The sequence below is a fragment of the Panthera uncia genome, chromosome D1 (assembly GCF_023721935.1).
Source record: "Panthera uncia isolate 11264 chromosome D1, Puncia_PCG_1.0, whole genome shotgun sequence".
Taxonomy (NCBI): Eukaryota; Metazoa; Chordata; class Mammalia; order Carnivora; family Felidae; genus Panthera; species Panthera uncia.
In genome coordinates, this window is record NC_064808.1 from 5107646 (window position 1) to 5235839 (window position 128194).

General features: G+C 54.0%; 10 protein-coding genes and 2 non-coding genes across 18 annotated transcripts in view; 7 read left to right on the forward strand and 5 right to left on the reverse strand.

Moving 5' to 3' along the window:
- Positions 1-702: 702 nt before the first annotated feature.
- Positions 703-4095, forward strand: MRPL11 (mitochondrial ribosomal protein L11). Of its 2 annotated transcripts, none has more exons than XM_049616187.1 (5): positions 703-1002; positions 1376-1471; positions 2290-2383; positions 2470-2646; positions 3800-4095. In XM_049616187.1, the coding sequence occupies exons 1-5, from the start codon at positions 880-882 to the stop codon at positions 3994-3996; spliced, it is 687 nt and encodes a 228-aa protein (XP_049472144.1). In that variant the 5' UTR covers positions 703-879; the 3' UTR covers positions 3997-4095. The 2 variants fall into 2 exon arrangements, with proteins under 2 accessions (XP_049472144.1, XP_049472154.1); XM_049616197.1 differs by having other exon boundaries at positions 714-1002; positions 2470-2629.
- Positions 4096-12373: 8278 nt separating this feature from the next.
- NPAS4 (neuronal PAS domain protein 4) lies at positions 12374-18881 on the reverse strand. Its single transcript, XM_049614842.1, has 9 exons — positions 18525-18881; positions 17653-17804; positions 17365-17467; positions 16984-17245; positions 16693-16802; positions 16210-16345; positions 14655-16090; positions 12702-12769; positions 12374-12406 (listed from the first exon to the last, which is right to left on the reverse strand). Exons 1-9 carry the CDS (start codon positions 18697-18699, stop codon positions 12374-12376), a joined length of 2475 nt encoding a protein of 824 aa, XP_049470799.1. The 5' UTR covers positions 18700-18881.
- A 10042-nt stretch (positions 18882-28923) lies between these two features.
- Positions 28924-63337, forward strand: SLC29A2 (solute carrier family 29 member 2). The gene is made up of 18 exons (XM_049614853.1): positions 28924-28951; positions 29280-29349; positions 30455-30587; positions 30724-30787; positions 52522-52567; positions 54368-54561; positions 54646-54757; positions 54911-55016; positions 55269-55445; positions 56946-57106; positions 57329-57468; positions 57859-57993; positions 58643-58740; positions 58955-59039; positions 59591-59727; positions 59992-60297; positions 61070-61269; positions 61919-63337. Exons 1-18 carry the CDS (start codon positions 28924-28926, stop codon positions 62028-62030), a joined length of 2304 nt encoding a protein of 767 aa, XP_049470810.1. The 3' UTR covers positions 62031-63337.
- On the reverse strand, positions 40079-40179 carry LOC125917256 (U6 spliceosomal RNA). Its single transcript, XR_007456128.1, has one exon. It is a non-coding gene; the product is annotated as a U6 spliceosomal RNA (small nuclear RNA).
- Positions 63338-70815: 7478 nt separating the features above from the next.
- TRNAS-GCU (transfer RNA serine (anticodon GCU)) lies at positions 70816-70897 on the reverse strand. The gene has a single exon. It is a non-coding gene; the product is annotated as a tRNA-Ser (tRNA).
- Positions 70898-71333: 436 nt separating this feature from the next.
- B4GAT1 (beta-1,4-glucuronyltransferase 1) lies at positions 71334-73670 on the forward strand. The gene is made up of 2 exons (XM_049615950.1): positions 71334-72521; positions 72767-73670. Exons 1-2 carry the CDS (start codon positions 71466-71468, stop codon positions 72956-72958), a joined length of 1248 nt encoding a protein of 415 aa, XP_049471907.1. The 5' UTR covers positions 71334-71465; the 3' UTR covers positions 72959-73670.
- A 229-nt stretch (positions 73671-73899) lies between these two features.
- BRMS1 (BRMS1 transcriptional repressor and anoikis regulator) lies at positions 73900-81151 on the forward strand. Of its 3 annotated transcripts, none has more exons than XM_049616173.1 (11): positions 73900-74028; positions 75409-75713; positions 76787-76932; positions 77007-77097; positions 77263-77390; positions 77556-77635; positions 77716-77812; positions 78395-78487; positions 79635-79699; positions 80150-80189; positions 80597-81151. In XM_049616173.1, the coding sequence occupies exons 3-11, from the start codon at positions 76794-76796 to the stop codon at positions 80602-80604; spliced, it is 741 nt and encodes a 246-aa protein (XP_049472130.1). In that variant the 5' UTR covers positions 73900-74028; positions 75409-75713; positions 76787-76793; the 3' UTR covers positions 80605-81151. The 3 variants fall into 3 exon arrangements, with proteins under 3 accessions (XP_049472130.1, XP_049472121.1, XP_049472127.1); XM_049616164.1 differs by having other exon boundaries at positions 80877-81151; XM_049616170.1 differs by lacking the exon at positions 75409-75713 and having other exon boundaries at positions 80877-81151.
- A 428-nt stretch (positions 81152-81579) lies between these two features.
- Positions 81580-87071, forward strand: RIN1 (Ras and Rab interactor 1). Of its 2 annotated transcripts, XM_049615793.1 has the most exons (11): positions 81580-81786; positions 82065-82256; positions 82395-82575; positions 82675-82789; positions 82889-82961; positions 83106-83197; positions 83360-84100; positions 84323-84628; positions 84938-85069; positions 85211-85362; positions 86335-87071. In XM_049615793.1, exons 2-11 carry the CDS (start codon positions 82171-82173, stop codon positions 86827-86829), a joined length of 2373 nt encoding a protein of 790 aa, XP_049471750.1. In that variant the 5' UTR covers positions 81580-81786; positions 82065-82170; the 3' UTR covers positions 86830-87071. The 2 variants fall into 2 exon arrangements, with proteins under 2 accessions (XP_049471750.1, XP_049471745.1); XM_049615788.1 differs by having other exon boundaries at positions 81580-82256.
- A 9932-nt stretch (positions 87072-97003) lies between these two features.
- CD248 (CD248 molecule) lies at positions 97004-99712 on the forward strand. The gene has a single exon (XM_049615807.1). It carries the CDS (start codon positions 97108-97110, stop codon positions 99430-99432), a length of 2325 nt encoding a protein of 774 aa, XP_049471764.1. The 5' UTR covers positions 97004-97107; the 3' UTR covers positions 99433-99712.
- A 12712-nt stretch (positions 99713-112424) lies between these two features.
- TMEM151A (transmembrane protein 151A) lies at positions 112425-116416 on the reverse strand. Its single transcript, XM_049642672.1, has 2 exons — positions 116202-116416; positions 112425-113980 (listed from the first exon to the last, which is right to left on the reverse strand). Exons 1-2 carry the CDS (start codon positions 116274-116276, stop codon positions 112655-112657), a joined length of 1401 nt encoding a protein of 466 aa, XP_049498629.1. The 5' UTR covers positions 116277-116416; the 3' UTR covers positions 112425-112654.
- Positions 116417-118752: 2336 nt separating this feature from the next.
- Positions 118753-122987, forward strand: YIF1A (Yip1 interacting factor homolog A, membrane trafficking protein). Of its 3 annotated transcripts, XM_049642689.1 has the most exons (8): positions 118753-118961; positions 119654-119865; positions 120030-120134; positions 120271-120349; positions 121856-121913; positions 122089-122244; positions 122587-122680; positions 122780-122987. In XM_049642689.1, the coding sequence occupies exons 1-8, from the start codon at positions 118931-118933 to the stop codon at positions 122924-122926; spliced, it is 882 nt and encodes a 293-aa protein (XP_049498646.1). In that variant the 5' UTR covers positions 118753-118930; the 3' UTR covers positions 122927-122987. The 3 variants fall into 3 exon arrangements, with proteins under 3 accessions (XP_049498646.1, XP_049498654.1, XP_049498637.1); XM_049642697.1 differs by lacking the exon at positions 118753-118961 and having other exon boundaries at positions 118997-119865; positions 122756-122851; XM_049642680.1 differs by lacking the exon at positions 118753-118961 and having other exon boundaries at positions 119593-119865.
- A 380-nt stretch (positions 122988-123367) lies between these two features.
- CNIH2 (cornichon family AMPA receptor auxiliary protein 2) overlaps positions 123368-128194 on the reverse strand; it is a 6101-nt gene continuing 1274 nt past the window's right edge. Inside the window, exons 2-6 of the mRNA XM_049642712.1 lie at positions 125412-125480; positions 124885-124932; positions 124514-124626; positions 124232-124375; positions 123368-124028 (exon numbers count right to left, since the gene is read on the reverse strand). Coding sequence (XP_049498669.1) covers positions 124001-124028; positions 124232-124375; positions 124514-124626; positions 124885-124932; positions 125412-125480 — 402 coding nt within the window. The 3' untranslated portion in view covers positions 123368-124000. The remainder of the gene's footprint in view (positions 124029-124231; positions 124376-124513; positions 124627-124884; positions 124933-125411; positions 125481-128194) is intronic.

Below are 128194 nucleotides of genomic sequence, written 5' to 3' on the forward strand. Positions count from 1 at the left end.
AAAAAAAAAAAAAAAAAAAAAAAAAAAAAAAAAAAAAAAAAAAAAAAGATGAAATAAGATGCTGGCTTTTTTTATTTTATTGGGCACAGATGATGTATCAAACATGTTCTGGGCCTGTTAAGCCTCACAACAACTCCGTGAAGGTTTTGTCCTCGTTGTACTGCTAATAGCGCATGCTCACCAGGTGCCACGCATTGCTCTAACGTACTTCGCTAACTCAACCCTCACGACAATCCCTAGAACTGCGTCTACATATCATAACCCCCGTTGTACAGGGGGAGGAAACTGAACCTAAGTAACTCGAACAGGTACACGGCCAGCATGGGGAGCAACCGGGCAGTATGCTTCCAGGGTCTGTACCCTTAACCATGGTGCCTTTCAACAACTGGTGAGGAACCGACCGGGCTCAGAAAATAAAGAGATTCCCACGCCTGAGAAGCTCTCGGTTCCTTTCAAACCCACGGATTATAATCGTGTCCAGCAGATGGCGCCTCAGAGCATAGCAACGTGCGAGATCGGCATTAGCGGTCAAAACCACCATGCCCACAATGCTGTGCGGGCATTAAGGTCCTCCTCCTCCTTCTCCTCCTCTTCCGGTTTAGCTGTCCGAGGCACCGCCTATGTGCTCTGCAGGCGGAATGTCTGTATCTGAGCCATTCAGGTCCTTCCCCTATCTTCAGATGGCGAGTTAAAAGGTGTTTTCCCTCATGTGACTCTCCTTGCTTTACTAGTTGGAGGGTAGAAGGGCCGAAACAACGCTGCTTTTTTGTTGGCTTCACCTGACGCGAGGACCCTTGACCTCTGACCCAGGATGGCGGCGCCCAAAGCCGTCGCTCTTGCTGTTGCCCTGAGGTGAACTGAGGCCGGGAGTCCCGCGTCATGTCGAAGCTGAACCGGGCCACTCGGGCTCTCAGGAAGCCCGAGGCTGGTGGCGTCATCCGGACCATCGTGCGGGCAGGCCAGGCCATGTCTGGGCCCCCTCTAGGCCCCATCCTGGGTCAGGTGCAGCGGTGGCTGGAACGCGGAGCGGCAGGCGCCGTGGGGTGGGAGCTAGTACCCGGGTGGAGGGTGCGGGGTCTGGAGCCAGGGAGGCCTCGGTGCAAAGCGCGGCTCTGCTACCTACACGCTTAATGTCTTTGCGTTCGTTACATGGGTCCTTCGAGGCTCATCTTCCCCCGTCCTTCCTCACCGGCTGTGGTGAGGATAGAGGGATGATGCATACAGATCATCTGGCGCGTAAAGTGTTAGTTGAATCTGGGCGGCCAAAAGAGGATGGAAACCGTAACGAAGTGAAGACGAGGAAAGGGACGGACAGAACCTCCTGGGTGGTAGGAAGCCGCCCCTTCCCACACTAACGCCGGTGCTCCCCTCCCAGAGAGGCGTTTCCATCAACCAGTTCTGCAAAGAGTTCAACGAGAAGACAAAGGACATCAAAGAAGGCATTCCTTTGCCCACCAAGATTTATGTGAAGGTGCACAGTTGGGACTCTGATCCTGTTTGGTTTTAAGTTTTTATTTTAATTCCAGTTAGCACACGGTGTTACGTTAGTTTCGGGTGGACAATACAGTGATTCGACAATTCCCCACATCACCCGGTGCTTCTCGTGGCAAGTGCCGGCCTTAATCCCCATCACCTCTTGATCCTGTTTGTTTTTCTTCCTCCTTATTCTCCCTAGTTCCTGGGGCTGGTCACTTGGGGTTGGTGCTCAGCTCCTAACTTTGGGCGAGTCTCTTGCTTTTACCGAGCCCCACCTTCCCCATTAACACAGCGGAGACCAGACCATATCTTTTCTGAGCCTATCCTACTATATTGCAGTTCCTTCCTTTGCCTCTCCATTCCACTGGGCTTTTTTTTTTTTTTTTTTTTAACATTTATTTATTTTTGAGAGACAGACAAAGCATGAGTGGGGTACGGGCAGAGAGAGGGAAACACAGAATCCGAAGCAGGCTCCAGGCTCCAGGCTCCGAGCTGTCAGCACAGAGCCTGACTTGGGGCTTGAACCCTTGAACTGTGACATCATGACCTGAGCTGAAGTCGGACCCTTAACAAACTAAGCTACCCAGGCGCCCCTCACTGGGGCTTTTAGAGTAGAGTTGGGCCTGGACTAAAAGTGACAAAGCTGTTTGCTACAGATATATTTTCCCTGTGGTTTTGTGGTCTCTTAGATGGGCACCATCAGGAGGTGAATCAAGGGAAGCGGGGGATAGAAGTTAGAAGTTCTCTGGGCCAGGGCAGTAGGGGTTAGGGGAGGCAGGAGACATATTCTCATATATGTCTTTTTCCATTAAGCCTGACAGGACATTTGAGATCAAGATCGGACAACCCACTGTTTCCTACTTCCTGAAAGCAGCTGCTGGGATTGAGAAGGGGGCCCGGCAGACAGGTAAGGGTCAGGGTGGGCTCCCGGGAGTCTGGGGGCTCTGGAAGGAAGCAGGGGCACCTGAAGGTCTACTTGTTTCTTCCTCCCAGGGAAGGAGGTGGCAGGCCTGGTGACCTTGAAGCACGTGTATGAGATTGCCCGAGTTAAAGCTCAGGACGACGCCTTCGCCCTGCAGGATGTGCCCCTGTCCTCTGTTGTTCGCTCCATCATTGGCTCTGCCCGTTCCCTGGGCATTCGTGTGGTGAAGGAGTGCGTGTCCTGGGAAGGTGCAATGGGAGGGGAGGGCTTGAAAAATTCTGGACTCTGGGGCGAAGCTGAGAGGGCCCATTACAGTGGGAGGGTCAGCTTCTGAGTCAAGGACCTTAGACTTCTTAGGAGTGGGGAGCCTTATTCATCTATCTGGAACATGAATATTAAATGTCTGTTACGTGTTAGATATCGTTCTGGACATTAAATACAGCTAGGAACGCGACAGCCATGCTTGGTCCTGCTCCTGAGTTCAGTTCAGAGCTGGAGGCAGATGCATAAATGGAACATTAGGCTGCTGAACAGTCACTGTTGACAAAAGTAACTACAGGTGTCTTGAGAACAGAGAGTAGAGCTCCTGATTTTGCCTGGAGTGTCAACGAGGACTTCATAGAGGAGGTGACATCTAAGCAGAGACTTGGAAAAAGAGGTCACGGATGGGGGAAAGATCCCCGTGAAGGACAGAAGGTGAAGAAGTGAAGCAAAGAAGTGCAGTGTGATCTGGTATACGATGCTAGAAGCAAAGTGGGGAATAGGAAGAGAGGTGAGGCAAATGGACCTGCTGGGAAGGCCGAAGGCTGTCTATAGCTGTCTCTAGTTCAGACTTGATCCAGAGGCCAGAGGGGGCCTCATCCTAGAGCTTGGGATGACCTCAGGAATTGTTTCTTTGAGTGAGACGTTGAATGGAAGGGCATCTGGCTCAGGCAACAGCAGGGTCAGTACTTGGTCCTTTATGGGCCTCTTGCTGGTTTGCATCCCATGCTGAGGCTGATGGTTGTTTCCTAAGAGAAGTGAGGTTAAGCATGGTACAGGGATGGACTTGACTTTTCTCAAATCTTTACTTTTACTAGGAGTACAGAGACGAGCCAATCTGACCCCTGCTTGCGGGGAGGCATGTGCGCACAGCCAGCTGACTTCTTTGTACATAGTGTTCATGGGCACAGAGGAAGGGGCAGTTGATCTGGACTGGGGGATAGCCGTGACCTCAAAGGACTAGTGGGGCTTTACAGAGGGAATAAAAGGCAGAGGTGGGGGTAGGAGTGGGGTGGCAAAGGTGTGGAGGCTGGGGAGTCCAGGAAGGGAGAAAGTGTGCTGAGATAGTGCCATGGGCCCTGGTAAGCTCCCCAAAGGTGACTGGCCACTCACTCACCATCTGTTTTTCTGCACCTGCAGCCTCAGTTCAGAAGAGTTGGCAGCTTTCCAGAAGGAGCGAGCCGCATTCCTGGCTGCCCAGAAAGAGGCAGATTTGGCAGCCCAGGCGGAAGCTGCCAAGAAGTGACCCCCGTCTCCTGCCCTCCAGGATTTTGAAGGGAACAGCTGGAACGGAGGCCAGTTGGAAAAGCTGTGCCAAAGGGGAGGCAGGGAGGTGACACCAATCTGATTGTTATTTCCCTGACTTTAAATTATATATTTTTTTATGTATGACAGTATCAAGGGCTCAAGCCTAAATAAACATCCTGTGTCACCCACTCTCAATTTCTGTCTTGGGACCCCAGGGGACAGGGACCAATGCTGACAGTCGCCAACATGGACAGACCTCATCTACCCTAAGGAAGGAGGGTCTTCCTACATGCCATGGAATCCGATGCTCAGCCAAGCAGAGCACCTTGCCCAGGTTTTGAATCGGTGGCAAAGGGAGGAGTTAGAGCTCCTGGCTTCCGATTCGAAATCTGTGTTTTCTCCTCCCCGGAGCCGGGAGAACAGGTGGGGGCCATGGAAGCCGAGACTTGGGTGTACGGACGCAGCAGAGGTATCTCGTGCCGCCGTCAGAAATCTCTCTTCTCTCCTTGGAGACTTCCCACCTCAACAGAAACGGCCTGCTGTGGGGACTCGGCGCCGAGCAGAGTCACTGCAAAGAGCACCTCAGGTCCCAGGCACTGCTTCGGGCCCCTCTCCTAAGCTGACCCCTGGCCTGGGTCCGGTGTTAGCTGAAAGTGAACCACGGTGGAGTTAAGGGCTGCAGACCTACAGAAGAAGCAGAGCTTCAGTGGGTACCCGCCCACGTTGAGGGAGGTCTTTGGGAAGCCCCTGGCCTTTTGTTTTCCTCACTATCCAGAACGCCGAGGATTCCTGTCCTGTCAGCGAGAGGAGGAGTCAGGGCAGGAACGGGATTCACGTTTACCAAGCATGTTAGGCGCTAGGCACCCCCTTTTACCCTGAGATTTGGAAAGCATGGGAAAACAGGACTGAAACCCTCATGTAATCCCACCGCCCCGATGAGACTCCTGCCGGTATTTTGGTGTTTATCTTTTCCACTGTTTTCTTTGTGTATGTATTTATATATAAGACTATTTAAGAAATTGGAGGGGCACCTGGTGGCTCAGTCGGTTAAGCGTCCAACTCTTAATTTCGGCTCAGGTCGTGATCTCACAGTTGGCGAGCTTGAGCCCCGTCTCAGGCTCTATGCTGACAGTGCAGGGCCTGCTTGGGATTCTCTGTCTCACTCTCTCTGCCCCTCCCCAGGTCTCTCTCTCTCTCTCTCTCTCTCAAAATAAACTTAAAAAAAATAAAATAAAAAGTTGGGGTCATACCCTGGATACTGTTTGATTCTACTTTTTTTTTTTTTTTTAATTTTTTAACGTCTATTTATTTTTGAGACAGAGAGAGAGCATGAATGGGAGAGTGTCAGAGAGAGAGAGGGAGACACAGAATCCGAAACAGGCTCCAGGCTCTGAGCTGTCAGCACGGAGCCCGACGCGGGGCTCGAACTCACGGACCGCGAGATCATGACCTGAGCCGAAGTCGGACGCCTAACCGACTGAGCCACCCAGGCGCCCCTGTTTGATTCTACTTTTACTTCTAACGTGGCAACTAAGAATATTTTCTGGGGCGCCTGGGTAGCTCAGCTGGTGAAGTGTCCAACTCTTGATTTCAGCTCAGGTCATGATCTCGTGGTTTGTGATATCAAGCCTGCATCGGGCTCTGCGCTGACAGCACAAAGCCTGCTTGAGATTCTCTCTCTCTAGGGTGCCTGGGTGGCTCAGTTGGTTAAGAGATTCTCTCTCTCTCTGCCCCTCCTCCACTCTCTCTCACTCAAAATAATAAATAAACATTTATAAAAAAAATTTTCTGTTATTCTTTTCCTCAAGTGATTTTTAATGACTCCCTAGTATTTTAATGACTCCCTAGTATACAGGGGTGCCTAGGTGGCTCAGTCAGTTAAGCATCTGACTTTTGATTTCAGCTCAGGTCATGATCTCACAGTTCATCAGATTGAGCCCTGCATCGGGCTCCGTGCTGACAGTATGGAGCCTGTTTGGGATTCTTTCCCTCCTCTCTCTGCCCCTCCCCTGCTCACGTATATGTGTGCTCTCTCTCTTAAAATAAATAAACTTAAAAAAAATATGTATGCATGAAGCCTTGTGATGAACATCATTTGGATAACAGTTTTGAGCGGCTTATGTGTCAGGCACTGTTTTTTTGGCACTAGAACTGAGGACACAAGAATAAATATGACAGACATTTTCTCCCTTCAGAGATGGCATTTAATAATAATTACCCAGAAAAAATTAGTTACAATTACTACTGTGACAGGAGAGGTATGACAGGCTGGGAGAGTGTACGAGGGGTACAGCCAAGCCTGGAGATTCAGTGAAGAGTTCTCAGGGGAGGTGATTTTAAGCTAGAGGGGTTGAAGGCAAGACCTGAAGGATGACTGGGACAGCTGGGGGTGAGTTCAGCATGGGATCTCAGGCAGAGCTGTGTCTGTTACCTATCACTGCATGATGACATTATCGCACACCTAGTGGCTTAAAACACTGTCTCCATTTCTGTACATCAGGAGTCTGGGCATGGCTTAGCTGGGTTCTCTGCTTCAGGGTCTCAAAGCTGCAATTGAAGTGCTGGCTGGGGCTGTGGTCTCATCTGAGGCCCAACTAGGGAAGGATCCGCTCCTGAAATCATGTGGTTGTTGGCATATTTCCGCTCTTCCTTCCTCTCACCTTGGGCATTGCACTAAAGCTGCCTTTTGAAATTAAATGAGGCTGTTTGACTTGCTTTGGCCAGTGAAATGTGAGCAGGAGTCATGTGGGCAGAATTATTTACTAGACCGTGAGGCTCTGCAGTGCTGTCTCCCCCTGCTGCTGCAAGCATAAGCCCATGTTGATGTGGATGGGGAGATACATGCTGAGACACCCGGGGGGCAGCTGCCCTGAAGCTTTGCCTGTACCCTGGCAGTCCTTCTGTGAGCAAGAAATGGACCCTGTTAGTTTAAATCTGGTATTTTGGGGTTTGTTACAGCAACAAGACTTAGCCCATCCTGACGGTTTGGAGAGAAGCTTGTGATGTTGGAAAAATGGAATGAAACCCAGTGTGGCCCGTCTCAGGTCATTTCCCTTCAGGTGAAGTCTTCGAAGCGAGGTGGTTGAGTTGCCCTTCAGTTTGCATTTCTTTAGGAATCGTATGATGTAGGTGCCTGTATCTCCATTTTGCAGATGAAGAAAATGAAGCTTGGCTGGCAAGTGCTTGCCCAGGGTCACGCATGGCCCCTTACTTCACTTGAGGAAATAAAAACCACCAGATGGAAAACTCCCACAACTTTGGCCAAATCTACAAACCTACTATCCTTCACTTCTTCCTGTCTGTAAGAATGGAGTTTTTTCGTTCCATCAGAGACAAATCGCTCCACCTCTGCTGGTGGCCCTCTTTCACCCTCTCTGTCACCACCACCCTCTCTGTCACTAGTTTCTCCCAGATGCAGTGATGTGGAAGGGTTCAGGCTACACAGGAGCTCCATGCTTCTTCACTGTGTGGTCTTGGGCAAGTTACTTAACTGCTCTGTACCTTAGACTCGTCTATTCGACAGGGAAAATAGTGCTGACCTGAACAGATTGTTGTAAAGATTAAATGAATTAATGCACGTAAAGCCCTCAGAACAATGACTAGCATATTACAAGTTTCCAATAAATGGGAGCTGTTATTATTCCTGGGTTGTTTTCTTGAGCAAATACGCACACTCCAGTATTATTTAAAAAAAAAAAAAAAAGCTACTTCTCTGGCTTCACATCTCCTTTTAGCCACTGTCCCATTTCTCTGTTTTTTTTTTCGCTGTAAAACCTATAAGAATTGTCCAAAAGTAGTGTCTATGTTTCATCTTCCACTCACTCTTTAAGTCTTCTAATGCTTTTTGTCTTAAACTCTCCTGTGGCTGTTATTAAATATGCCAACATCAATCTCCCTTTTGGTTAGCGTTGGTATGACTACTCTTTTTTTCCATCATTTCAACCTTTTTCTATCCTTATGTTTTAGATGTTCTTGTAACAGCACTAGTGGATATGGTAGTCACCTTCTGAAACTGTCTCCAAAGATTCCCACCTCTTAGTAATTAACACCCACCACACTTTCAGGGTTGGCCTATGTCACCATAGGTTGTTTTTCCCCCCCTTACTCAGCATAATACCTTTATGATTCGTCCCAGCTGTCGTGTGTACCAGTAGTTCATTCTTTTGTATTGCTGAGCAGTATCCCAAGGTGTGGATGTACCACGGTCTGTTAATCATTCATCTGTTGAAACGTATTTTGCTGTTTCCACATTTTTGCTATCACAAATAAAACTGTTATGATCATTCCTGGAAGACCTAATTTTCATTCCTTTGAACAAATGCCCAAGAGTGCAATTGCTAGGTGGTATAGTATGTTTAGTTTTGTGAGACTACAAAGTTTGGGTTGCCTGGGTGGCTCCGTTGGTTGAGAGCATCTGACTCTCGATTTCAGCTCAGGTCACGATCTCATGGTGGTGACGAAGTCATCGAGCCCTGCATCGGGCTCCGGGCTGAGCATGGAGCATGCTTGAGAATCTCTCTCCCTCTCTCTCTGCCCCTCCCCTGCTTGCACATGCTCTTTTGGAAAGGAGGAAGGAAGGAAGGAAGGAAGGAAGGAAGGAAGGAAGGAAGGAAAAGGAAACTGCAAAATTTCTTTCCAGAGTAACTGTATCATTTTACATTCCAACCAGCAATATGTGAGTGATCTAGTTTCTCTGCATTCTTACCAGCACTTGATATTACCATAATTCTTGTTCTTATGTAGTTGTTCTGACAGATGGTTAATGATATCTCACTGTGATATTAATCTATGTTTTCCTAATGGTTAGTGTTTTTTAATATCTTTTCACATACTTATTTACTATACATACATGTGCTATGGTAAAATGTCTCTTCATGTCATTTTTTTCCATTTTTTAATGGATTGTTTGATTTTTTACTGTATGTCTCAAGAGTTTTAGATAGGAGTCCTTTATCAGATGTGTGGTTCACAGATATTGTCTCCCACTGGGTAGCTTGTCTTTTTATCCTCTGAACAAGATCCTTCACAAAGCAAACACTTTTAATTTCAACAAAGTTCAATTTAACATTTTTTTCTTTTATGGATCATATTTTTGATGTCATGACGAAGAACTCTTCACCAAGCCCCTGGCGCCTGAGATTTTCTTTTGTGTTTTCTTCTACAAGTTTTATATTTTATGTGGTGTTGTTTCGTTTAATTTTGTTTAGCTCTCTGTCCACACCATAAAAACTTTATTTACTATGGCCGTGTCCTCTTAAACCATATCCGGAGTATAATTATGTGTTACATTTAAGTCTGTGACCCATTTCGAGTTAGTTTTTAAATTTTTTTTTCAACATTTTTTATTTATTTTTGGGACAGAGAGAGACAGAGCATGAACGGGGGAGGGGCAGAGAGAGAGGGAGACACAGAATCGGAAACAGGCTCCAGGCTCCGAGCCATCAGCCCAGAGCCTGACGCGGGGCTCGAACTCACGGACCGCGAGATCGTGACCTGGCTGAAGTCGGACGCTTAACCGACTGCGCCACCCAGGCGCCCCTCGAGTTAGTTTTTGTATAAGATGGGAGGCTTTGCTTGGGGCTCTCCCTCTCCCCTCTCCCCGCCCCCAAGGATACCTAATTTGTGCCATTTGTTGAAAATATTGTTCTTCCTCCACTGAATTGCTTTTGCAATTTGAAAGACCTATTTTTCTTCAATCCTGAAAGGCTGGGAGAATTTCATTCTGCCCCTCACAGTATTTGAGCTTAGCATTCCTCCCCATGCAGGTTTGGAATCTGGTATATGTCTAGTCTATGGCCATACCACCCTGAACGTGCCCACTATCATCTGATCTCAGAAGCTAAGCAGAGTTGGGCCTGGTTAGCACTTGGATGGGAGATCAGGAATATGCCTTGATGGGTTGACATCATGGGGGTCTTTCCCCTTTAGCACCATGAGACTATGGGGGATTATCTTTGCCTTTTAGCTTTCATCTCAGTCTGGAATTTAGCAACTACTCCATGGGGGGAAAGGCCATGCATTTGGGGGCACATCCAATTTCCAATCCATTACACCAGCCCCTCATGGCCACCCCAAAAATTCACTGCCCAAGGATTCCCTCTTCCCACTAAACCAATCAGCCTGCACTCAGAACAGGAAATTTTTTCCAGGGAAGAAGATGATGTGCTCATCAACTCACACACGAAAGGCTCTTTTCTCTCTGAAAATTTAGTTCGTCTACTTCTTGTTGTTTCTATGTTCTCCACACAACTTCCAGAAGGATGGCTTAAACATGTAATCATACCATATCCTTCCCCTGCTCAAGTCTACTCAATGGATTTCTAATGCACATGAAATCAAGTCTGAGTTTCTTAAAATGTTTGAAGTAATCTTTTCCCTCATATTGTTGACCTCGATCCAGCCACGCTGATTTCCTTGTTATTCCTTTTTTTTAAAAAAAAAAAAAGATTTTATTTTCAAGCAATCTCTACAGTCAATGTGGGGCTTGAACTCACAACCCCGAGATCAAGAATTGGATGCTCTGTGGACTGAGCCAGCCAGGCGCTCCAATATTATCTCCGCGTAAAGTTTTTTCTGACACCGCACTCAAGTTAGAAGACTCTAGAGCTATGGCTCTTCATCACAGCACTCTGGTTCTTTCCCTTACTGTACATGTTGTATACTCTTTTTAGGCTGCTTGTTTACTTTTTCTGTTGTCTCCTCGCAACTAGAATGTGAGGTCTGTGAGCCCAGGGACCTTGTCTTTCTTGTGTGCTGCTGCCGTCCCCAGCACACAGAACAGCTTCTGGCACATTCAGGTATTGTAAATATTTATCACATGGAAAAATGAAGCCCTTGAACACAGTCCTTATGATCCCCAGACTTGAGCCCCTTCTCCTACATTCTGCTCCCAGGGAAGAGTTAGTATTGGTGGGGAGGGAACTGACTGAGAGTAGAGCTGGCTTCCGCAGTGACTCTGGGAGTGCCATTGGGCGACCTCTTTCCTCTCTCCCAGCCTCAGTTTATCCATTTGTTCTTAGCTGTGGCGCCCTGAGCCACAGGGACCTTGGCAGAGAGAGGAACAGAAGCAGATCCTTCTCTGTCCAGCAGGCGGAGCAACTCGCTTTCTAATTTTTTTTTTCTCTGCGCTGGACGTGCCTGCCTCTCTCTCTGGTTCTGAGTGATCTCTGGTGCCTCCTCGTCAAAATGCACAGTCTACTGTCACCCACCACCACCAGAAACCTCCCGTGAAGTGCTTCTTTTTTGTCACATATTTTAATTTTTTAGATTCTCCTTTATTTGGTTGAACTTTTAAAGAAACTTTTAATTTCAGAATAGATTTAGATTTATGGAAATGTTAAATATACTCCATGCCTATCATTTCCCCTGTTATTAACGTCTTACACTTACTGGTGCACTTGTCACAATTAATGAGGCTATATGGATACATTATTATTAACTAAAGTCCATAATCTATTCAGATTTCTCTCTTTTTTTTAAACCTCTCTTTTTTCTGTTCCAAGATCCTATCCAGAATATCACTGTGTATTTCGTTGTCATTTTTCTTAGGCTCCTTTCAGCTGTTCACAGCTTCTCAGACTTCTCTTTCCTTTTTGATGACCACCAGGGAGGTTTTTAGATGGGGCTCCAGCGTGTCTTGAGCTTACATATTCCCTTAAGATTCGAAGCTGAGAGCTATAACCTTTTGCCTTCTGGGGAACTCAGGAACAAGTTTTTGTGGTAGAAACTGGTGACTTTCGACTCAAATCCTTGGGCTGATCTTCAGAAATGGTCCCTCTCAATCTAACATTTCTGGTGTGTCTGTCGTGTGCTCATCCCCGTGTACCGTGCCAGCAGAGGAGTGGAGCTAAGACTGGGTCCTCCCAGGGCTTATGGTTCACTTCTTCTGTCCAAGTTGGAGAACAGAGGCACAGGAAAGAAGAGGGCAATGCTTTATCCGTGTTTCACCCAAGGATCCATCCAAGGTGGAAAAGGGGTGACAGGTCCCTAGAATGTCTTCCTTCTTGTGGGACCCTCTCAAGGGCATGGCCCTGGAGCTGGAGGATTTGGAATGAGACAGAATTTAGGTGACTCTCAGTGTCATGATCTCAGCTACGGGAGTCCAGTCCCATATTTCGCTGGGGGAAGATTGGAGTTTCCTTCCTCTCCTTGAGAAAGAAACTTCTCTGAGACTTGGTGGTTAACAGTGCCTTCTAATTCACTTTAGTAACTTATGTCTGTTCTGTGCTCCTCAGCTTAGAAAGACCCAATCAAATTCTAGTAGCATCTTTGAGGGGTAAGTACCTTTTTTTTTTTTTTTTTTTTTTGCTTTCAGTCCTATTTTACCTGTGAAGAAACTGAGACTCAGGTCTGACACAGCAAATAGTGGTTGGACATGGGATTTTAATCCACCTCTTTCTGTCCCCTAATTTTCATTCTCCTACCCCCCACCAAGTTCTTCTCTTGACCCAGTCAGTTTTATTCTGCTCAAAATTTGGGGGTCTTCTCTAGCTTGTAGACCTGGAGGAGGAGAAGAGGCACCTGGTCCAGCCCAAACCTGACTTTCTCAGGTCATCTGGGATGGGACGATTTGAGATGGTGATTCACTGGCTTTGGGAACAGAGGGAACAACCCAGAACTCAGATGTAGACGATGCGAGTATGTTGCCTACCCATGCCTCCCACCAATGGTAGAGGCAAATCATTTTTTACCTGAGATCATCAGTTTCTCCTTCTGTGAAATGGTGCTAATATGCCTGCCTAAAGGCTTTATTGCAATGAATAGAGGATGTAAAAGTGTCCACTGAAAGCCCCACGCAGAGATTACGCAGATGGGCATCATCTCCAATGAGAAGATCCAGGGCCCCAAAGGGAAGTCGCTTCCCTGCAGGACAAGGCTGAAGGAAGAGACTCATGTCTGAAATTTCAAATCAATGTGCAGGAAAATGCCAAGCTGAATCCCCTACCCATCCCTGGCCCTTCTCCTCCCTCCCACATTGTGAGCGCTGCAAGCCTAGAGCAGGGAGGAGACTCCAATACCCTCTAATATTTTACACCAAAGCACCTTGAAGGCAAGTGTTTCAGCTCCAAACTCTCCAGCTTCTAGCACGGAGTGGGCCACACACTGTATGCCCATGTCAAGTGAAGGAATGAATGAGTGCATAAGTGAATGAAGAAACACCAGGGCTGTCAGCAGATCCAGACTTTATCTCCTGACCCCCGGGCTCCCAACCTTCTCAGATCCCCACCCTTCCCTTTCCACAACAGTACATGACACCAGCAGTACCAAAAAGGCAAACTGGACTTTATTATAAAGTTGGCTACAAAGTCACCGCAGCACCACGAAGTGGCCACCTGGGCAGACCCAGGCAGTCTGGCAGCCGGGTGAGTCCCGCACCAGGTACACGCACTCGTGCAAGCACACGTGTGACAGCGGCAGGTCTGCCTTCCTCCATCGGAAAGGAACGTAGCGTCTCTTCGCGCCCCCCACCCCAGGCGCGGGGCGCAAAAGTCACAAGAAGGGCCGCCAGGGCGGCAGAGTCCATCGGAATTGAAATCCCGTTACTGGTGTGTAGAGAATTCTACGTGGGTGTCAAGAGCCCCTCGGGGCACAGGCTGGCCCAGGTGGGCACTGCCTTTCCCCCACCAAGGCCCAGGGGTGGCTTGGCCCCCAGGAGTGGAGAACTGGCCCAGGCCCATGGGGTAGTGCGGGGAGTGGGGAAGTGAGACTCCCCCATTCTCCGCTTGAAAATCCCATTCAAGGAAACTCACTACGAGTGAATACAGATTGAAATGGAAACTGAGATTGCTTGAAGTCTCTAAATTTTAAAAAGAAGCTCCCCTCCCCTGCCCTCCCACCTCCCCCCCCCAAATCCTGCAGGGCCTAGGGAATCAGATATATCCCCCTCTGGCCCCCAGAATCCCCCCAACTGTCCCGGGGGGGTGGAGAGCGGCTCCACGTCTTGATGACAATATGCCATACTTGACGACGTTAAGTCACAGACTTATTCAAAACGTTGGTTCCCCTCCACTTCCATCTGCAGAGAGAGAGAGAGAGAAAGAAAGAGAGAGAAAGAGAGAGAGAGAGAGAGAGATGACAGTCAGTAAGGCCATTAGGAAAGATAGATTGAGAATGTGGTGTACTGTTGACACATAGTATGGGCTTCAAATATGTTGGTCCAATGACCGAGTGATCACCAGAGGCTCGGCAAGATAAGGGAGCAATTTGGGAGGATGGAGTGAAACTACAACTGTAGTTTTGGAAAGGATGGAGCCATGAGCAAGGAGCCCCCAATGGGCCAGGGGCTGATCTTCACTTTCTGCCTTTCCCAAACTTCTACAAACTCTTGCTCTGTATTCTCTTTAAGGAGTAAGAATACTGAGATAGAACTCTAATCCCTCATCCATCAATTTGTTATGTGACCTTAGGCAAGTTTCTTTAACTCTGGGACCTTGGTTTTCTTCATCTGTAAGATGGGTGGTGATAGCTGATCTAGGTCCCTCACAGAATTAAGAAGCACAAGCCATTACCAAGGATTCTCTTGCGTTTTATACTGCACCCCTGATCCCTGCCCTCTAGGCTCACTTGCCCAGAATAACTATGCTAAGTTTTTCACTAGTTCTTATCCTCACTGCTACCCTGGGCAGCAGGTGTTGTTATCCTATTAATAAAATTCAGGCACAGAAAGGGGAGTTTACTCATCTAATTCCACCAGCATCTCATTGGCAGAACAGGTACTTGAGTTTCTCAACATTTTGGTTGGACTTACCTTCATGGAAGCTGTCTTGAACTTGGCTCTGGAGTTGATGCAACTCATCAGTAAACCCATCGTAGGGGAATGCTGAGACACCTGTCTCAAAGGCGGTTTCATATGTGGCCAGGTCCTCCAGGAAGCTGTGGTCTTCTGGGGACAGGTTGTTGCAAGGCGATGAGGCCCCTCCTGGGACCGCTGCCTCAGGATCCCCTGAACTCCATTCCCCATTGGGGTCTGGGGTAGAGAGATCCATGAATATGTCTTCCACGGGCGTCTCTTCCAGGAATATGTTATCAGGGTCAGCCAGGAAATCCAGCTCCTGGCATTTCCAGGGTTTCAGGTCCAGGCTGAGCACAGGGGGACCAGCCCCCGGCAGGGACAGGTTGGAGTCTAGGGGCTCCAGACCTCCAAGTGGCTCTAGCCCGCCCGTGCCAGCCTCAGCTGAGAAGGGTCTGTCCATGCCCTGAGCCAACTGGCTGATCTGCTGGATGAGGCGGTCTATCTCATTCTGCTCCTTCTCAGAGTAGTGGAAGAAACTCTGCTTGACTGGAGAGGCCTCAGGTGTAAGCAGGCCTTCGGGTACCAGAGGGACATCCACAGAGAGGGGGCCCCGCAGCTGGGCTAGGGCCAGGAGCGTGCAGTCCCCATTACCAGGGCTGCTAGGACTTGGGGGCAACTTCTCATAGAGAAAACTGCATCCCTCCTGGGTGAAGTAAGTCTTGGTGGGATTGGGGCTCAGTTGCTCTGGGAAGGTTTGGCTGGGGCTGTTGAGGTGTGCTTGGAATGCTGTGCTGGGAGGAGTCAGTTGTTCATGGGCAGGACTGCCCAGAGGCTCTGGAAAGGTGGCAGTGCTGGGAAGCAGCTGGTCTGGGAAGGTAGAGGTGCAGGGAGTCAATTGATCTTCATAGCTTCTGGCTGAGGTTTCAGTCATCTGGCCTTGAAGTGGGCTCATCAGTGGATCTGGGAAGGTTGCACTGCTTGGAGTCAGTTGATCAGAAAAGGTGGCAGTGCTTGGAGTCAGCTGTTCTTGGAGAGAGCTGGATGGAGTGGACAAGTGGGTCTGGAAGGGCTCGTGGAGGCTGAAGAGGAAGGCACAGCCTCCTGGCTGGTGCGGTGTGTAGGGTGGAGTGCACACAAGATCCTTGCTCAGGTCTGCTTGAAGAGAAGGCTCAGGGCCAGATGGGAATGCCAGGTAACTAAAGCCCAACTCCTTTTGGGATTGAGGAAGCTCTTCTGATGTTGAGGCTGCACCCAGGTCTGGAGCACTAGGGAAATTGGTGCTTCTGGGAGCTCCCAAGGCTGGGGGGAAGAGTGGGTTGGGGCTGGAACACTGCTCTTGGGAGAGGATGTTCTCTGGGAATGAGGGCAGCATGGCTGGGGTGCCCAGAACATAGGCTGCCTGGGTGTTTTCAGAGTTCAGCTGCTGGCGGAGGCTCCAGGCTTCTGTGTCACTGGAGAGGAGAGAAGAGGCAGACGGTAAGGGTCTGGTGGTCTTTCCCAGAGCAGTTCCTGATTTTTACCTCTCCATGCCCACCTCAGTTGCCCTCCAAGCCCCTGCCTTGCAGCTCACCTGATTGGGTAGTTATTAGCAGTAATGGGGCCCTCTGGACCTTCTGAGTATAACAGGCAATAAATCCATGCCCAGCCTCCAGGCTTGGCCTGCAGTCTCACCACCATCTCTGCCTGAATATCTCCACTCTCAGCCACTGAAGGAAAAGAAGAGATGCAGAGTTAGGATGTCCATCAGGCGACGCCACCTAAACTTCCCTCTTATTGACCTTTCCACTGAATTGGGGTATCCATTACATCTCCATTTCTGACTACCCTCACCTGCACCACTCAGCTCCCCACATTGACCTCACCACTTGGAGTCCCCCAGTCCTGACTCTATTCTCACTTTGACTCCTCACCCTAATGTTCATTCTATAATATCCAAAAATTGTTGGCCTCTGTTATCTCCCCAGCATCATTCTTGACCACAGCCCTTCTTGGTTGGGTCTCCCATGACCTTTCCCAGAGCCCTGTCTTGTCCCCAGCCTCTCTGGACACTCACACAGGCGGTAGTGTTGAGCAGAAGCGTGGGCCAGGTCCTCGGGGTGCAGCAGTCCATACCATGATTTACAGAGCAGTTCACTGCGCTCAAAGCCCAGGTAGATTAGGACACTGGGAAGGTGGAAAGGGTGTGGTCAGCTTTCTGTTTTCTCTGCTTTATACCCAGGCATCTCACTCCCTCCCAGGTTCTCTGCCCCCTTACACCCCATCCTCCCTGCTCCTGACTCCAGAATCTGGGGTCCCCTCATCTCTGGCTTGCTTTCCTCCTGGAGTCTGAATGCTCTGGACTTACCTCTCAGAGATGTCCAGTAGGGCCAGGTCCTTAGCATGACGGCTCTGGAACATGGCCAGGAAGAGTGAGGCAGGGCCAGGGCCAGGGCCAGGGCGAGGTCTTGGCTCCAGTGGAGCACAGAAAGCCGTGAAAACAGGGTTTCCTGCCCAGTAGGCTCCAGGTGGATGAGCATGGAATCGGCCTCGAATAAGCACCAGTTTGTTGCCTGCACTCTGGCGCCTGAGGGACTTGGAAGTGTTGAAGCGACAGCGGAAGAGGCGATCTAGGTAAATGAAGAGAAAAGCTGATAAGAGGGTGGATTGTTGAGAGAGATAGCAGGTGGAGAGGAGCAGGGAAGCAGGAAGGAGGTTTGATTGAGAGAGTGAGAAAGGGAGTTCTTACCGGTGTCCAGGGCAGAGGGCAGGGTGAGTTGCTGGCGCACAGTTAGGTGGTCAGCTGGGTCAATGATGTCGTAGATACTGTCACCCTGGGCAACGAGGTCCACCTGGAAAAAGGTGAAGAAGAGATGAAATGACATTTAGTGATGGCAGCAAGAATGAATCCTTAGCACATAGCATCTGGCAGTGTATAACCTCTCCTGCCTCGGTAATTCTCAGATTCTCAAAAGTGGAAAGCTCATTGTATCCCATACGTGCTCTAGCCCAACCTAAGAGGACCCTCAGCACTCACCATGGAGTGGCCCAGATGTTCGCTCACACTCTCAGACAGATATAGCAGCTTCCCCTCAGCTGTGAACACAAGTAGAAATCCAGGTAGTGCCGCCACTATGTCTTCAAGCTCTTGAGATGAGAGAAGCCCTGTGGGGCCCGCCAGAGGAGTGCCTGCAGGGTAAGAAGATATGGTGGGTCAGGAGTAAAACTGGGAAGCAAATCATAAGTAAGGAAGGCATGGACTGAGTTTCAGAAAATCCAGAGGAATTTCTCATGAACCTGCCTCTGCACACACCTGTTGACCCGCTACCCACAGCTCTTGCCCAAGGAACCTGTTGCTGGATTTCCCTAGCCAGCCAGCCCTTTGACTTCTAAGTCGGAGCTGGGTCTTTGCTGGCCCTGAATTTCAGACCCTCGGACAGCGCTCAAAAGACAACCGGGAGTTCAGCACCGCGGGCAGCGCCTCTCAACACGGTGATGCGGTCAGCACCGCGGACAGCGCCTCAAAGGCTGCTGAAGAGCCTTTTCAACGTAGAGAACAGTGGCCACGCTTGCCCCGGTTTGGGTGACTCCATCCCTGCAACTTCCCGGGCTTCCCTCCTCGGGTTCCTGGAGTGCCTCTACGTTGTGGGAACTGGGGCCATTCTGTCCTGGCTTTCTTATTCCCATAAATCTGGCACCAGGGACACTATCCAGGCTCTTACCAGAACTAAGGTGAGGTCTGAACAGAGCTCAGGAGGAAAAGTAGGAAGACCTGAGTTCCCCAAGTCCCGTCTCTCCCCAGCTCGCCGCCACGCTGCCCTAGACATGCATCAGTCCCTGCTGGTTCCCTCAGCTCCACTGTCCCCTGTGCCCGCCAGCTCTGGTCTCTGGCAGCCCCAGTTTGCTCACCTCCAGCGAAGAAGACGCCCTTGCGAGTGTAGATGCAAGCAAGACTCATAATGTGCAGGTAGGAGAGCCGGACCTTGTCCGCTTCAGCTAGAGGCAGGAGCTCCTTGAGGTTCCGGATCTCAGCGTTGATCTGGTCGCGGCGCGCCTTGGAGGCGCCCTTGGTGGAGCGGTACATGACTAGCGGCTGCAGGGCTCCAGCTCCGGTGCTCCGAACACCTGCGTTCCCGTCCCGACGCACCGGTGGCTTCTTCCTCCTTGCTTCCCCGTCTCTCGCTCAGGCTCTCTCTCTCTCTCTCTGTCTCTCCTCTCCTGGGCTCCGCTCGGCTGCGCTGCCCCCCTCGACTGCCTCGTTCCGCCTTATATAGCTCCTGCTAGGCGTGGGGGGCTCGCTTTACAGAAAGGGGGGGGCGGGAAAGCAGGAGGCTGGGCTAAGCAAGCTGCAGCGGGAGCCACTGGCTGGGGAGGGGGGAGCGCTCCTCCTCCCTCCTGGGCTCCCGACGTCATCCCATGACGTAGAATGAGAGCGGGAGGGGGGACGGGGGGAGGGGGAGAACTGAGGCTGCGGAGGGGGCCGCGGCTGGCGGCAGCTGAACCGAGAAACGGGCGCTGCGTTAGGAAGGCCTGAAAGAGGGTGCAGGGACCCAGGGGTCCGAATGTGTTCAGCTGAGGGAAAGGACAGGGCAAGGGTTAAGGAGGTCTGAAGCCCCTGGCAGGAGAGTCTGTAGAGAGGAAGGAGGGGTTGGTTCCAACAGGGTTTTTCTAAGGAGATAAGGAAATGGGGGAGGGGAGGGTAGTCTACAAATTCTTCCTTGCTATTTGCCAGGCAAAGGTCATGTTCACATGGGGAGGAAAAGAAGAACCCTCCTTGGCCTCTGAGGGAGAGGTCGCAGCTGGGGTTTCTCTCTAGGGATTACTCAATCTGGGATTCCCTTAGTCACTTTCAAAGAACAAATCTCCTCCCCCTCCCCCGCCCCCCCTCCCCGCTTTCCAAACCCGGGCTTGGCATTTAGCAAGGGGCATTATATGGAAGTCTAAGTCTCTAGGGTGGGGTGGAAAGGGGTTCCTGAGAGAGAGGGACCAGCTGAATTTGGCCTTGGTTCCATTTTCCCACAGCCAAGAATAGGAACACCAACACCAACGCTGGAGTCTGCAGTGATTCTCTGTTCCCCTGTCAACTAATTAACTGCAGCCACTAACGGGGGAAACTGAGGCAGGGTCCCAGGGCACGGTGAGGATCTGGGTCTGCATCTAGGTATCCCTTCCCCCACCCCGTTGCCAGCCCCAAAGCGAGCGGTTCCCCCCGCCCGACTGCAAGCCTCGGTCTCCCGGCGGGCCGGGGGCGGGGGCGGGGCCGGGGGAATCCCAGCTCCATATTAGGACAGGAATCCTCCGGCGGCTGCCGCGGCGGCGGCGGGCGGGGCCTGCCTGCCTCCGCACCGCTCCGGAGGGCTCCCCCCGTCTCCGGCGGGGAAGATGAGGAAGCAGCATAGAAAAGAGGGGGCCGTGCTGGACCCGCCGAGATCCCGCATCTGTCAAGGACCCCTTGACTCCGTCAGGCTGTCCTCCGTACCCCCCTGCAACCCCCTCCCCATCCTCGGCGCTAGGACTCCTCGTTCTGTCTCCTAACCTTCAACTCTCCACATCCTCCTTCCACAGCCCCGACTAGTTTCAGATCTCATTGCCTGCTTGGTGGTCTGTCTTACCTTTGTGCGCCCTCTCCCCCCTCCCCCCACCGCAGAAAAATGTTCCCCTTCTGCTCTCCAGAGACTCTTCCAATCTCCATCAGTTTTGTCTCCATATCATGTCACCTTTGCCCTCTCTCCTTCTTTCTTTTTTCTCTTTTCAGCGCGGATGATTGCTCTCTACAGGGGATGAGGGGTGCCTTTCTTTCCCCCAGCATCACATCTGGGCTAGGGGACATTTTATGTGAAATCTTATTTGGTGGAGTAGGGATCTGTGTGAAATCACTTGAGAGGCTGGAAATGAGACCACTTAAAAATTGCGGGAGAGGGACTGGATTGATTGTAGGAAGTCACATAGGAAGGGTGGGGATAAACTTTGACACCAAGAAGCAAAACTTGGGGTCAAAGAACCCCTCATTCCCATGGGAAAGGGTGGTGGCAAGAGTGGCAGAGTGGGAGCAGGAGACAGCCGAGGAGAAGGGTGTCTGGGCATCTGATCCTGACCTCTTGTGCCATTTTGACAAAGGTTGGGCCATCTCCATCAACTATCCTGTGTTCAGTGGTACAACTGAGATGAAGGGAAGAGGTGGGGGGGGGCTGGCTGTCTGCCACTCTCTCTAACCCTATTTATCTGGATTTTAGAGAAATGGTTCCTTCAGGAAGCATATCTCTGTTCCTCTTTCATCTCCGTCTGACCCCTGATGTATCCATCCCTCTAGCTTCTGACCTTTGGACCCCTTGATCTCAAGCACTTGATCTTTGGACCCCATCCTTGTATGAAAATCCAGGGAAGTATTCCTATTTTCTTCACCCACTGATGCTTTAGCCTTGGGTGGGAGACAGACTTAGTGTCCCTCTCTATGATAAGAACTATTTGTTGGTTGGGTGCAGCCAGTCTCCAGCAAGGTGAACAGAGCTGCTGTGAAAGAATGGGGCATTGACCGCTGTCCATGGTTCTGGGGGGAAAAAAAATCCCTGAAGTCATTTGGCCATAGTCTACCTGGACATCAAAAGAGAGTGTGAGTCCACACAGGCTTCAGAGTGAGGCCCCCGTTAGCTGTTCCCTTCTCCTCTGAGGATGAATGTGGGAGGGGGCTTTAGGGGCCCAAGGGGTCTGAGCTCGAGGAGTAAAATAAGCATGCGAGGAGAACTAACCAAGGGAAGAATCCTTGCATTTTTCCAGAATGGGCTGGGGGGGAAGGCCTTCTGGAAAGAAAGAAGGGTCTAGAAAGGGACAAGGGAGGGGGGAAGATAAGGGCTTATCCTAGTTCACCCACTCTAATTCAAGTTGAGAAGCTCTATATGCCCCAATGTCTCCTCTCCCTAGGCCAGCTCCCACTCCCCTTGCCTCCCACCTCCATGAAGCTATTTTTAACTGTGCAGAACCAAAAATAGCTTGGCAGCAGCTTCAGGCCGTGGGAGAGGAGCTATTTATATCACCAGTGACGGTTCCAAAATAGCAAGCAGGAGGAGGGGGGCGGCTGGCACGCTAGAGAGCTCCTGGCCGCTGCTAAAAATACTGGCAGTGTGAGTCATCCCGGCCTGGCTGAGTCACCCCATTCTCCCCCCCGAATCGGCAGGCAGCAGCAGCAGAACAGAACAGGCTAAGAATTGGAAGCTTGAGATGGGGGAGGTATCAGAGCCCATCATCTATGGGAAAGTGGGCAAGAAGCGATTTGATTCAAGAGGGGCTTTGGGGTGAATGTGTAGAAGGAAGGGGGGTGCAGCTAAACCCACTGGGTGAGCCTGCAGTATTCCCAGCAATGCACTGCTGTTTAGGGATGCATGGGCAATTGATGGGAGGGAGCCAGACTGAGGGTGTGCATGTGTCTGTCTGTCCATTTGACTGTGACTATATTTGTATGTCTGTGTCTGTCTGCATGTAACTTTGTGTTTGTGTCCCTGTGTATTTATGCATTTGCCTGCATCTATGTCTGCCTTTGTAAAAAAAAATGTCTACCACTTCCTGCGTTATGGGTAGTTCCATGTTTGTGTCTGTATGTGTTCATGTGTTTGCAGCTTTCCGTGCCTCCTTGTCTGTGTGTGTGTTCGTGTCCATATGTGAGTCTGCTCTGTGCCTTTTATTCTCAGCATCCAATGGAGAATGTGAATTTGCATGCATCCCCAGCCTCAATGCATCTTCTGTTGCCCTCTCTGATATCACTTGTTGGGCTCTTACACCACCTATCCCTTACTCACCTCTCTCCACCCAGCATCTTCCTTTCTTTCTGACACTTGGCCCCCAACCATTTGTGAAAGTGTGTGTTGCATGCAATCTCTAGTAAAAAGATGGAGGAAGTGAGCCCCATATGACCTCTCCCTTTTCTCTTGAATTATCCTGAATCCTCCCTGGCCTGCAGGAGTAAGTGGTTTTCCATCGCTCCATATTTGGGGCGCTGAGGGAAGAGAAGGGCTTTCTTTAGTTCTAAAAAAAATTCCTGGTGTGGGCACAGGCATGCGCAGCGCGCACACACACACATACACACACAACTGAGAGAGAGAATGAGAAGAGAAAAAAATATCAAGGTCCCTTCTTTACTGAGACAAGCTCTTTGCATCTGTTGCCATGGCAACCCGCCCACTCCTTCCCCGAAAAATCACCAAGAAGAGGTGATGGCATTGAGGACGGATTGGCTGATTTCTTTCTTTATTATTTTTTTCTGAAAAAGGTCTTTTTATAGCAAGAACAGGCCGTGAGATCCCTTGCTCCTGTCTTGCATAGCTTTATTGGGGACCTGGAGAGACATCACCCCTTACCCACTCTCAAAGAGAAGGTGTATCTTTTCCAGAGATTTTGGGGAGGATGGCCTCCTGAGAGGGAGATGGAAAGTGATGGGAAGGGGGGGGGGGTCTGCTTCTCTAGAAGAGTATGGAGACTCCTGGTTAGGGCTGCTTTTCTGGATATTTGGGGCAAGGATCTTTCTTGACAGGACTGTTGCAGTGTATTCTGTCCTGCCCTGGATAAATGTGTTTATGATACAAGAAGGAGAAAGAGAGAGGAAAGGGAGGAGGGGAGGGAGAGAGAGAAGGAGAGAGTGTGTGTGTGGAGGGGGTGTAGAGAATCACTTTATGGGTCTTCAGAGCATATGACAAGATGCCAAAGGACACAAGATCTCAGTGGTGGTCAGACCAGACAGGCAGACAAGATGGCTCAAGAAACATCCATTAATGCAATTGATGGTGCTGTGAGTCACCACCAGATCGCGACTGTGTCTTCTTGCCATGCACCCCAGCTTCCCTGATACATAGATAAATGATCTGGGGAGCACTGAATCTCACCTTTCCTAACTCATGATTCTCAAAAGCCTCCTCTAAAGCCTGGCCACCAGCCACTGCAGCCATATCACTTTCTCAAGTGAACTGTAGCCTCCTGCCAAATGACTGGATGGTGGAAAAGAAGGGATTCCTCGTTTCCTCCTGTGCTTGGCTTGCTACAGAAATGGGGTCACTTGAGGATGGAGGTTGGAAAGCCAGACTAAGGATCGGACTCTAGAGAGAAACACCTCTTCCTTCCAGCAGGCTGCTGCCACCCTTAGCAGGCAAGGGTATGGCCTTGGGAGGGGAGTTAGCTCTACTTGAAGTGATGGAAAGACCTGAGATTTGCTCTGACCTGTTAGACCTATTCTCATGGCAAATCTGGCTGATACTGTTATAGCAATTTGATAGATGGTGAAACTGAGGATCAGAGATAGATACTGACTTACCCAAATTCACACAGCAAGTCATTGGTGGTTCTGGGTCTTAAGCCTAGTTCCCTGCCCCCAGCCCAGGCTCTTTCTCTTGCACTATGGGGTACAGCAGGGGTCTGCAAACTTTGGTCAGCATTCCAAATCTGGCCTACTGAGCGTTTTTGTAAATAAAGTTTTATTGACACACAACCACACCTATTTGTTTATGTATTGTCTATGGCTGTTTTCACCCTACAATGGCAGAGTCGAGCAGTCACAACAGAGACAAAATGGCTTGAAAAGCCTAATATATTTACAGACTGACCCTCTGCAGAGCAAGTTTTCCAACTTTTAGGGTAGGATGACTTCATACAAGGAATATCTCCACTTGTCTCTCTCTTTCTCAGCCAGAAGCTCTCCGGGCCCAGGGCATACCAAGCTGTCAGTTTATCTCCCTTTATTCTTCCAAATGCCAAGAAGCAGTAGTGGTGTCTCTGCACTACTAGGGGAGGAGAGATTGGGAAGCCTCATGGGCTGGGCTCCTTACTAGGCTAGAAGCTAGGCTTTGTAGCTAGGTAGATGGAGCCTCCCCATGCAGGAGTGATGCTCCACATCCTGCTGCCATGGCAACAAAGTTGGAGTTGGCAACAAAAAATCAGGGTACTCCTTTCCATCCTTACCTCAACCCTAGTCTCAAGACTGCATTTTGGGAAGGGGGGGTGTCCCATATTTGGTGATTAAGGTATTTTCCGGAAGACAGAAAGCCCTGATGGGAAGAGAGTCATGGTATTATGAGGACTTGGGCCTCCTGGAGCCTCCAGTCTAACCACGGGGAAGAATCTCTATGCACCTTCTCAGAGAGGTTTATTAAGTTGTCCAGGGTCACAGCTAGAATGAAATAATTCCAGAATCAGAAACCAGGTTCCCCGATTTCTATTTCTTTCCATTTCATTATTATTATTTTTTTTACCAGAGTGTTCTTTTGAATCCATGAGCTTGAAATCACATAAAAGTTCTCTAACACATTCCCAAGTATCACCCCAGTCCCAGGCCTAGGGTTCACCAGTCTGTGGAGTCAAAGTATAATCGCTGTATAGAGCTGGTCTGTGCAGTGGCTGTCTAGTCTTCAGCTGCGTCTTTAGCAGCCTGTTTTCTTTCTCCCAAGGCCTTTTCATTATGTGATCACTCCCCCAATCTACTTGCACAGGGAGATATTCAGAACATTTTATCTATTTATGGTTATGAAATCAACAAATCTCATGTGAAGAGGGTACATGCCGGCACCCACACGTTGAGACGGTCAGAGCTGGGTGAGTGGGCTGAACCGTGAAGGTGAGGGACACGGAGCCGTGGAGTGGGTGGGGAGGGGAGAGTGTAGCCAGGTGGGAAAAGATGAGGCTGCTTTGGGCAAGGACCTGGAGGCAGGGCTGGGAGAAGAGGGCACAACTAATACAATGAAGAGCGCATCAGACCGCCCGTGTTCCAAGGAGGGGAGGAAAATCAATCACCTAAAATTCTCTATGAACGCACAGCAGAGACCCAACACTCCTGTAAGCCTCAAGTGGTAGACAGGAGTTCAGGACACTGGCCTTGCCCTTGGGGCAAGGAGGTCTGGAGGAAGAGACAGACCTTCCACCCTTCATTTACTAGTTCGGCCCAGTTTCAGAGTCCTCCACCCCTCCCACCCCCACTCCCTCCCACCGGTGAATTCCTCCTGGCCCTACTGTCCTCCTGGTTGGGTCTGGGACCCTTTCTCAGTGCCCCCACAGCTTCCTGCATTTCCTCATCCTACGCCGTCATTGCTGGTTTACTTGGCTGTCTCCTCACCAGCATCTCTGGTGCAATCTGGTCTCCACATTCTCGGCATCTAGCCTAGGACCCGGCTCAGAGCAGGGCCTCAGACATGTATTTCATTCATGCACACACATCCGAGCGCTGAGTTTGTGCCAGGCTCTGTGCTAGGCACTGGTGATGCGATGTGTGGAAACACAGGCCTGGCGTTAACTTCATGGAGCATCCAGGCTGGTGAGAAAGCGAGAAACACCATCAAGCCATTTAAGCCACGGATGTGAAATGATTGCTGCAAAGAAGCGAGGCAAGGCGTGTAGGGAGAGCCAAACGAGGACTGACTGAGCCCGGGGAGTCCAGGGTGGTCTCCCTAAGGACGTGTAATTGAGCCGAGTTGCTGGATGTCTAGTGACTGGCCGGTCGAGCTGTGCTGTGTGGGGTGGGGTAGACAGAGGAGTGCGGAAATGAGACCCTTTACAGGGATGGGGAGCTGCATAATGTGAGAAGCCCTCACAGCCTGAGGCTGTGTTAACAGGTGTGCGGAGTGCGGGTGAAGAGGGGGCAGCCTCTGCTAAGGGCAGCTGAGCCCCCACCTTGACCAGGAGGCTTGGCTCCTGTGTACGGGCAGGACCAAGAGGGGGCCCATGGGGGAGAGCAGACGGGTGTGGGGGGAAAGCCAGTAACTTCTTTGTGGGAATGCAGGTGAGTGGGAGGGATCCTGGGGCTCAGAGAGGCAGGAGAGGGTGGGCGTCCAGCGAGGGGCTCTGGGGTGAGACTTCCATGTGGAGTCCTGGCTCCTTCACATTGGGCAAATGGCTTAACCTCTCATGCTTCAGTTTACCCATCTGTTAAACAGGGATGTGAGGAGAATAATAGCTCCTGCATCAAAGGCTTGAGGGAAAGTTAAATGAGTTAAATCATTAAAGCACCTGGAACAATGCCCGCCGCATGAAGGGAGCATGATCAACGTTGAATGACGGACTGTCGGCCACCATTACTTCACCTTTATGAAAAATATAATTTTGAACAAGCCTCTGAAGAGATGGCATGGGCTGCTTTGGGAGACAGCACATGCTCTGTCATTGTGGAATGACAGGACCCAGGCCCCCACTGGCTTTTTGTAGCCTCGGCCCAGCTTGGTCCGAGAGCACCAGATGGGCTGGGCTGGGCTAGGGGCTGCAGCGGTTCCAAAGAAAAGGACACGGGGGGCTGGGAAGGTTGAGGGACACACACAAAATCATCCTGAGGGCTCTGGCCCTGGGCCCAGTGTGGTCCTTCCCGGGTACCACCGGCTCCCATGGTACTCAGCAAGTCCAGGCAGGGAGGCCCAGTGAGCCCTTTCGGTGCTCAGCAACTCAGCTCCCCTTGCCGTTTTTCTAGAAGCCAACCTAACCAACTTCTTCCCCAACTTAAAACACTCCTGGTTTCTATCACTCCCAACTACCCCAGATTCCTCCCGGCCACCTTCCCTCTTCTGCCCCCAGGTGCCTAGGCCACCATAGGCGCTAGCTTCAAGGATCTCCTTCTTATCACCTGAACATACTTTGCAACATGAGAGTTCACAGATGCACCTTATATACCTAATGCGGGCATTAACTCACTAAAACCTCATGGCAACCCCACACGTGAGCTCTTATCGTTCCCACTGGCCCTGGGTCCAGCAGAGAGGGAGTCTGCAAGGAATGGTCCGCAGCATCCCAGGAGAGACTGATGGGGTTCAAGGCTGAGGTGGTCATGGGAAAGTAGTAGACCTGGGACTGGCCAGTGACAGAAGGGAAACCCTAGGAGCAACCAGAGACTCCCCATCCTTGGAAATGCTAGAGCTGCAAGGAGTTGGTTGGACCACAGCAAGAAAACAGGAGCGGCAGTTATGGCCTGTTGATGGAGCAGATCCTGGAAGCAGGAAAAGATTAACCCTGAGCAGATGGGGAGGGAACACCAGGAAGCTTTAGGATAAAGGACCATCCAGCTGAAGGGAAATCTCTCGAATCACCTAGAATAGACAGGGGATGAGCTGAAGGAGCCTTCTGTCAAGGATTGTCAAGGTTCTGGAGGATTGGAGGTGGGCTCAGCCTAGATCTCAGTGGATTGTGTTTGATGCAGGGGAGAGCCCTGGGAAGGAGACAAAGATTCTGGTTGTAACCCTGCCACCAGTGTTATGCAAGCTCCTTCCCCTCTCTGGGCTCAGTTTCCCTGATTGCAAAATGTCAGTGGTAGTGGGTTGGACCACTTGGCCTGGAAGGGACCTCCCCTCTCTGGCATTTTGAGCATCTCTGGGTCCAGGACCCAGCTGGCCAGTGCCTCTCAGGCTTTGGAGGTTGAATGTTGCCTCTCTGAGGCCCAGTATGAGGTAGGAAGAGCCCACGTGCCTAGTACTAGGTTCTGGGTGGGCTTGAAGTCTCCCAGAGGATGAAGTCCTTAGCCCTGGACAAGCAGAGCCGCCTTGGGCCTTGGAGACCTGGCCTGTGTGAACATTGATGGAAGCAAGCACCATCAGAGGCCATTCTCACAGTTCTGTGCCAAGTGCATGAGGGGACTTACCATTGGAGAGATCCGCAGGGCTCCGAGGTGTGTAAGACAGACCCCAGGTCATCCTCGGAGAGGTCTGCACAGCCCGCGGCTGAAGCAAGTACTGTCTCTTTATACTCCTCCTTAGCTTCAGCCTGGAGGAAAACACCCCAGCAGTGTCCCACAGACTGCCATAGAGGGACTCCACAGCCTGGAAAAATACCACATTTCAGAGAATCCCAGACTCACAGTTGGAGTGGGGGGCCCCTTAGTCATCCGCCTTGGGTGACTGAGACCTAGTACAGAGAATTGAGTGATCCAAGTGACACAGCCATCGTTTAGTAGAAGTGGACCCTGAACCAGGTTCCTGGCTCACAGTGCAGTGACCTTTGTGTGCCTTGTAAAGGCTGGCCTCTGGGACCAAGAGGCAGAGAAAGAGCCCAGGCCAGGAGGCGGTGTTCTGGGAACCAGTCTCAACAATGTACTGACTTGCTGTGTGAGCTTGGCAAATAACGTCTCCTGGAGGGATGCCTCAGTTTCCACTTGTGTTCATTTAAAGGCTTGGCTCTGGCAATGGATACCCCTAGGAAAAGCCATTCAAGATTCCAGGGCTAACTTCTCCAGAGCAGGAACCTCTCTCCTTTGCCAGGCTTGGTGCTCACAGCCAGGCTGGGTTGGATCCACCTTTGGGTCCCCAGCCCTGGTCCAGAGTAGGGGCCCAGAGACGTCAGGAATCTATACATCACCTTGGGCATGGTCAAGTACTTCACAGAAGTCTTCAGTGAGTTCTGGTCAAACACCCTTGTGATTATTACAGGGAGAGTGCAGGCATCATTAGGATTGGGCAGGGGAATCCAAAAAGCTGGGTCCACATGGCTCTGGGGAGCTCTGCCAGAACTGGCAAGCCATACGTCCATCCAGAAACTAGCTGGTGCTTGTAAGCAGTCTGGAAAAGGTTTGGTCCCAGAAAATTCCAGAGAGCTGGTGACCTGTAGGAAGCTTTCGATGGAAGCAGACATTTGCAAGTAGCAACCTAGTTGGTTGGCCATAGAGTCCATGGGATCCAGAAGCTTGTCTGGAGTGATTAACGGTCCGGAAAGCCCATCTAGGTCTGGACTGTCCTGGGGAAGAAGAAGCAGATGCCATGCTGGAAGAGGAGATGTCTGGCTCCGCTGTTGGGTACAGGGCAAGGGCCAGAGGCTGACACACTGTGCCAGCTATTCTCAAGGTTAAGGAACACAGGATTGACCTCTGGCTCCGAAGCCTACATCATTGGGCTCTGGCTCATCGCTCTCCAGGAACATGCCATGTGACCCTGGTTAAGTCACTACTCTTCTCTGGGCCTCAGTTTCCCTTTCAGTTTAATGGGTGTTCTGGAGAAACTGATCAGGGGCCTTCCAGCTAAGATCTTAAACCAACCCCAGGCTAAGCCCGGGACAAAAAGGCTAAGGCACGAAGCTGGAGGGGGGCACAGGTCTCCAGAGACCCGGGGTAGCCCCGCGGGCAGTGAAGTTCTCACCTGATGTTTTCACTCTGTGGCCTTGTCCAGAGAGGATCCCCAAACGCGCTAGGCCTGGCATCTTGTTTCCTTCCAAGGCTCCTATGGAAGAAGAATCTCCCCTGTTGGAGGGAGGAGGAGGGGGACGAGGGGCAAGGGCAGGACCTCCTTTCTCATGGTTGAAATTTCCCTAAAGTGAGTGGAGGGCGCTAAAATGGGGGTGGGGTATATGGCACGGGGGGCTTCCCGGGCCCAGGCTCCGCGCCGGGCTCGCGGCTCGGGGGCGGGGGCAGCTCCCGGCCTCTAGCGGAGCCGCCACTCCGCCGGTTGCCTTTAAAAGGCGCCAGCGCGCGCGCATCAGCAGAAGGGCTGCGGCTCTCTTCCAAAATAGGCAAGAACTGGGAGGCCGCGGGAGACGAGCTGCGAGCAGCGCGGACGTCACCAGGGGCCTCCCTCCCACCCCCGCCTGCATCACGTCTCCATGGCAACGGCGTACCGCGGCCGCAGATGAATGAGCTAGAGCTAGGAGAGGAGGAGCGCACCGAGACGAACGATCCCTCTTCCAGCATCCAGGCTGCCCTAGGGAAGAGGATGCACACCCGGCGCTAGAAGGAAGGGGGCGCCCTCTTATTCAAAAAGACTCCAAAACCCATTCATTCCCAAATGATCCTTTTGTGTCCCGGAAATCTGGAAGCTACATGGTCCAGGGACCCCTGACCCTTCGGTTCAGGGCTCCTCCAGCCTCAGAGCTCCCCTTTACCCCCCTATCCTCTCTTATTCCGTCAGCTCTTTCTGTTCCCCAAACTTTGCGGAAATATCAGACATCGTGTGTCTTAGCGCCACCACGTGGCCAATGGTGGCGCTGCGTCAGGAGTGCTTGCAGCTGGGGTCTCGCCGTCTATGTCGCCCTCTGGCGCTTGCTAGTGGGAAGAGCACAAAAGATCTTAGTCTTCGCATAAGGACTAATTAACAAAGGCATCACTGAGACATTAGTAAAGTTTAGTGAGTGCTTTCGATATGTCTAAGTTGATAAGTGCTTCATTTCATTCTCACAGCAGCTCTGCAATTCAGACGATGACGACGATGACGACGATGATGATTACTATTTCGATTTTACGGGTGAGAACAGGCTGAGGGAAGTTGCAGCTTACCTAAGATCTCCCAACTGTAGGGCAGAACCGCCACCTGAACTCGTGCTGTGAAAAGCAATTGTGACCCCCTCACTTCCAGATCAGTGGTTTCTGTTGGTCCACCCCATGGTCTCTTGATATAAGCAGCACAACACTTATTAAAATGATTCCCATTTTACAGGTAAAGAGACTGAGACTCAGAAAAGTGAAATGTTTTGCCCGAAGTTTCAGCAGCCATGGATAGAGCCCAGGTCTCTAAGCCCCTGATCTAGGGATTTTTAGGCAGTGGAATAACAGGGAATTCAGCACACCCCTGTGAGACCCTTAGTAAGAGAGACTGAGGAGATAGCTCATCCCGGGCTACCCCCCCCTCCATTAGCAAATGCCCAAGGTCAGCAGAGGAGCAGGGACTCGCCCCCACCTCCCAGGATTTTGAGAGTTCATAGGAGTTAGATGCTTGTTTATCTCTGCATATATAAAAATGTGCACCGTGCATCATTTTAATGCCATCTTTTTTTAAGCTTATTTATTTTTGAGACAGAGAGAGAACAGGGGAGGGGCAGAGAGAGAGAGAGAGAGAGAGAGAATCCCAAGCAGGCTCCAAGCTCTCAGCACAGAGCCACACGCCGGGCTCCATCTCACCAACGATCTCACCAGTCATGAGATCACGACCTGAGGCGAAATCCAGAGTCCCACGCTTACCCAGCTGAGCCACTCAGGCACCCCATTAGTGTCATCTTCTAAGAGACTCTTCCTACTAATGCAGGACCCCTTGCATTTATCTAGTATTGGGCTGAGAAGACGCTTCCTGGTTTCAGCTTGCTGCTTTTAAATTGACCTGCCCTATTTGCCAGTGAATAACTGTTCTCAGGTCTGTTGCTTTCTTGTTTTTCCTGCGGAGATGCTGACTCCATGCCAGTCTCGGGGTGGCGCCGGGGGGCGGGGGGATGTTGTTAGTTTGTTTTTACTGGCTTGTGTTTTGGAGCTCATGGGTATATCATGTTATCTAGTTTTGTTGCAAAACTCTGACCATGTGATTTTATTTTATTATATAGTTGCTCTGTTTTAAGTGGAGATTCAAAATCTGGCCTCCACTGCTGCTGCCTCCCCTGTTATTCTTAGCTAACCCACTTGGGGATGCCAAGGGTTTGAGTGTAAACCATTAAAGGGAATCCAAGAGGCTGGTAGTCACACTTTCTAAAGCTCCAGTTTAAAGACACTGCTTCCAGTGTGGTTTAGATTTTTCAGGAATCTGAACCATCAGCAATGGGCACATTTCCCCATTTTGTTGACACTCACTCCACTTACCGGATCCTGGACTTCCAAGGCCCATTAATGGCTTTCCTGTCCCCATTCAAAGGACACCAATTCAGTCAACATCTTTCCTTCATCCTGGATGGTTCTGTTGTTTTCCCATGAGCTTGTTAACAGGATTTGCTGCCATTATGGCAATCCTAAAAGGTCTGGAGAAATCCATCCATTTATTTACTCTAGACAAAGTAAATCTTTATCTAGATTCACTCAGATGTGTATCTAAATAGCTTCTCCTAAATGCTTTCCTACTGTTTCCTCCAGTAGGAAATGCTGAAGGATATTGGGGTATTCCCTCTTTTTGATCCCAAAGTTTTTCTCCCAAGGTGTGTTTACAGTTGTCTGCATAGACCCACTCTGCCTCTTGATATGAATCTCCTCTGGAATAGCCAGTCACTCCAGGAAGTCCACAGAGTTGGGACAATTTGGGACAGTTGGTAAATTCCCTCTGCACTCACTATTCCACCATTGGGTTATAACCATCCATGTTTAATTTCTTACCCATCACATATCTGCCCCCAAGTGGCTCCCATGGGTATGCTCCATGCCCAAGATTTTAGTATCATAGCAGTGAGGGTGGGGATGGGCACAGGAATGTGGCCTCTCAGTTGGTTTTCCATAACTGTTCAGTCCTGACTTCTACTGGGCAGAGCCAAGAACTGTCTCATGAGCATTTTTTTTTTTAGTTTATTTATTTATTTTGTGAAAGAGAGAGAGTGAGAGCAGGGGAGGAGCAGAGAGAGAATGAGAGAGAGAGAATCCCAAGTAGGCTCTGTGCTCTCAGTGCAAGAACCCAACATGGGGCTCGAACCCACCAACCATGAGCTCATCACCTGAGCTGAAATCAAGAGTCAGACACTCAACCAACTGAGCCATCCAGGCATCCCTCTCATGAGGATTTTCAATTGGAGCCATATCTAGTAAATTCTTATAAACAAAGCATCCTCCATGTGGTACAGATAGACTACAGATAGAAGAAAAATCTTTTCACATTATTCCTACAGTCAGTAGGGCCAATCTTTGTGGCATGGTACCCATTCAGATTTGTTAATCCTTGAGGTTCTGTATCAGTTAGCTATTGCTTTATAACAAACAACCCCAAAACAGTAGCTTAAAACACTGCACATTTATTGTACACAAGTCTATTGATCAACTGGGCAGTCTGGCTTTGGATGTATTCAGTTAATACTTTGTGGTCAGGTAGGCAACTCTGTTGGTCTTGTATTGTATCTCTCACATACTTTGGGATCAGCTGGCTGTAGGTTGGTCTAGCATAATCTCAAGTGGGACCATTGGGCTCTCCTTTACACAGTCTCTCATCTTCCAGCAACCTAGCCTGGGCTTGCCCACATGGAGGTGGCAGTGTTCCTAGAGGGAGGTGGAATACAAAGCCTTTTGAGGCCAAGGCATGGAGCATGGCACTCCACATTCCATTTGACCAAGTCGGTCACAAGTTCAACCCAGAGTCAGAGTGGGAGGAGACTACAAAGCTACAGGGAAAATGGTGAATACAGAGAAGCCAATAACTGGGGACATGAATGCAATTACTTTCCACAGGCTCCATGAGTTTCTCTATGACAGCCAATCATGGTGACAGTGAATTATGCCTGCTTAAATTTTGATTTATAGTAGGATCATTATTCTATATTACATTCCTAGCATTGATTTTTACCAATATATTTTAAACAGGGTCTGAATTTTTTTTAATTTTTCATTTTTTAAAAAAAATTTTGGGGCACCTGGGTGGCTCAGTCGGTTGAGTGACTGACTTCAGCTCAGGTCATGATTTCACGGTTTATGAGTTCGAGCCCCACGTCAGACTCTGTGCTGACAGCTCAAGCCTGGAGCCTGCTTCAGATTCTGTGTCTCCCTCTCTTTCTGCCCCCCCCCCCACCCCGCTCATGCTCTGTCTCTCTCTGTCTCAGAAGTAAATAAGCATTTATTTATAAAATAAGTATGAGCATTTTTAAATGTTTATTTATTTTTGAGAGACAGAGAGAGACAGAGCATGAGCAGGGGAGGGGCAGAGAGAAGGAAACATAGAATCTGAAGCAGGCTTCAGGCTCTGAGCTGTCAGCACAGAGTCCAACACGGAGCTTGAACTCACAAACCGTGAGATCATGACCTGAACCAAATTCAGATGCTTAACTGATTGAGCCAGCTAGGTGCCCCACTAATTTTTCTTTTTAATGTTCATTATTTGAGAGAGAGAGACAGAGAGACAGAGCACAATCAGGAGAAGGGCAGAGAGAGAGAGAGAGAGAGAGAGAGAGAGAATCTGAAGCAGGCTCCAGGCTCTGAGCTGGACAGAGCCTGACACGGGGCTCGAACCCACGCACCACAAAACCATGACCTGAGCTGAAGTCGGACGCCCAACCGACTAAGCCACCCAGGCACCCCATCTGAATTTTTATTATTAGGCTTCACAGGCACCACTCATAAATAGAAAAATTTGAATCCAAAGAACTTTATTCATTAGTAGTTAGAATGCCACTCCAGGCAGCTCACCATCATCCATTTATCATGCAATAAGCTGTGAGTAAAAGAGAACTCAAAAAGTGGCTTAGAATAATTAAGTGTAATATCTCACAAACCGAGAAATCCAGAGGAGGGCCAGTCGATGCATCTTTTGAAAGGAAGAAGTTGACTTTAGAGGTTCCAAGCAATGTGTCCGGATATAACACCCAGAGGAGAAAGAGAGAACAGGTCCTTCCATTCCTGGATCTCTTTCTTAGAGGAGAAGGAACTCCCCCCCCCACCAAAGAATATCTGATACTAGATATTTTCCCTTTGCACCTCCAGATCCACTCGCCATCTTCTCCAGCTTGCCCCATGCCCTGGGATGGTGGGCTCTATGATGGTATGGATGGGCTCCTTTGCCCATTTTTTACCAGGTGATATGGCCAACAGGAATAATTCACAAAAGAATGAAAGGGTGAAGGAGTTAGGTCGAGGTATTTAAACTTCCTTGCCATCTACACTGGGTGACCATGGACTGATGGCACTTCTTCATCAAAGACTGAAGCCCCTGAAAGACTGAAGATAGTCTCCCCTACACATCTTTCCCAGTGGTTCATTAGCTTGAATTAAGTTGCCTGTTTCTGAACCAAAACATTATAGGAGGGAACAACACTGTAAAATGATTATAGAAAAGGTAATCGAGGTAGAAGATTCATAAATGAAATCTAACATAAGGTAATTGGCATTCCCAATGATGAAATTAGAAAAAATGCAATGGGAAAAATATTAAAAGATACAGTATCACAATTTCTGAAATAAGGATCAGCCTTTATTTATATGTAAAAACTCATAGGTTGAAAAAGCATGCATGTCCTGGAGGAGGGGAGGAATCGCATAAAAAGATAGAGCAAAGTGTCAGTCTGAAAGTACTAGATGTTATGGATACAGAGAGATTCCCATTTATTCATGGGGGGAAAACTTGTCATATATACAAATAGGATAATGTAATTCATTCATTCAACAAACCTTTTATGCTAGATCCTGTTCAAGACATTTGGGATACATTAGTATACAAACTACTGGTCTCTCCTTTTGTGGAGCTTACAGTCTAGTGGGGACAGAGACCTAACAACCGACATCATGAATAACAAAATTAGATGTTATGTTTATGGGGAAAAAATGTAGAGCAAGTTTGTCAGACTGGGAAAATCAGGGTTGCAATTTTAAATAAAGTGGTAGAGAGGACTTGTTGACAAGTTAGGAGCCCTAACGGTAGTCCATGTTAAACTGTGGCAACAAATATCCTCAATTCTTCACTGCTTATAACAAGAAAGAGAGATGTTGAGGGGAAGTTGGAAAGTAGATACGGGGTTAAAGATTGAGGTCTGAATTGGATATAAATTTGGGGGGATACCTTGGTATATAAATGGTGCTTAACACCACAAATCTGGAGTGAGCACGTTAAAAAAGAGAGGAGTCCAAATCCAGAAGCCTGAAGAGATCAGGGAGGAGAGGGAGACTGAGAGAGACCACTGACACAGGAGGAAGAGCAAAGGAATATGTCCTAGAAGGTCAAGTGCAAAAAAGATTTCCACAAGGAGAGAGTAGTCTGTCAGGTCAATTTTGAAATAAGAATAGTTGAGGTCAATAGATGAGAACTAAGAATTTAAGACTTGGATGTCATGGATGACTTTTTCCATGGATGGCCAAGCTGAGAGACAGGCTGGGATGTGTTTAGGAGGGAATTGAAGTGGAGAAATTGGAGATAAGGAGTATCAACAGGCTTTTTTTCCTGCAAAAAGGAACAAAAGTATGAGTGGTAGTTGCCAAGGGAAGTAAGATCAAGATAATGTTTATATGCTTTTAAGAGGGGAGGAATTAACTACATGTGTGTATACTGATAGAAAAGATCCGGTAGGGAGCAAACATCGCTAGAGGAGAGAGGAGGGACTTGCTAGAGCAGAGTCCTTGAGGAGATGAGAGCAGATAGAAAGTGGAGGACAAGTAGGGGATTGGCTTTGGACAGGAGCTTGGCTGGTTCAGAGAACAAGCAGAGCAGGTGCTGGGGGGTATATGTGGCAATGATGGGTGGAAATTCCGACTGCCTCCATTTTGCCAAAGAAGTGGGAAACAGACTCATTAGCTGAGATGAGGATGGGGGAGGAGGTGATAGAGGTTTGGCATGTGGCCTCTTCCTCCATCTTCAAAGCTAGCAGGAGAACATCTCCATCAGTCTCTCTGACCCACACTACTGCCTCTGTGTATCATTTATAAGGACCTTTGTGATTACATTAGGTCTGCCCAGAAAATCCAGTATAGTCTCCCCATCTAAAGATCCTATGTTTAATCACAGCTGCAAAATCCCTTTTGCCATCTAAGGTAACATATTCACAGGCTCTGGGGATTAGGATGTAGATAACTTGAGGGGAGGCATGGTTTTGCCTACCACACCTGGTAAATAATTCAGAGCATCACACTCATATTGCGTATGTTGTGTTTAAAATTTTAAAAGGTCCATCAAGGCTTATACCTCTTTCTTTCTGGTGGGGGATTTTGAGTTCCAGCAATTTGAGTAACTGATGTCGATATGTTTTATTATTGGTGATTCAAACCTTGACTGCTTAGGTAAAACAGTGTCCATTGGGTTTCTCCACTGTATGTTCCTTTTTTTTTGTAATTAATAAATAAATATCTTTTTGAAAAAAATAAAAAACAAATAAATATCTTGTGGGAAGGAGCCAAATGCTTTTGACTGGACTGGAGAGCTTAAAGAAAATGAAAAGTTCATTGGGGCGCCTGGGTGGCTCAGTCAGTTAAGTGTCTGACTTTGGATCAGGTCATGATCTCATGGTTTATGAGTTTGAGCCCCCCATTGGGCTCTGTGCTGACAGCTTGGAGCCTGGAGCCTGCTTCAGATTCTGTGTCTCTCTCTTCCCTCTCTCTCAAAAATAAATAAACTTAAAAACAACTGAAAAAAGAAAAAGAAAATGAAAAGTTCAGGGCATTAAATTCTTGGCTGAAACCACAAAGCACCAAGTAGTTCTCATGCGTAGCTTAAAATAATTTTTTACCCCAGTAGCTACAGGGTTAGTGCAGCTGAAGATAGGGTCATAACAAATAAATTGAATTCATACTATATCCGGATCTTTTGTGTGAAATTTAGGGCATTGATTGGGAAAGTTTGGGAACCCCAAGAATTCAAATGACAATATTTTAAAGAAATCAGAGAATGCCAAGTATCCTGAACCTCCATATCCCATGCCCACTGAAGTGTGTGTTACCCTTACAAGGGAATGCTTGCTCTCTTCATGTCTGATCCTGACCTTTGCTCACTGACTCCAGACCTAATCTAAAACCCTGTTCCAAGATGCCTCAGAGGAACAAGGGCAAAGTCTGATGCAGAAGAAAACCTCAAGGCCACGCTTTTTGGTTACCCAGTGGTACATATTATATAAGCAAGGCAAAATAAATGCTTAAGTCTTTTTTTAAGTTTATTTATTTATTTTGGGAGAGAGAAAGCACAAGCGAGGGAGGGGCAGAAAAAGAGGGAGAGAGAATCCTAAGCAGGCTCTACACTGTCAGTACAGAGCCCAACGCAGGGCTTGAACTCATGAACCATGAGATCATGACCTGAGCTGAAATGAGAGTCGGACGTTTAACTGATCAAGCCACCCAGGTGCCCCAATGCTTAAATCTTTTATGTACCAGTTTTTAGGATAAAGAATTGGCATCTTATCATCTTGCAAATGTGTCCAGCTATTTTTTTTTTTTGAGAGAGAGAGAGAAAGCGCACGCGTGTGCATGAGCACGGGAGGGACAGAGAGGGAGGGAGAGAGAGAATCCCAAGCAGGCTCCACTGTCAGCCCAGAGCCCTACTTGGGGCTCCAGCTGTGAGACATGACCTGAGCCAAAATCAAGAGTCAGTCACTTAACCGACTGAGCCACCCAGGCACCCCTGGCCACTTACTTTTTAAATGTTATTATGATCTCATGGTTCTAAACACATTCGATGGGCTTTAATCCATTGCAAATGTTATTCTTTATTTTCTTTTTCTCTTTCTTTCTTTTTCTTTCTTTCTTTCTTTCTTTCTTTCTTTCTTTCTTTCTTCTTTCTTTTTTAGTGAACTCTACCCCAATGTGGGACTTGAACTCCACAGCATGCTCTACCAACTGAGCCAGCCAGGGCCCCACGGTTGTTATTCTTATCAAAACTCAATTGCCGCAGGGGCACCTGGGTGGCTCAGTTGGTTGACATCTGACTCTTGATCTCAGCTCAGATCTTCACCTCAGGGTCATGAGTTCATGCCTTCTTTGGGCGCCATGCTGGGTGTGGACCCTACTAAAAAACAAAAACAAAACCAAAAAAACTCAACTACTCCATCTTTGGCCTCTTCACAGTCAGAGTGGCAACTGAGACCTTTTGAGCATGACCCTAGCAGTCTTTGATAATAGCTTTTTGCTATCTGGTGTGACAAGATATCCCTGGCTCCAGGCATTTCTGGATCAAAGATTATGTACCTTTTACATTTGAATTTTGATGACGTCCAATTCATCATTGTTTTCTTTTATAGATTGTGTTTTTGGTGTCGTACCTAAGAAAAGTGTCCCAATCTAAAACTAATGTCATATATGTCAGTTATACTTCAGTAGTAATTTGCAAAAAGATAATCATCCCTAAGATCAAAATTATGTCCTGTGTTCTTTTTAGGATTTTCATAGTTTGGGGCGCCTGGGTGGCTCAGTCGGCTAAGCGTCCGACTTCGGCTCAGGTCATGATCTCCCAGTTCGTGAGTTCGAGCCCCGCGTCCGGCTCTGGACTGATGGCTCGGAGCCTGGAGCCTGCTTCAAATGTTATGTCTCCCTCTCTCTCTCTGCTCGTCCCCTGCTCACGCTCGGTCTCTCTCTCCTTCAAAAATAAATAAAAATATTTAAAAAAAAAGAATTTTCATAGTTTAAGCACTTAAGCTAGCTGTTCTATGCTCCACATGTCTGCAGTCTAGATAACATTTTGTATCAGAAACATACACAGGTTTTTAATTACAGTATAAAAATATTATTTTTATGATTTAAAAAAATGAAATGTTATCGGGGCTTCTGGATGCCTCAGTCAGTTAGGTGTCTGACTTCGGCTCAGGTCATGATCTCATGGTTCGTGAGTTCGAGCCCCGTGTCGGGCTCTGTGCTGACAGCTCAGAGCCTGGAGTCTGTTTCAGATTCTGTGTCTCCCTCTCTCTCTCTCTCTCTCTCTCACACTCTCTCTCTCTCTCTGCCCCTCCCCTGCTTGTACTCTCTCTCTCTCTTTCTCTCAAAAATAAACATTAAAAAATTTTTTTGAAAGATAATGTTCTTGATTTGATTTTTGTTTAGTTTTTTGAATTCATCTATTCATTTTTTTAGTGATCTCTATATGCAACATGGGGCTCAGACTCACAACCCTGAGATCAAGAGTGGCATGCTCTTTTGATTGAGCCATCCAGGCACCCCCGATATTATTTATTTATTTATTTATTTAAATACGGAATGCTTCACGAATGTGCATGTCATCCAGGAGCCATGCTAATCTTCTCTGTATCGTTCCAATTTTAGTATATGTGCTGCTGAAGTGAGAACTTTATTTATTTTTAATTACACAAAAGACACAGGAGAATAAACTGTACAAAAACAGCAAAAGTACAGAGAGTAGAAAGTGAAAAGTCACCCTTGCATCCATTGTTATTCATTCATTCAAGAAATCTGGGTTAGCTCCCCATTCACGTATTACTTCCATAATTCAAGATTCATTAGTCTATATACAAAAACGCTGTATTCAGTATGCTGTGGACATATTATGGCAATAACTTTACCATCTTCCCATAGCTGCATTCTCTTTTTCCGAAGGCAATAAAATGAAAATCTTTGTATCAAGACATAGACGTTGTACATGTAGAAGGTAACTCAGAGAATGCAGATTCTGGAGACAGAAGAACCATATCTTGTTGCTCTCCAAGACTAAAATGAGAAGGCTTTCTAGTGGTGCTGATGTCTTTCAGATGCGTTAAAAAGAAAACTAAAGTTGTAAGACAAGTCAGGGGCTTCCTTCTTAATGTCTGCGCTTCCTAAAGATGTTGTAAGGGTTGTTTAGTTGTGTGTTTTTAAATCTGATTTCAAATGGTCCTTGATGTGAAATGTTGGGATTTGGGACTGAACGGTCAAGAAAGAATTCTTGAGATGTCTTCGGTGCAAAAAGGTGGTTTTATTAAAGCATGGGGACGGGACCTGTGGGCACAAAGAGCTGCACTGGGGTTGTGAGGAGCGACTGATTATATACTTTCAAGTTGGGAGGGGGTTAGGGTTAGCAGAAGTCTCTAAGGAATTTGGAAGCAAGGTTTCCAGGACCTTGAGGGGCTAGCTGTTGTTAGGAAAAGGTCATTTATTACTGTCTAATAAAACCTTGGTCATGAGACCCTTCAGAGGTACATCAGTGGGCCATATGCTTGGAGGATGATTGCTAACATATATCTTGGGGGTTAGACATAAAGGTAGTTTCTGAAGGAACTTTTACATATTAAAGGAGACTTAGAGGATCATGGAGGGCTGGCTAATGTTAAGCCAAGATTGCCTTTTGCCCTTGGCAAAGTATTAACATGGAGGCAGCTGAGTTCCTAGAGGAAGTTCACTCTGCCTGTCTCAATGACTTGTCAATATGCTGTAAGTTAAAAGGAAGTTTAATTTTTTCCGTATGTATTTTGCCTTTGTCCTCCACATTAGTCATCGTGGTCTAGCTCCTTCTTCACTCTTCCCAGTTAAGTGAATGCGGACATACAAGAAAGACATATATGATGTCTTTGGCATAAAATCTAGAACAGAGACGCTAACGTCTCCCAGTGAATCATCAACCTTGATTTCATCTGAAGGGCATTGGGGTGTTTTTCATCTGCTTTAGCTGAAAAATCATCTTGGCATGATCTCTACCTGTAAGCAGGTCCCGCCAACCACCCATTGTGTTCTTACTGTAACTGTGGTGCCCTTTGCAAATTCCCGCAGTTTTATCTCCGTAGACAAAATAGATCACTGTCCTTTCAACAGATTTTAAGTCATCAAATACTGAAACATTTTGCATTGAAAGAGCAGTGCTTCAAAAGGTAACTTTAAAATGTAACTTTATTTCTTCTACCATCTTTGAGGTCTAGAGTTGTAAAACCAAGGAGCAGCCTACTTGAGGGTTCTATTCCACTGGTGGGTCTTCCCTCTTTGGCTGCAGGATCTGACTGGTACTACCCAGCCCTGCCATCTACTATCTCCATGGTTTTATTAGCCCATCTTGCTGGAAGTCCTGTCCTTACCAATAGAGGGCGCTGAAAAGTCACTAAAGGAAGAAAGGGTTCTCCAGGTTCTGGTGCGTCTCCCCTGCCCTTTCTCTAGTGCTGAGCTTTTGTTTTGTTTTGGTTTTTGGTTTTTTGGGGTTTTGTTTTTTGGGTTTTTTTTTTACCAGCGTAGATAACACAAAATTAAATTAGTTTCAGATGTACACTATAGTAATTCAACAGTTCCATATGTTAATGCTCATCAAGAGAAGTGTACTCTTAATCCCCTTCACCTATTTCACCCATTCCCCTCCCCACCCCACTTCCCCTCTGGTAACCACCAGTTTGTTCTCCATAGATAAGAGTCTGTTTTTTGGGTTTGTCTCTTTTTTTTCTTTGTTCATTTATTTCATTTCTTAAATGACACATATGAGTGACATTGTATAGTATGGCTGACTGGCTTATTTCACTTAGCATTAGACTCTCTAGACCCATCCAGGTTGTTGCAAATGCCAAGATTTCATTCTTTTTATGGCCGAATAATATTCCACTGTGGATATATACCACATCTTTTTTATCCATTTATCTATCGATGGACACTTGGGCTGCTTCCATAACTTGGTTACTGTATACAATGCTGCAATAAACATAGGGGTGTATACAACCCTTCAAACTAGTGTTTTCATATTCTTTGGGCAAATACCCAGTAGTGTCATTCCTGGATCATAGGGTAGTTTTCTTTTTAATTTTTTGAGGAAACTCCATTCTGTCTTCCACAGTGGCTGCACCAGTTTGCATTCCCAATAGTGCATGAGAGTTCCTTTTTCTCCACGTTTTCAGTGACACTTGTTGTTTCCTGAGTTTTTATTTTAGCCATTCTTTTTTTTCCCTTTTTTTTTTTTTGAAGATAAATATAGGTTTAATGATCCATTGTCTTTCACACAGAGACTTTGTAATCCCAGGATATACAACCATGCAACATAGACCAAGTAGCCAATTCTAAAATAGACTTGGCTTCTTACAACTACCCTGAAAACACTGCAGCCTTTCTTCCATTCAAAATGACCCTAATCTCACATGAAACGTTATTATAGGGGAACCAGCAACCTAGCTTTGTGGCCGAAAGTAAGAACCAAAGGAAGAAAAGTAATTTGGTGGTGAGCTGGTGAGAACAGGAAATCTGGTTTCCTTCCCTGTGCTTCTTAGCTCGTCTTATTCTAGCTTTTTTTGTCCCTCTTCTTCAGCCCATCCATGTTAGCTCTCAATAGGTTTGAGTAAGTCGTCTGAAACCTGCTCACGTCCTTGGAGCTCACCACGGTGCTGATCTTTTTCCCATCAGTAGCTCTTAACAGACACATGTTGCCTGAGAGCTCAAAGCCCCCCACAGAACCTTTCCTTGGGATGGGTTTAGTTCAACCATCGTACTTCTTCAGCGTGATGAACACACTGCCAACAACCAGCACTTCTGGAAGAGTCTGGTCAGCTCCATAGGGAACTACTCACTCTCCAGCAGCACCAGGATGGTGATCCCCTGCGTCAGCATCTATTTTAGCCATTCTGGCAGATGTGAGAAAGTATCTCGTTGTGGTTTTGATTTGCATTTCCCTGATGATGAGTGATGTTGAGCATCTTTTCATGCGTCTGTTGGCCATCTGGATATCTTCTTTGGAGAAATGTCTGTTCATGTCTTCTGCCCATCTAAGGCTCAGCTTTTGGGCTGGCAGTTTTCCCACATGAGATTCTTCATGGGCACAGCTTCCTTGAGTATCTGCCTCATGCAGAATGGTTTTTCCAGGGACCAGCTCCTACTGAGGTCAGCTTCCCCAACTCCCAGTTGGTGACCAGCCAGTGGTCAGTAGCTGCCCCTGGTATATCCACTGGCAGCTTTGCAGTGTTTCTGGGAAGATACTTCAGTGACTTCTCATTTCCCTTTCCAGTGAGGGGTGGCCCCCAGCCTAGGTGTGTGTGTGCCCTTCCTCAGGCACTACTCTCTATATCTACTATAGGGGAGGGGACTGCTCTCTATATCTACTATTCCTTTGTTCTCTAGAGTTCTTTGTAACCCTTACTAGAAAATTCCCCATTCTTCCAATCCTCTGGAAATAACTCTTTATATTAAATTTCCCTGATTCAAATTACTGTGTGGATCATGTCTCCTGATTGGACTCTAACTGATATAATAATGTTACAACATCCTTTGATATTCTTCAGGGCAAGTCTGGCTTCCTGGTTCTTTTCCAAACTGTCATTAGCTATTCCCTGTCATTGTTTCTCCAAGATGAATTTCAAAATCAGGTTTCTTTTCTTTTTTTTTTTTAAGTTCATTTATTTTTTAGAGAGAGAGACAGACAGACAGAGACAGAGCACAAGTGGGGGAAGGGCAGAGAGAAAGGGGGACACAGAATCTGAAGCAGACTCCAGGCTCTGAACTGTCAGCACAGAGCCTGACGCAGGGCTCGAACTCATAAACCATGAGATCATGACCCAAGCTGAAGTCAGACGCTTAACCGACTGAGCCACCCAAGCGCCCCTGGTTTCTTTTTCAAAATTGATTTTCCAATGCTATAAAACAACCCTTAAGATTTTAATTAAGATAATATTGAAATAACATGTGAAAATGTTGAGAATGGGCACCTTTGTGATAAGAATAAGTCTTCCTATCCAGAGACATGAATTAGCTCCTCAGGTAGGTAATGCTCTCCTTACCCTTGTTTGCGGGAAATTGTTTCTTCATTCTGCTGTGAGTACCTTGAGAAGGGCTTGTGTGCCACCAAAGTGGTCCCACGTCTGCCACTGCTGGGCACCCAAGACATACAAACAGCCTAGGGTTAATTTCTTAAATAATTTCTCAGCTTGAGGAGCATCTGGGTGGCTCAGTCAGTTAGGCATCTGACTTCGGCTCAGGTCATGATCTCACGGTTCATGGTTTCGAGCCCCACGTCGTGCTCTGCGCTGACAGCTCAGAGCCTGGAGCCTGCTTCAGATTCTGTGTCTCCCTTTCTCTCTGACCCTCCCCTGCTCTCTCTCTGTCTCTCAAAAGTGAATAAACGTCAAAAAAATGTTAATAGTAATGATTTATCAGCTTTAGTTTACCACCCAGTGGGCTAATTCAGGCTCCATGCCTGTCTGAAGATGAAAACACATTTTTTTCCCCAGCCAGATCCACAGAAGAGACAACCTTCCTAGTTGCCTCCCTGGGCCAGTGGGAAGTTTGTTGGTCTTCCTTGTAAAATGATTGCAGCCTTCAAGTGTCCTAGCTTTGTGCAAATGTCGCGATTCAAACTCATCCCACCTTAAAGCCTGAGGTTTCATCTTTCCTTCTTAAGTGAGGTTAAAAACCAAGTTTTCTCCCTTGGAGAACCTGTAAGCAAGTGTTAGATTGCCCCCTTGTGGAAACCCCAGGCCCGGTTGAGATGGTCTGACACTTCCTCCCCACCATCATTCTATCTATAATTATCTGAGAGAGCTTCTTCCTGTGCTTACGAGAGGATGCTTTTGTACTCAGTAACATGAGAGAGACTCAGGTCTGGAGGACCCCTGGGATGTGAAAAATGTAACATTCCGGGTCCCCAACCCTCTCTGTGTAGCTCATAACTACAGCTACAGAAGGGGAGACCTGGATGTATTCCTAAGAGCAGCTCAGATAGCTGCTCCCCAAATGACAGCCACCACCTTGCTGGTTAGTGGGAGGGCTTCCTGGGATTCATGGGACACAGGGGACTGCTGCGCTGGGTGTGATGTTAGTCCATCTCACGGCATCTGGTTCTTCAGAAGGAAAGAGCATAGACAATGAATTTCACTCCCCACCCCAAGACTTTAAAGAGGCTTGTCCGGAAAGCAGGTTTAGCGGTCTGTTTCCAGCTCAACACCTCCTCCCCAGATTCTGGGTGATGTGCGATGCACGGGCGCTGATAGATGCCAGGCCTGGACCATCACTCCCAAAGTAAAACGGAGCCCGAAACCAAGTTTGTATTCATCTTCTTCCTTTTGCACTGGCCTAGGGTAGCGACACGCGCTTCTTAAGAGCACAGACTCAGAAGCAAGACAACCTGGGTGCAAGTCCTGACTCTGTTCCTTTCTACTTGTGAAACCACAGACAAGTGGCTTAACGTCTCTGTGCTTCAGTGTCCTCATCAGTAAAATGGGTGCATTACCTACACCTGCCCCAGAAGGTTGTGATGATGGAATGAGTGGACCCACATAAAGAGCTCAGAACGACGACTGGCATATACTAAGTCATCAACATCCATTGTTTTTAAGTCTCTAAAAGAAAAGCAAGCAAGCAACAAAGGCAATGCCAAGCCTCTGACCCCTCCCAGCGCCCCCGAGACTGCCAGCCCCTCAGCTCACAGGCTGCCTCCCTGGCACTCAGGTTCGTCTTTGTTTCTAGTACTCGAAGATTTCCAACTTCCCTTTCCTCCCTACAAGCTCAGCCTTGCACTCCATTTGTGGAATCAGATATTTCATTCCACATCTCTAAGGATTGTAGTCGAAAATAGTCAGCACTAACCTGATCGTCCACTGAGACTAGACGCTCTGCCTTGATTTCTCCAGCCTTTCTGCCACATAGCCCTGAAAGCCTCTGAACTGAATCGGAAGGTATTTGCAGTGGGGATAGACTAAGATGTCGAAACAAACAGGCCCCAGAGGTGTCTGATTCTCCCTCATGTAACAGTTTAGGGTGGCAGGGCCAGCTTGGTGGGGAGTTCTGCCCAAGCACTGGGCGCGATGTCACGATTCGAGCCCTGGGCTGACATCAGAGCTGTGATCTTCTGCACAAACCTTCCATGAACCCAAAGGTTGTGACCATTCGAGCCCTCAGCATGGGGAGAAGACATGGAAGGCACACATGGAAAGTTTCTGTGGGTCAGTCCAGAAAGTGACACGTGTCACCCCAACCAAATTCTACTAAAGAAAATCTAGCACATGGCTAAACCCAACCCCAAAGGAACCTTGGAAGTGAAGCATAGATGATGTCACATGCCCCATGAGCAGTCTATTACCACCAAAGAAGAGAAAGGATTTTTGTGGATAGCAAGCAGTCTCTGCCGTGGAAGGAAAACACTGGGTCCTGCAACAGAAAGTGTAGGGTGCCTGGGTGGCTCAGTCAGTTAAGCATCTGGCTCTTGATTTTGGCTCAGGTCATGGTTTCACAGTTTGTGAGTTCAGGCCCCGCATGGGGCTCTGTGCTGACAGCGCAGAGCCTGCTTCGGATTCTTTCTCTCTCCCTCTCTCTCTGCCCCTTCCTTTCGTGTGCTCTCTCTCTCTCTCAAAATAAATAATTAAACTTAAAGAAAACTTAGGGGAAAAAAAGAGGGACACCTGGGTGGCTCAGTGGGTTAAGTGTCCTACTTCAACTCAGGTCATGTTCTCATGGTTTGTGGGTTCGAGCCCTGTGTCTGGCTCTGTGCTGACAGCTCAGAGCCTGGAGCCTGCTCTGGATTCTGTGTATCCCTTTCTCTCTCTGCTCCTGCCGCACTCGTACTCTGTCTCTCTCTCTCTCAAAAATAAATAAAACATTAAAAAATTTTTAAAGTCATTTTGGATGCATGAGCAATGAAAGATAAAATACTCAGGCATAAACTTAACAAGAAATGGGTATACTATTTACAAACAAGACTTTAACACTCTACTAAGGAACATTAAGGACAGACTTGGGTAAGTAGACAGTTCTATCATGTTCTTGAACAGGAAAAATCAACATCAGAAAGATGTCAATTCTCCCCAAATAAGCTGTACTTTTAATGTAATTCCAATAAAAATACAAACAGGATTTGCTTAACTAAACAAGTGAATTCCAGAATACAGTTGGGAAAATAAACAAGAGAGACTATAATAGATATTTCTAATAAAGAAGAGTAGTCCGGAGATACTCTTCCTGCCACACATTAAAACATACGCTGGGGCACCTGGGTGGCTCAGTCGGTTGAGCGTCCGACTTTGGCTCAGGTCATGATCTCGCGGTCTGTGAGTTCAAGCCCCGTGTTGGCCTCTGTGCTGACAGCTCAGAGCCTGGAGCCTGCTTTGGATTCTGTGTCTCCCTCTCTCTGACCCTCCCCCGGTCATGATCTGTCTCTCTCTGTCTCAAAAATAAATCATTAAAAAAAATTAAAATGTAGAGAAAATCTGAAAACATCTTTTTGATAATTGGTTAAACTAATAGGAAATGTTAAGAGAAATTCTTACTTTTAAAACTTTTTGTGGTGAAAAGCTTCAACCTACAAAAAAGATAGACAAGGAACATCCATGCATCCACCATCTAGGTGCAACAATTGTTAATATTTTGCCACATTTTCCATCTATATAAAAAGATAATATAAATATATAACAAATAATTTTTATATAACTAGGTGTCATGACATTTCAACCCTAGTTATTTCCCATACATGCTGAATTTTTTCCTTTTTTCCCTTTTAATCACCAATATTCAGAGTTAAGAGCTAACTCGTATCAGCCACTCCCAGTAGTGGCAAAGAGCGTGGGGTTTGGTTTTGTTTTTATTTCTTTTTGGTTTCGTCATGGACTCATAAGTTTTTATAGATTCAATGTATTTCACTCAATTGCAACCATTTTTTATTTTTTTAATTAAATAATTTTTTAATGTTTATTTATTTTTGAGAGGGAGGGAATGAGTGTGAGCAGGGGAGGGGCACGGAGAAAGGAAGACAGAGAATCCAAAGCAGGCTCCGTGCCTCAGCGCAGAGCAGGACGTGGGGCCTGAAATCATGAGCCGTGAGATCATGAACTGAGACGAAGTTGGACGTTCAACTGACTGAGCCACCCGGGCGCCCCTAGATTTTGCTTAACATTTATTTAGTTTCGAGAGAGAGAGAGAGAGAGAGAGAGAGCGAGTGGGGGAGGGGTGGAGAAAGGAAGACAAAAGATCCAAGCAGGCTCTGCCAGCCCGATGTGGGGCTGAAAACACGAGATGATGACCTGAGTCGAAACCAAGAGTTGGCTCCTCAACTGACTGAGCCACCAAGGTGTCCCTACAATCATTTTTTTTTTAAAAAGATTTTTAAAAAAACTGGGCCCCTGGCTGGCTCAGTTGGTAGATCAGCTACTCCTGATCTCAGGGTTATAAGTGCAGGTCTCACCCCAAGTGTGGAGCTTACTTTGAAAAAAAAGGGAGGTGCTTGTAAGAATTCCCAGCAAGTCTGTCCTCACATGAGTTGGGAGCCGATGAGATTTTGTGACCAACCTAAGAAAAAGGTAACCGCAATCCGTTCATCAACACTTGGCCACCAAGAATCTTCACGAGAAATTCTACAAATCAATTAATGTTTTTCCATGTTATTTGGCCGAACAGTGTAAAACCTACATCTTTGTGGATAATTATCAATTCCTGGCCTTTTCGCATAGTTCAACTTAAGAGTAAAATAAAGGATGACTCCTCAAATTATAGGTAATTCCCTAAACGTTTCAGTCACAATGAAGAAGCTTCCAAACATTTTTGTCTTAGCCTTAGAAGTAGAATGGCTCTCCAAAGGAAAATTCTTTAAAAGTATTTTCTTCGCTCTCTGCAATCATTGGGGAATTACTTAATTCAATCAATATGAAACATCATAACTGAGATATTGCAAAATGAAGTACCATAACTTGAGACATGGTTGAAAGTTTACCTACTGGAAAAGGAGAGCGATCGTGCTAAAATGAAGAAAATTGTCAGCGGATTTCAGGATAAACCTTCTTGTAAGGAATTTCCAGTTTTTTATTTTCGGAGCAATTCGATAGGAATAGGCCCCACGACGCTTTTTCTTGGAGACTGAGTTGAAGGACGCAGGCATGATGACCAGACTTAAGGACCAGTTTGAACTTACAGCACTGGTTTGGATATTAACTCCATCCGAAGCAGAAGTGGAATGTTAACCAACATTGACAGAGACAGTTGGGTTAAACTTGCAACTACCTTTGAGCCCCAAACATGACTTAATCGTTCTCCTTCGGAAAGGTTTTGGAGCCAGTTCTGACCCATCTTCAGTCCTTTGGAGAGCAGTAGGTAATGTGTAACAGCATTTCCAAAACATATTTACTTCCGAGATCCTCACTGCTCTGTGTGATTACTGCAAAAGCAACAAAACCAAAGTACAAATGTGTCAGAAGACATCTGCAGGGACCTCCTTTAAAATTTTTTTTAATGTTTATTTATTTTTGAGACAGAGAGAGACAGAGCATGAATGGGGGAGGGTCAGAGAGAGGGAGACACAGAATCTGAAACAGGCTCCAGGCTCTGAGCTGTCAGCACAGAGCCTGATGCGGGGCTCGAACTCACAGACCGTGAGATCATGACCTGAGCCGAAGTCAGACACCCAACCCACTGAGCGACCCAGGTGCCCCAAGGTTGCTTTTTAAAGTATTGCATATTAATAAAGTCATATTTAATAACTTAGGGTGCCTGGGTGGCTCAGTCAGCTAAGTGTCTGACTTCGGGTCAGGTCATGATCTCATGGTTTCTTGAGTTCCAGTCCCAAGCTGGGCTCTGTGCTGACAACTCAGAGCCTGGAGCCTGCTTCAGATTCTGTGTCCCCGTCTCTTTCTGCCCCTCCTCTGCTCACGTTCTGTCTCTCTCTCCTTCAAAAATAAATAAACATTAAAAATGTATAAAAAATAAATTGTGTAGGTGGGTTATGTTACTTGTGAATCTCTTTTAGGATCATCAAAGTGGTGTGGCAAAATATGTTATAAAAAGAGGGTGTTGGGCCTGACAGAGCTGAAAACAAGTGCCCCAAAACAGGGAGTCTCAAGGAGGGGCAATTTTGCCCCCAGGGGATGTTTGGTGATGTATGGAAGCATCATTTCAACTGCAGGAAAGTGCTCCTGGCATGTAACGGGTGTGGGCTAGGATGCTGCTGAAAACCCTACGGTGCACAGGAAGCCACCACGACAAAGAATTATCCCCCCAAATGTCTATAGGGCTGAGGCTGAGAAACCCTGATCTATCAAAACTCCTGCACAGATGCCCAGAAGATGTACACAATGGGTCCAATACACCCAGAGCAGCATTGCTTACACTAGAACACAGCTGGAAGCAGTCCAAATACCTGCAACACTTATCCAATGAGATAAACGTCATATGGCAGTGGAATATTACACATCCATGAATAGTGAATGAACAATACTGTAGTATACATCATGAATGAATCTCAAAAATGTGTTGAATTTTAATTTTTATTTTATTTAAGAACATTTTTTAACGTCTATTTTTTTTAGCGTTTATTTATTTTTGAGACAGAGAGAGACAGAGCATGAACGGGGGAGGGTCAGACAGAGAGAGGGAGGCACAGAATCTGAAACAGGCTCCAGGCTCTGAGCTGTCAGCACAGAGCCCGACGCGGGGCTTGAACTCATGAACCGCGAGATCATGACCTGAGCTGAAGTCGGAGGCTTAACCGACAGCCACCCAGGCGCCCCTAACGTCTATTTATTTTTGAGAGAAAGAGAGAGAGCACATGCAGGGGAGGGGCAGAGAGAGAGGGAGACACAGAATCGGAAGCAGGCTCCAGGCTCTGAGCTGTCAGCACAGGGCCCGATGTGGGGCTTGAACTCACAAACCGTGAGATCATGACCTGAGCCAAAGTTGCATGCTTAACCAACTGAGCCACCCAGGCGGCCCAGAGTAGATCTTAATGTAAACTATGGGCTATAGTTAGTAATAATGTATCAATATTTATTCATCAATTGTAACAAATGTACCACACTAAAGTAAGATGTTAATAATGAGGGCAACTGGGGAACCGGGTGGGAGAGCGAGTATATGGAATTCTGCTTACTATGTAGTCTATTTATTCTATAAATCTAAAACAGTCCTAAAAATAAAATCTGCTCTTTATTTTGAAAAGCAAGTTGATAATTTTCTGAGCCTGGACCCAGACCGCATTTTATGTATGGGCACAATGTATTATTTGTGAGGTTTGAAAATACACAGCATTCTTCGGTAACACGGCCACCGTCTAGGTAGAGGGACAGCTGCACTTGGTTTTGTTTGGAACTTTGCCAAGACTGGGTCACTATTTCAGAAGATCACACCACCAGTAGGGAACTGGTGGTCTCTGAGTGGCTGGCTCACCGCTCGCTGGTATTGTGTATGCCCTGGCAGACGATGGGTTCGCTGTGGTTTTATCAAGGGGGCCAGTATCTACCTGCTCCACAGGGCCTGGGCATTTACATGCTCAAACACACATGATTTTATTACTAAATACTCTTACTTATCCCGTATGGTACAACTAGGACATTATACTGACATTAAATTTGTTTGCATGTTTAGGTTTTTTTTTTTTAAGTGTATTTATTTTGGGAGGGAGAATGTGCACACACACATAAGCGGGGAAGGGGGAGAGAAAGAGAGAGGGAGGGAGAGAATTCCAAGCAGGCTCCGAGCTGTCAGAGCAGGGCCTGACCTGGGCTCCATCTCCCAAACTGTGAGATCATGACCCGAGCGGAAATCGAGAGTCAGACGCTTAACTGACTGAGCCACCCAGGCGCCCCTACGTGACATTTTTTGTGCAGAGGTAGGTTTTGTTACATATTAATTCACTGCAGGCTAGCAACAAAATATTTGTTATTAAAAGGATGACTGAGTCCTATAGAGTTGAGAACCTCTCCTTTCAACTGAAATCTAAACTCCTTCCTTCGCCCTCAGGCCTGTCCTAACCAGCCCTCTCTGTCCCAGAGGCTCAGCCCCCTGCTCCCACCATGCCTGCCAAAGGGATCTATTTGTATGTCTCAGAATGTACCAGCACTCTCACGTCCCTGCTCTTGGTACAAGCTGTTCTGTCCCCGAGATTCCCTCACCTCCTTCACTCACTCCTCAACAAATGCAGTGTCCCCGAACCTCAGTTGTTCATGTCCTTCCGTTCAACCTGAGCCACAGCTGTGCCCACCCTGCAGTCCCTTTTACTGAATTTTCTTTCTTTTTTAAAGATCTTATTTATTTTTAAGTTTTATTTATTTATTTCGAGGGGGGAGGGGCAGAGAGAGAGAGAGAGACAGACAGACAGACAATCTGAAGCAGGCTTCAGGCTCTGAGCTGTCGGCACAGAGCCCACCGTAGGGCTCGAACCCATGGACTGCAAGATCATGACCTGAGCCTAAGTGGGAAGCTTAACCAACTGAGCCACTCATGTGTCCCCCCCCAAGATTTTATTTTTAGGTAATCTCTATACCCAGTGTGGGGCTCAAATTCACAAGCCCGAGATTAAGAGTCGTTAGATCCATTGACTGAGACAGCCAGGCGCCCCTACTTAATTTCCTTTAAATGACTCATTTTTCATAAATTAATTTTGAATGTACATTAAATTATAAGAAAATTTATCTTTTCTCTTCTATACCTTTTTATTTAGGCATAGTTGACACACAATGTTACATTAATTTCAGGTGTACTATAAACACATTTATTTTTAAATAAATTATAAAAATTTAATATTTCATTATTTAACAAGCTTATATTTTAATTTATTTCTATTTAATCTTTATTTAATTCTAATAAACTTATAAACATTTCTTTATTAAATTATACATAATTTTATTTTTCAAGGAAAAGGGTACATCATTATTATAGGAAGCTAGCATCCATAGTCCGAAAAATAAACAACAATAAAAACAGAGAGAAGCAACATAAAAGTTATGAACCTCTATTTATATGAAATTGTCAGCAGAAACCCTGATGCCAGCTTTTTGTTAGAGAAAGAAGGAGCGAGACCAAGAGGCCTTAGAAACACGTTAGCACCAAGTTGAGACTTCCCCCTTGACATATTCTGGAGGCTTGAAAGCAAATTGAAAAGAGAATAACTTTCTCCTTCAGTGTAATTTAATGCTGTCTCTGTTCTCCCTCAAATCACTTGCATGTTATTACAATCCATTTATTCACCAAGTATTTATCAAACACCTACTAGGAACCAGTCAGTAGTACTAGATGTTTGCAATAATAAAACACTGAACCAGACAAACACAGTCTTTGCCCCGTAGACTCCCAGTCGGCTAAAACACACACACACACACACACACACACACACACACACACACACACGTAATCTGGAAGGGATCATAAAATTTCATTACTTATGACAGTAATTTGTAATTTAGATCAGCATTTATATGCACCGTGACTGCGGAGCAAACAAACCCACTTGTAAATTCCATGAGTTAGAGCAAATTAATTTCAAAATAGCCATGGTCTATAATCTTTTCAAAGTTTTGCACAGGAAAAAAAAAAAAAAAGAGGTGGGAGGTAGGTGCATCTTCATAGGTTTGATGTGATGAGACCCGGGATCGCCGAAAGTTGTTTGTTTGTTTGTTCGTTTAGCGGCGGTGGTGGGAGGGCACCTCCGGGTCACCCTTTCCTCCTGAGCCTTTGCTTAACCCCTTGCTGCCCCGAACGCAGCTCCTCGGTCACCGGGAAGCCCGCCCGGATGCCCCGCTGGGCCCACGCCTCCGCAGTGCGCCCCCAAAGACACGGAGCTTCTCCGGGCACCCGCTTGGAGGAGAAGAGGCCGTCTGTCTGTCTGTCTGTCTTCCAGACCCGCCTGGGGACGCCTGGCCCTCTCCTTGGTCTCCCGAAGCACCCAGCTCCGCGCAGCCCTCCAGGACCGCTGGCGGCAGACGCTCAGGTTACCCCTGGGCGAGCCGGCTCCCCGGAGGGCTCGGCGTCACCCCGCGCGGCACGGCTCTGGCACCACCTCCGAGCTGGCGGAGGGGGAAGCAGCCGCACCAGGTCGGCTCCCCAGCTCCGGACGGAGGAGGGGCGGGGTACCTCCCCCACCGCAGAGGGGTGCATATCTGCATATTCAAACCGCAGAGGTCCGAGACGGGCGCCCGCGGACAGGGGAGACAGCAGGGGACCTTCCCGGGGCAGCCGCCTCTAAGCCGCACGGGATGGCGAGGGTAGCCGTGCGTGCCGGGAGCGCGAGGTCGGGCAGGGTCCCAGGCTGGAGTCCGGAGTCCCCGCCGGGGGGAGGTAGGGAGGAGTGGTGCGACCCTCTGTCCCCGCCCCGGGGGCGGAGCGAGGTTCGATCCTGCGGAGCTTGACACCCGCAGAAATCGTTCCAGGCCCTCCTCCCCAGCTCCCGCTTCGTCCCCGCCCCTTTCGGGGAGACTCGACCCCCTCCGCGCTCTGTCTACCGCCCGCAGGACACAGCCTCCCGGGTTTTCTGGCCCCCGGGCCCCGGCGTAGGTGCAGGTGCAGCACCCAACCTCCTTCCCACCCCGGCGCATCCCGCTGGGCGGCCATGACGCGAGGAGACGCCCCACAGGACAGGCGAGTTGGGCGCTGGGTGGGGCGCGGACGAGGATCCGGGTGGCGGTGGGCAGCGCAGACCCGCTCCCTTCGGGCGCTCCAAGGCTCAAAGCGGACTGGATGGAACTACAATTCCCATCAGCCGCCTCCCTGGGCTGCCTGAGCCGGGGTGATGGGGGTTGTAGTCCGCTCTCCGGAGGGGGCGACCCGGGAGGCGTGGAGGGGGGGCGGCAGCCGAGGCGTCGCGTCCTAGGGGTGACCTTCTGACTGATCCCCACAGCTACCACCTGGTCGGGATCAGCTTCTTTATCCTGGGGCTGGGCACTCTCCTTCCCTGGAACTTCTTCATTACGGCCATCCCGGTGAGACTCGAGGCTGGAGTGCCAGCCCCATGGCCACAACCACCATCGCCTTGGACCAGAGGCGTGCCAGGCGCTTTCCACACCATGCCACCTTTGACTCCTCATTATGCCCGTTTGCACGTTTGTCCGCTGAAGCACCGAGCCTCAGAGAGGGCGAGTGCCCCTTTCACGGATAGGAAAGGCCAAGCTTTCAGAGATGCCCAGATCCTACAGGGGCAAGGCTACCAGCTCGGGGGGGGGGGGGGGGGGCTCTGGAACTAGCAAAGAGCTACCCATCCACCACCCCTGTTTGTGTTATTCCCTGGTTAAGTCATCCCTGGGCTAACCCACTCCAAAAGCGGATTATCCAAGCACTGCTTACATTCATTCATCCACCAGTTAGTAATGTGTACCTACTGTGAACCAGGCCCTGTTCTTGGCACTGGGGCTGCAGGAGGAAACATAACAGAGGGAGCCTGGATCCTCATAGAGCTTACATTCTCTCAAGGGAAGGAAGAAATGTGGGGTTTGTGTTCTTTTTAGGACTGGGTTATTCATATACATTCAGTTCAACAACTTTCAAGATGTCTCTTCAGTGCCTGGCTCTGTGCTGGGCCCCGGAGACTCAAAGATTAATCAGCCCCTGGTCTTGAGAGGGAGCTGGGTGCAAAGAGCTATTAATAATGTAACATGACACTCAGCATCCCAAGCTTCGAGTAAAATCCAGTAGGCCCCCGGAAGTGGGGGGGGGAGGGGGGGGAGGGAGGGATTCCTTCTGCTTCACAGAAGAGGTGATTTGTAACTTGGGAGGGGGGTAGGCAAAGCATTGGTGTTTGGCCGGGGTGAGGGGGGGGGGGGCGTGGGAGGAAAGGGAGAAGGCATTCCAGGTGGAGGTGACAGCGATGCAGCCTGTTCAGAGAAAGGGCCAGAGCCTGGGGTACCTAAAGCTTAGCAGCAGAGCCCAGATGCGGCACAAAAGAGAGGCTGGGCTCTGGTCCTGAAGGGCCCCAAATGCCATTCTAAAACCTCAGGGTTTTGCCCCGCAGGGAGCCATGGGCAGTGGCGGGGGCAGGGGGGGGCGGGGAGGGAGGACGGATGGGGAGGTTAAGCAGACACTGGACGAGTATGTGTTCTAGAGAGAATGCAGTTGGTCAGCACCTAGGCCAGGGCCTGGCTTACAGTAGGCACTCAATGAATACTCAGCAATCTGGAAGCTGCTGCAGGAGTGGGGGATGAAGGCTGGAACCCAGGCACCGAAGATTCAGAGATGGACCAAGGCCCAGGTTGGGGGTTCTTAGGGCTTGGGCCCTGTCCCAGCCCTCTGCTGTTCAATTCAGTGCACATTCATCAAGCTCCCACTGTGTGCCAGGTGCTGGGATCAGTACAAGGACAAACAGACAGCTCCCGCGGACGTTAACTGAGCAATCCCAAGCATGGGAGGAGGCGGAGGGGGAAGGCTGGGGGGTTCCTCAGGGTAGGTTGGAGGGTGACCCTGTACCCTCTCCTCTGGCATCCTGTCAGTACTTCCAGGGGCGGCTGGCAGGAGCCAACAACACCGCTGGGACCCTGGGCACCAACCACACAGGCCCTGCAGACACTTTCAACTTCAACAACTGGGTGACGCTGCTGTCCCAGCTGCCCCTGCTGCTCTTCACGCTCCTCAACTCCTTCCTGTACCAGTGGTGAGAGACCTTGCCCCTCAGGCTCCCCACCCTCTGTGGCCCGTCCCCCGCCCAGCTAAGGAAGCTCCATCTGGGCCCAGGTCAGAACTCCCATCCTTCCTCCACTCCCCCTGCATGTCCCCTCCAGGTCCCTCTGTCCAGCCCTGGCCTCAATCTCTTGCCCACCTCCCCCTGCCTGGCCTGGGCCCAGCTGATGTCCACTCTGCCCCTCCTTGTGAGCAGCATCCCTGAGACGGTGCGGATTCTGGGCAGCCTGCTGGCCATCCTGCTGCTTTTTGCCCTGACGGCAGTGTTGGTCAAGGTGGACATGAGCCCTGGGCCCTTCTTCTCCATCACCATGGCCTCTGTCTGGTTCATCAACTGTGAGCACCGCTGCCCCTCCCCACCTCCCCACCTCCCCACCCAGTCCACCCAGGGCTTTAGCCCAGCCTCTTCTTTGTAAGTGAAAAGGGACCCACATACCCAAGAAGGGAGGACAGCAGCCCTCCTATCCCTGATGAGAAACCAAGGCCCAGAGGGAGAAGAAGAGCCACTTGTCCCAAACCCACAGTGACCTAAGATGAGGCCTCCTGGCCCCAGGCGCCTCAGACCTATGGCTACACCTGAGCAGAGGAAAGAATGGGGGCTGATACACCAGAGGGCCCAGAGTCTCATGCCTGCCCAACTTAGTCCAGAGTCTGCCAACACCTCCTCCGAGAAGCCTCCAAGGCCTGTCTAGTTGAGCGGCGGCCCCCACTCCTATCCCTCCACAGCCTTCTGTGCAGTTCTGCAGGGCAGCCTCTTCGGGCAGCTGGGCACCATGCCTTCCACCTACAGCACCCTCTTCCTCAGCGGCCAGGGCCTGGCTGGGATCTTCGCTGCTCTTGCCATGCTCATGGCCATGGCCAGTGAGTGGAACTGGGTGGCTGGAGGGCAGGGGTGGCCTCTGGGATTCTGGGAGCAGAGACAGTGTGCTAGGAGTGAGATGCCTTCGGTTCTGGTAAAGATGGAGGTGATGGGAAGCTGGGGGTTGGGTTTGGGGACAGGGAGTAGGGTTCTTGGGTTCTACAGTGAGAGAAGGACCAGGTAAGGAATGGGTTACCATAGGGCCAGGGGCAGGATTCCTGAGGCTGATAGGGGTTTGTGGCAGCAACCTGGGTTTGAGGGAAGGGGGCGGGACAATTTTGAGATTCAGATCAACTTGGTCCAAATCCTAATTCCACTGCTCCCCAGCCGGGGACATTGGACAGGGCACTTCACCTGTGTCAGTTTTCCCATCTAAACGATTCTTACAGCTCTGTCCCCAGATTGTAAGGTGTATGCAGTAATAATGAGCACGTAACAGGTGATCAACAAAAATGACAAGTAGGGAGGAGTGAGAGAAGCAAAGGGCGGGGCTGGGCTGGGGCCCTGCACAGGTTCCTGAGTTTGTCAGTGAGCGGAGGCCTGGAGGTGAATCTGAGAAGTGCATGATGGGAAGTGGGACAGGAGGCTTCAGCCGCCGTGGGAGCCAGTGGGACCAGCCCCCTCCAGTCTGCAGCTGAAGTTTCTGCACAGGTGGCGTGGATGCCCAGACCTCCGCCCTGGGGTACTTCGTCACACCCTGCGTGGGCATCTTCACGTCTATTGTGTGTTACCTGAGCCTGCCCCACCTGGTGAGCCTGGTTGGTATTGGGCTCAAGGCCCCACTTCAGAGCATCTCAGATACAGCTCTGAGTCTGAGGCCCTGAGAGGGGCCAGGGGAGGAGGAGGGGACCTGATCCCCAAAGGAGTCAGCCCCTGGGGGACTCCAGCCTCTAGGTCGACAGGGTGGAGAGGGATCCGGACACCTCAGCCGAGCCAGGCAGGCCCAACGCTTTCCTTCTGCAGGAGTTCGCACGCTACTACCTAGCCAAGAAACCATTGCAGGCGCAAGGTCAGGAGCTGGAGACCAAAGCTGAGCTCCTCCAGTCTGGTGAGCTGGGGCCCCCGCTGGGGAAGTGGAAGACCCAGGGGAGGCTGAAGCTACCTCCACAGGGAAGCGTCTTCCCTCCGTCCCCATCTAGAGTCCTCCCCCTGGTAGCCTTGCGTGAGCAGACACAGAAGATCATGAAGGGAACTCAGTGGGAGTCAAGTCATCCCTGCTGCCTTTTGGGCATCGGTTTTCTCCTCTATAAAATGGGGGGACAGTAGAGCTCCAGCATGCTCGTTCTGGCTCGAAATGCATTTGTTTGAACCCTGGTCTCACAACATCTAAGCTGTGTGACCTTAGGCCAGTCACTTAACCCCTCTGAGCCTCAGTCTCTTTATTTGCAAAGGAGTAGCAGTGAGATAATCCATCTAAGGTGCTTAACTCTGCCTGACACATGCCTGTGCTTAATAATAGTAGCTTAGCATCTTTCCATAGTTAATTCTCCTTGCCTACATGCTGAGCTGGAGGAGGGTCACTTGTTTTAACTGCTGGGAATTGCCCTCCATCGAGCCTGGCTGTCACAGGCATGACCCTGCCCTCCCCTCTTGCCCCAGATGAGAAGAACAGTATTCCCAACAGCCCCCAGAAGGTAGCCCTGACTCTGGACCTTGACGCTGAGAAGGAGCCAGAGCTGGAGCCAGAGGAGATCCAGAAGCCAGGAAAACCTTCAGTTTTCATTGTCTTCCAAAAGGTTTGGCTTGGCCATGGCCCCCAACCACCATCCCTGGGGAAGAGAGAGCTGCTCTCTCCAGCCCTCTTTAAAGACCCTTAGAATGGAATGGGGCCTTAAGACTTGCGTCCGCTTCAAGGTATCAGGGTCATAGTGGGCCAGGAACACAGTTAGGCCAGGCCCCAGGTGTCCTGTGCCCTGGCCGGCGCTTGGCGCTTGGGGGTTGGGGCTGCGCGTTGGGCTCTAATCTGCCCCGCTGCTTACACCCCTGCCTCTGGCTCCCAGATCTGGCTGACGGCGCTGTGCCTTGTGTTGGTCTTCGCAGTCACCCTGTCTGTCTTCCCCGCTATCACAGCCATGGTGACCAGCTCCACCAGTCCTGGGAAGTGGAGTGAGTGTTGGGAAGCAGAACAGGGCAGGGCAGGGGAGAGGGAGGGAGGAGGAATGAAGGGGAGGAGGAGGGAAGAGGAAGGAGGGACCAGGATGAGCCCTCTTTCTCTCCCAGGTCAGTTCTTCAACCCTATCTGCTGCTTCCTGCTCTTTAACATCATGGACTGGGTGGGGCGGAGTCTGACCTCTTACTTCCTATGGGTGAGCATACCTGGGCTGGGGGGGGCTGATGGTTTCAGGAAGCAGTTGGAGATCAGAGGGTGTGAAAGAGCACAGAAAGGTGGTTTCCTAAAAGTCTGACCACTCTAGGTCTGGCAACAGAACAGCTGGCCAAGAGGTAGTGAGCACCTGGCCCCTGGAGGTATGCAAGCCAGGGCTTGGACTGTGAGCTCCTTGAAAGCAGAAGCCACGTCCAAATGGCCTATGTTCCCCAGCATCCAGCCCAGAACCCAGCCCTCGGTCCTCAGGGAATGTTACACGGAGGTTCCCGTACCAAATGAGACGCTGGACAAGATTCTAGTGTTTGGACTGCTTTTAGCCAAGGTGCTCCTTCTTTAAATGAAATCTTCCAAGGAGATACAATAAATAAAGGAGATTGAAGAGGAGTTGCTCTGATCCAAGCTAGGATGGGGCCCGGATCCCCAGCTTCCAATCCCATTCAGCAACCCCATGTGCCCCGAAGGGGTCTGCGGAACCCCCAAGGGTACTTGGAGGAACCCAGCTTGAAAACCAAAGATGGTGTCTAAGGTCTCTTCCAGTTCTGCCACGGAGAGAGCCCAAGCTGGAGCTCGGAAGGGCAGAGGCGAGCCCCAGGCCAGTCCCTGATGGCTGGGTGGCCTTGGCCCAGCCCCTCACTCTCCGGAGGCCTGAGGGCCGGGTCCTCACCGGCTCATGTAGAGTCACAGGTCAGGGGAAGTGACAGTCTGTCCGGGGTGGGCTCCGGGCACCTCCCTCACCCCGGCTTCTGCCACAGCCGGATGAGGACAGCCGGCTGCTGCCCCTGCTCGTCTGCCTGCGCGTCCTATTCGTGCCTCTCTTCATGCTGTGCCACGTGCCCGAGAGGTCCCGGCTGCCCGTCCTCTTCCCGCAGGATGCCTACTTCATCACTTTCATGCTGCTCTTCGCGGTGTCCAACGGTTACCTGATGTCCCTTACCATGTGCCTGGCGCCCAGGTCTGGGGGTCGGGAGGGTGGGCCTGGGCGTGGGGAGGTGGCCTAGCTCTTCTTGAGGGGGACGGCCTGCAGGAGAGGGTCCATTCTGCTTCCCGCCAGCCCAGCCCTGGCTGTCTCTAGGTGCCAGCCACCCTGTCAGGTCAGACCTTCCCTGCCGAGCCGGCCCCGAGGCAGGAAGGGAGAGGAAGCCCCAGCCCGAGGTTCCTGCCAATAAAGTAGCCCAGACACTGGTTCTAGGACCTCCTCTCTGGGCCTGTTTCCTCACTTGTGAAACAAATGGGTTGAACTATCATTCCTTAGGGCCCAGCTACTCCCCCCGAATTCTCAGTTGAAGGGGAGCAAAGGTGTTGATCAAAAGTGGAGGGTTCACGGACTATTTATGCTGGGGACAACGGAGCTGAGAATCCAGAGAGAGGAAAGGTGACGGGGACAACCAGGCTGGGGACGTTTTGTCAAGAGGGAAGGCAGTGGAGTCTAGAGTCCTGTAATATTGGACTTGCAGGGCATGAGAGATGTCCCCGTCAGTGGCCTCGTTTTACAGATCGGGAAACTGAAGTGAGGTGTCCTGTCGTAAGGGGGGCACAGGGCACTGGGGCTGGGTCCAGGATTGGCCCGATGTTTTCTAAGAGCCTGCTCCCGTGTGTTCTAGGCAGGTGCTGCCACATGAGAGGGAGGTGGCCGGCACCCTCATGACCTTCTTCCTGGCCCTGGGGCTCTCCTGTGGAGCCGCCCTCTCCTTCCTCTTCAAGGCGTTGCTCTGAATGCTCCGTTCCAGGCTCGCCCACGGCTCTCTCTTCGCTACCCCTTCGGAGCTGAGACCCCCGTGCAGGGGGAATGGCGAGCCGGGCCCAAGCCTCTGCTGGGCTGGTGCCCCTCGGTCTGGAAGTGCCACCTGCAAGTGGGTGCTGCTCTCCTTCCCGGGCTGGTGTCCATTTGGGGGCTGCGAGGAAGAATTCACCAGCGGTCATTCTAACCCCCCACCCCCAGCAGTGGAGCTGAATCACAGAGACAGACTATTCAGAGGCACACAAGACCTCTCTGCACAGGTGCCGATCAGGGAAAGAGGGCCAAGGACCATGGCCCTTCCTCACCATCAAGAGTACATTTGTTAATCTCAAGACACGCGCTTGCTGATCTGTGGCCACTGGAGGCCACCAGCGGGGTCTTGCCACAGGTGTGGCTGCTGGGGCCCAGCCTGGGGTTCAGAGTGGGAGTGGGGGCCAGCCCAGGGCAGGCCTGCCCCTCCCCAGGCCTCAGCAACTCCACGATCGGATGTCTCAGACCCCAGGGCAGAGGATGCCTGGGAGGCCGAGGGCAGCAGGGAGAAGGAACGGGCATTAGGGATCTGAAGGTACTCAAAGGACCATCTGGGCCTCAGACAGTGTTTGCGTAGCCAACACTTACTGTCCCCGCTCCCCAGAGCCAGGCTGGGCCTGGGTCCCGGAGCTGCGGGCGGCTTACATGTGTGCACCCCACTTTACAATTTGCAAAGCTCTCCCGCACCCATTCTCTTACGGAAGCCACATTGAGACACTTGCGGGAGCCAGGCAGGGACGGTGCTGTCCCTCTGTACAGGTGAGGAAACCGGATCTCGGGGGGAAATGACCTGGTCCATGGCCGAGCCGGGACCCAGCCCCCACCTCTCTCCTCCCTATAGGTGCTGTTCTTCCTGCCCACTACTTGCTTCTCCTTCCCTCACGAGGCTCGAGGCAGGAGTCCTAAGCACTTGCTCCCCACTTTTTGCTGTTTTCCTTCCAAACCCACTCCTGGGTCTAATAACAACCTTCTTCATTTGTATCATCAATTCACGGAGTCTTTATTTCCAAAGCGCTTTCAGCTCTATCAGCTTTGATAAGCTGGGTAGGGTAGGGATAATTGTACCCATTTGACAGATGGGATGACTGAGGCCCTCAGAGGGGCAGGGATTCGTGGGCATCCCTCTGCTGGGCCCTCTTGACCACATGATGTCCTGTGCTCCTGGGCAAAGCACCTGGCTGCATGGACAACTATTGCTTTCCCCCTCCACTGGTGTCCCCTGCCTCCCCAGGCCCTCCTCCTCAAAAATGGAGCCTCAGAGAGGCAGTCAGCCAATTTTCTAGAGGGATGGAAGAAAGGCTCGTTCCACCACACATCCGTACTACCCTGCCCAGCCCAGAGAAGAGCACAGGTTTTTGCTTTTAGAGGCACCGGCCTTTCTGCCCACTTGCCCTCCTGCCTTCCATGAACATTCCCTGAAGCGGCTATTATATACCAGGCGCTGAGCCAGCACAGGGCCCCTGCTCAGAGGTGAGAGGACCGATATGACCTTGGTAGCTGAAATAAAGCCACAGGGGAGACCCCAAATGACCACTATTCACTGTGCCAGGCCCTGGCTGGTCTGGTGACCCTGAAACAAAGGAGACACGGTCCCTGCTCCCAAGGCCAAGGAAGCAGAAAGTAGCAGGTGATGGGGTCTGTGAGGGCCCTACAGAAGTGTGTAGTGTAAGAGTCCAAAAAAGGATGCCTGGATTCCTCTTGGAAGTCAGGGTGGCAGCCCTGAGGCCTCAAGAGAAGAAAAATGAGTTTCCTGGGCTGAGGTGGGGGAGGGGCATCCCAGGCAGAGGTACCAGGGAGGGTGGAAGGCACCGACACTGAACATTCAGGGGGCAGTGGGAACTTCTGGTGGGGAGGGGGGTGGCACCTAGGATGGGAGAGAGGGCGAGTGGGGAGAGGATAAGGATGAAGCAGTGGGTTGGGAACAAATGGTGAAAGGCCTTAGTGATGAGACCCAAATAGGGGGGTAGACAGAGGAGAGATCCAGGAGAGAAGAGGGTGGTGGCCTCTTCAGAGGCCATTTAACTCAGCGGTTAAATGCACGTAAGCTGATCTAGCATTCTGGGGTCAAAGCCTGGCCCTTTCATTTGTAAGCAGTGAGCATCGGGACTTTCAGAAACTCCTAGGGAGAGGCTGGGGCTGGAGTACAGACTGAATGTACCGGACAGTGGTTGTGGTCCTGGAGGTACCAGCACGGACCACAAGGTCTAGCTGTACCCTTGGACTGGGAAATGTGAGGACAGGACCACACACTTCCTGACCCCCTTCTCCTTCTCCACCTTCACAGACCATTGTCTGTTGAACCCAAGGGTTCCTAGACCTGCCAGACACCCCACCCCCTCCCAGGCCAGGCAACAGTCCCAGGAAACCCACTGGTGCCAGTCCACGGTCATCTGGAGCAAGCCCACGGTAGGCTGAGCAGTGGAGGATGCTTTCTGGGCCCAGAAAGAGGACACTCACCCCTCAGAGGTCCTTATGATGTCACAACCTTCCCATCCTCCTTCCCGGCAGACCCAGCCCAACTTGCCCATTAGATCAGTATGTAGCTGGCTTCCGATGCTGGAAACAAATACTGGGACTGATGGGCTGCACCTGCTCCTTCCTCTCCTGATTCCAGTCCTCTGGGCACTGCCACCTCCCCAGCCTGACACAGCTCTGCCAGCAGGCCCAGATTCCCTCAGAAGCAGCCAGCTGCCATCAGCAAACGCTTGTAGGGAGCTCTAGGTGGCAAGTGCTGAGATAGGCCTGGTGGAGAGACACAAACATTTGAGAAACGAGTCCTCACTAGTTTCTTACCCTTTTATGCGCAAGAGGCCTCCTGGTGTGTGAGTTGATTCAACTTTCCAATTAAAAGGCAGAGGCTGCTAGATGGATTAAAAATGATTTAACCAGGGGCGCCTGGGTGGCGCAGTCGGTTAAGCGTCCGACTTCAGCCAGGTCACGATCTCGCGGTCCGTGAGTTCGAGCCCCGCGTCGGGCTCTGGGCTGATGGCTCGGAGCCTGGAGCCTGTTTCCGATTCTGTGTCTCCCTCTCTCTCTGCCCCTCCCCCGTTCATGCTCTGTCTCTCTCTGTCCCAAAAATAAATAAAAAACGTTGAAAAAAAAATTAAAAATAAATAAATAAAATAATAAAAAAAAATGATTTAACCAGGGGCGCCTGGGTAGCTCAGTCAGCTAAGCGTCCGACTTCGCCTCAGGTCATGATCTTGTGGTTCGTGAGTTCAAGCCCCACATCAGGCTCTGTGCTGACAGCTCAGAGTCTGAAGCCTGATTCGGATTCTGTGTCTCTCTCTCTCAGCCCCTCCCCCCTCCCCCCCCCCCTCTCAAAAATAAACATTAAAAAATGATTTAACCATATGCTGTCTATGCTGTCTACCAGAAACTCACTTTAGAGCAAAAAATACAAATAGGCTGAAAATGAAAGAATGGGGAAAGTTATTCCATGCAAATCGTAATCAAAAGGCAGCAAGGGTGAATATACTAATATCAGACAAAGCAGGCTTTACAGCAAGAATTATTTAAGACAGAAAGGAAGATGTTACATATTCATAAAAGGGTAAATCCATCAAGAAGATATAATAATTATAAACATACACACCTAACAACAAAATCCTAAAGGAATATGAAGCAAAAATGGACAAATTTGAAGGAGAAATACGCACTTGTACAAGAATAGTTGGAGATGTCAGTGCCCCACTTTCTTTTTTTTTTAAAAAAATTTTTTTTCAATGTTTTTTATTTATTTTTGGGACAGAGAGAGACAGAGCATGAACGGGGGAGGGGCAGAGAGAGAGGGAGACACAGAATCGGAAACAGGCTCCAGGCTCTGAGCCATCAGCCCAGAGCCCGACGCGGGGCTCGAACTCACGGACCGCGAGATCGTGACCTGGCTGAAGTCGGACGCTTAACCGACTGCGCCACCCAGGCGCCCCAGTGCCCCACTTTCAATGAAGCACAGAACAACCAGACAGAAGATCGACACAGGACCTGAGCACACCGTAAATTAGTGAGGCCAAACAGACACACATAGAACACTCACCTACAAACACCAGAATGGACTTCCTTCTCCCAGGATAGATCATAAATTAGGTCACCAAACAAAAGTGCAATAAATTTTAAAAGATGGAAATCCTGCAAAGTATCATTTCCAATCACAATGGAATGAAACTAGAAATCAATAAACAAAAAGTAGACGCTTCACAAATGTGTGCAAATTACACAACAGAATCTGAACTAATGGGTTAAAAAAGAAGTTAAAAGATATGGAAGCAGCCCAAGTATCCATCGATGGATGAATGGATAAAACAGATGTGAGGGGCGCCTGGGTGGCTCAGTCGGTTAAGCGTCCGACTTCAGCTCAGGTCGTGATCTCATGGCTCATGAGTTCGATCCCTGAGTCGGGCTCTGTGCTGACAGCTTGGAGCCTGGAGCCTGCTTCCGATTCTGTGTCTCCCTCTCTCTCTGCCCCTCCCCCCACTTGTGCTCTGTCTCTCTCAAAAGTAAACATTTTTAAAAATGAAAAAAAAAAAGATGTGAGACACATACACACACAGTGGAATATTACTCGGCCATAAAAAAGAATAAGATCTTGCCATTTACAATTGAAGGACCTAGAAGGCATTATACTAAGTGAAGTAAGTCTGACAGAGAAAAACAAATACCATATGATCTCACCCACTCATGTGGAATCTGAAAAACAAAACAAACAAAAAGCAGAAACAGACCCATAAATACAGAAAACAAACTGTTGGGCTGCCAGAGGAGAAGGGGCTGGGAGGACAGGTGGAACAGGCAAAGGGTATGAACAGGTACAAACTTCCAGTTATAAAACAAAGAAGTCACAGAGATGAAAAGTAGCACATAGGGAATACAGTCAGTAATGTTGTTATAACGTTGTGTGATGACAGGTGGGATGTGGTGAGCACTGAGGAGGATGTGGAACTGTAGAATCACTAGGTTGTAGCCTGGAACTAACATTACATTGTATGTCAACTATACTGCAATACTTTGAAAAAAAAAAAAAAAGAATCTATACAATGTATACTATGTTCTACTATTAGCTTGCAATTGCTTTGCTGTAAAAAATAAAAGAACTACCTTGAAAATCCCCCCTCAAAGGAAAGGAAAGGAAAGGAAAGGAAAGGAAAGGAAAGGAAGGAAGGAAGGAAGGGAGGAAGGAAGGAAGGAAGGAAGGAAGGAAGGAAGGAAGGAGGGAGAAATCAAAAGACCAACTAGAAAATGCTTCGAGACAAAAGAAAATGAAAACACAACACACTGAAATGTATGGGATGCGGCCGGAGCAATGCTGAGAGGAAATGTATAGCTGTAAATGCCTACATTAAAATGGAAGAAGGGGGTGTCTGACCAGCTCAGTGGGTGCAGTGTGAGGTTCTTGATATCCGGGTCCTGAAAAAAAAAGAAAGGTCTCAAATCACTGACCTAACTTTACACCTCAATGAACTAGAAAAAGAAGAGCAAATTAAGCCCAGAGCTAACAGAAAGAAGGAGATGATAAATAATTAGGGTGGAGGGCAGAAAAACAACAGAGGAAATCAATGAAACAAAGTTGGTTCTTTGAAACAATCAACAAAATGGACAAAGTTTTGACTAGACTACCAAGAAAAAGAGAAAGTGGACCTCCAAACTGTTGAAAGCAGAAAGGAAAGTGGGTCCATTACTATTGATTATACAGAAATAAAAAGGATTTTAAGAGAATACTGTGTTGTACACCAACAAACAAGAGACCTAGATGAAATTAACGAATTCTAGAAACACACAAATTACCAAAACCGATTAAAGAAGAAATAGCAAGTCTGAACATACTTGTAACAAGTAACAAGATTGAATCAGTAATCAGAAATGTACCAACAAAGAAAATTCCAGGACCGGATGACTTCACAGGCTAATTCTACCAATCATTTAAAGAATGAACAAACACCAATCCTCTCAAACCCTTCCAAAAAATACAAGATGGAGAAACACTTCTTAACTCATTCATTCTATGAGACCAGTACCACCCTGATGCCAAAGCCAGATAAAGACATCATAAGAAAACTTAATAACCAATATCCCTTACGAATATAGATGTAAAAATCTCAACAAAATGCTAGCAAACAGAACCCGTAGCTCATCAACGGGATTATATACCATGACCCAGCATGATCCCCTCCAGAATGCAAGGTGGTTCAACATAAAAAGACCACTTAATGTAATACACCACGTTAATAGAGGGAAGGGGGAAAAACACAAGATCATCTCAACTGATACAGAAAAAAACATGTGACAAAACCCCACACCCTTTCAAGATAAAAGCACTCAACAAACAAGGAATAGATGGGAACTTCCTAAACCTGATGAAGAAAATTTATGAAAAATCCACACCTCATGTCATATTCAATGTTTAAAGACTGAAAGCCTCTCCCGAAGATGAGGGAAAAGCCTTTTATCATTCCATCTTTTCAATGTTGTACTGGAAGCTCTAGCTCCGGCAATTTGGCAAGAAAGAGAAATAAAAGGCATCCAAATTAGAAAGGAAGAAGCAAAACTATCCATATTCACAGATGAAATAATACACACATATACAGAAAACAAAATTCTGAAGAATGTACACGCAACACACACACACACACACACACACACACACCAACACACACACACTTACAGCTAATGAATAAATTGAGGGGCGTCTGGGTGGCTCAGCCGTGCTGACAGCTCAGAGCCTGGAGTCTGTTTCAGATTCTGTGTCTCCCTCTCTCTCTGCCCCTCCCCTGCTTGTGCGCTCTCTCTCTCTCTCTGTCTCTCTCTCTTTCAAAAATCAACATTAAAAAAATAATTCAGCAAAACTAGAAGATTCAAGAGGAACACACAAAATTCAGTTGTATTTCTATACATACGATTCTGACACCAATTCTGATGCGTGGGTTTTCCCCCCACACCAAGCAATTCTCTGACACCAGCTGAGTGTCCTACAATGCAACTCAATTCTGACACCATCTACCTGGAAACAGCATCAGATCCCACAGCCGACTGGCTCAGCCCCACCAGACCGCCTGCCCTTCAGATGCCAGTTGGAAGTCCGGGTTGTCACCTGTGCTTCTGACCAACTGGCTGTCAATCAGAGGTTCCAGCAGCCCCTTCAGTGGATCTGATTAATTTGCTAGAGCAAATCACAGCAGTCGGAGAAATATTTCACTCGCTGGTTTACAGGTTCGTTATAAAGGGATATATAAATCAGGAATGGCCAGAGGGAAGAGACGCAGAGAGTAAGGTATGTGGAAAGCAGGCCCCTTATTAATGGTTTTCAACTCTGGTCTTTGACTCTCTCATGCTCTGCTCCATCACAGACAGCGTGTCTCCCCAGCCAGGCCTTTCCGCCCACAATAGCAGTCTGTAGGCCTTCCTCTGGATTTTCTATGCGGTTTTCCTTGATCTTGACACCTCAGTGAGGCCCAGTCACTACTTATGCCAAGGCCACTGGGGACACTTCAGAAGCTTCCTATTCACTCATTCAACAAACACAGATTGCTGCCTGCTATGTGGCTAGCATTGCAGCGCGGGGGAGGTGGAAGGTACTGGGAGCAGATGCCTGGGCAGATCTTCAGTGGAGGTGGTATTATGTGAGCGCTGCAGATGAAAGTCAAATGCCCAAAGGGCCAGGGTGAGTAGTGAAGGGGCAGGGTTGAGACTCTAGCAAAGAGAAAACTATTTGCAAAAGGTGAGCTACTCTTACCTTCTGGTTGATTGTCACCCTGTGGAAATGCAGGCCTGGAATTGCCAGATCTTTTGGAATTTAAGACAGAAGTTGGCAGTGGGGATTTTCCGTGAAATCTTCTGATTCACCAAGGTTAACAACTAACGTGATTCAAATGGTTGTTTTCAACACCGAGCAGGTCAAAAAAGACCCTAACAGCACCAAATCTGACGTCCGAGCCTTCGGTTTGCAAGGCTTGTGCTAAAAGGATCTGCACATTCATTTCTCCTCTCTCCCAGTACAGGTCACCAGTGAAAACCTTCAAAGATAGTACCTGTCGAGCGTCCTGCAAGGCCCTATCAGGGGTACCTAACACAGCCCCTGGTGTGGAGCAGGTGCTCAGTAGGTGTTACTGCTGGGGTTGCAGAATATAGGTCCCCTGGTCCTCTTCACTTCAACAGCCTTGGCTTCCTACTGCCTGTAGAGAGGAGGGCAAACCTTGTCCTGGCAACTGGAGGCCCTCCCTAGTCTGCCCCAAGCTGCTTCCCCAAGATTCACAAAGCACGAATAGTTATTACATATCATTGATTTAGCAGTCGAAGTACCTGCCCTTCCCCACAACCTTTCCTCTTCTGAACAGTCCATGGATCAATTATTTCACAAACACGTATTAAGCGCCTTCTGTATACGTTAGCTACGGTTAGAATATTGTAGGTCTCCTGCTTAAACTGTGTTGGGGAGGAGGGGAGAGGTGTGTGGACACATGGTGTCCGCTCTGGGAGAATTGCTAGCGGGAGGGGAATCAGTGGGCTGAAAAGAGTAATAATTTAAGTGATCACACTCACCATTTCCAAATTCCACTACTTTGGACACTAGGGTGGCACCTCCCGAGGGGCCTCTCTAACTACTGCAGATGACATAGTGGTCACAAGTCTGGCATCAGCCAGAATTCCAATTCGGGTCTTCTGGGTGCCGCTGAACCTCTGGCCCCTTTCCTATAGGAAAGCAGAAAAGTACACCCCTCACGCCGTGTAAAACGCGACCGACGAGGATGGGATTCGAACCCACGCGTGCAAAGCACAATGGATTAGCAGTCCATCGCCTTAACCACTCGGCCACCTCGTCCCACGTAGGGCGTCTTGTTCCACACACCCTTATCTCTCATCTCTTCCGCACCTTCCGAGCCCCCCAGCATCCACTCTACAGTGTGGATTTCGCAGGAGCTGGCGGAGGGAGAGAAGGCGGAAAGAAAGGGGCTTTTTGTGTTCCTTCCCGCCCGCCGCAGCCGCGAACCCGCGCCATCCTTCACCAAGCTGCAACCGAGCTCGGCCACGGTTTCCCCTCCCTAAGGCGGGGGCGAGCGCGCCGGGGTTTCAGGACGCGCCTGGTCCAGGGGGTCTCGCACTGACCCGGAGGGAGGGGTGCATACCCCCGGGAGCCCGGCAGGCGCGGCCGCGGGCACTTTCAGGGTTTGCAAAGCGCGGCGCGGCGGCGGATGCAGTAGCTCCTCCTCGCGCGCAGGGGGCGAGCTGGCGCACCCCGAGCCCCTCTCGGGAGGGGATGCTACGCCGGGCTCGGCTCGCCTCGGCTCGCTTCGGCTGCGCTCGGCAGGCTGCGGTAAATCCGGGCTTGCGGCGGCTGGCAAAGGCTGCGGCCCGGTGGTCCCTGCTGCGCGCTCGGAGCCCCGAGAGCCATGCAGATGTCCTACGCCATCCGGTGCGCCTTCTACCAGCTGCTTCTGGCCGCGCTAATGCTGGTGGCGATGCTGCAGCTGCTCTACCTGTCGCTGCTGTCCGGGCTGCACGGGCAGGAGGAGCAAGACCAGTATTTCGAGTTCTTTCCCCCGTCCCCGCGGTCCGTGGACCAGGTCAAGGCGCAGCTCCGTACCGCTCTGGCCTCTGGAGGCGTCCTGGACGCCAGTGGCGACTACCGAGTCTACAGGGGCCTCCTGAAGACCACCATGGACCCCAATGATGTGATCCTGGCCACGCATGCCAGCGTAGACAACCTGCTGCACCTGTCGGGCCTGTTGGAGCGCTGGGAGGGCCCGCTGTCCGTGTCGGTGTTCGCGGCCACCAAGGAGGAGGCGCAGCTAGCCACGGTGCTGACCTACGCGCTGAGCAGCCACTGCCCTGATATGCGCGCCAGGGTGGCCATGCACCTTGTGTGCCCCTCGCGCTATGAGGCCGCTGTGCCCGATCCCCGGGAACCGGGGGAGTTTGCCCTGCTGCGGTCCTGCCAGGAGGTCTTTGACAAGCTAGCCAGGGTGGCCCAGCCCGGGATCAACTATGCGCTGGGCACCAATGTCTCCTACCCCAATAATCTGCTGAGGAATCTGGCCCGTGAGGGGGCCAACTATGCCCTGGTAATCGACGTGGACATGGTGCCCAGCGAGGGGCTATGGAGAGGACTGAGGGAAATGTTGGATCAGAGCAAGCAGTGGGCGGGCACAGCGCTGGTGGTGCCCGCCTTTGAGATCCGCCGAGCACGCCGCATGCCCACGAACAAGAACGAGCTGTTGCAGCTCTATCAAGTAGGCGAGGTGCGGCCCTTCTATTATGGGCTGTGCACGCCCTGCCAGGCGCCCACCAACTACTCCCGCTGGGTCAACCTGCCAGAAGAGACCTTGCTGAGGCCTGCCTATGTGGTTCCCTGGCAGGACCCCTGGGAACCATTCTACGTGGCCGGAGGCAAGGTGCCCACTTTCGACGAGCGCTTTCGGCAGTACGGCTTCAATCGCATCAGCCAGGTGCCCAAAAGGGAGAGGGCAGGGGAAAGGGGGTAGGAGGAATGGCGGGCTCTGGGAGCTATGAGTAGTCCTGGATGGAAAAGAGCCAATGAGGAAGGACAGTCATAGTTCAGGAGGTGGCTGGATGGTGTGGAAGATCCAGGATGCCTCCAGAGGAGTGGGGATGCTGGAGGGAGGCTTTAGGGATGTCAGGCTTGGCCCTAGAAGTGTCATCCAACTTCGCTGACCTGTCTCTCCCCCAACAGGCCTGTGAGCTGCACGTGGCAGGATTTGATTTCGAGGTGCTGAACGAAGGTTTCCTGGTTCATAAGGGCTTCAAGGAAGCTCTGAAGTTCCATCCCCAAAAGGAGGCCGAAAATCAGCACAATAAGATCCTTTACCGCCAGTTCAAACAGGAGTTGAAGGCCAAGTACCCCGACTCCCCTCGTCACTGCTGAGCGCTTCCCTCCCCTAGTCCGAGCAGTCTCAGCCTCTTCCCTCCTTAGGCCGTCCCTCAGGCCTGACAGGGGTAAGAAATGTCACTCCACTTTACAGTGGTAGCTGTGGTGTTGGAACACTGGACTTGAATATGGGGTGCTGGGATCAAGTCCTAGCTTTACCACTAACTAGCTGTGTGGCCTTGAGCAAATCCCATTTCCTCTCTGAGCCTCAGTTATCCCATCTGTAAAAAGGGAGGTGAAAAATACCTACCTCACAGAACTGTTGGGAGGCTCAGATGAGATGCTACATGTGAAAACATTCTGTAAGCTTCGTACAAATGTGAAGTATTATTAATATTATTACAGTATTATTGTTGTTATTATTATTAACAATCTTGGGTGGGTGGGCAGTAGGAGAGCAAAGAGTACGAACAGGGCAGAACTGGGAAGTCGGAGGACTTAACAAAATGAACTTTTTGGAAAGAAATCAGAGGGAGGCGTTGGATTTACTTCTTAGCTTTCGGGCAGAAGCCTACACCTCCTGGTTCTTCCAGGCCTCCGCCTTCAGGAGCTCTGGAGAAAGGAAGAGTCTGCAGGTTCCGTGCCAGATCTGTACCCTCGAGCAGGCTGGGCTGGGCTATTTGCCTACCGATGACCATATGTAAATAAATGAGTGTTCACACCTACAGCTGGCTCCATTACTCTCCCGAACCTGGCGTGCAGGGGGTGGGGTCGCGGGTACCTCCCTTTCACGCGAGGGGCGGGGGGACCGGGGAAGGAGGTAGCTGCGGACCGAGGGGCGCGGACAGCGGGGCAAGAAAACCACAAGGGCCTTCTCCACCAGCGGTAGGCCTGCGCGAATGTCGGCCGGTTGCCATGGAGACCGGCCCCGCGGTATCCCAGCATGCCTCGCCCCCAGCTGCCCAAATGTGAGCTCGGCGACGGGCGCCTCCTGATCGCGTACACGGAAGTGAGGCGGGCCCCGCCTCCCGGGGAAGGGGCAAGGGCGCGACGCTTCCGGGAGCCCGGCGGCCGCGGGCACCTCTTCGGGAGTTTCGGACGTCAACCCGGAGGCCCCACTCGCCGCGGTGCGTAACGCTGCTCATGGCACCTGGTTCGGCCCCTCTGGCCAGTGGGTCGGAGCTAGCCCAGTCAGGGCGGAAGCGGGGACCTAACCGGCCGGACGCGTGCGGCGCCGCGGGGCCGCAGCTGGCCGCCGAAGAGCCAGTGATTGCCCCGCCCGCGGCGCCGGCGCAGACGGGAATGGAACCGGGCGGGAGGGTCCTGGCGCGCCGCGCCGCGCAGGGTCTGGGTTGGCTTCCTCGAGGGAGAAGAATCGGTCTTCTGTAGAGGCCTGCCCTCGAAATGCTTGCTCACTTTCTAAAAATATAAATTGAGTGTGCCCAGCGCCTTACAAGTTTCCTTTCCGTCCCTTATCCCTTGCAATCTTTACAACACTCAGAATGGTTGAGGGTTACCCTCTTTTTGCACCAGGGTAAGGAGGGGAGGTTGTGATTAAATTGGCTCACTCGTTAGAATCAGAGACCGCTGGAGACAAAGTAAACGTATATATTTAACAATGAAGAGGGTTGGCAAAATTTGGAAACTGCAGGAACTGGGGCTTGACAACGGGAAAGATGAGGCTGGTTTGGAGAACTGAGGGTTTTCAGGTCAGGTTCAGATCATTTGTGAAATCATTGAGGAATGTGACTAAACTGTCCCGTGAGCCAGTTATTTTACAGAACTGGAATTGGGGTCGAGGAAAGTGAACAGTACCTGGTGGGTTTGCTACCACTACAGGGCCCTGGGGCGACCAAGAAATAAATGCCTGCCCTGAAAGAGTGTGCTTTGTTTAATTTTTTTTATGTTTATTTCTGAGAGAGAGAGAACGCGGGCGAGCTTGAGCGGGGGAGGGGCAGAGAGAGAGAGAGAGGGAGACAGAATCTGAAGCCGGTTCCAGGCTCTGAGCTCTCAGCATAGAGCTGGAAGAGGGGCTTGAACTCACAAACCGCCAGATCATGACCTGAGCCGAAGTCAGTCGCTCAACTGACTGAGCCACCCAGGCGCCCCAAGAGTGTGCTTTGTTTAGTTTGCATTCGCACATGCTCTAGCCGTGAAGTGAGTAAGTACTATGCCGGATGAATAAGGTACATGTGCATCCCTGCCCTGGTGAGGCTTACGGCCTGGTTGGGCAAACGTGAAAATGGGCAGGGAGGACATGTAAATAAATAGGGCTTCCCGGAGGGAGTGGTGTCTACATGCACAAAGCCATGCCCGGGGAAATGGGAAGAACATCACCAAATAGAAGCCTCCAGTAGGCAGAGAGATTATCTGTTGAGAGGACTCTTTAGTCTTCCTCGTAGGTGACGTCTTGGCAGCATTGTTACCGCTCCTTCCTCCTAAAATTCTTTCTCCCATGACTGAATTTTTCCTCTTCCGCCTCTTGCTAATTTCCTTCTCCTTTGCAGGGGTTTCATCATCTGTCCCTTTGGTGACCCTGGGAGTTCCATCATGGACCTCTTCTCCACACATTCTGCCCTGCTGGTTGCACCCTCTCCCAAGGCCTGAAGAACTCACTATATGCTGATGACCATCACATCTCTGCAGCCCAGACTTCTCTCTGAGGCTTACACTCCTCTGCCCCCAACCCTGCCCTTTCTCTCGTTTTGGGGTCTCTGTACATGCTATTCGGTCTGCTTGGAAAGTTCCCTCCCCAGCCATCCCAGCTCATCTGTGCAAGCCCTCCCTGCTGATGCAGCAAGGATCTTCCTCTGTAAGCCCTCGCTGTTGGAGCAAGCTCCAGGTTCCAGTTAGACGGCTCTGCCATATGCCCCCCTCCCCAGTCTTAACTCTTCTCACACCACAGTACAGTTCTACTTCTCTGCCTCTCTCCCAGGAACCTGTAAACTTGAGGTCTGTCTCAAGTTGTTTATTTGCCTCGTTGAGCACAGCGTCTGCCGTACTGTCTGACGGTACCTGGCGTATATTAGACCTTTAGTAAATATCAGATGAGTATCTAGAAGAAGGAATGATTAATAGTGTTCATTGTTGCTGAGAAGTCAACTAAGATAAGCACTAAAAAATACCGGCACTGGGCACAAGGAGGTTGTCGCTTAAGGCCACGTGATTCGCCTCAGCCGAGGGCGATGCATAGAGAAATGGAATGGAACACCCTGGGGAATTCAAGAGTAGGAACAGCCAGAGCCTTGAAGAGTGTAGCTGTGAGGTGGGAGATGGGGAGCGGTTAAGTGGAGTGGGGCAAGGTCTTGTGCTTCTGCTGTTTCTAAATGGGGGGTGGGGGGGGCTGGTAGCACTGATCACGCCTGAAGTTTCATGGGAAGGAGCCATCAAGAGGGAGAGCTGCAGGAGCAGTGGAGATGGGGACGCTGTTAGCATGAGGCTCCAGAGGAAGCAGAAGGACATGGGCTTTGACCCAGAGCACAGTGAGAGGACAAGAGGATTGCAGAATGTTCTCCAGAAGAAAAGTGAGGTCATTCCAGGCAGACAGATCAGCAGGAAGGCGTAAAGAGGAGGAAGGAATGGTGTACTTAACGACTGACCCTTAGACAGTGGGGTGAGGAAAATGGACCAGTGCAGTCACAAGTCTGGGCCCAGTCCCAGAGGCAGTGGGGAACCCATCCTCGGTGTTTCCCATCTTCTGGACCATCCCCTTGGCCGGCATTCCGCAGACTGGCATCGCCAGCAGTGTCCAAGGATGTGAGCGTTTCCACGGCTCCCAGGCTCCTGGGAGATGTACAGACAGGGCTTGGTTTGACTCCCGGCAGGGCCGGTCTCCTGCTTGGAACTAAGGGCAGTGGCAAGTGATGGCTCCCCTCCTTCTCCCAGAGCCCAGATGCCCGTGCAGCCTCCAGGCAAAGACACGGAAGAGATGGAAGCAGAGGGTGATTCAGCCGCTGAGATGAATGGGGAGGAGGAAGAGAGCGAGGAGGAACGGAGTGGCAGCCAGACCGAGTCAGAGGAGGAGAGCTCAGGTGAGCCCCCGCGGCATACACCCCGGTGCCCACCCGCTCCTCCTCAGCCAGCCCTGACCGGCCTCTTGTCCCAGAGATGGACGACGAGGACTACGAGCGGCGTCGCGGCGAGTGCGTCAACGAGATGCTGGACCTGGAGAAGCAGTTCTCAGAGCTGAAGGAGAAGTGAGTGGGGGGCGCCCAGGGCTGGGTCTTCGGGAACCCGGGGTGAGGAGGCAGCAGGCCTGGTGCCGGGCAGGGGCGGCCGAGGGCCTCACGCGCGGGGCCCGCCACGGAGCGGGCGCTTGGCCTCGTGTCTGGGGGACAGACGTGCTGCCTTTTACCCCCCAGGTTGTTCAGGGAACGGCTGAGTCAGCTGAGGGTGCGGCTGGAGGAAGTGGGGGCTGAGAGAGCCCCTGAATACACAGAGCCTCTGGGGGGGCTGCAGCGGAGCCTCAAGATCCGCATTCAGGTGGCAGGTCTGCGGGCTGTCCTGTGCTCTGGACCCCCTCCCTCCTCCTCTGCCAGAGCCCATGCTTCCCTTCTTTTCTCATCCCTGCCCCGCCCAGCCTTGCTCCTGGCTCCCCTCTTTGGAGCCCCGGGTCCCTGGCCAAGCGGGGCCTCCCGTCTCCCTCCCCCTGCAGGGATCTACAAGGGCTTCTGCCTGGATGTGATCCGGAATAAGTACGAGTGTGAGCTGCAGGGAGCCAAGCAGCACCTGGAGGTGAATGGGGCTGGGCGCGGGGAAGGCAGACGGAAGTGGCTGGGCCCTGCAGCCCTGCTGAGCGGCCCCGCCCCTTCCAGAGCGAGAAGCTGCTGCTCTACGACACCCTGCAGGGGGAGCTGCAGGAGCGGATCCAGAGGCTGGAAGAGGACCGCCAGAGCCTGGACATCAGCTCTGGTGAGGCTGCCCTGGGCCCTGCTCTGTCCGTGCCCACCCCTTGGCGGGGCCTCCGCTGCCCTGCCCGCCCGAGGGGCGTGGAGGAGGACCTGCTTCTTGGGGTCACTGTGGGGACTAAGCGGAACCAGGCACAGAAAGGACCCGGCCCAGTGCCTGGTGTAGAGTGGAGGCTCACAAAGAATGGGTCTCCGTACCCTCCTCGGCCCCTGCTCTCTTTCCAGGACAGGAGGTGTCATTCTGACGCACCCACCCGTACAATAGCCACAGTCCCTTCTGCGTCCACAGCGCCTGTGTTCCTATGGGGTCCTAAAGAGGCCAGAATTGTCATTGTCCCACTGTCCCCTAAACAGTTGAAGAAACCGGGCTCACCAAAGTGCAGCGACCTCTCTCCTCGGCCTGCACAGCTGTGCCATCTGGGCCTGAGCTCGGCTTCCAAGCCCCGGGCGAGGGTGCCCTCCACCGCCGCGGGAGGCAGAGGAGGGGTCAGGGCCGGCCTGGCTCGCGTGAAAGGCCCAGGCTACGAGGGTAGGGTGCCCCGGGGGCTCCGGCGCCTCGCTCCTAACTCCGGGTCTGGGGGCACAGAGTGGTGGGATGACAGACTCCATGCCGGAAGCAGCGCAAAGACTTGGGATTCTCTGCCGCCCAGCAAGAGGAAGAAGGCGCCTCTCGTTTCTGGTATCCTTCCACCCACGAGCACCCAAACCGGGCAGGACGTCCAGACTGGGGGAGGGGGTGGAGGACACGGAAGACAGAGTCAGACTAGACGCATTTATGGTCATTTGGCCTCACGTAGCCTTGTCCAGGCAAATCCAACCGTCAGGGAGTTTCTGTGGGGCCCTGGGTCTCTCCTGGGCTGTGTGGACCCTAGAGACCCAGGAGCGTCCATTCAGTGACTCCCCATAACTTCTTTTGAGGCCCTTCTGGCTTTCCCACAACGTCCCATCCCGGACAGGTCCCAGACTGTCCCACCACCCCACCCACCCCCACTTTCCACCCTCGGGATGCCTTGCTGCCCATCTCTGCCCCTCCGGTGCTTGTCTCACCTGTTACCTCCTCTGTGAAGCCTCTCCTGGTTTCCCCCCCCTCCCCCCCGCCTCCCCAGTGGCTATGGCTTCTCTCTCCTCTGCACCCCCGTGGCCTAAACTGGGGGCACCCGCATCCCATATAGGAATAGTTGCCTGTCACCTTAGGCATGAGCCCTTTCAGCCCAGGGTCTGCTGAGCCTCTGTCCCTCCTGACATCGTCCAGCACGGACTTGAATGGAATTCTCATGCCCTTGTCTCCACACCGGGTGTTCCCGCGGCCTCAGGTTCTCGGGGCGCTGGCTGCCTGGTGATGGCAGGCAGTCCAGGCAGGGAGGGAGGAGACAGGGCTGCAAGGCCTTGACGGGTGAATGGAGGTGAGGGCATGCAGGTATCAGGTACAGAGGACAGAGCGGATGGTCCCCAGAGGGGAGCGTGAGACCAAGGGAGGGTCACCTCCACGATGGAAGAGACTGGAGTGTATGTGTAGAAGGGGCCGGATGAGGGGTCAGAACAGAAGGAGCAAGGTCCCTGAGTGGGTGGGATGGGTGTCGGACTGCTGACCTTTAAACTGGAGAGAGGAGGTGAGGGGGAGCCAAGGGTAGGTAGGGGTGTGGCTCCCTACCCCCCCCCCAAGAACATGGGAACCAAGAGGTAGGAGGCGGAGCCTGCTTTCTAACTCTGGTCCTGAGCCCCTCCCCACTGTGGTGCCGCCTCCCCCAAGTGTTGGAGCTCCGGGGCAGAGGCCTGTTGCCTACCCCCTCCACTGGGCTTCCTGCTTTCCTTGACCCCCGCTGCAGGTCCTTACATCGTGTACATGCTGCAGGAGATTGACATCCTGGAGGACTGGACGGCTATCAAAAAGGTGGGGCCGGCACCCCCTGCTTTGGTCTTGCAGGCTCACCACACGTGGGCTTCCTGAGGGCCTGAGAGCTCTGCTCGTCCCTCGGCACCCCCTGCCTTCAGGCCAGGTCCCCTGGCATCGCTGTCAGCTCACAGGCCCCCCTTTGCCTGAGGCTTCCCTGCAAGAGGGACCTTTTAGTCTGTGTCAGCCCCTTCCTCCTTCCAGGGCAGGTTTTGATGGGATAGGAGGAAGGGAGGGAGGGAAGGCGGGAAGGCAGCTGGGCTGGCCTGGCCTCTGACTGGGAGACCGCATCACAGCCTTGCCTAGAAAGGGTCCTCCGCTCCCCACCCGTGTGGATGCAGCACTGACCCGGCAGCCTCCCCCCGCCCCCACCAGAGGCTGATGTGGAGGAGGGCACTTGCCAAGCTGGAGGCAGACTCTCAAGGGGGGGTCTTCTTCTCACCCACCCAGGCTAGGGCGGCTGTGTCCCCTCAGAAGAGAAAAGCAGATGGTAAGAACCACAGGAGCTGCTCTGCCTCCTGCCGCCCCCCTCCCCCAGCCCAGCCTCCTAGAAAGGAGCCCAGAAAGAGGCAGTGCTTGTGTCACATCAGTGGCCCCAGTTAGAACGGTCTGGGTCTGAGGGCACTTTGGGAGTTTGGGGAGCAGGAGCCAGGGTGGGGGTGGGGAAGCTCTAGGTCGATGGGGCTAGGGGATGGAGCCCCGCACAACCAGGACTGGTCAGGGAGGGCTGGAATGCTGAGCCCCAGCAGTGGGGTGGCCCTGGTGGGCCCATGGCTGCAGAGCTGCCCTGGGCCAGACCTAGGCTGCTCCTCCCAGCCCCCCACAGGCAATGGTGCTCCTCCCTTTTTGGTTCACCTTTTCACCTGTGGCGATTTTCCCCCTCCCTCCTTCCCTCAGGACCTTGACCCTGCCGTTCAGAGCCTAGGGGCCCCTCAGAGCAGCTGGCAGCAACCCCAGGATTTGCATTTTCCTGCTGTGGGAAGGCGGACTGACAAACCCCTCAGGGTCTAGCCAGGCAGCTCCCTGGTGCTGCTGCTGGGCCTTCCTCTCCAGCCACCACTGGTCTGGACTCCTCTGCCCTCCTCGGAGGCCTGCACAGCTGTGGCCCAGAGCCGCCCTAGCCAGGCAAGACTGTCTCCTCCGTCCCCAGTGAGCCCGCCACCTTCCCCTCCCAAAGGTCAGCCTCCTCTGTGCCCTCCCAGACAAAGAAGATGTGGCTCATCTTAAGCCAAAGCAACATCCTCTCTGCTGACCTCGGACCAGTCACTGAGCCAGTGATCTGGGCCCCACTTCGTGGGATCTCTGACCCAGGAATTATATTTGGGGGGCCTGTCTCTCCTGGCTGTCGCTAGAGATGAGAAGGCTCCCCGAGTCTTCTCAAGGAGGTTCTTGGTATCTGTCTCCCAGATTTCAGGGACTGGAATTAAAACCTTTCCTGGGACTCTGCTATGACCTATGTGTGTCTGATTTATGCCTTGCAAGGGAATCAGGGCTCTCATGGGGGGATCCTGAGTCGGGCAGTGTCTTCTGAGGTCCCTGGTACCTTCCTACAGCAGGAGCCTACCTGCTCTGAGTCGGGGTAACGAGAGGGTAAGGGGGCGGCTCTCCCACCATACCCTCCAGGAGTGGGGGACCGGGCCCTGGATGATCAGGGGCTCGTGAGCAAAGCCCAAAGCAACATGTGGCACAGGCAGACCACGTGTTCTGGGGTGGAGAAGGGGACCGTGTGCTCTGTGCTTGGAGACTGGGTCATGCCTGCACCTGCCCCAGTCACTTGGCAGATTGGTGAGGCAGGCTGGCCGGGCCTGTGTGCGTAGGAGGCAGCTGGCAGCACCGTGTGCTGACGACCTCACAACCAAACCCCCCCCCCCCCATTTAGCGCCGAGTGTTAGAACCACCCCCAGAACCTCAGTTAAGCAAAGGGGTTAGTTTCCATGGAGACACAGCATCCTTTCTCCATAGCAACCTGATATTCCAAAACCCAAGTTAGGCTGGGGGATGAGTCATCTGTGACCAGCAGGGGGTGCTCTCCCACAGGGCTGACCCCAAGACTACGCACAGATGAGCAATTGACCACAGACTTAAAGGTGCCCCAGGGGCAAGACTTGGGCCTGTGGGGAGCCAGAAGGGCCCGGCTTAACCCCTTCCCGCCTGCCTGTGTGGTCTGGGGAGGCTGCTAAGGCTTCAGGATGCACTGTGCGGGGGTGGTGGCCCCGCAGCTGGGGCTCCTGGGGTGGCACTTCTACGGAGGGGGATGCCTGCCCCCTTAGGCTGGGCCCAGAACAAAGAGGAAGTGGGCACTGCCCAGGCTGAGTGGACACACAAGAGTTAACTGGCGGGGCGTGACAGGGCGAACCGCCCTCAGGAAGTGTTACTCACCACCGGGAATGTGAGCGCGCTGTTGCCTTGGGGGCTGGATTCTCTTCCTGAATCCTGGGAGAAACCGGGAGAAACCGAAGGAGCTCCCAGCCATGGAAACCCCTGGGGAGCCAGAAGCAGGCCCTCTCGGAGCCCCCAGCCTGTCCAACTTCGCACCTGGGCACCCGGAGAGAGAAAAGTTAGTGAAGTTCGAAGGGCAGCCCGGTGGGGCAGGGAGGGACGGCAGTCGTCCCAGGGCAGAGAAGGAGGAAAGGGTCGGGCAAGGGTCCCACCCCCCCCCCCCGGACCCCTGCTCCAATCTGGTGACCACTCCTAGGCCAGCCCAGGACCCGCTCTACGACGTGCCTGGGGCCAGCGGGGGGCCGGCGGGCGGGCCCCAGCGGCCCGGGCGCACCGTGAGCCTGCGGGAGCGCTTGCTGCGCACACGGCCTGTGTGGCTGCAGCTCCGGGCCAACGCGGCGGCTGCACTGCACGTGCTGAGGACTGAGCCCCCGGGGGTGAGTCTGGCCCCCTGACCCCAGGACTGGCCAGCGGAGGGTGGCGGGGAGAGAGGCTGGACACGGAGGTCCCGAGCCCCCGACCCCTGTCCCTTGCAGACGTTCCTGGTGCGGAAATCTAACACTCGTGGGTGCCAGGCCCTGTGCGTGAGGCTGCCTGAGGCCAGCGGCCCTTCGTTTGTCTCTAGCCACTACATCCAGGAGAGCCCTGGGGGTGAGCCGGACTGGCCTGGGGGGTAGGGGCTGGAAGCAGTCAGGGCAGGGCACAGGGGTGTTCCCCAGAAAACAACCACACTTCCCGTCCGTCTCTCAGGCGTCTCCTTGGAGGGCTCAGAGCTCACGTTCCCAGACCTGGTCCAGCTCATCTGTGCCTACTGCCATACCCGGTGAGCCTGGCCGCAGGGCGCCTGGTCTGCGTTGGTCCCTGCTCCCTGGGACATCCTGTCCTCCCAGCCCCTCCGGGTCCTGCTAGCCCCCAGAGCCCTGAACATCCCTCACCCCTGGCTTTCTGTTTCCCTCTCTGGCCTCAGGGACATCCTTCTCCTCCCACTCCAGCTCCCCAGAGCCATCTGCCAGGCAGCCACCCACAAGGAACTGGAAGCCATCTCCCATCTGGGCATCGGTAAGGGGTCCTCTGCTACCCATTGCACAGATGGACAAGCTGAGGCCAAGGGGGAAAGAGAAGGCACAGCACATGGGCACACAGCCTGAGCCTGTGCCTTTCCCTCGGTCGGGCACCCTCCCCGAGCCTCCCCGAGACCCCCAAATGCTTTCTCTTCCCTAGAGTTCTGGAGCTCCTCCCTCAATACCAAGGCTCAGCCGGGCCTGTCTGAAGGCCCGCTGCTGCCCCGGCTGAAGCCCCGGTCCCCGCAAGAGCTGGACCAGGGCACAGGAGCCGCCCTGTGCTTCTTCAATCCCCTGTTCCCAGGGGACCTGGGCCCCACCAAGCGGGAGAAATTCAAGAGGAGCTTCAAAGTACGCGTGTCCACGGAGACCTCCAGCCCTCTGTCTCCACCTGCCATGCCACCTCCCCCGGTCCCCGTGCTGCCGGGGGCAGCCCCCAACCAGACAGAAAGGTTACCCCCTCACCAGCTTCTGCGGAGGGAGAGCTCTGTGGGGTACCGTGTGCCAGGGAGTGCCAGCCCCAGCCTCCCACCCCTGCCCTCCCTCCAGGAGGTAGACTGTGGCTCCCCCAGCAGCTCAGAAGAAGAGGGGGCGCCAGGGTCCCAGGGAAGCCCGGCCACCTCACCCCGCCTGGGCCGCCGCCGGCGGCCGCTGCTTCGGTCCATGAGCTCTGCCTTCTGCTCCCTGCTGGCCCCGGAGCGGCAGGTGGGCCGGGCAGCCACGGCGCTGGTGGAGGACCGACACACGGCCGTCGGCCAGCTGGTGCAGGACCTGCTGACCCAGGTGCGGGCCAGCCCCGAGCCCCGGGAGCTGCAGGGTGTCCGAGAGGCACTGAGCCGGGCTCGGGCCATGCTGAGCGCGGAGCTGAGCCCTGAGAAGCTGCTGCCACCTGAGAGACTGGGTGAGACTCCGGCCCAGGCTTCACGGGCTCGGCCCACCTCTCCATTCATTCCAGCGCTACCCATTCCCCGCCTCTCCCCTGCTATTCTCCCACCTCCCCAGGTCTCCCCCTCCCTTTCACCTCTCTTCCTCCCCGACTACCCCCCCCCCCCACCCCCGCCCTGGGACTCTGGCTCCCACTCGCGCCCTCGTTCCCCTGACCCTGGCCGCCTCTCCCCCGCAGAACACATCTTGGAGAAGTCTCTGCATCGCTCCGTGCTCAAGCCTCTCAGGCCCATCCTGGCGGCCCGCCTGCGGCGCCGGCTTTCTGCGGACGGCTCCCTGGGCCGCCTGGCTGAGGGCCTCCGCCTGGCTCGGTCCCAGGGCCCCGGAGCCTTTGGGTTCCACCTGAGCCTGCCCTCCCCGGGAGAGATGGAGCAGGTGCGTCAGAAGCTGCTGCAGCTGCTCCGTGCCTACTCACCCAGTGCCCAGGTCAAGCGGCTCCTGCAGGCTTGCAAGCTGCTCTACACAGCCCTGAGGACCCAGGCCGGTAGGCCCCCTCCTACCACTCCCTGCCAGCCCCCTGCCGAGTGGGGGGGGGGGGGGCAGGGGTGGTGGTGCAGAAATTCCAGAACAGCACAGGTGGGGGGGATGGGTCCAACACTCCCATCTCACAGATGGTGCCACTGAGGCCCAGAGAGTAGAGCCTCCTCTCCACAGCCCCTATCTGTGGTTGCCGTAGAGACCACATCACCCAAGGCCCGGCGGGTGGAGGGGAGGGTCACCGTATGAGGCAAGGCGTGGATACCGACCCTGGGACCCCAGAGGAGTCTGAACTTCCTCCTCTACCACCCCACAGGGGAGGGTGCAGGGGCAGATGCGTTCCTCCCGCTGCTGAGCCTCGTCCTGGCCCAGTGCGACCTTCCCGAGCTGCTGCTGGAGGCTGAGTACATGTCAGAGCTTCTGGAGCCCACCCTGCTCACCGGAGAGGGTGAGGGAGCCCCTCCTCGGGCCGTCTGCCTGTCTGTCTGTGGGGGGCCGGGGTGCCTTAGGGGCCCCCGAGTAGGTGGTGGGGGCCGGGGAAGGGTCACCCGCCCTCAGCCTGAGCTACATTCTTCCCCTCGTGTCCCAGGTGGTTACTACCTGACCAGCCTCTCGGCCAGCCTGGCCCTGCTGAGCGGCCTGGACCAGGCCCACATGCTCCCCCTGAGCCCCTCCCAGGAGCTACAACGTTCCCTCAGCCTCTGGGAGCAGCGCCGCCTGCCTGCCACCCACAGCTTCCAGGTAACAGGGCCTCCACATTGCCCACCCCCCCCCCCCCCGCCAAGCCCCCAGGGGGTGGGGGGGGGGGCAGGGGTGCCTGTTGGTTCTGGCACCTTCCTGCGCAGTCCCCTCCTTTTCCCAGTGAGACCCAGCAGGGGGAATTCTGGTCCTACATCACCGTGCCAGAGAAACAGCACCCTGTGTGGACCCGATGTCAAAGCCTAGCCTTTCTAGACAGGGTGCATTCCATGTGCCGGCACCGTGCTCCGTGCCCTAGGGGCTCAGCCCCGCAGCTTCATAGAAACTCTGAAGTTTCTGTTATTAGGACCATTACTCTCTCCATTCTACAGATAAGGAAACGGACAAGACACGGGGAGGGAAAGGGACACGGGTGGCAAGCTCAAGCCCCAAATCCTGGCTTCCAGCCCCCACGTGGGGCTCTGGCCTTCCCTGGAGTCAGGCTCCCAGCCCATGCTCCCCTCACCTTCCCCTCCATCCAGTCAAGGGATCCTTCCTAGCCTTGGTTAAGAGTTTAGACGTTGTAGCCAGATCCTGGGTTCAAGTCCGGGCGGGCTCTGCTACTTTCTGTTTGCAGGAGCGTGGGCAAGTTATGTCACCCCTTTGTGCCTCGATTTCTTTATCTATAAAATGAGGTCATGGTACTTACCTCGTGGGGTGGATGTCAGACTTAAATGAGTTCATGCAGGACGAGTGCTGAGAGCACAGAGTAGTATGGTTGTTAGGCTCCCTGCAGGGGCGTGCGCGAGCCATCCTCCCGGCCTGCCCGCAGCTATGACCCACTAGCCGACGCGGCTCTCTCCCTTCCTCAGAGCGCCGCTTGAAGCTCACCTTGTCCAAAAAGCTTCCGTCACTTGGTTCTACCACTGGATCTATACCACCCAGTGCGGAGTCTGCACTGGGGGCCTCAAGCTCTGTGGGCAGATACATACCAGGCAGGATTGAGCTCTCGTTTTCGCTTCTCCTCCTGCACAGCACCTCCTCCGAGTGGCCTATCAGGACCCCAGCAGCGGCTGTACCTCCAAGACCCTGGCTGTGCCCCCAGGGGCCTCAGTTGCCGCCCTGAACCAGCGCTGTGCCACGAAGTTCCGAGTGACCCAGCCTGACACATTTGGCCTCTTCCCGTACAGGGAACGGGGCTACCACCGCTTGTCTCCGGGAGCCCTGGTCCACAGGCTTCCCCCAACCGGCTACCTCGTCTATCGCAAGGCCGAGCGGCCCGACGCCCATGGGGCCGCACCTGGGGCTACAACAGAGAGGGACAGTGGGGAGCTGGAGGCAGGGGGCAGGGAGGAGGAGGAAGGGGGCCGGGGAGATGGGATCATCGAGGTCAAGGCCAGTCCTGGGGACAGCAGGGGAGAGTCTGAGACAACTGGCGAGAGGGTGCAGGGAAGCGTGGGCCAGGCCAGGGGGGGCCCTGCCCCACCGGGGGGACCAGAGGCTGAGGGAAGCAGAGAAGCAGAGGAGTAGCCGGGAGCAGCCAGAAGGGCCATTTGGGACAGAAAACCCTGAGCTTGCTGGGAAGGCCTTTCAGAGCCGGCCATCAGCCCCACCCCTCTTAGCCTTCCCCACCCCGGGCCGCTCCCGTGTCCGCCACCGGCTCTGATATTTGTCTCTGTGATCACACCTGCTGGGCTGGTCCCCAGACTGGCTGCAGCTGTAGCCCCAGAGCACCGGAATAAAGCTGAGGGGGGTCTCCCCGCCGGAGGTCAGCCAGCCTGTAGCGGTCAGTGTGCCCGACCTCTGGCAAAGGAGTGGGGCACTACGCAGGCAGCCCTTCCAGGCTGGGGGCTTCAAGGCCCTGAAAGGCTTCACCTCCTCCGGGGAGCCCAGTCCAGCCCTAGCCTGCCTAGAGGGCCGGCAGCTCCCAGCTTCAGCGTCCTCACCTGCAGAGTGGAGGTGCCATTGCTGCCCCGCCTTCTCGCCGAAGTCCTGCGGGGGTCAAGTGGACGGTTTTGCTCCAAAGCAGAGCTCAGACTGGAGGCAAGGGGAGGGAGGGAGGTGGGATGTCAGCAGGACCCCCTCCAAGGGTCTGTTGTCTGCATTCACTGAAGGTTCTCGCCAGCGCGGGGGAGATCCTGGAGGTCAGGCTCTGCCCAGAGAGCACCCAGGCCCCAGTCTTTCCTCAAGATGGGAGATCCTGCCAGTGCCCTTGCATCCCAGGGTATTGGACAGGGGAAGCGGGCTTCTGAAATGGAGGCGGTGGGGGGGGGGGGGGGTGTGCCCGGAAACCATTTTCTCTGCACTTAACTCTTTTGGACCTCACAAGAGATTTCCCGGGAGGCTGGGCATGACTTATCCCACAGGGAGGCTTGGGAAAATGACTCCTAAGATATGGCACAGCAGCCAAACCAGGGTGTCCGGCTCCAACTACGCCCTCGATTGTAAAACACCGATAAATTAACCCTAAAGGCCCCACAGCCCCAAGGGGGTTCCAGAGCAGGGGGCAAATCTGAGCAAAGACAATGCCAGTAACGACCACCAGGGGGTGCGTGTGGCCCAGGAAGTGGCAGAGGGGGTAATTAAGAGGGGTGAGGACGTCTCAAGGGCTGCATACCCTTGCAGCCTCCGGGCAACCTGGGGACAATGCAGGGGCAGTCAGTGCAGGCTCCCTTGGAGTCCGGGATCTGGGTGAGACAAACTTCATAGGGATCACTCCCTGGGAAGGAACTGTCCCCTGCTGGAAGGAGGACCCCAGCCAGTCTCTGGGGGCACTGCCTCAGGCGCTGAACACAAAGGGACATCAGACCGCCACGTGTGTCAGTCATGACAGCTGGAGGTAGAAATCCTGGACACTGGGATTTCGGACAATCCAGATACAGACACCACCAGATCTGGGTGCAGGGCTCCCAAATTTCTCACTAGGCCATCAGCCACTCTACCCTCTCCACCCCCCACCCCCGCTCCAAGCTTCTTGCTGGTTGGGAGTCTCCCTCTTTTGTACGCCCTCTCTCCCTGTCCCAAGCCCACCCCCCGTGCCTCGAACAGGGCTGGGCACCACAGAGGCACTCAATAAATGGGAAGCCGGGAGGTTAACGGAGGGCCGGGTTCTGGGAACCAAACACAGGATGTCTCAAATTCAGTTCCAGAGGAAGACCTAGAACGGTTGCCAGGGGTGCTCAGAGAACCCCAGGGCCGGATGTGGAGCTCGTCTCACGGGAACTAGCACCGGCAGAGGCTTCTGAGCCCCTGCAAGCCCGTCCTAATCCCTTCTGTGCTCAATCTCAATTCCTGGCTCTGGAAATTCAGCAACACCCCTAGCAGTGGCTCATCGGAGCACCGCCAGGCCCGGCCAGAGGGAAACAATGTGATCTGGCAACAACAGCAGGCTGTGCGCTGGGATTCAGCCTCGCCCCTCCCTCATCCCTGCCTCCCACCTTTGGCCTTCTGGAAGAGGAAGTCACCCGAGAGGTGCCACACCTTGCCCGGCACCCACTGCTGCAGAGCAGGGCCAGACATTCGGCTCCCAAGGAGCAGCTAAGTCATTTCCTCACTTGGAAATGTTGCTCTGGTCACCCCTAGAGTCACTGCAGCGCTCTTTGTGCGTTTATTGTCTGTCTTCCTCACTAGGCCAGAGCCAGGTCGGCCTTGTTCCCCTCTAAATCTCGGGGCGCTAGTACAAATGCCTGGCCCGGAAGTGGCACTTAGTGGATACATGTAGAATGATTCGGGAAGACTCAGCCTAACAGTTGGCGGGAGCTCCTGGGGCCGGGGCGGCGCGTTCTCCACCACTGCCGCCAGGGGGCGAGCAGGCCCGTTCCCAGGCACACGCCTGGCCCCCTTCTGGCGGGAGGCCACCCGGGGAACCGCTGCACTCCGAGGGCCTGCACTCTGCCAGGTGCCAGGGGGGAAGCATCCCCACGGGGGGGGGGGGGGGGGGGGGGTTGGCTCTGGCACCGTCCTGGGAATGGGAGTCCTGCCAACAGAGGTTGGTGGGAGGGGAGCCAGGAGCCAGGCCCTGTGGAGTGGGGGCCCAGGGGGCCGGCGGAGAAAGGCAGTCAGTCATTGAGACCCCTGCCGCCACCCTCCCTCACCTTCAACGCAGAGCATTTGACACCCTGCCATGATCTTGTGACCCATGTTCACCCCTCCCCCAGTTTGACACACAGAAACATCGTGACTCACATCTGTGCACAGAACGTGTGACATCCTGTGTGCCACGGTCACGTAACACCAGAGGCCCCCCCCCCCCCCAGCCTTAACAGGAACACTTGGAGTGTTAAGAACACCTGGAGACTGTTAGGCATTCGTTCCCAGCGGGATGGGACACAGTGACACACACAGACCCCTCCTCCGAGCCACACCCTGACACAGACATCTCTAGATGTGCAAACTCAGAGACCTCCCCTCAACGCCCTCCCTCTCAGGGTCAGAATGTGACCCCCGTGACAAACATACACGGGGACAGGCTGACCCAGAGACATGTGATGACTGGTACGCAGGGACTCCACGACAGACACCTACCCACGTAGCACTGCAGCGGCCACAGCCCAGTCCCCTGCTCTGACACTGAACATGGCGAAGGAAGAGCACACACGCACGCACACATGCGTTTATACTTCTGATCACGCAGAAGTCCAAGCCCTTACCTGACTAATCTCACTCCAGCCCTGGCCTATCTCTGCCACCACTCAGCCATTCCAGCCCACGGTGGACCCTGGTGGGGGCTGTGAGATGCTGAGAAGACCCCGGGGGGGGGGGGGGGGGCGTGGCAACCCCACTGGCCAGGCAGGAGGCAGAGGCCGGCAGTGCTGGGCGGGGAGGTCTGAGCTCATCAGATTCCAGCCTGAGTGATTCACGGGAAGCGCCTGGGGAGGATCTGAGAGGGTGGGGGTGATGACCCAGGGGCTGGGGCTTTGGGGGCCTGGGTGGGCTTCAGCTAAAAGGTCTTGGGTCCAGAGCTAGCCCCTAGTCTGGGAGGGGGCTTCCTGAGGGGTGGCCCAGCCTGAAGGGGTGTCTGTTGGGTCTGGCCCCTGGGAGGGGCTTAGGACACAGAGCTGAGCCGCAGGATGAGACAATCGGCCCCTCCCGTCCTCCCCACCCGGGGCCTGGGCCCCTGACCCCAGGCCTTCCCAGCCCCAGCAGCTGGGTGTCTTTAGCAGAGGTTAGGCCGAGGGTGGGGGGCAGGGGTGGGGTGACCTTCGCGGCCCTCTTGGCCCCTGGGGCCCTCAGGCAGGCAGCCGGAGTGGACCCCAGAGGCCCCGAGGGGACCGACCTGACTGGCATAGTCCGGGCCGACAGGGTTACAGACCCTCACTGCCCTGCCAGGCGAGGCCTCTGCCAGAGAGTGGAGAACACAGGGCTGTCCCAGCGCCAGGGACGTTTTCGTGCCGAGATGCAGCTCTCTGCTCCTGCCACCTTCTGAGCCCCCTGCCTCCCTGGCTGGGCCGGTGCTCAGAGGACCCAGCTGCTCCTGCAGGGTGACAGGAAGACAGGATGGGGCTGGAGGCAGGACAGGGGTACAGGAAGTGCCTTTCTTGGAAGTCTGCACCAAAATAGTCTGTTCTGTCCCTACTCTGGGTCTCAGTGTCCCACGGGGGGGAGATATGCGTCACCAAGGAGACCCTCGCCAGGGAGGGGCCTGAGCTGACCTTAATCTGGCATTTGCTCACAATCCTCCTCCCCTCTCCTACCCCCGCCAGCCCCCACCAAGCCTGCCTCGGGCTCTGCTCCACTTTGAAGTCCTAACATAAATATCATGTCTGCTTGGGTTCCCCTTCCCGGCCTGGTCACAGCCCCCAGACCTGGCTTCCACCCCAGCTGGCCCTGGGGGTGCTTGCTGGGGGGGAGGGGGGGGGAGCCTGGACCACCCAGGGAAGGTGATGAGCCAGAGACGCCGGAACAGGAGTGGGGAGACGGGGCGAGACACCAGAGACGGAGAGGGAAGATAGGGAAGTGGACAGAGAACAGAGGGACAGGCTTCAGAGACCAACAAGGTGACCATCTGGGGACAGAAGAGACAGAGAGACCCCAGAGAGTGACAGGAGCTGCTGGAGATTCCTGACACAGAGAGGAAAGAGAACAGAAAGAGTGGGAGGGACAGTGAGACGAAAGATCCCTGGGGCAGTGAGGGGGCAGGAAGACAAGGGAAAGTTCCAGGGTGAGGGTGGAGACGGGGAGGCTGACACTGAGGTAGCAGTGGGAAGGACGTGGTGGAAAAAGAAACATCTCTGGTGAGAGGGTGACCAGCCATCCTTGTTGGCCCCGGGGCTAAGGGGGTCCCCAGCATCTAGGACCTGCAGTGCGGGAGAGTCCTCAGTCCCAGGACTGGTTGGTCATTCTAGGGAACAGGCCTCCGCCAGATGCCTCAGGGGCCACAGAATCCTCACCCACAGTTACCCCGCCCAGCCGTGGGCAGCCAGGCCAGGGCCAGGATCTCCACGGAGCCTCACAGCCAAGGGGCACAACAGAGGAAGGACAGGATCAGCGAGGGCCAGGAGAGCAGCCGTCCCCTCCTGGGGTCCCCAGACTCGGGTACAGTCCCTGCTCTGCCTCCGCCCTGTGACCTGGGGCAAGCCTTGTCCCTCTCTGAGCTGTGAGGACACCAAGCAGAACAGCCGGGCCCTTCTAGCTCTGAGGTGGGCTCCAGGACTCCCTTCCTCGGGGCAGATGTGGCCAGAGGTTCAGGTCAGGCATCTGCCAGGAGAGGGACCGGGAGCCTAGCTGTGCCCAGGGTGGACGATGTTTCTCCCCTCACAGGTGTGGGCCTGTGGGGACACACGCGCGCATCACCCGGCTGTGGATACCCTCAGCAACGCCAGCCCCACGCCAGCACACGCACTCACGCGCACATGGCCACGTACAGGCACCCAGGTACACACACCGGCACACCCAGTCTCTCTCTCTCCAGGGTGGGCTCCACCCCCCAACCTCCCACCAGCTGTCAGAACCCCTTTCCCCCCAGGCCTGGACAACAGATACCTCTTCTTCCTGGGCCCCACCTTCTCCAAGCCTCTCTCTCCCACCCCCTTCCGCAAGTCTCTCCCATCCAGAAGCACCCAGGGTGCGGCACCAGCACGTTGGGAGGGGAAGGAGGCCAAAATCGCTGCCCTCCCCCAGGCTCCCCTCCCTCCCCACTTCTGCCCTGGGATCTCCCCCACCTCCCCTCCTGTGGCTCCCACCCAAGACCAGGCGCCTCCTGCCCACCAGTTGGCCCTTCCTCTTGCCAGCCTGAAGGCTGGGGTGGTTTGGGAAGAATTTAGAAATGGAGGGAGGTGGGGGGATGGGGACAAAAGAAAAAGGAGGAAAGGAGGTGATTTGTATACAAAGCAATGTGCTGGCTCAGCGGCAGACCGTGCCAAGGTTCTAGGACGCCTGCCCAGGGGGCGCCCCCCAATCATACTCAACCCCCCCATCCCGGCTGTTCCGCTAGGCTCTCTTCAGGCCAACCCCTCTGCAGGCCGCCTGCACCCCCACCCCCACGGGCCCACACACTGCATCCAAAACCACTGTCTGGCTTGTCCCAGTAGCTGGAAGACAAGGCTCCTTCTGGGGAAGTGGGCTTCTGTTTTCATGCCCGTCTCAAGGTGAGCTCTCCTCATATGGGCCATGATCGGAGCAGAGAACTCCAGCCTCCCAACCCACGCTGTGAGCAGAGCTTGGCGTCCTGAGCTGTCTCCGTCCCTGCTGAGAAGACCCAGTGGCCTCAGGCCCCAACAGAGAAAACAGACTGTGGTGACAGAGAAGCATCACACACGATTCCCACCAGTGGTACAGCCCAAGCTGTCCCCCCCTCCCGGACTGCGCGCCTACAGACCCACAGAGTCACGTTCTGAGTGTGCCACCCATCATGGCGCGGCTCACCATGAATGAGCGCAGCTGCCCGGGTCCCTGTCTCCAGCCGTGCATCTAAAATCTCACCCACACACCCACACACTTAGCCACCCATCCGTCCATTCGCTTACTCCTTCCCACATCCATCCGTTGTCACTCTGTCCACCCACCCGTGCATCCACCCATTCTCCTACCCAAACACCGGTCCACCCATGCGCGCACTCATGCATCCCCCACCCCCGCCCCGTGCAGGCACCCGCGATATATCCGCCCACCCATCATCCGAGCATGTATTGCATGGATTAGCATCTTCTCTGTGCTGTGGGGGAAGTCAGGCTCAATGGAGCTGCCAGAAAGGGTAAGACCTCAACCAGCCCCTCTCTCTCCCCCCCCCCCCCCCAGGTCCCTGTTGCTGTGCCTATTGCAATCCCCCCCCCCCCCCCCCCCCACCCCCCCACCCGCCCGGCCTCAACCCCACACCTCCCATCCTGGATGGGAGCAGGGGAATGCTAGTCGCCTACCTGAACTAGGTACCTAGGTGCGGCTCCAAGCCTCATTCTCAACCCACCAAACCTTTAGCTTTGTGGGGGTCAGAGGTGCCCACCCCGGCTCTCTCTACTCCCCCCCCCCCCCCCCCGCCCTCCTCATGGCTCAGCCATCTCTCAACTCGCAAGTCAGCCCAGCCACACCATCTGGAATTTGGCCTTTGACCCTCTGCCTCCTGCTTCTCCTGCCTGCCCTCCAACCCTTCACCCCAACTGAGGCCGGAGTCCTGACCTCTGATCTGACCGGCCTACTGGCCAGACGGCTTGCAGCCTCCCCTCAGACGCCCCAGCAGCACGGGCCATTGCCCGAATCATGACTGGGCCCGCCACACCCTTGGATCAGGCTCCGGCCAGCCCCTGAGGAGCCTCTACAGGCTGCCTCCCCCAGCCCGGCCCGCCCTGCTGCCCGGCTCTCCAGCCAGCTCCCTCCCCTCTCCCAGACTATTGCAACAACTTCTTAACTGGTCCCTGGCCTCCAGTCCCCCCTCCACCCACCACACACCAGCCACAGGGAACTCCCATCATACCTCTTCCCCATGGTCCCCATGATGGAGGCCAGCCTTTTAGGGGTAGCTTACTGCCATCCAATCCAGGCCTCTGCCCGCTTTCTGACGTTGTCCCTTCACTCCCGTCCCTCACTCCAGGCTCAGTGGAGTCCTCTGTATTCTCCAAAGGTATCTTGACCTCAGCACTTTGTCTAGGATGCCTCCCCCCATCCTCTCGATGCCATGCCCAGCTCTCAGACCCTGCTTGATGGCTCCTCGGGGCACTGCGGCAACTAGAGTACTGGGATGAGCCAGGAGGCCTTGGTTCTAGTCCCAGCCCTGCCACAGACTTGCTCTGAGACTCCCTGGGCCTCAGTGTCCCTACCTGCAAAAAGGTTTACTGATTCCCAGGGATCTCCCAGTTCTGAAATGGCCTGACTTCTGGGGAAGGCTGGGTGAGTGTGGGGAGCAGGTGGGCTTTCCCTCCACACAGCCTCATTCCCCCAGCATGGCCCAGGGCCTTACCTGAGCCCCATTCATCCATTAATTTGACAAACCCCGCTGAGCAGCATCTATGGGCCAGGAACTCTCCAGGCCCAGGGGATACAGCAGGGAACAAGACCATGACGCTGCCCTCACGGAGCTCACGGTCTCCTAGGACAAGAGTTCTCCACTGGGGGTGATGTAGTCCCCAGGGGACATAATATTTGGCAACGTCCGGAGACGTTTTTGATTGTCCCAACTGCAAGGATGCTACTGACATCTAGGCAGAAGCCGGGGATACTGCTAAACCTCTTACAATGCACAACGCAGCCCCTCAAGAGACAGACATGTACCTGGTAAGTTTCAGACGCAGCCACGAGATGAGGCCAGATAGTTGGAGCAGAAGAGCGAGTAGGGGAAGAGGGGTGAGAAGTTTGGGGGCAGACCACATCAACCTGGAGGCCATGGCCAAGGCGTTGGGCTGTCCTTTGAGTGAGACAGGGGCCCGAGGGGTTCTGAGCAGGAGTAACTAGATCCGTCTTAGGTTTTAAAGACACCCCTCCTGCAGAATGGAGAAGGCAAGACAGAGACCAGAGGGGAGGCTATTGCAAGAATCTAGGTGGAAGGTGACAGTTGCACAGGCCAGAGGAGGGTGGCAAAGAAGGTGGTGAGAAGCAGTCAGGTTGTGGATCTAATTTGAAGGTGAAGCCAACAGGATTTGCTGAGAGATTGGACGTGGGGTGTGGGAGAAAGAGGAGTCAAGGATGATCTCAAGGCTTTGGGCCTGAGCCAAAGGAAGGATGAACTACCCCATATTGACTTTCCTCTCATGAGAAGGGGGATAAGTCTATGCACTTCACAGACGTGGACCCTGAAAGAATGACCTTCCAGGCAGATAGCAAGCTCTTCAAAAGCCCGGGTTCTCAGGGGGACGGGCCATGTCTGCAGGGCCAGCCCTGGCACCTTGAGGTGGTTAGAAAAGCTGCCCTGGTCCCCACCCCCGACCCAGATGATGTGCTCAGAAGACTAAGGAACACTTGCCTCATGCTTTGCAGCTGACAAAGCACATTTGCAAACACTGAGTGCTATGATACAATAGCCCTGCTGAGCTGAAAGGCCCTGACACACTACCCCATTTTGTAGATAAGAAAAACGGAGACCCAGAGAGGGTCAGTGACTTCCCAGCAGTCACACAGCACATCAGTGGCAGAGCACTGAGGGCCAGAACCACTCCTCCACGCCCCGTCCCCCAGCTCAAACTTCTGCCAAGAGTGCAGTGGGTGTTCACGGGTTAATCTGACAACCAGCTCCCCGGGGACTGGCCTGGATGATGGGCTCAGTGCACATGCCTCCAGAGGCCTCCAAGAGGGGCGGGAGGAGGACCCTGGCCAGGCCCACGCAGCAGACTCCGGGGGCAGGGAGGGCTCCACACATGTGACGCCTGTGTCACATACACATGTATGTGTCATTGTGAACCTCACACCCATGCATGGCCTCTCACCAGTCCCCTCCCAGCCGGCCCTGCTCACCCTGAGTGCAGCCTAGCCCCCGCCTGGCCCCCTCCCCCATGCACCCTGCCCTCTTGCAGCAGGAGCCCAGAGAAGCATTTCCTGTTTGGGGGCTGCCTCCTCCCCCTCTAAGCCCAGGTTCCCAGGGCCCCAGGCTGAGCAGAGGTGAAGGGAGGGCAGCCCACCCCCCGCCCCCCTCCTTCCCCCCACACACCAGCTGGAGCCAGGCAGCTGAGGAGTGGGGGGAGGTTGAGGCAGGAGTTTAGTATATAAATGAGGGTTTGGTGATGCCCATGCCCGCGTGATCAAGGTGGTTTCCATTCAGGGCCTGCACACGAATGTGAAGGATGTCATGCGTGAGGACATGTAGAATGCCACGCCACTTAAGTATGTGCGTCTAAGGGGGTTCGCGTGTGCAGAGCTGGGATGAGGGGACGGTGCCGAGAGAGGGCTCCTGTGTGGGGAGAGGAACGCACGCACGTGTGTGGTGTGAGGGGCGTGAGTCAGAGCGAGTTTCCACATGTATGATGAGCAGCTGGGCCCAGAGACCGTTCGCAAGTGCGATGAGGTCGGTGTGTCCACAGCGGATCTCCGAGTCTCTGGGAAGGGACCTCAGCTCACCACCAAGAGCCCCAGACGGCGCTGGGGTTTTCTGAGGGTCTTTCAGCCCGCTGGGCAGGCATCTCCCCCTCTCCTCGACTCCCAGTCCGCGAGCTGCACCTCCCCCCGCCCCCAACCTCCAGCACCCCCCACCTCTGCCCCCCGCCCGACCGCTTCCTGCTCGGGCTGCCCCGAGGGAGCGGGAGCAGGGAGCTGGCAGCGGCCCCAGCCCACTCCTTACAAGGCCTGAGCCCGGCCCAGGACCGCCCCCGGCCCGCCCGCCAGAGGCCCCGGTCCCACCCCCTGTCAAGAGCGTCCGCGGGCCGGGGCCCGGGCCAGTCGGGGGGCGTCGCGATGCTGCTGCGCCTGCTGCTGGCCTGGGCGGCCGCGGTGCCCACGCTGGGCCAGGCCCCCTGGGCGGCCGAGCCCCGGGCCATCTGTGGCCCCGGCAGCTGCTACGCGCTCTTCCCGCGGCGCCGCACCTTCCTGGAGGCCTGGCGGGCCTGCCGCGAGCTGGGGGGCGACCTGGCCACGCCGCGGACCCCCGAGGAGGCCCAGCGTGTGGACAGCCTGGTGGGGGCCGGCCCGGCCAGCCGGCTGCTGTGGATCGGCCTGCAGCGGCAGGCCCGGCAGTGCCAACCGCAGCGCCCGCTGCGCGGCTTCACGTGGACCACGGGAGACCAGGACACGGCCTTCACCAACTGGGCCCAACCAGCCACAGGGGGGCCCTGCCCGGCCCAGCGCTGCGCGGCCCTTGAGGCCAGTGGAGAGCATCGCTGGCTCGAGGGCTCGTGCACGCTGGCCGTCGATGGCTACCTGTGCCAGTTCGGCTTCGAGGGCTCCTGCCCCGCGTTGCCAGATGAGGCGGGCCAGGCGGGCCCTGCGGTCTACACCACGCCCTTCCACCTGGTCTCCACCGACTTTGAGTGGCTGCCCTTCGGCTCCGTAGCTGCCGTGCCCTGCCAGGCTGGCAGAGAGGCCTCCCTGCTGTGCGTGAAGCAGCCCGAGGGCCGCGTGGGCTGGTCTCGGGCCGGGCCCTTGTGCCCAGGGACCGGCTGCGGCCCGGACAATGGGGGCTGCGAGCATGAGTGTGTGGAGGAGGTGGATGGTCGCGTGTCCTGCCGCTGCGCCGAGGGCTTCCGGCTGGCAGCCGACGGGCGAAGCTGCGAGGACCCCTGTGCCCACGCCCCGTGTGAGCAGCAATGTGAGCCCGGTGGGCCGCAGGGCTACAGCTGCCACTGTCGCCTGGGTTTCCGGCCGGCCGAGGATGAGCCGCACCGCTGCGTGGACACGGACGAGTGCCAGATCGCCGGCGTGTGCCAGCAGATGTGCGTCAACTACGTCGGTGGCTTCGAGTGCTACTGCAGCGAGGGCCACGAGCTTGAGGCCGATGGCATCAGCTGCAGCCCTGCGGGGGCCACGGGCGCTCGGGCTTCCCAGGACCTAGGGGACGAGTTGCTGGACGACGGGGAGGACGAAGAGGATGAACACGAGGCCTGGGAGACCTTTGATGGTGGCTGGACAGAGGTGCCTGGGATCCCATGGATGGAGGCCACGCAGCCACCTGACTTCGGCCTGGCCTACAGACCTAGTTTCCCAGAGGAGGGAGAGCATCGGATGCCCTACCTGGACCCCACCTGGCCACCCCCACTGAGTGCCCCCAGAGGCCCCTACCACTCCTCGGTGCTCTCCGTCACCCGGCCTGTGTTGGTCTCTGCCACACGCCCCACACCGCCTTCTGCCCACCGACCCCCTGTCATCTCTGCCACCCGCCCGCCCCTGGCCCATCAGCCCCCCATGATCCCTGCCAGGCACCCAGCTTTGCCTCCTGACCACCAGTTCCCCATGGTCTCAGCCAGCCGCCCAGATCTGCCCTCTGCCTACCAGCCCCCTGTTATCTCTGCCACTCACCCAGCACGACCCCCCGCGCACCGGCCCCCCATTATCTCAGCCAGATACCCTGAACTGTCCCCTGCCCACCAGTCCCCTGTGTTTCCGGACACCCATGCCACTGACACTCAGACCACCACTCATTTGCCTCAAATCCTTGCCAGCCACACCCCTCTGGTCACGACTTCCAACGCCCATCAATCCCTTGTCTCCCCAGATGTCCCAGTCCTTAAAGCCCAGGCCACTCACCTTCCCATTGCCTCGACGGTCCAGCCCCCTCTGACCACTACCTCCAGATCCCCTGTGCCCCCTGCCCATCAAGTTCCTGTACCTGCTGCCACCCAGCCCCCGGCCCTCCGCACTACCCTCACCTCAGAGCCCCCTCAGCATCCCCCTAACCAGACTTCACTCACCAGCCCTACACACCCCCATTCCAAACCCCCACAAGTCCCAAGGGAAGGTGCCCATGACCGCAAGCTGGCCCCATGGCTGCCCTCAGCAGCCCCCACAGCAGCTCCGACAGCCCCGGGGGAGGCCAGTCTGGCAGGCCACAGCCGGAGGGATGACCGGTGGCTGCTGGTGGCTCTCCTCGTTCCAACGTGCGTCTTCTTGGTGGTCCTACTCGCACTGGGCATCGTGTACTGCACCCGCTGCGGCCCCCACGCACCCAACAAGCGAGTTACCGACTGCTATCGCTGGGTCACCCACGCTGGGAGCAAGGGCCCAACAGAACCAGTGCCCCACCGGGGCAGCCTCACGGGGGTGCAGACCTGCAGAACCAGCGTGTGATGGGGCGCAGCCCCCCCCTCTGCGGGGTGGGGGGAAGGGGCGTGCGTTGGACACATGGCCCAGGCTGCACCAGGGACTCATGGGAGCTGCCCAGCTGGACAGAGGGCTTCCTGCCCCCACCCCGGACCCAGCCAGGCTCCTCTGTCAGTCAGCTACCAGACTTGACTCTTGGGGACTCTGCTCCCTGGCCCAGCACTCAAGACTGAGGAGACACCGAGGCCACCAGGACCTCAGGGGGTGGGTGCTGGGGTCTTCTCCAATAAATGGGGTGCCAACCTCACCCAAAGTTCCTGACCCCCATTGATGTCTGAGGGGAGGGTCTGGGAGGACTCAGCAAAAAGAGGGGACCTTCCTTCAGCTTGTCTGGGCCCAAGGAAATAAGGTAAGACCCCTTAAGGGAGAGTATGCTTCAGAGATTCTCAGGTAAACAGGAGCCCAGAGAAGTCAGAGCCTTGCCTACAGTCACACAGCGAGCCCAGGAGTGGGAGGTTTGGCATAGAGAGAGTTTCATATTTGTTCCTTTTTTTTTTTTTTTTTTTTAACCCAAAATTCCAAAAAGTGGGGCTGAATATGGGGGAGAATTCTAGAATGAAGGCTTCTGCTGAACTGGAGCCAAACTGGGATTTAGGAGTCAAAGGTAAACTCTGGGTCTGGTGATTCTGGGGAGTGAAGGGAGTCTAGTGGGTGAGTTTCTGTCCTCTGGTACCTCCTATTCTGTGCCCACAGGCTGCCCAGAAGTTGGTGGCTGGGGCCCAGGGTCACTCAAGGGTGCTTACCATTCCCTTGGTTTAGGGGTGTTCTGAAGGTGCCCTTCCTCCCTGCTCTGGGGAGTAGGTGGGAGTCTGCCTAGCAGGCCGAGATGGGGAGAGCACAGAACCTGGGAGAGATATCCCATATCCAGCTCCCTTGGCAGGTTTCTGAGTAAGACCTTCCAGTCTTGGGTCACATTTTGCCCTTCTCCATGTGGGTGGTGCTGGGACAGAGAGAACCCAGGAGACCGGAGCTTGTGCAAGTTGCTCCATGCTGAGGTGTCCCATGAATCCAGAATGGGATAGTCAAAGCCTGGGGGAACCTGGCAAACTCCATCATCCTGGGCTCACTGCCTTAGGGACCCGGAGAGGCGGGACCTGGGCCAGGGAGGCGCCGGTTCCCACTGCCTCTGTAATTTTTCAGTTGCAGTCTCTAAGGGGCCTCTAATTAGGACAGAGCAGAACCACCACGACCACCCAGACAGGAGAGGAGGGGTGCCCTATACCACCCTCTGGCCCCAGGGCCTGGGCCTGGGCCTGGGCCGGGCCCCAGGGGACCGGTAGAGGAGGGGCCATAACTGGGGACGCACCGGGGGCCGTGGAGGGGGTGGAGGGAACGCTACGCACCGCCCCCAGTTCCCGTTCTCAAGTTCCCCTAACTCAAACCAGACGCCCCCGCCAGATCCTGCCCGAGTTTTTAACCTCCGAGACTCCGCTGGAGAGATTCGATGCAGGAGAGTGAGGTCGCGGGGTGGTCCAGAGGCCCGGGTCTGAGAAGGAGATGTGGGCGCATTCTAGGGGGTGACAAAGCCTGCCAGGATGGGACAGACTGGAGCTCCCTCCCGTGACCCTGGGCAGGGGATCCAGAGCGCCCCAAAGGCAGGAAGGAGTTAAATGCACTGCTGTCGGAGGGAGGGGATGGGAGTGGGGAAGGGGGCCCAGAGCCGGCTCTTTGTCATCCCGTAATGAGCAACAGATGCGGAGCTGCGTGCGGGCCTAAACAGACTGCCTCCCAGGGCAGAACCCCCGCCTGCGCCGAGCCCGGGCTCCGCCCAGACCCGGAGCTGTGTCGTAGGCTCCGCCCATTGACTCTCAGACCCCGCCTCAATCAGGCGCGAAACTCTCCTGCCTACAGACCCCGGCACTATCAGATAGGTCCCTCCTAGTTACGAGCCACGCCCACCCACTGCTGTCACAGCACCCTCTCTGCGGGAGCTCTTCAGAGGCCCCGCCCACCAAAGCCACAAGCCTCTCCCCCTGCCAGCTCAGAGATTCTCGAAGAAGTATTGCCCCGCCCCTCTGCTCTATCCGCTCCGCCCCGGCCGAAGCAGTAACGATGGCCCCGCCCACCAGGACAATAAGCCCCACCTTCTCAGGGCGGCCTGGGCAGACGGACAGTTCTTAATTAGTTCCCGCTTTCAGGAAGTATAAACTCCACCAAGAGTTTACACTGTCTCCTCACGCCGCGTAGCGTGCCCAACCCGACTGAACCACAAGCCCCGCCCCTCTTCGGAGCTTGAGACCCAGTTAAGCAGTGCAGAACATCCCGCAGAGACTTCCCCCAAGTCCAGGAGACCTGCAAATTCCGCCTTCCGGTGGTTACGCGTTGCCCTTAAGAGCCTCGTCGGGCTCCGCCCCCAGCTATAAGCCCCGCCCCTCGCAGAGTTTTAAATGATAGGGGCGGTGCCCCAGGCCCATCTCACTGGGGAAAGCTCCGCCCACATACAGCTGCTAACACCCTTACTTCTCACTGAGATAACGGCCCACCTACAGAGTCTTCGGGTCCGCCCACTAAGAATACTCACAAACCCCATCCCTGAAGATCCCTTAAGTCCCGCCCACCCAGAGCGCCCCCTGTTGGGGGCTCTGAGCACAAGTACCGCCCACACAGAGAGCGTAGCCCCGACTTCTCTCAGGCTCCACCTACTGTGAATGCATAGCCACGCCCACCAACACGTTCCACCTTCTCGGGACTCCGGGGCCCAGGACTCGCCTTCTGAGTATGCTCGGACTAGTGGATCCGAACTCCTGTCCCTGACCAGGATGCCCCTGAACCTAGCCCTGGCACCCTCTCCTTCCCTACTCACGGCTTGCGGTCGTCTAGATTGCAGGTTCTCTGGGGGGAGCTCCGAGACGAGGTCGAGAGTCGGGTGGATGGCGTCGATGAATGGGCCTTTGGCGCCACCTGCTTTCAGCGCCGGGACTTGCAGGCACCGGGAAGCCCGGCCCCTCTCCCAAAGCACACTAGGGTTCAATAAATACTTCCTTGAAGTATTTATTACATGTTTGTGTTATGCAAATACTGGCCGCCTTGGCAAATATTTGCCCCCAGACCGGCAAAATAGCAGATCCACTCACGTGTCCTCCATCATATTTGGAAGACCCCCAAGGAGGCCTCTGTGAGCAGAGGCGGCCCCTGCCAGTCTTTGCAGTGGCTGGTGGGACTTTAGCTGTTCTTTATGCACGAATCCTGTTTCCCAGGGGTGAAAGCACAAACTGTCACTTAAATTGTTAATGTTGGGTGCTCCCCTCCCCCAACTAGCCCTCCAAACTGTGGACACTTTCCTCAGGGGTGTGCATTTGGCAGGAAGCAGTGGGTTCGGACTCAGGGACCCTCATGTAGAAGCTGAGAGTCACAGTTTCTGGAGCAGGATTGATCTCAGCGCTCATCACTACATTTGAAAATATTCCCTTGCTCACTCCCGCACTAGACCAGGGCTCCAGGAGTCAATGCCAGGGGCTCAATGAACTGTTTTTCAAAGGTTATTGGGACAGACTGGGGAGCTGAGGTTAAAGCGGGGCAGAACTAACACCTACCGGATTGCAGTAGGTACCAACACCCAGCTAGACAGCCTGCGTTAGGCATTTGGTGGAGCCACCCCCCAACCAACCCAAAGCCCGGAGAATAAGATGCTTTCCAGATGAGATTCCGACGCAGGCGCCCTGGCCACTATGAATGGGAGTAGGGTTTGGTGGCAAATCATAGTGAAAATAATAATGAGAGCTTGCAGCAGCTATTATATGCCTAGTCCTATTCTAAGGGCTTTAAATGTCTTCACCCATTTGAGGCCCGTAACAACCCCCATGCAGTGAGTGCCATTCTCATCATGATTGACAGACGAGGAGGCAGAAGGCACTTCAGCCTGTGTGCCTCGTGTCAAGCCACCGCCCCATTTGACCAAGTTAGTAAGTGGAGGTTTGAACCCCAGTAGATTCTGTGATCTTCACCCCTGGAGCAGAGCCAGGCCACAGTGACAGCCATGTCTCTGATTAGAAAATTCCCACCTCTCAGGGGACTTGCTTTTTTCTTAAGTCAATACATTTTTACTTAAGGCATTTTAAGTGATTCCTTCCACTGCCAATCATCTTAGCTCCTTCAAAGTCAGAATCGGAATCTTCAAAATAGCCCTTTCAAGGAGAACTTTTGTTCAACCCACAGTTCACTGTCAGTCCACAATTCTTTCGGGTGGGCTTCTCCACTTGAATATGGACATACTTCAGAAATCTAGTTCTGTGAATAAAGAAAACCACACATATATCTCTGAGGTGTTCCCAAGGATGCAGGTCTGCAGAAAAAGCCCCATCGGGATTGACCTTGACAGAGGGAACTTGCTTTCAGCCAGAAGCTGCGAGGTGTAACCTCCTGGGCTGATTGTGCTGTGATTTGGGGGCAGTAGTGGGGGGGGGGGGGGGATTCGTGAAGTCTTCCTAACACAGGAGGGGTCAGCTGTGATTCTGGCAGAGGATTCTGAGGTCTGTGACCTTGTGGGATGCAGACAAGAGGGGCGGAGTCAGGTCGTGGTGCAGTTTTAGGGCATCTGGTGGTGGCCATGCTTTAGCGTGGTTTTGGCGAGTTCAGGGATTTAGTTCTTCCTGGGAGTCAGCTAGTAGTGGCTGAGGGCGGTCCCCCTGCACCAGACAGCCTTGCTTTGATTCCAGCTTCACTACGTGAGGGCTGGGGAACCTGAGGCCGGGTCTCTGGTGGCTCGATGTTTGGCTCCTCATTTGGAAAAAGGGGCATACTAAAGCGTCGGCCGGAGCCACAATAATCTGGCAGAGAGAAAAAGGACTCTTTATGGGGAGCGTCAAGGTTTCCTGCTGGAAGCCAGTGAGCAAGTTCAGGGTGGTTGCACGAACCTGCTACAAGAGGCTCGCACCAGAGAGCCCTGAACACAGCGTCCAGAAACTGATCACAGGAGAGCTGAATCGGCAAACACTGAAGTCCCAAACCCATCAAATTCCCATGGCAGAGGCTCTCAAACTCCCTTGGCTCACGGTATCTGAGGACCTCAGTGAGATTTTCATGGCACCCCGAGCCGAAACAAAAACTAAAACAAAACAACGACAAAAAAAAAAAGAAAAGAAAAAGAAAGAAAGAAAGAAAGAAAGAAAGAAAGAAAGAAAGAAAACCTCTAACAGGAGCACCTGGCTGGCTCAGTTGGTGGAGCGTGTAACTCTGGATCTCAGGGTGGTGAGTTCAAGTCCCACGTTGGGTGTGAAGCGTACTTAAAAAATTTTTTTTAAATGCCTAACAGTTTCATTTAATAGTTAAGTCCAAACAATATAAGAGGTACTTGTATTTTAATAACTCAGCAGTCATTTGAAAAAATAATATGCATACATTGAAAGATACGAGAACTGGGGCGCCTGGATGGCTCGGTTGGTTGAGCCACCAACTTCAGCTCAGGTCATGATCTCGTGGTTCGTGCGTTCAAGCCCCTCGCCGGGCTCTGTGCTGACAGCTCGGAGCCTGGAGCCTGCTTCAGTTTCTGTCTCCCTCTCTCTCTCTCTGCCCCTCCCCTGCTCATGCTCTGTCTCTCTCTCTCTCTGTCTCTCAGAAATAAACATTAAACAAAGTTTCGAAGGATACAAGAATCTTTTCATTCTTAAGTAATCACAATTGCTTGCTAGTGAAATATGTGCCTGTTGGACACTGCACAGCTTCTCAAAACTTGGAATCAGATTGGACATCGTCACCTTCATTTCCTGTTACGCATCGACTTTCCCAATAGTACTTGCTTTTGATCCGGCAGCTGCCAAAAGCCCAGATTCACAAAGATATTATGTCATCGAAGGAACGCAGTGCGATCCAATGTTGAAACTGTGAACAGCCTCAAGCTAGCAGTTTGCCAGTTGTCTGACAGATGTCTGGTGTCTCTGTGTTTCTTTCAAAGTTTCATAATATTCTGGGGCTTCCTGTGAGTTTGCTGCAGTGTGGCAGGTCCTACATCAAAGGAAGGGCCTCGTTGGACAGCGGGATCCTGATGGAGGTACGCTGGGAGAACTGGGAAGAAGGTTTGGGACTGGGGATGCCTATAACCCTTCCCCTCCCCGCTTTCTCCACTCCGCTGCCAGATTTGCCCCTGGTGGCTGATGATAGGTGAATAGGGCCCCGTGGGTGCCTTGCAGAGTCAGATTGGGAAGGCCATGTCCCATCCAGGATGGCTGATGGAGGCCTATGAGGAACCCACACACCTGGAATTTGGCGGCGGGGGCGGTGGGGGGGGCTGGTTCTTAGGGGAGGGTGGATTGTCTTGCTCTAACACAGACATCTGGTGGTGGCTTTTTCCAGAAGGCTCACTCCAGCCTAGACCTAGCACTGGCCTTCACTGGAAGGGTCAGACTTCCCTTGGAACGCTACAGAGGAAAGAATTACAAGGCTTTTGGAGGAAGGAATGGGAAGATCAGTCCATCCCACCCATTAGCTGCCCAATCCACAGACAGACGCTTCCCCAGGCTCCGGTGATTCTCCACTCTCTGTGGCCGCTGAAAATAGGAGATCAAAGAAGTCCCCGAAGGACTGGTTGAAATGTGTCTCCACCTGGATGTCTCACAATAACCCCCTCTCCACTTCAAGGTCCTTAACTTCAATCCCGTCTGCGAAGCCCCTTTCTCTGTGCAAGATGACATGTTCACAGGTGTCAGAGACTAGAGAGTGGACATATTTACTTGGGGCCACCATTCGGCCCACCACGCTTAGGGACCAGGAAGAGAATTCTAGGTCAGGGTGAGATTCCACTAGCCACAGGGAGCAGGTCCTGTCATGGAGCATCCGGTAAGTGCGACAGAAGAGAAAAATCTATTTTTTATCGTTGGTTTGTTTATTCGTGAGAGACCCTGCCCCTTGAAAGTTGCCAGCCACCTTTTTTTAAATGTTGATTTATTTTTGAGAGAGACAGACAGACAGAGCGTGAGCGAGGCAGGTGCAGAGACAGAGAGGGAGACACAGAATCCGAAGCAGGCTCGAGGCTCTGCGCTGTCAGCCCAGAGCCCGACGCGGGGCTCGAACTCACGGACCGTGAGATCATGACCTGAGCCGAAGTCGGACGTTTAACCGACTGAGCCACCCAGGCGCCCCAAGCAGACAACTTTTAAGTGGCAGTTTCTTTCACTAATAAATAAATAATAAAAATTATATAGATTTTATTTTCTGCCCTAGTAGGTGCCCCGCTGTGGGACAGTCTCACAGAGTACTCACCCAGGGCTATTTTCCTGGTTCCTGTGTGTGTGACTTGGGACATTTGGACACAATACAAAGCGCCGTATCCCCGTGGGAATAAGAGCTACCACAGAGGGAAGTGTCAGGTGGATGCCACAGGAACCCCCTGCCCACTCAAACAATAAACCATTCGCTCTTTTTTCCAATATTTATTGAGAGCCCTACTGTGCATCAGAGAGTCCGCAAGGGATCAGGGGTACGGAGAAACCACAAGGGAGAACAGCAAGAATACATATGGCGGACGACTTGGGGCACTGCCCAGGCAGGAGGGGGTGGGATGCGAACCTAGACAGAGGCAGAGTTGGCACAGGAGGAGAGAGCACAACTGGGAGGTGGTTGGCGAGCAGATATGAACAGGACTCAGTGACTGGCTGACTGTGAAGGAGAGGAATGGTGGCTGAAGGGTTTTGGCTCCCGGAAGGTGCTATTCATGGAGGCAGGGACATGGGAGAAGAAGCCAGGAGCGCCTGGGTGGCTCAGGTGGTAGAACGTCCGACTGGGGCTCAGATCACGATCTGGGTTAAAAGCCCACATCGGGCTCGCCGCCGTCATCGTGGAGCCTGCTTTGGATCCTCTGTCCCCTTCTCTCTCTGTCCCTCCCCCTCCCCCGCTCACGCTCTCTCTCTCTCTCTCTCTCTCTCTCTCTCAAAAATAAAAAATAAACATTAAAAAAGAACAAAACAAGACGAAGCCGGTCTGGGGAGATAAATGACACGGTCAGTTTTGCATCTCCAGGGCTTGGAAGGTCACCTGAGTGGATGCCTCAAGAAGGCAACTGGATGCCAGAAGCCAGAACTCAAGACAGAGGTCCAGGCCGAAGACAGAGATTTGACTTTCCGTCTACCCCACGGCTGGAGGCATTACAGAAACTGCCTGGCGAGTACCAGCGCTCACTGCCCGTCGCTTTCCGGGTTCGACTCCGGAAACAGACTGAGCTAAGCAAGCAGTTCAGGAGGGCAACTCAGACCCTAACTTCATAAATGTCCACACTGCTTGCATTTTTAAAGGATCCTATATTCACTTTTTAGGTTTTTTGGAGGCTTATTAAAATGTTAGTCTTTATACTGTTGTAGTCTTTCATAACATATTGTGCTTTTATAACACATCCAGTGAAATTCTTCTACTGAAAGAATTCAGTATTTTTATTCTGGTTTCTCTCATTTTACAAGTTTTTTAAATAGCAAAGAGAAGAAAAATACACCTATCTTCTGGAATATACCCATGGGTTACTGAAAAACAGCTGATTTTGGTCTCAGCTGACATTCTGGACAGAAACTCCTCTCTTTTTTTTCCCTCTTTTTTATTTTAATGCTTATTTATTTTTGAGAGAGCGTGAGCAGGGGAGGGGCAGAGAGAGAGGGGGGGACAGAAGATCTGAAGCAGGCTCTGCGCGAAGAGCAGAGCGCGCCCGAAGCGGGGCTCGAACCCAAGAACCCGAACCGTGAGATCATGATCATGACCTGAGCTGAAGTCAGATGCTCAAGCAGTGAGCTGCCCAGGCGCCCCTGGATAGAAACTCCTCTTTGGAGTCCTACCGCCTCCGGCCCTTGATGTGCATTTGTGAAGTTGGCCAGCCTGTTTTTCTTTCTGTCTCTTGAATCGGACTTGTAGGAGCTTTTTGCCTTCACCTAGCAGGACAACAGCACTCGCTGCCGGCCCTGACTGAGGGGTGTGGCCAGTTTGGGGCTGGACGCCTGATGCTCCTTACCCTTTCCAGATACATCCTGGCCACCTCGGCGATGACTTCATACTCGCGAGCCCCGGAGAATAGACGGCAGCGTGGGTGACGTAAGAGAGAAGATGAAACTCGTGAAAAATGCGGGGGCCAGCCACCTGGGGGAAGCTCTGAGGGGCCAGGGGTCCTGGGCCCGCATCAAGGAGACACAAAGCTTCGTGGTTTGCTCTGGACGGCGGGGCGGGGGCGGGGAGGGGGGAGCGCAGCCCACGTTTCCCTGGGTGCCCTTCTTGGGTCCGTTCACCTTCCTGGGATCATAAAGCTCCTTTGGCCTGGGCCGCTGGCTAAGGGGTTCCGCGGCTCCATCCTCGGGACACAGGAACCCTGGGATGTTGGAGGTCTCAGTAGGAGCTCAAGAATCCTTCACTTGGCCCCAGCTCACTGGACATCTACTGCGTGAGCTGGCAGCTGGTGAAGCGCGTGTCTATGCGGTAGGGAGTGTCTGTTGATGATTCATAACAAGAATAGTACTAGTGATGATTATCGCTAAATTTACTGAGCATTTACTATATTTGAGCCCTGTTTTAAGTGCGGTATCACCCAGGTCGTAGCGGCAGAATTGGCACTTTATCCAACTCAAAGATCTGCATCTGTGACCATCTGCCTCCCATAGCTTTTTTTTTTTGGAGAAGACCCGGGGGCTGCCTAGAGAGCTGTTGTAGGGAGAATCCTGGGTGATATCTTTCACGCGGGGAAGTGAGGAAGGCGTTCGTGGATGAAATGCTGCAGCCTGCAGATCTTCTTCAAAATAACCCAGTGGGGGTGCGTGTGCGTGGATGGGGTAGGAGCGGTCATGGTAGGGGACGGCTGTGGAGCTGGGTGCTGAGGACGAAGAGCCCACGTGCACCAACGTCTCTACCTTTGCGATGTCTGAGAGGTTACATAATGAAAAAGAAGGAGAAGGAGAGGACTGCCACGCAGGCGTCTGGAGTAAGCAACTGGGTGAAGGGCGGCAGTATTTACCGAGATGGAAAAGACAGAGAGGGGCAGGGTTGGGGCGCAGGTTGGAAATCGGGTGCTCTGTTTTGGCCGTGCTCTGTCGGGTTTCAATCAGAGAGCAAAGGCAGAGGACTACGAGCTTTTTGGAACAAGGCTCTGTCCCTCTCCTCAGACATTATTTTCCTTTTAAGAATTCTGCCAGCTCGGTGTTGGCTCTAACAGCCACCCCTGGCTTCAGAGTCTTCCAGCAGAGGGCCCTTAAGTGTCCCAGAGCAGAGATAAACCGTACCTGTTTTCTCCGTCTGAATTCTTCACCCACAGAAACCAAGAGCGATAATAGTGATTATTGATGTTTTAAGGCACTAAATTTGGGGGCAACTTGTTATGTAGCAGTAGATAATTAACATAGGATGCCAGTAATAGAAACAAGGGAAAGAACCAGTAGCTTAAACAAACTAGAAGCTTAGGTCTCCTTCTATTGAGACTCTGGAAGCAGGCGACACAAGGAAGCTCCTATGGTGTCACGGGAAGCCCGGGGGCTTTTATCTTGTTCTACTATCCTCACCACATGGCTCTAATTCTCAAGGTCACCTCCTGGCCCGACATTGCTGCTGGAGTTCCAACCATCACATCTGCATCCCAGGCGGAATGCAGGAGGAAACAAGGAGATAGAACTAGCCTTCACCAAGATTATTTCTATTTCAAGGAGCATTCTTAAAAATCTTTTCCAACACCTTCTCCTTACATCTCAAATCCTAAAATTCAGTCACGCAGTCACATTGTATGTGCCAGGGAGGCTGGAAATGTGGCCTTTCAGCCGGGCTCACTGCCATCGGAAGTAAAACTGGGGTTCTGCTGTTGAGGAGGAGAGGAGAGGAGATCACGGCCAGCAGGTAGCTGGTGGCTGCGGACAGAGGACGGTGGAAGACGCAATCTCCACGGGAAGGAGCTGGAGCCAGTAACCACCCCCCTGCCGCCGCCCACACACACACTGCCCATGCAGCTTCCTCAAATGTTTGGGCACCATGGAGTTTCTTCAAGTGGTTTCTGGACAAAGACCTGAACTCACTCCCAAAGAAGTGAGGCAGTGATGCCCAGGGAAAGCTTTGGTCTCTACCACCCCCCGCCCCCCCTCCTCCGCCCCGGCCAGCAAGCAGCTGGACTTTGCCTAAGATGCTAACATGTGGGCCTGACCTTGTCGCTTACCTGCTCAACCACCTTGGAGGCTCTGGTTTGCTCCAGCTTTCAGATGCGTTCTGGGGTTTGGTACCGAAGGCCTCAGCCAACTCTCCCAGGGCAGTCTGCCTCTACCCCTCTTCACGCTTCATGCCCCGCCCCCGTGACTTTGGGAATGCAGCTCCCATGGCCCGGAACACACCCCGCCCTGTCTCCGCCCAGGGGAATCGCACCCATGCTCGGCCGCCTTCTAGGGCCACCATGAGTCCTTATGGTGCCTTTGCACAAATCGGAAAAGGGTGCCTTTCTCCAGGTGGACGCAGATCCACGTCAGGGCTTGAGGGGTGGCCCACGGTGGATCCCACCCACATTTGCCCCTCGGCCCGGTGCACACCCGGCACAGGCATACATGCGAAGATGCCACCTCCGGGCGTGAGGGAGGCCCTTGCTTTGACCTTCCTCTTGGCCTTCAGACTGGGGGCTGACTGTCTCCCACCTTGTGTCCTCCAACATCCTCGGTGCCCGTTCCCCTGAACCACTAACGCTGACAGCCATCAGGGGAACTGAATTCGCACCACAGATCGTGGCTCTTCCCCCCCGCCCCCCACTTTGGGGAGCAGTCACCAGTCCCTTAGTCCCCAGCAGGCCCAGCGGCAGAATGAAGACCCACCACCCCGCCCCCCCACCCCGCCCCGGGCTAGAAGGGGGACCGCTTGGACACCGCCTTAGAAGTGCCCCAGGTGCCGGTCGGTTGAGTCACCTGCAGCGACTCGAACCTGAGTCTCAGGCCCTAGGCTGGGCAGGGGGTTCCCTCTCGGCTTACCTTGCTCCTGGGAACACTGGAGTCCGACCCTGAGTCCCCTTCCACGACCGAGCATTGCATCGCTGACCCGGGGTAGCCCGTTGTGCCGGTAGTGGCCTTGGACCCACCGCTCAGGAACGCACGTGAGAAGACCTTCCATTTCATACCTTTTATTTTATCTGCATTCTTCTCTGCCTCCTCGCCCCCCTCCCCCCACCGGCCCCTCAGAGGGGGCGGAAACCCCATTTGGAAGGGAAGGGACTTCTCTCTCCTCCCTGGAGGAGGGACGGTGTCTCCTGGGCCAGGCCCCACTGATGGGAGAGGCAGGCGCCTCCATGGCCGAGCAGGTGCATCGTCCAAGAGGCTGTGGCCAAGGCCGAGGTCCCTCGGATGCCCCGTGGCCCGGGGCCCCGTGGGTCATCAGGAAGGTGAAGAGCAGAGAAGTCGGGGGTGGGGGCAGTGGGAGGGCCAAGCCCGGGGTGTGTGCGCGTGGCCGGCAGAGGCAGATGTGGACTTCGTGAGGGACAGGGGCCGAGACCAGGGGATGTGGGCTTAAGGTAGGGCCCTGAGAAGGAACCCCAGGTCATAGGGGAGCTGGAGGTGGGGGGAGGGTGTACCAGGGAAAAACTGGGGGCTGGGGGGGGGGGACGAGGCTGTGCTCTAAGAACCGGGCTCCCAGTAGAGGGGCTGTGCTGCGGAGTGTGATCAGGGACTGGCCCTCAGCAGAGACCAGAGGGCAGGCAGGGAAGGGCTTGTCAGGGCAGGAGGAGGGGGACTTCGGGCCCGTAGTGGGGCCAAGGCTACGGTGCCGCCCCACGGCCAGCTCCTCCGCTTCGTGGAGGCCAGCCCAACAGGGCATGGCCCCAAACCACCAATTTGTGCTTCTGGGTCGCTCGAGGGCTCCCAGTGCGGCCTCAGCCACGTAGGGCGGAGCCCAGAGGCGGCCCTGCGCCGCGTGCAACAGCTGTCCCCAGGACTCGTCCTCCATCTCGGGCTCTCTGGAAACTCGCCCCCCTGCCCTGCCCGAGAGGGCCTTAAGCCAGATCACCAGACGACAGTGCAGGGGTGGAACGTGGCCGTGGGGTGGGGGTGGGGGGGGGGGGGGGCGGGAGCCATGCCGGGACGGTTCAGAGACTCAACTTCGGCCGCGTCCGTCCGCTTACGCCCTCCGGTCCTTCAGTCTGTTTAAGGGCCTGGCCCCACCCCCCCCCCCCGTGCGCTGGTCTGTTTTCCCTCCCGTCTTGGACGACGACCGACCGCTCTGGCGTCGGAGCCCACGGTGGGACGGCGGGGAGGAGGCCGCTCTGGGCGCCGTGCGGGTCTCAGGGCGCCCCCTGCCCGTCCCCCTGGCAGCCGCCGTCGCCGTGGACGATGAGCACCGGGAAGTAAAGGGCGTCCTCGTAACACGGTGGGCTTTCCAGGGGCTCCGTGTCCTCTGCCCGGCGCCCCAGCGGCCCCCCGCTCAGGCTCCGGAAGACCCCCGGGGTGGCCCGGCCCCCGGCTCCCAGGGAGAGCCGGCTGCGGCTGAAAGGCAGGCGGGGCCCGCTGGGCCGGGCGGGGGGCAGCGAGTTGCTGCTGAGGGAGCGACGGCAGCGCTGGCAGCCGCGGAGGTAGGCGCCGGCGCCCATGACCACGGCCTCCGAGTAGCTGGGCACCAGCTGCCGGTTGGAGCAGATGTGCCACTCGAGCTCGGTGAAGTCCACCGTGGCCACGCGGGAGAGCGGCGGCCCGCTGGGCACGGCCCCGGGCGGGGGCGAGCCGGCGCCAAAGAGCTTCTCCACCTGGTAGTGCACGTGGGCCGTGCCGTAGGCCGCCACGACGCGCAGCGGCCAGGACAGCGTGGCCGCGGACACCAGCCAGAAGACCCAGGCGCGGGCGTACCAGGGCGGGCTGCGGGGGTCCGCGAAGACCATGAGCGACTCGCGGAAGTCCACGTCCTTCAGGTGCATGCCCTCGCGGGCCTCCAGGTAGTCGTCCAGGCCCTCGTTGGCGCTGAAGAAGCGGGCCCTCTGGGTGAGGTACGAGGCCTCGGCCTCGGCGCTGCCGAAGCTGAAGCACTTGGTGAAGCGCAGCCGCGTGGCCGCGTGGTCGGCCAGGCCCACGAGCTCCTTGGAGACGTCGCGGACGCCGTGGGCCGAGTAGTCAAACTCGCCGCGGGCCGTGCGGCTGTCCGCCCGCTCGTGGTAGACCTGCGTGGTGGTGTAGGCGTCGCCGTTCCGGTAGCGGGTGATCTGGCGGGTGCGCCGCACGTAGTGGTAGCTGGTGGCCTTCCACCAGACGCAGGGCGGCGCCTGCTGCAGCCGGCGGATCAGGGCGAGCACGGTGTTGGCGTCGGTGCGCGGCGCCTGGCACGACCGCACGTGGCAGTGCCAGCACTCGGCCAGGTAGAGGAGGTAGAGGAGGGACACGAAGGCCAGCGGGATGTATAGGTAGCCGTCAGAGCAAGGGCTGGCCGGGTAGGTGGGCGGCGGGCCCCCGGCCCCGCGGGCCAGAGCCGCCTCGGGCCCCAGGACCAGCCGCGGCACCGTGGCCAGGCGACACCAGGCCACCACGGCGCCACAGGCATGGATGAGCAGGGTGAGCAGCAGGCACTTCCAGTGCGACTCGCGGCACAGGGAGCTTCCCAGGGACTGTTTCAAGGGCCGCTGCTGCGGGGCGGAGAGAGGAGAGGCGCGGGTCAGGACGGGGCCTCGGCCTCGGCCACGCCTGGCCCTCTGCCGAAGCCCCGCGAGGGAGGCGGGGCGACGCTCCCCACTCCACGGAGGAGGAAACCGAGGCTCCGGGGGAGCGAGCCCCCTGCTCCGTGCCTCACCCTTCTAGCTCTAACTCCGTGGAGCCGCAGGGGTCCAACTCGGGCCCATCTGCCCCGAGCCTGTCCTCCACTGTGCCCCATCATCTCCGCCAAGGGCACCTAGGGACAAGACAGACCCGTCTCTGCCAAGAGAAGAAGGGACGCGACTGGCCACTGAGAAAACTGAGCGCTGGTCCCAGCTCTACCCTTAACTTGCCGTGTGGCCTTGGCCGTATTCCTGCCCTCGCTGGGCCCCGGTTCCTGGGCCTGTTGGCACGGGAGGCCAGGGCGGCAGGGGTCCTGACGGTGAAGAGCATGCGCTTTAGAGCCCCACCGCTCGGGAGGCAGTGCCAGCTCCACCACTGACCGTATGACTCGGGCAGGTCCCTCTCTGGACCTCAGTCTCCTCATCTGTAAACTGGGGCGTTTGGGAGGATCCAACGAGATCGTCCGCGTGGCGATCTCAGCACAGGGTCTGTTTCCCTGAGACTCCCTCTGGTCCTTTGGTTCCAACTTGGAGACTCGGGAGAAGCTCTTAAGTGAGAAAGAGGAAGAGCTGGGAACGGAGGAGGTGTGAGTCTGGGGGGAGCAGATGGAGCGCGTCCCCCCGCCTCCATCCCTCCATCCCCCTCCATCCCCCTCCATCCCCCATCTGCGCCAGGACGGAGGGGGTGGAACACAGCTGCTGGGCAGCAGGGGCCACTCCCAGGCCCAGAGGGTTTGGCCTGCCCTCCCCTGCCCGCCCAGCCCCCACCTCACCTCCAGGGGGCCTGTGGACACCGAAGTGGGGAGGGGGTGGGGAAAGGAGGGGAAAAAGAAAGAGAAGGGAGAGGTGGCCTGGTGGAGACAGCAGAGGTGGAGTCAAGGGGCCATGACTCCAAACTCTGGGACCCGAGAGGAGAGGAAACGCCCCCCCCCCCGCCCCGCCCAGCCCAGGGTGGCCTGTCCTACCCCGCCAGTCACCCACCACAGGTACACATCGCCACCACGACCCGCAGGGCCAGTCGGATGCACGCACCCACACCTCCACACCCCCACCGTGTTTGTCACAGACCCACCAGCCACAGACGTGCGCGCTGCCCGTTCATCCCAGGCACCAGACCCTCCCCAGTGCCCGGGGCACAACCCCTCAAACCGGAACGTGGTGCCCAGGCGCACGCGCTCGCCCACGCACACAGGCACACACCCCACCCAGACCCGCCCACCACAGGACACACACGCAAATACCAATGACACACCGACGGAGGCCCGGCTACACGCCAGACCCTCACCTGACCACAGTGCGCAACCCCCAACCCCACCCCTACTGCCACCTGACACCCACCCTAGACTCCGCAGAAGAAACCCACCCGCGACGGAACACATGCACGCGTGACCACATCGCTCCAGCCGAGGCCCCCGCCGTCACCCGAGGTGTGAGGGGCGCGGACTAACATTCACACGCCCGCAGGCGCACCACAGCCGCCCAAACACACAGAGCCACTCACCACCTATCACCCCAGCACCCCACACGGGGCTCCAGGCCCCTGAGGACCCTCTCCCTGGCTAGGGCTGAGGAGGGGCCACCCTGGGGGTCCCAGCCAGCAGGATGGGCCCTGTGGCCTCAGCACGGGGAGAGGAGAAAGGGGAACCGGAGGCCTCCTCCTTTCCTCTTTTCCCTCCTCCCTCCGCTCCCTCCCCCAAGTCCCGGCCACCGCTGCTGCATTGCAGGCGCCGCCCGGGCACCTCGTGAGCCGCTGGGCTGGGCCGGGGGCCTGACCCCGGGGCCTTGGGGGTGAGGGGCAGCGCTGCGGAAGGAGGGCGCGCAGGAGCCGGGCGCTGACGTCACAGGAGGGCGGGGGGCGGGAAGAAGGGGCGCCCGGGGTTGGAATCGCCCCCTCCTCCCTTTCCAGCCGCCCCACCCCGACCCCCACGCGAGCCCCTAGCCTCGCAGGGCGCCGGCTACCCTAATGACGTCATTGGCAACAGGGGTTTGGGGACTTCCCTCCTCAGCCCCTGTCCTGGGGTTGGCCCCTTCCCTTGTCCCCCTCACCCTGTTCCAGCCCCGGCTCCGGCCCCCCAACACACAGCGGCCGTACCTCCTCCCGCAGCGGCTCGCCGTCCGGGATGAACTCGGGCACCTCCCCGCTGTCTCCTCCGCCGCCCTCGGGCATGGTGTCCTGGCTGCTTGGGCGGCCCGGGCCCGGGCCCCGGGCATGATAGGGGGGGAGCGCAGAGGGCTGCGGCGCGGCCCCGAGGGCGTCCGCTCGGCTCAGCGGCCGCACAGGGAGTGCGCGGAGCTCGAGCTCGAGCGCGGTGGCGGCGGCAGCGTTGGCGGCCGCGGTGCCCGGCGCCCCGCCCTCCGCTGACCCCGCCCCCGCGGCACCCGCGGCGCCGCCGGCAGCGCCTGGCACCGGCGGGCGCTGCCTCCGCCCCCGAGAACCCCAGTCTGGCGGACCCAAGCTTGGGTTCCCCTCCCGCCGCGCTGGCGCTTGCGACCTTGGCCGAGTCCTTGCTCTCAGAGCCTGTTGCCCCTGCTGTAAAATGAGGACAGGGAATCTCGAAGATGGGTAATACCCCCCGCGGTCCCGTCTCTGAGGTGTAGGCCCAAGCCTAAGCCCACCTGGACCCCACCCCGGAAGCCTTGCGTGTAGGGGAGAAAGCGGTCACAACCCAGAAAGGTGAGATACGCCTCGTTTGCTGGCCCGAGGTGCGGGCTTCACGTAGAGCAGGCAGGTTGCGCAGGCCAGGACACCCAGGGCCCCAAGCTTCGTGACCTTGGGCCTGCACTTTTCACCTCAACCTCCGTTTTCCCATCTGAGAAATGGGAGTAGAAAGGTGCACAAGCATTCATCATGACGTACAGGGGAATGGGATCTGTCCTTCATGGGAGGACACCCTCATTCCACGTGGTGGCCCCAGTGTTGTTCCCTGGCCCTCAGGGGCCTCAGCCCATCTGCCTCTGGGTCTGGACCTAGCCCTCAAGGTAGACAATCAGTTGGTGGGACACAGGGAATGCTAGGTTGGGTTGCTTTTCGACTTTTTTTTTTTTTTTTTTTTTTTTTTGCAAAGGGAACTCAAAGACCATTCAGTTTAATATGCCTACCCATTTGAAGATGAGGTATTGAAATGGTCGAGAGAGTAAAGGACTGACCCAGGGCTACATTTATTTATTGATTATTTATTTATTGGGCACAGATGTGTATTGGATATCTTCTATATCCAAGTACTGCGCTTGGCACTGTGAAGACAAGGGTAGGAGTGGAGAAAGACACAGGGCCTGTCCTAATGGAATTTACATACAGGGCAAAGTGGTGTTCCCAGAGGGAGCCTAGAACTCGGCCTCCAGGTTCAACCCCCAGCCAGGTCATTCCTCTGTTCCCTTTGTCTCTCTGAGACACAAGTCAAACTGATTCTTAAAGGATAACTAGACTTTCGACAAATGGATATGAGGAGGAGGGGCATCCCAGGTGGAGGGGACTTTTGAGCAAAGACACTGCGATTAGACCACGTGGGTTGTGTTCAGACAGTAGGAGAGTAACCTGGTGTAACCAGACACTGGCTAGCTAACTAGAGGCAGATCGCAGAGGACCTGATTTTGCTCTCTAGAAAGTGGTGGCTGAAAGTGTGTGAGAGAGGCCCCTGAAGACTGTTGCCGAGGAGGGTGCGAGTGGTCAGAAACTGGGCGGAGAGGAAGGAAACCCCAGCTTCACTTTAAGATGGGCGGCAAGGGCAGCAATGACTCAGGAGTATCAGCTGCAGCTTCAGGAGGTGGATCAGCACACCTCCACCCCCTAAATCGGCTGGACCACGGGAGAGTTGACGGGCCAGGACTGGTGCAGGATCCTGTCCCAACGAACGATACCATCCAATCTCTGGGACTTCAGACCTTCTGGATTTTTCAATATTTGTAATGTACGTGTGTCTCAAGAGCCCAGACCCTCAATCAAGAGCTCAGACCCAATCTCTGGGATTTCAGACCTTCTGGAATTTTCAATATTTGTAGTGTGTACGTGTGTCTCAAGAGCAGCAGGGTCCCGGGGTCTGCAGGATAGCCGTCAGTGGCTGTGGGATATTTCAGCACCGGACAACGGACAGCACCCGCGCGGGAAGGAGGGGTGGGAGCGGGGGGAGGAGCCAGCTTCCGGGGCTCGCTTGGCCGCGCTGTCACTACCCGGCGCGGCCTCCTACTAACACCTCGCGGGTTGCCTGGGCTCCGCTCCAGGGCTGGGGGGAGTATGGAGGACGGGAGAGGAAAGAGAGCATTGAGAGGGAGAGGCAGGAGCCCCGAGGGGTGGGACTTGATAGAACCCCACCGACCCATCCCCTCCTGGAGCACATCCGGCGAGCGAAACTTGGTTCCCGGACTCCCGCCTCCTCCAGGTCTCCAACCGGTGTAGTCGTGGCAGGGCGAGCGTCAAGTACCCCACTGCGCAGGCGCGGAAATAATTCTCAACACCCTCTTACTTTAACCCAACTATTGGCTGTTCTGGGCACAAACTAGCAAACGCAACATCCAATCCGAGAGTGCCTCGAATTGCTCCGCCTATCCTCCTCCCGGAAGTTGACTACTGCCGAATCCAATTCAGCGAGGCCGCGCCAGCAGCCAATTGGGAGAAGGGAGGGGCGAGTTGGCGCCGCCGAGGAGCCAATGGCAGGCGACGGAGGATAACGCTGCGGACATGGCGGCTGTGGTCGAAGAGCTCGCGGACGTGTCGGGCTTCTCCATAACCTCAGTCGGTGCTCAGGGTGCGGAGCTGCTGCCTTATTAGTATTCTCACCCACGAGGCGGCGCAGCGGGCCCCTGGGGAGAGCCAGCATCGCGGCCATGGCTTATCACTCGGGATACGGAGCCCACGGTGCGTGGGGCGCGGGGCGGGTGGGACGCGGCCCGACCGGCCGGAGGAGGGTCGGCGGCGCGGCCCTCTCACCCCGAGGGAGAGGGGCAGCCGTGACCGCTCCCCGGGGCGGCGGGTGTCTTTCGGGTTTCCGCCCTGCGCGACTCAGCAACGCGTCCCGGACTTCGCCCTCGGCCCAATCCCGAGATCGGGCGGTGACAGCACAGCTGGGTTGCCCATGCTAGACCAGCACAAACGGAGTCTGCCTCCAAAACTTTCTTTACCTGTCATGACCCTGGTAGGGGCCCTCGCCACTGCGCAGGGCCTTTGGGTACTCAGCTGTCTTCTTTCCCACTCTTGTTTATGCGGGATGCCTTCCCAGTTATCTTCTCCACCTAGTAAACTTCTACTCACTCTCCCAAGGCTCAATTCAGAGATCACTTCCCTTGAGAAGACCCCCAGGAGCCCCCAGGTGGGCAACCACTTCCAGGTGCTGCCTTAGCTCTTTCTTTGCCTACATTTAACACCTCTGGGAAAGGGTCCTTCTTCAAAGTTCTTTCTGGATTACCTATCCCCATCCAGCATGTATTTCACTAACTGATTGCTTGGTGCCCCCAGGACCCATACAGGGCTGCGCAGTCTGGGGAGGGGGTGGTGGTTTGGGCTCATGCTTGGTATTCCTGTCACCTACTCTAGTACCTACAAACCCACAGGCTCCAAGCACAGGGCCCGGGCAGCTCCAGATCCCCCTCCCCTCTTCGATGACACAAGCGGTGGTTACTCCAGCCAGCCAGGGGGATACCCAGCCCCAGGAGCCGACGTGGCCTTCAATGTCAACCACTTGCTTGGGGACCCCATGGCCAACGTGGCTATGGCCTATGGCAGCTCCATCGCATCCCATGGGAAGGACATGGTGCACAAGGAGGTGTGGCCTGCCCCCAGGGCAAGGGTGGCAAGATTTCTGGCCAGGGCTGGGGCATCACGGGATCCCACCTAATTGTCACAGCAGCCCTCAGGGAAGGAGCACACCCTGGAGCACCCTGAGGTTTGGTGTGCAGCTTGCCCACAGCCTCCTCTCTCCTCTCCCAGCTGCACCGTTTTGTGTCTGTGAACAAACTCAAGTATTTTTTTGCTGTGGACACAGCCTATGTGGCCAAGAAGTTGGGGCTACTGGTCTTCCCCTATACACACCAGGTGAGCTGCCTACCAGGTGAACTGGCGGGGCCCTGTGCCTCCCTCATCCTTTCCCAGAGTTTGGCCCCCAGACCTCAACGCCCTTTCTTCTCTTCTCATCTTTTACTCCTGACCTGGCCGCCGCCGCCGCCGCCAGAACTGGGAAGTGCAGTACAGTCGCGACATGCCTCTGCCACCACGGCAAGATCTCAACGCCCCTGACCTCTATATCCCCAGTGAGTCTTTCTTTGACCTGGGCTGGGAGTTGTGGGGGGACCTGTGCCTCGAGGCACCAGTGAGAAGAGAGAGGCTCACGCGTCGATTCAGCATCTGCTTTTGGTGCTTTTGTGTGTGGCGATTGCTAGACGCCAGGTAGGCGAGAGTAGGGGGACCGGTGAGGGATTTCCTGGCTGTGCCTTCAGTGCCCTCAGGGTGTTCCCTTTGGAGACCTTCTTGCCTCTTGACTGGGACCATGTCCCTCTCCAGCCTGGAGCTCTGGGTTTAGACCTGGCCCTGCAACTTCCAGCTATGGGACCTCAGGCTGGCTACTTTTATTCTTCCGGAAACCAGGAATTACCACAGTCTCTACCACAAAGGATTGCGGTGGAGCTTCAGTGAGGTGATGTGTGCTCAGCAGGAAGCACACTTTAAATCATTACTGTCATTGTTGTTACTTACCCCCCAAGTCCTGCTCCAACATTTCCTCCTCTGAGGAAGTGATCACTCCCTTATGGGCTCCCATAACCGCCCGTCCACCTGGCACATGGCACGGGGTCAGGCCGCCCACGTTGTATAGTGGCTGGCAGACTCTGCATTTGACTCCTCTCTGTCCCGGGGCCTGTACAAGGCGCAGCCCGTGGTGGGTACCCTAGAGTAGGGGTGAGTGTGCCCGGGTCAGCCCTCAGCGGGGTTGCTAGAGCAGCCAGTGCTAGTGAGGGCAGCCAGTCAGCCCAGTTGCTCTGGGAGGGCCACAGGTTCTTCCATCCTTCATTCCATTTTCTCTCAGAGCCACCTGGTAAGGCAGGAACTGCCATCTCTGTTTTCCATGTTGAAGCCAAGGATCAGAGAGACTCGAATCTCTTTGACGCCACGTAGCTTATAGGTGATAGAGCTGGCTCCTGACTCCAGACCCTGTGCTCTTTGGTGGGCACATCAGTTCTGGTGCTTCAGGGGGCAGAGAACAGGGCTGAAGAGTTACAGTTGCTGTGAAAGCCCAGCTCCCACTGGCTCTGAGCTTTTGTGCAAACAGCAGAGGTAAACCTGGAGCCCTCTATGTTGGCAGGATGGCCAGAGCCATAGCCAGTGCCAATGGCCAGACGTAAGAAGAAGTCATCCTCATGGCCTGGACTCCAGGGACAGCCTGAGTTGTCTTCAAGCCTGTATTTTGGTCCTATAGTCTTGTGTGAGATCAGTTTGGCCCCTGCCAGCTCATCTAGGATTAGCAATGCCCTTGGCCTGTGATGTAGTTAGAGTCACAGCAGGAAGCTGGTAAATTTCCTAGCACAGGGATAGGGAAGGAGGCAGCTTGGTGGTCCTGAGAGAAGGGTCAGGTAGCATTTACACAGGGAGAGAGAGCTGAGCAGGCAGGGTATTGGGGAGCTGACTATGGAGGCTGAGCATGAGGGGATATGCAGGGAAGGAAGTATAGGGAGAAGGTGGGGAGTGTAAATGGCCTCAAATACCCAGTTAGGGGGTTCGGATTGAGGAAAACAGGCTGACGGCATCTCTCTGGCTCTTGGCAGCAATGGCCTTCATCACCTACGTGCTGTTGGCTGGGATGGCACTGGGCATTCAGAAAAGGTCAGTGCCAAGGCCCTCCTCCGTTCCTACCAGCTTTCCCTCCTGACTGCTCTCCTCACCTCCCCAGGGGACCTCTGGCAGGTCCTAAGCCCACCCCATGTCCTCAGGCTCAACCTGCCAAACAGGATGGCTGGTGTCTGAACTCACCCCCACCCCCACCCCCTCGTGGCCACAGGTTCTCCCCAGAAGTGCTGGGCCTGTGTGCAAGCACGGCGCTGGTGTGGGTCGTGATGGAGGTGCTAGCCCTGCTCCTGGGCGTCTACCTGGCCACCGTGCGCAGTGACCTGAGCACCTTCCACCTGCTAGCCTACAGCGGCTACAAATATGTGGGGTGAGTACCCCTGCACTCTTTCGCACTCGTCTCGGGAACTGTGTACCGTTGTTAGATCAAGAATGTATGGAGAGCCGCTCCGGGAACACAGGGGAGAAGGGCCTTGAGCTGGGGTCGTGAAGGAGGTCTCAGATCCAGGTGCTAGGGCTGAGTCCTAGGCCTGCCAGATTCATTTTGAGTCTAGGACCCTGTGGGGACAGATTGGAGATAAAGGGCCCCAGCGGTGGTGGTCAGGGTCTAGGCTGGGTGGTGGGGCCGGTCTCAGGCCTGGATCGTTGGAAGGTCTCCAACATCTTCTTTCTCCTCTCCCCCCACCCCTCCCAACACCCCACACCCCTGCAGGATGATCCTCAGTGTGCTCACAGGGCTGCTTTTCGGCAGCGATGGCTACTATGTGGCACTGGCCTGGACTTCGTCTTCACTCATGTACTTCATCGTGAGTCTGGGGCTGCCCCTCCCGCCTCTTCCCCCGGGGTTGGAGCTGGGGCCGAGCCTCCCCGTCCTGGCACAGCTTCAGCTCTCTCCTTTCTTCTAGGTGCGCTCTTTGCGAACAGCAGCCCTGGGCCCCGACACTATGGGGGGCCCAGCTCCCCGGCAGCGTCTCCAGCTCTACCTGACTCTGGGAGCTGCAGCCTTCCAGCCCCTCATCATATATTGGCTGACCTTCCACCTGATCCGGTGACCTTTGGCTCCCACTGGCACTGATTTTTCCATATATTGAAGATTTGATTTCCTTGATTGTATTTGACCCTTGTTCCTGGGGCCTGAGGTGGTGGTGGTGGTGGGGGGGGGGGTGGTCTCCATTGCCCAGGGTTTATCGGGCTCTAGGGACCCAGGAGAGGGCTTCCTGGAGTTGGTGGTCTTGATACTGCTTTGAAAGGCAGATGGAAGGGTTTTAGCAGCAATAGCTGTTTGGCTGTGACCAGGAAAGTGAGGACAGAAGGGAGCAGCTGCCAAGGAGACCTCGAAGGCCTCTCTGATCCATCTGAGGGGGTCCCTGGAGGGTTCGATGGGCCAGTGGTTTGAGCCTCTGTCCTGAGGATTTAGCTCAGGGCTGTCCCCTATAAGTCCCTTTGCCCCCATGTCCTCTTCAAGCCTTTCAGGAGCAGAACTGGGGCCCACGTGTTTGCAGTAGTTTATTCATATTTTGTCACAAATGGCCGGGGAGGGGGTGCCGGACTCCTCCAGGCAACATAGAAAATAGGTCCAAGAGACAGGACAGGCTGGGGTTGGGGCAAGTGGGAATGGGGAAGGGGGAGATCTGGAGAGAGAGCCTGGGGGAGGGGAGAGGGCAGACTAGGGGTGGGGCTGCCCCCCTGCTGAGCCTGCTCATTCCCGGTGTGGGTACCCCCCCCACCTGCAGGGGGAGCCTCAGGGTGGGGGTGGAGGGGGGTGGCCTAGAACTTCCAGGGTCAAGCCCTGCCCCTTGGCAGGGCCCGTGTCCCCCCCCCCCCCCCCCACCGAAGTGGACAAGGCTGGAGGTTCCACCCCTTCCAAGACTGACTGCCATGCCTACAGGCTGGCAGAGGAGCCCCTGCCCCTATTTAGAGCTCTGCCCAGCCCTAGTCCAAGGGGAGGGGGCTCTGAAGGCGGGAGGTCCCCGCAGCAGCAGTTTGGGGGGGGGGCGTGGAGAGGAGGCTGGGGGCACCAGTGCCCCCTCCCTCCCCGGGGCTGAGGCCTCTGCGGCCGAGGGGCAGGGCTGGGGGTGCACAGGCGTCCGGTCCATTCTGGGCTTGCTCCCTGGCCGGCTTCCCCCTTAGAAACTCACCAACGTATAAACCATACTGTGGGGAGATGAGGCAATGAGCCAAGTCCTGAGTAGGCCCAGCTACTGGCCACCCCCCCCCCCCCCCCATACCCTGGGTTGCCCTCAGTCCTCAAGGGAAAAAGGCAGAAACTTGGGGCCCAACCACTCCTAGGATTGGAAGCATGGGACCTAGAGCATCCCTTCCCTGACTTCTGACTGCCATGAGCAGGGCCTCCTCACCTGTACAGGTAATAGAAGAAGGAGAGCAGGTAGAAGGCGAGTTTGCACCAGGACTCCTTCTGGCAGTAGTTGAGGATGTCAGCATTCATGATGGAGACCGCATCATACATGACCTCGGAGCCATCCGCAGGACGATGGAAGTACCTGGGGTGAAGGAGGGGCCTGAGCGCCCACCATCAAAGCGTCCACCCCCATCTTGCCCCTGCTTCTCCACCTCACTCCCCCACGCCCCACCAGGACAGTTTCCAGAGGTGGGAGAGAGGGGGATGTTGAGGTCCTCACCTCCAGAGGTGGTAGAAGAGGAGGGGGATGTTGAGGCCCAGGGTCACCCACTCTGCTGCACACAGAAACATCAGACAGAAGAGGCCGTGGATGGAGTATTCTGGGACCACCAGCTGGGGAGGGAGGATGAGAGGTCAGCTGCCCGGTGCCAGGACAGACCCCAGCTTCAAGGGCACAGAGGGGAGCTGGGATTCGGGAGGTGCCCCCTCCCCCACCGTGACCTCGGGATTAAAGGGGTCTCTAGCCTCCCACTCCCTCCCGGTGGCAGAGCTGACCAAGCAGGTCCCAGAGGGGTAAGGCCCTGGTGCGGGTCACAGGAGAGTAGGGCTGAGCTGGGCTAGAAGCCTCCTGCTACCAGCCCTGACACTGACCTTCCTCAGGAGGCAGCAGATGCGTTCGATGTTTTTTAAACGCTCGCGCTGTAGGGGGAGGAAAAGGCCGCCATGGGGGAGGCGGAGGAGCGGGCAATAGGGGCGTCCCCCCCCCCCCCCGGGGGGCCCCCCCCCCCCCCCGCCGCCGCCGCCGCCGCCGCCGCCGTCCCTACGTCCCCACGTCCCCGGCCGACCTGCACGTGGCCGCCAGGGGGCGCCAGAGCAGCTTGCGGCAGGGCAGCAGCCGCGCCGTCCCCATGGCAACCGTCGCCATGGAGGGACCTTCACCCGCGTCTCCACGGCAACGGCCCAGAGCCTGGCAACGGCCGCTCCGCCAGGAGGAACCCGAGCCCTGAGCCCGCGCCAGGTGTTTGCTGGGGGCGGGGACAGACAGGAAGGGGCACAGCCGCCGGTCCCCCCCCCCCCAACACCCCCTTCTTCCCCTTCCCCACCCACCCCCCTTCGCCTGCGACAGATGGAAAGACAGACGGACGGACACACCTCAGCACAGCACATGTATCACTTACTGCCCGCGCTGGGTTCCCCTGATCGATGGGGTTCTTGAAGTCGGTCCGCAGCTCGTCAAAGGCTATGATCTGGGAGAGGGGCGTGTGCCCGTCAGGGCGGGGGCAACAGTTTATGAGTTCCCCCCATCCACCCTTCTGTGGGATAGGAATTCACACATGGGGACTGGACCAGATGGAAGCTTGCTGCACAGGTGGAGAAACTGAGGTTGAGGGAAGGGCAGGGCCTGGCTCAAGGTCACACAACAGTCTGGAACAAGTCCTAGTGTGCTAATGCCCAAGTCAAGCCATGTTCACGATGCCTCCACCCAAAACATTCCAAGAGATGGTGTCTTAATCTGCCCTGTGCTGACCACTGGGGCCCCAGAAGCCTGGGACACAGCCCTTGCTTGAGAGGACCTCATATGCTTGGGAGGACTGTGAACTATATTCCAGGGTGATCAGGGCTACTGGGGTGCTTGGTCCAGCGTTAGAAGCGATGGGGGGGTGGGGGTGGTCAGACTGGACTCGGAGTGGGTGTTCGGTGAACAAATGGGGGAAGGGAGTCCAAACATCTGGTCTGAGCTTACAGGATCTGCAGCCCATCTCTCACATTCCCATCTTCCTTCCCTCTTTTCACTCTGGCCCCATGAAATCTGCAGCTTCCTGAATGTTCCTTAGTCTCTCAACCTTCTGCCTTTGTACCTGCTGTTCCTGATGTTTGGACTCTAATTCTAAAAGTAATGGGAGCCATTGAGGGGTGTAAAGCAGCAGAGTAGGGTGGTCAGGCTAATGTTTTAGGATAGATGAAGCAGGAGGTACACATTGGCTAACAGTCCCAGCCAAGACATACATGATGCCTACTCTATGCCAGCAGCTTTATGTTTACTAACTCATTTAATGCTTGCAACAACCTGATGACGTAGGTACTGCTATATCCATTTTGCAGATAAAGAAACTGAGACTGGTTAAGTGACTTGTCCAAGGCTACACATAGCTAGTCAGCGGTAAGAATGGATTCTAACTCAGACTCCAGAGTTAAAATTCTTAACTGCTTAGGCCAGGCCAGAGAACTGTTGGGGGTGGGTGGGGGGAGGACTCACATTGATAGTGATCTGAGTGAGGAGAATGGCAGTGAGGGTGGAGAGGTGTGGACGGATTCCAGAGCTATTTAGAAGCCAGACTCCAGAGGGCTTGAATGGCAGCAGAGTGGAGGCAGAGGGGCCCAAGTTGCCTTTGGGTGTTCGGGCATCTGGTAGATGGCAGTGTCCTCATTGGGATGGGGAACTCCTGGGAGGAACAGGTGTTTGAGGGGACGATGGGACAGACCTGGGTGGGGGGTGGGTGGGTGCAGCTAGCATGGGAAGAGGTCTGGAAGAAAAGCCTTCTGAGATCCCCTCCTCTCAGCACCAGCCCTAGGACGAGGCACGCACAGGGCCCACACCCCCAAGCATCTCAGACCCCAGACGGCTTGGAGGGAGAGAACATGGGCTTCCTGGAGGGAGCTGGGCCATCTGGAGCAGCACCCCTCTCCCCATGAACTCTGGGCAGCCACCTGCCCGCCAGACACAGCAACAGGGTCCAGCAGGGAGCGGAAGGGTGCCGTCTGTCTGCCCCAGAGCTGGCACCACCAGCAGGCAGCGGGTGTCATGCCTCCCACCCCCCAGGCTGCCTAGCGCTGACTCAGCCCCCTGGAACAAACAATCCCCCACGATGACAGCTGACACACGTCAGTCGCCATCAGGGATGCCTAGCAACCAGTGGGGACTGGGTCAGGGTCTGGGGTGGGATCTGGGGTCCTGCCCTGGAAGTTTCTAGTTCTTACCAATTTGGATTCAGGACCACACCTCCTATGCCCATCCCCCAACTCCCTTAGTAGGACATGTTCTGGGCACTATGATGTATATACAACAAACCCATTTTGCCCACAAGGAAACAAACAGACTCGGCATGGGTGACTTGCTAAGACCACCCAACTAAATAGTTAAGTGAACACAGTGCTTGACACATAATAGGTGCTCAATGAATATTTGTCGAGCCCTTTCCCCCAGCCTAGGAGCCCCACAAGGGCAAAGCCTGAGTCTTATTCATCCTTGACTCCCCCACAGCTGCTAGAGCCTGGTGGTCTCAGCGCTTCCTATTGACACAGGTGTGTGGAATGGAGGGCTGCTCCGAGTGGTCCCTAAGGATAGGGACCACCAGAGGGTCTGCGGGAGGCCTCTGGGTGGGCAGGGGTGTGGAAAGGGGCTTCTTGAATTCCAGGAAACTTTCTCCCAGGAGCTGTTTGGCTCTGTGTTCCCAGCCTGCGGCCCTCAATTTCTTCCAATCTACAGGACCCCAGCCCTCCTGTCCCCAGACCACACATAGGATTGTCCACTGCCCTGGGATGAGATAGGAGAGATCGAGATGGAAAGGGGGGGGCAGTATGGAGGCAGAGAAAGAGGAAGATAAGAAAAAGCAACTAAGAGACCCACAGAATGAGAGAGAGAGAGAGAGAGGCACAAAGCCAGGCTTAAGGCTGGAGATGGGGGGTGGTGCATGTTGTAAAGTGCCTGTAGGGCCTCACTCCTCACACAGGAAGGGTGCAGAGTCCACGGAATCCTGATGCCAAGGAGACAGGCAGCTGCAGGGCAAGGGGGATTGTGAAGGGAGAGCTTGGTCAAGGGCCAGGGAGGATCCGGGGCCAGGCAGCAGGTCCCAGGAAAAGAGAGAGGAAGTGGGGAGACCGGGAAGGAAGCAGGTGAGGTGATGAGGAGGAAGCGATAGGAAGGAAAGAAGGGGATACGGGGGGGGGGGGGGGGGGGGGA

Coding starts and splice junctions, on each gene's coding strand:
- MRPL11 (XM_049616187.1), top strand. CDS start 880: ATGTCGAAGCTGAACCGGGCCACTCGGGCTCTCAGGAAGCCCGAGGCT. Junction 1,472..2,289: donor CCACCAAGATTTATGTGAAG/GTGCACAGTTGG, acceptor TTTTCCATTAAG/CCTGACAGGACATTTGAGAT. Junction 2,384..2,469: donor GAAGGGGGCCCGGCAGACAG/GTAAGGGTCAGG, acceptor TCTTCCTCCCAG/GGAAGGAGGTGGCAGGCCTG.
- NPAS4 (XM_049614842.1), bottom strand. CDS start 18,699: ATGTACCGCTCCACCAAGGGCGCCTCCAAGGCGCGCCGCGACCAGATC. Junction 16,346..16,692: donor TGCTCAACACTACCGCCTGT/GTGAGTGTCCAG, acceptor CTTTTCCTTCAG/TGGCTGAGAGTGGAGATATT. Junction 16,091..16,209: donor GCTAATAACTACCCAATCAG/GTGAGCTGCAAG, acceptor TCTCCTCTCCAG/TGACACAGAAGCCTGGAGCC.
- SLC29A2 (XM_049614853.1), top strand. CDS start 28,924: ATGGTCAAGTACTTCACAGAAGTCTTCA. Junction 55,017..55,268: donor TCTGGCCCCCGGGCCCCGGC/GTAGGTGCAGGT, acceptor TGGGGGTTGTAG/TCCGCTCTCCGGAGGGGGCG. Junction 55,446..56,945: donor TCTTCATTACGGCCATCCCG/GTGAGACTCGAG, acceptor GCATCCTGTCAG/TACTTCCAGGGGCGGCTGGC.
- B4GAT1 (XM_049615950.1), top strand. CDS start 71,466: ATGCAGATGTCCTACGCCATCCGGTGCGCCTTCTACCAGCTGCTTCTG. Junction 72,522..72,766: donor GCTTCAATCGCATCAGCCAG/GTGCCCAAAAGG, acceptor CTCCCCCAACAG/GCCTGTGAGCTGCACGTGGC.
- BRMS1 (XM_049616164.1), top strand. CDS start 76,794: ATGCCCGTGCAGCCTCCAGGCAAAGACACGGAAGAGATGGAAGCAGAG. Junction 78,488..79,634: donor GAAGGCGCCTCTCGTTTCTG/GTATCCTTCCAC, acceptor CCCCCGCTGCAG/GTCCTTACATCGTGTACATG. Junction 80,190..80,876: donor TCAGAAGAGAAAAGCAGATG/GTAAGAACCACA, acceptor CCCCTCCCAAAG/GTCAGCCTCCTCTGTGCCCT.
- RIN1 (XM_049615788.1), top strand. CDS start 82,171: ATGGAAACCCCTGGGGAGCCAGAAGCAGGCCCTCTCGGAGCCCCCAGC. Junction 82,576..82,674: donor TGAGGACTGAGCCCCCGGGG/GTGAGTCTGGCC, acceptor TGTCCCTTGCAG/ACGTTCCTGGTGCGGAAATC. Junction 85,363..86,334: donor CTGCCACCCACAGCTTCCAG/GTAACAGGGCCT, acceptor CCTCCTGCACAG/CACCTCCTCCGAGTGGCCTA.
- CD248 (XM_049615807.1), top strand. CDS start 97,108: ATGCTGCTGCGCCTGCTGCTGGCCTGGGCGGCCGCGGTGCCCACGCTG.
- TMEM151A (XM_049642672.1), bottom strand. CDS start 116,276: ATGCCCGAGGGCGGCGGAGGAGACAGCGGGGAGGTGCCCGAGTTCATC. Junction 113,981..116,201: donor GCGAGCCGCTGCGGGAGGAG/GTACGGCCGCTG, acceptor TCCGCCCCGCAG/CAGCGGCCCTTGAAACAGTC.
- YIF1A (XM_049642680.1), top strand. CDS start 119,608: ATGCTTGGTATTCCTGTCACCTACTCTAGTACCTACAAACCCACAGGC. Junction 122,245..122,586: donor AGCGGCTACAAATATGTGGG/GTGAGTACCCCT, acceptor ACACCCCTGCAG/GATGATCCTCAGTGTGCTCA. Junction 122,681..122,779: donor CTTCACTCATGTACTTCATC/GTGAGTCTGGGG, acceptor CCTTTCTTCTAG/GTGCGCTCTTTGCGAACAGC.